Source organism: Toxotes jaculatrix, chromosome 14 (genome assembly GCF_017976425.1).
Source record: "Toxotes jaculatrix isolate fToxJac2 chromosome 14, fToxJac2.pri, whole genome shotgun sequence".
Taxonomy (NCBI): Eukaryota; Metazoa; Chordata; class Actinopteri; family Toxotidae; genus Toxotes; species Toxotes jaculatrix.
In genome coordinates this window covers 15,707,093-15,843,665 of record NC_054407.1, presented here as the reverse complement: position 1 = coordinate 15,843,665, position 136,573 = coordinate 15,707,093, and the positions used below count along the sequence as shown (strand labels likewise).

Here is a 136,573-nt window from a genome sequence, read left to right as displayed (position 1 = left end):
ATGAACACTAACAACTTTTCCTTTGTATGCTGTGAGAACCTCTCTGCACCAGTACTGGCACATTTAGTACTGCTGTCTACCTCTACTACTGAGATTATTCTGTCTGCGTATTAGTGGTGGAACAATAAGTTGTATTCTACTGTACCAGATTGTTTAGTACAAGCCTCTCAATTCAATCCGTGTGGTGTTCTAAACAATTCACCACACATTTCTTCTGTAAAAATCTCTTGAACAATGCAGAACTGGTTGTTTATATGAGATCACTTGTTTTTGACACCACATCTGGTGTTTTTGTTACACTATGAAGCACTATGCCTTGTTTTTTTAAGACGCGCTTCTGAGAAACCACTTGAAATGGGTCAAATATATTTTTATGAAATATGAGCCGTAGTTATGGATTTAAGTAGCCAACAGCAAATAAAGTAGTTTCAAAATCAGCCTCACCTCAACCAACTCCAGAATTACAAAGCATCTGTCTATCTATCCCTCCATCCCTCCATCCTTGCATTTGAGCCTGGCTGCAGGGATTTTCTCCCATTCAGCCCCAAGAGCATTACTGAGGGATGTTGGACATTAAGGCCAGGCTTGCAGTCGGCGTTTCAGTTTATCCCAAAGGTGCTGGTTGGGGTGGAGGTCAGGGCTCTGCGCGGGCCAGCCAAATTCTTCCTCAACAAACTCAGAAAATCATTTTTTATAGACCTGACTTTGAGCATGGGGCATCAGCATGTTGAAACAGGAAAAGGCCTTTCCCAAACTGTTTCCACAAACATTAAAAACAGTATGTTCAAGCTGTGAAAAACAGGCCTAGACCAAAAAAAATTATCTATTTGAGTCAGTTACATGTCAGTTAACAAGACTAGGTCAAAACCCAGTATGCGGCTGGACCCTGTATGGCCAATGTGCAAATTTGAGGATGTAGTTGAAAATTGTTGTGGAACTGCTAGATGACGCAATACACAAATTAGCATATTCATGACCTCATCGCGTCATATTTGAATTCTGCCTGGTTTCAGCCGGTTTCAGCCCTTTATCTGTCTGCTTCTCTCCTACTGGCTGTGCTCACATATACTGTAATTTAATACAGCTGAATTCCCAATAAAGCTGTTAGTAGAGTGCATACCTACACCAAGGCCAAACAATTCTTCACATCTGTCTAGCTCTTATAATAGAACAAGACTAGGTCAAAACCTAGTGTACAGCTTTGCTGCCCTTTATCTGTTTGCTAATCTCCTACCCTCTGAGCTCACATAAACAACATTTTAAAACAGCCAAATTCCCAACAAAGCTGTTTTCCTGTGTCTGTTGTTAGACAATGGAACAAGTATGAAAGTGACTGAAACGTGGCCCATTGAGACGACATATTAATTAGCCGTCATTTTCAAGTCATTTTCAAGCTGCTCTGCACTGCTAAAATTCTGATTTTTACACACAACAAGTTAAAGGCAACAACTGTGCTGTGATTTTGGCTGTATTTACTTGTGAAATGATCACTCAGAGAGGATGTTAGAAGCTCATTCACGTCTGTATCACCTGCTGTGTGGTCAGTTGAAAGAGACACAGAGATGTGTACCTGTGGAGGTAAAGCCTGACCTCACGCTTGCTAAAAGGATCTGAAAAGTTAGTAAATCTAGAGCAGAGGGTGCTAAGTTGGCAGCCTTGCGTGTAAATGCCTGGGATTATGTAAAAGAAACTGTTTGTGTCAGTTCATTTTGAAAGAGCAACAACTAATGGGGATACTCCAGCACTTGGCTGGCCGATCAATGGCGTAACTTCATTGCTCAGTCAATCAGTCAGTCAATGACATACATTCACGATTATAGGACTGTTGTAGTCCATCCAAAAACAAAAATAGAAAGTGACATGCTGCACTGTACAACTAAGACCACCCTAAAGTAAAAAGATGAAGATAGGAGGACCCCCCTCCCCAGCAGACCAGACCATCCCAGATCCCCCACTGAGTCGCCCTATTACGATGAAAACTTTCTTGAAAATCTCCATAAAGGAATCCGACATTACCGAGCCCAGGGAAATGTCATGTTGATGGGACATTTAAATGCCAGAACAGGATGTGAGCCTGACATAGTGGATCCTGCTGGCAACAGCCAGATCTTTGGACAGTCCTCTTTACACCTCACCCCCACCACTAGCCACAGACACAATCAAGATCATATTGTGGACAAAATGTGGAAAGAGCTAGTGCATCTCTGTTGCTCCTTAGGTCTGTATATGTTTAATGGCAGGATGAAAAGAAACTCTTTGAGGAGGCTCACATATTGTTCAGTTCTTGGGACTAGTGTAGTCGACTACGCCTCTCACTGGCATGGACCCCTCCTTCATTAGTGTATTCACTGTCAGAACACAGACCCAGATATCAGATCACTGCCAGATAAATGTATATATAAAACCAACTGGACATAAGACAGTAACAGAACCTGAGGCCTGTAAATTACATAAAATAAATAATCAATAAAAATGGATGGTGGATGATGAAGGTGAATGTAAAAATGTAATCGCCTTACCTGAAATCACTGATCTAATTAATACATTCCCCTCTCTGTAGTTTCAACCAAACCAATTAAACATGGCAGTTACAAAAATACATTTTATTTATCATGGAATCAGCCAGTAAAGCAGATTGTAATAAGAACAGCTCTTCATTTAAACAGAGACTGAAAAGTACAACAAGGGCTGCACAAATAAAAAAAAAATTACAACAGCAGTGCAACATAAATCACCATCAGCTACAAAACACAGACCCGAGACAAAATTATGTTCAAACACTGAGCAAATACAAATAGATAACAAGATATAAGAAAAAGCATCATGATGAGAAACCCCACAGAAAAGAAAACTTTTAGAAAGATCATTTTGAAAAACTACATGAGCCAATTTCACCTAACAATCTGAATAATGAACAGAAACAAATCAACAATCCTTGAATCAGCAATCAAAAATAATCAGAAACCCTCTGGATTACCTAATTATAATGAAAGAATTAGAAAAGAACTTAAAAACAAAATCTGGCAAAGCATGTGGACCTGACAGCATTGGGACAGAGATGCTGAAACACAGCAGCCCTGAGCTGAGACAGGCCCCGCTTCAGTTGTTCAGCCTTGTTCTTCAGACAGGCTGCTTTCCCGAGATCTGGAGCCGGGGGCTTATTTCCCCAATACTTAAGAGCGGAGATAATTTAGACCCTAACAATTACTGAGGCATCTGTGTGAGCAGTAATCTGGGGAAGGTTTTTTTTGCAGCATTATCAATGCCCGGTTGCTGGCCTTCCTAATGGAACACAATGCCCTGCGAAAAGGGCAAATTGGCTTTTTACCGAATCACCGCACTACTGACCACGTTTACACTCGAGACTCTCTAGCTAATCATCCTGTACACCAAAAAAACAAGGGTACAATTTTGGCATGTTTTAGTGATTTTAAAAAGGCTTTTGATTCTATTTGGCAAGCGGGATTAAATAATAAACTTTTCCAAATCATTGTAGGGGTTAAACTTTTTGAAGTCAATGTATCTTAGTAAAAAATATGGAGTAAAAATTGGGAACATACTACAGATCTCTTCACTCAAGAGAGACGTCTTTTAGGACAAGAACTTGTCTCCAACTCCTTTTAGTACTGTTGCAGCAATCTGGAACCCTTGGTTTAACTCCAGTGCTGCTGTTACCAATAGGACTACAGCTGCACCTGGACCTCCTGGAGAGATATTGTCAGAACTGGGTCCTGACAGTCAGCTTCAACAAATCTAAACTCATCATCTTCCAAAAAAAGCCCAGATCTCAGGAAACCAAATATCACTAATCCACCAAATATCCACTAATCTCTGGGTTGCCTAAGAGTCCTTGGGGCTTGAACCTGATGTTGCCCCCTATGTGCAGGCCACCACCTTGCATGGCAGCTTCAACGGCATTGGGGATGCGAGTGGGTGAATGAGAGGCAAAATTTTAAACCTCTAAGGTAAAAACAATACAAATGCAGTCTATTTACCGTTTATTGAAGCAAAAAGCATGCAGTGTTTTATAGAATAGCCTTTATTGTCTTTGTACACATAGACTGCACAACAAAATTGGTTTTATGAAATTAAAAGAAAACTTTATACTAAAGAACTAAAGTATTTGACAGTGTAATCCAACCAGTCGTCCTTTATGATAGTGAAGTTTGTGGTCCACTCAGGACTACACTAGATGAAACAAGCATCCCATAGAGGCCCTGCATGCAGAATTCTGTATGTCCATATCAAACATCCAAAGAAAAACATCAGCCAATGCATGCAGGGCAGAATTAGGCTGCTGCCCATTGATTTTCAGCTTTTAAAGGAGAAACACTTGAATTTTGGGTACATCTCAAACTAAACCCCCATTTACACACACTGACATTTCAGGCACTACAAACCCAAGAACTGAACCCCCAAAAGAATCCTTTCTGTCAGCTGGTCCTGAGACTTATACAAATGACACCTAATGCTGATCAACCCCAGACCAGCACTGCTTTCCAACCACTAATCAGAGTAAACCAAATTATTAAATTAACAAAAGATGCCTATCTGGAACATTGGATGAATCAAACCAAACCAAACCTCAAAACAAACTTAATTGCTATCTGGCCCTAAACCATGAATAAAAATTGGCGGAGATCTCTTTACTGTCAAAGACACAAAGCAGAGACAGATTCTGACCAAACATGGACTCAGTGACCACAATCTAACCACAGAGAAAGGATAACGTAAGAAGTCGTGGCTACGAACAAAGGAAAGAGTCTGTGGTCACTGTGTGACAGGTAAAGTAGAGACAGAGATGCACTTTCTCTCAAGATATAACAATATCAGAGTGGAATGCTTTCAGAAGTTTGATTTGCTTATTCCAAACTTCATAGACAGATGACAGTGAACAGTAACAGATTAAATTAAGAGAGGGACATGCAGCAAACTCAGCTGCACAATTTTTAACTGCATGTCCTAAACTGAGGGGACACAATTAAAACAGCATGAATGAATGTGACAAATAATTATCTTTATATATAATATTCTACGTACACACATTCAAAGCATGTGTTTACTTTTTTTTTTTTTAGTTCTTTTAGGCCAGCTATCTCAGTACATATCTGTCTAGCTACCTACCTTACTATCTACTAGTTAAATGGCAGTCTTGGCTGATATTTTCAGCCCAGTGGGAGTTAACACATGATGTGATGCTACCTGACTGATGCCATAATTCCTGAAGTCCTCTTTCACATTTTTTGACACCACTTAAAGGTGAAAACCATCTTCCCCCTATAGCACAAGCAATGCTTTTTTCAAAGGCATAGAGGAAGACATCACATGGTAAACTATTCTTTCATCTCCTCTTTTGCTGCTTTTGCAATCAGACAGGGCTTTGCCCATTTAATCATTGACTTTGATATGGATGCAGTTCCACTGAGATTTGTGTATCATCAATTCTTTTTATGTTGTATTTCTTAGCTGCTTGACATTGGTTTACTCTGACTGCAAAGTGATTCTTAACTTCACACAAATTTCATATGAAAGTGATTTTTTTTTACTCCCAAGTTTCTGACTTTCCAATTTTTTTTTACAGAGAGGTAAAATCCTGGGTATGAGCCTGATTGAAATTCCAGTGCCACATTCAAAGTTGTCCTCAGTTTCAGCTGAAAAGTGGCCCTATGTAATTATCCTAATCGCAGTTTTAAAAGCAGTGGAGCTGTCAAATACTCCCATGCAGGATAATACACACATTGGCTAGAAATGAGCCCTCTATTGTTGTTCTGTGACACCTGTGGCTACCTTTTTACAGGCCAGCTATAATTAAGTACTCAAAGAACAATGTAGATAGGAAATATTAATGCTGATTTGTCTACTTTAGTATTTTTAATTTATTTATTCTGGCTTATCTATTGTTAATGTTGTTGTGTTGTTGCTGTCTGCATTGTGTGCTGGTTGCCCTGAAATGGCTTATTGTCATTGTTAGACACCTTTAAATAAACAAATACAAATACTAAAAAAGAATACATTGATGCATAAAGCAGAGAAAAACGTACTACAATGTGGAATAAAACTAATGTTCACAGGTCACTTGAAGACATTTTTACGTATATATTTCTGAACGTTAGAAGAATGTAATCCTCTTCAGAACATTCCAGATAAAAAACAGACAGCTTATCGCCCTTTGGCAACCATGTTGGAGGTTCTGTGGTGACCAGGGGGTCAACAGTACTCGTGCTTTCTGGAGTTTCACTCAACTAAAGCCTGTGGGACAGTGTAAATGCAGTATAAGACATTATGAGATGAGGCAAGTAGGAAAGCAGGAAAACTATTATGGCTGTCGCTTGGAGGCCTTCACACGACTTTCATTTAAACTTGTATGTAGTACGTTTACATTTGTTTTTGTCGCCATTTTGAACCCATTTGGGGCAGGAGTTTAATGCACCAATCAACTTGTTTGAAACACAGATCTGCACAGTGTGCAGAGATTTGGTAAGAGTGCACATCGGCTCATCTATGAGCCTCTGCAACCTACACCTACCCATAAAATCTTTCTCCCCATAGATTTGCAAAGACATTTACATACGAGGTGTGATCAAAAAGTTTCAAGACTGCGCCTATAACAAGCAAAAACCGTACCTGATTTAAATTTGGCCGCCATCGCCTTCTGGGTAGTCAACTTGTGCAGTGATACACCGCTCCCAGCGCTCCTGCCACGCTTGGAACTGTGTCAAAATGGTGACCCTTCAGCTTGAACTTCATTTTTGGGAAGAGGATGAAGTGGCAGGGAGCCAGATCCAGCAAGTAGGGTGGGTGGGGAGTATAAAAACTCTTACATTTGTTGTGTACAATATAATTCAGTGTAATTAAATTATAAGTTTTGGATCTGAGCTCCCTATTTACATAGATTGCTCTCATGTATGTAAATAGGGAGGACAAAAAACATCTATTAATATAATGGAGACCTCTAAGTATGATCTCAGTAATGAATATATAATTGACAATGTCACTGAAAACTTAACATTATAAACTACATCAAGTCTTGGAATTTATGGCAGAGCTGTTGTACTGAATTATAGGAGCTTGTACAGATGTAACTAATAAAGTGGCCTCAAAGGGTATATACCTCTAAATCTCTTGCTGTGATGACTAATCCATCAACTGAATTTGATTGAGATGTTTAATTTGGGATTGAAATTAATGTGGAGAGGTGCAGTGGGCTGATGATAATGCAGTAGGTGTTGACTGAAGCTTGGTTGCTCATGCAGAGTGGTGCTCTTTCTGCACAGCAGCCGATGGTGTATTGATCATGAGGCGAAAAGCTGGAGATGGTGCGTGTTGTCATGACAAGTTCTGAACCAGCTGTCCTGACAGCATGGGGCAAAGCAGGCTCCTGGTGAGGCTTACAAGCCCGATGTACACACAGACATACCGAGCAGATTCAGCAGGAGCTGCTAGCTGCTCAGGTCACTGACAGTTCAGGCTCCCAGATTTCTGTTCCTGCAGTGTGGAGAGTCTGCTGGTGCTGAGAGGAGGTGCAGATAGACACTACAGAGCTCTGCAGGCACAATCTTATTTATATTCAGTATATAGATTTACCCTGACTCATCATGGTGCAGGAAGACGTATTAAGAGTGCTGCTGCATATCACTGGAAGAAAAAAATCCCCATGCGTTTTGTCAACAGAAAGCAAAATCAGTCATTTACATATGACAATTGGCTGTGAAACTGAAACCCTCGTATTTGTATACTGACTTGACACACTGCTGAAATTTTTATTAATCCCATTTTTTTTCAAAGAGCATCCTCACAAAATGGCAATCAGATGTCAACGTGGCTTCATATTCATACAATATATTTCTTTAATAACCATACAAAACAAATGCGAGATCACCAGCTTTCATCAAAGCCACCTCAGAACAATCTGATTATTCGATTGAGTTGCTGCGCTGTCTGTCTGCTGCCTTGCTCTCAGTGAGATGAAACAATGCAGCCACGCCACGCTGTAGAGAGATGTTTCTTCATATCAGAATAACAACTGTTATTCCTGATGCCACAAGCCACAGTATGGAAAATTCACAGCTGCCTGTGTTTAAGGGTCTATTAATTCTAACCATGACTGCTGAAAGATGAAACAGCTGGCCATAAACTATCTTGACAAACGTGTGTGTTGTGAGAAAAAAAAAAAAAAAAGACAGAAAGGACAACCATACTTAGACAGTCTTTGTGTCAGTGATTTTTATTTCCTCTATCATCGTTTGAGCCACATTTCTCCAAATCTGCCCGAAACATCACATCTTAAGAGGAAGGACAGACAACATATTTCATTCCCTAACAGTTCACTCAAGACTGTTTCTTAGAATTCCTCAAGGACTTTACAGGTAGCCTTTTTTCAGGGGTTTAGTGCTCGCTCTGTACTTCTACTGACATGAAAAATTAAAGGACTGGATCCTGCGTGAAACAGCTGGGACTTAGAGAATGTTCAACCTCTTGTCTAGATCCTTTGTTTGTCCAAGAGCAGTAAATCATAATGCTAAACTGTTGAGGTCTGGGTTTAATAACTCCAGCCTCATCAGCCAAAGTGTAGTTTGTGTAACACACAAGCTGTTCGTAGTGTATTTGAAGATTAGCCTTGAAGATGCCTCTCTTTCCTGCCTATGAAGCCCACACCTCTGGGGGGCAGTAGAGGCATCAACACTTCCTTTCATCTCTTACTGGCTGCAGGAAAAGGGCAAGGTCAGAGGGGATTTGAGCTTGGCTCACCAGCACATGTTTCTTTGCTTGCCCAGTCTTGCTTGAGGCACAGATTATCACCATATACCGGCTACTGTTACCATCTACCTTTGTGGCTTGTGTGCCAAGCCAGATCCTGATTGGCGTGTCAGGAGCCTCTTCTTTCCTACATTTCCTTCCTTATTTATGCAACCAAAGCCCTGTCTTCACTTCAAGGATGAAAATATACCCAAATATCAAGACATTTAAAGAGGTTCTTAAAGGATTTCCAACCAAAATATACATCAACACAGCAGAGCTGGGAGCCATTTAAAGAGCTATAGCCTGAAGTGCCCTACCTTTGCTTCTTATTTTGCTTCAGTAATTAAAAAAAAAAAAAAAGAAACATTGTTTTGTTTATATCATAATTTTGGTCTTTTGGGAGCCATTTGCTCACTGTTTGTTTGGTGATTTTCAGCCTGGCATTCAGCCGGACAGTCCTTTAAGGACACTGTGTGCGATAAAAGATTAATAAAGCTTTGGGTATGCTTGCAGTTTCCTTTGGCCGCACATCCTTTACATGGCCTACATTTGTTTCGACTCAGTAGTTGTATCATAAACACAATGAGGGCTGTCTGGATTTGCAGTAGTCTGTAAACTGGTAGCATGTGGCTCGGTTGTGTTGATGATTTGGCAGAGAAAAGAAACGTCAGGCAGGGCATGACTGAAAGAGAATTCTTCCAGTGAGTGGAAAATAAAAAAGAAATGCATTATGTTTCTGGGGAGAGGGGACTGTGACTAGAAAATATGTGGTTTGGAAATTAATAACTTTATAACTTACAACTTAAAATGTCACTACCATATAAAATTGCTTAAAATATTCAATATATAAAAGATTTACAAAATTATTTTTTCCACACATTAAACTCCTGTACAACTGACAGTGGTGGAATGTAAGTGAGTGCATTCACTCAAGTACTGTACTTAAGTAAAAATTTGTGGTACTTTTTATGCTAATTTATACTATATTGTACTTTTTACTGCACTACAGTAAAAGCCTATAATGAGCCTATAAAGCTCAGTGCATTGTTATATGGTAGATTAAACCACCTGGAAATATATAAAATGAATAAAATTAGCTCTACGGCAGTTGGCTATAATATTAAAATGGTGCTCATGTTAATGCATCAATAATAGTTATAATACAATATAATAATACAATATTATAACATATAAAGCTGCAATAATGACAGTGCCTGTTTTGTAATGAGTGCCTTGTATGCTTCAAATACATTTTGCTGATAATACATACATACTGACTTAAGTCAGGTTTTGAATGCAGGTACTTATAACAAAGTATTTTTAAATTGTGGTATTTCTACTTTTACTTAAGTAAAGGATCTCAATACTTCTTATACTGCCAACAAATGAAATTGTTACTTTGACTTTTCTGTCTTGAAAGAAATACAGCTGAACTCTACTGATAGACAGACAGACAGTATCCCTGACACATTTCTCCCCTAGTAGGAACAAAACAAAAATGCATCAAACTGTTGTAGTTTTATACATTTCTCTAAGTCTCTAGAGGCCTCAGGAGGACTTTGCTCTGAGTCCCAGTATGGCGAGGTCGAAGTCATCCAGCAGTGGCCTCTGTCTGGCATTTTACCCAGAGCACATCCTGTGGGAGCGGGAGCTTTGGAGCCGGCTGCGCGACCACATCAAACAATGGCTTTTTGTTGTAAACAAAGCCAGGGCAGCTTGCCGGGGGCCCTCTCGCTCTCCCTCTCTCTCCTCCCGCTCTCAGCCCGGATCCAGTCTGCCTGCTATAATTCTGGACTGTCAGAAAAAATGTGCGCCAATGCACCACAAGTCTCTCTATTCCGTTTGTATTTGTACACAAAGACCATGAACCTGGCAGTGCAACAGACAAATTCAAATTTGTCGAAAATAGTAAAGCAAGATAAAAAGCAAAACTAAAGGTTTGCCTCAAGAGGATAGTTAAAACTAAATCACCTGAGCAGTTGTTTGACTGCACGGCATGAAACATAATGTCCTTATGTTTGTTTATTGGTGAATGTATCCACTGCTGCAGCTGCTTTGTCCAGGGGATAGAGTTGTGACTAAAGCATTTAATGTGCATTTGTTTTCCTCACACATACACTTTGTTCTTACATATGCTTATTTTCAAGTTGCATCTGCAGTTTTTTAGAGCATGAAATGTAAAAATCCGTAGGTAAATATACAGTATATTCTTGAAGGCACAAATTTTCCTGTAAGAGTTTGAACTCTATTTCTAGTAAAGTGACACACTAAGAATTTGATGTCAGTAAAAGCTAAATAAAACAGCAGTCATCGTCAATGCTGCCGTACAAAAGCAGAGAGCAGTACCTGTAAAAGCAGTGAAGCTGAGAAAAAAGGGTTTAATGTTTTTAGCCAGCCTAGTGAACTGTGTAACGTTTACAAAGTTTGTAATGCTTTCATTTTAGGTCTGCTTAGGCTGATAATCTTCACGGAGTGCAGAAGGAGGAGGATTTATAATCCATAGCTGATATAAATAAAATACATGAAATTTGTCAGGGTAAAGTTGGTCTAACTATTAATATTTATAATCACTTCAATATAATACATTAATTTACTGCTTCATACATTCAAGTAAATTGTTTAATTGTAAGTTAACTACACCAAACTGAATTCAGCTAGAGTCATACACTACTAGTTAGTTTAACTTTAGAGAGAGTTTAACGGGATTCTTTGTCTCCATAATAACTAGCTACTGCCTCATTTTGTTATGCTGAATAACTAACTCAGTAGCCTGCATGTCCGTTCATTAAAAATTTATCATTTTAAATAGCCGATAATACCAAGGGAAAATCAGTTGAGCTGTGGCTATCTCACTAGCTAGCTTTCATTTGATATAGTCCTCTTGCTGTAGCTGGCCTGGCCTGGTTTTTATCTCTGTTTTGAAGTGACTGCAAATGTAGATTGTAAAACAGATGTCAGTAAGTCAGATTCAGATCTTAACTCAATTTTGACCGAATATGTTGATACTGCCTTTTGCCTTTGTAGGGCAGAATAGATTTCCAGCATGGTAGCTTTGACCAGTATAACTAACAAGCCACACTCACCATGAAATTACACTTAATAGGTACCCAAAGGTGCTGCACCACAATGTCACATTACATCGAAAACCCATTTCAGGATCAGCAATGATTCAAAACACTACCAAATGCTGCAACCTGCTGCAACCCCTGCTGCTTCATGTTAGTGCCGTTACCTCTCGTACATCTGGCCTGCACTTTATCAAAGGTGACAATGCAGAATGTTTTCACAGTAGGGTTTGTGCTTTTCCCGGTGATTAGCAACACGTTATCATCAGGAGTGTTGACTGGTATAGGCCAGTGATCACACTTTAGCTATGATAATGAAAGATTTAAAACACCCAGCTAATTGAAACGCAGGTGCGAGGCAGCAGCTGGGATGCATGCTTAGCTATTATCACAACTAATAGTTCTGATTGGAGAGGGAAACAGGAAAAGGAAAGGGAGGCCCATCTTTGTATCCCAGGAGCCCCAGAGACCCTCCGAGGCTATTAGAGTCTGTGTTGTTCCATTATGGCACCTATGTATATTTTACCCAAACTGATATTCTTTCAGCAACTCATGCAGAGTAGAATTTGGAGAGCTGTTTAATTGCAAGGTTTGCTGATAATTGTTTCATTAATTCAAGCTGGCTCTCATTGTTCCTGGCCAGGCACATGGGCCCAAGCCTACGCAGTGCTTGGCAGTAGTTTTTAAACAAAGGGGAAATGGAACAACCTGCTTCACTGCCCCAGCTGATCCCTCGGGTTTCAGCTAGTTTTTTTCTCTCATACCTAATGTGTCAAGGGCATTCCCTATTTCCAGGCTTCTGGAAACCTGCAGAGGTCAATCATTCTAAAAGCTGGTGGAGGCGCACAGCAGGGGACCAGATTTATGTACTCTCTCCATATTCTCTTTGACAGAATGACCAGAACGTTTGTTCTTAATAAATACCACAGCTTTTACAGTCCTGTAAAATATTCTCTTCAAAGAAAATGCACACTGGAAGGTTCAGGAATCATTTGGGGTTTTTTTTTGTTTTTTTGTTTTTTCCTTTGACATAAGTAGGATTAGCATCCTGTTAACATTTATATCCTGATTCTGTTTCATATGAAGTGGAAATTATAATGGATTGAATTCTAACCAAGTATGTGCATGCTAACTGCTTTGCTATTTGGGATCCACATGCTAACTGCTGAAGGGGAAAGAGGCTCCTATTGACTCTATTTGAATCCATTGCTGAGCACATGTTCTAATCTCAACACTGAGAGCTGGAGTTATAAAGTGTGGCGATGGGAAGTACACCAGAGGGCAGAGGCCAGTGGCTTTATTGCTATTTGGGGCACTGCTGTGTGTCTCTGAGGTTTGAAAAGTTTGAATTAGATTTGCTTCAGCACCTCTCCAGCGGGGGAACTCTGTAAATTGACAGTAAGGAACCTTATCTGTGCAAGAAAAGTTAAAGCCTCTACCATCAGCTCTACAGCCACAGGTACTTGCATTTTTTTATGCTCTACACTGAATGAGTAGTCTATAAATTGTCATGTACCAATGATTGAATAGGCTCCTCTACTTATCCGGTGGCCATCAACAGCAAGAATGTAACCATATGTGCGGATCCTGCTGATAAAATCTATTTCGAGTCTTGTACTTAAGGACTGAACTTTTTTCATTTTAGGGAATTAACCCAGCATGAAAATACTTTTCAGTTATCTTTTTGTTCTTAAAGAAAAACAGGATGCCCAAGCTTTTCAATTCGTGTGCAGTTTCTCAAAATAATGGAAGAATGCAGTCCTTTCACTGTGAGGCTTTGAAGAATACATTTCGGCTTTGAACCACAGTGTAAATTCTGTGTGCGGCTGCTGGATTCATGGTAGTCTGTGGGCTGGTGTGGCCTGTAGACCCTGGGCAGGGCTTTACAGTGAGAGACAACAATCCTCCGTCATGGCTGGTGGCCGTTTTTTTTTTTTTTTTCCCTTGAATTGCAAAAACATGTGAGGAGCCGAAACGCCTCTGTGTAGCAGAGAAGAAAAAAAAAAGGCCTATCATTTATTATTCAAATGAAATGAGGTCCGGCAGATGGTGGAAGAGGGGCCGTGGGCTTGCGGCAGAAAACCTCCTGCTCTCTACCTCTGTGATTTCACTCAGCCCGTGACGAAATAAAAAGTTCAAAGGGAATCAGCAATCGTGACGGATCTCATTAGCATATTTCCAATGAGCAACATTAGAAGCAGAGATGGGGGAGTTGGGGGTGTATCCCATGCAGGAACTAATACTGCTAGCTTCACTTACATATACATTTACTATATACTGAGCATATTAGATGAGTATAACTTTCTCCTGTTTCAGATGGGCATTGGGTTCAAACAAGTTAAGGCAGCATTACCTACATGTAAATATTATGATTCACAGTCTTTCAAACTATTTTGGAGTCAGCATAAACAGGGTTCTTTTATTTTTATATTTTTCTTCTACTCGCATTGAAGGTACAATAAATGACAAAGACTTCTGTTTTCAATAGTTTTATGTTTTGTAAAGGGTGAATAGAGTCTTTGTGGATTTCTGAAAATTCACAACCGTTTTCTCTGTAATGTCTGTTGTATGGTATATGTTGTGTAGGAAAACATTTTCAGGTTTTGCAGGTATGTTGTGAAAACATACCAGATTTTAAAAAAATAAAATGCTGAATAGAGCCTAAAGGAGAATGTAAACACAGCTCATTTTTGACATGGATTGGCTTTTTAAAGCAATAGTTCAACATTTTGGCTTTCTTTCAGAGAGTTAGATGAGAGGATTGATACCACACATATCTGTTCATTAAATCTGAAGCTACAATTGGGAGACGGTTAGCTTAGCCCAACACAAAAACTGGAAACAGGGGGAAACAGCTAGCCTGGTAGTGTCTGAAGGTAACAAAATCCACCTACCAGCACCTCTGAAGCTCACTAACACATTATATCTGGTTTGTTTAATCTGTACAAAAAACAAAAAAAAAAAGTATAAGTAACTTCCCAGAGTCTCTGCATATTGCCTGAAGTCACTGGTCCCAGCCAAAAAATACTCCATCACATAACCCCCGATAAAGTCACAACTTGTTATTTTTACACTTTTGTTTTTGTACAGATGAATCAATTGAGATATAATGTGATAGTGAGCGTTAAAGTTGGTGGTAGGTGGATTTTGTTTCCCCCTGTTTTCAAGTCTTCATGCTAAATTAAGCTAAGCTGCTGCAGGTTCCGACTACATATTCACCGTACAGACATGAGAGTTGTTGTTGATCTTCTAATCTGACTCTCGGCAAGAAAGCGAACGTGCATTTCCCAACAGGTTAACTATTCCTTTAACAAGCCATTTTTGTCTTTTGTGTCTTCAGTGTCCTTTAAGCTCTATTTCTAGTCTTTAACAACATGCACAGACACTTAGCATAAACTTAAACCTAAAAACCTCAAAAGATATATTATCACCCACAATAACATACTATACAATAGATTCTGTAAATTGGAGATGTATTTCCAGAAATCCACAATGGATCTATTCACTCACTGGACACTGCGGCAGTGTGGAGTACAGTCGTGTCATGCCATTTGCCTGAGCACTGTAAAACACTGCCATGTGTGGGGTGAACAAACCAAGGCTGGGCTTGTAAAAAGACAGAAAACTCTTAAGCTGCCCTTCAGACACATAAGACTTTAGCACCTGTCAAGGGGTTACTTAAGTGTCAGCCGGTAACCACATGCACCCAGCAACATGCAGCCAGCCTATCATACATGGGGCTTCATGTTATTTAGGACTTTTATTCCGTGGGAGGCCATTCTCGCTTCTTTTCAGAACAGAGTACCACTCCATCTCTGATTTGAAATACTGGGCTGGGAGATGCTCTCACCCCCTAGGCACGACTGTATTTCACAAACTGAAATCTGAGTGAGTTTTTCTGAAGTTCCCTGTGGCGCTGTTCTTTTGGACCACAACAGGCCACAAATCTGGCAGCAGAAGCTTTTTCTCAGTGAAAATACAGAGGAACATCTACCCATTAAAGCACAAGAGGAATTTGGTTAGAGCAGGAATGCAATAAAAATGTATAAAAAAGCCAAATTTGACTTTACACAAAGGATCTAAGAATGTCGGAGAACCAAATGAGGGAAATAAAGGAACAAATAGATCACAATCTTTTTATTTATGGGATATAAAGAAAGGGGCGGTCACATCCTGCAATAGGGTTTTGGTTATCACATAACATAGGAATGTTCTGTCTGCGGAGTAGAAAGAAAATCATACAACTTGTTAATCCAAATTTGGAACTGATTGTGGAAATGGTAATATGTTGGCAGTTTTACTACTTGCTATTTGCATATTAATTAACGGGGTATAATTATAACATAATACTCTCCTTTTTGAAAATGTGTTACATTAAAAACTGAGAAAATTATAATGGAAGTCTTTAAACAGAAACATTTGGACATTTGGCTTGGACTCACTTTGCTCCTTTGTTCAGCACAGATGAAAAATGGCTCAAATACAGCGCAGATTAATATAACAAAAATCCCTTTGCTGGGAAAACACCCAAATCTTTCTTTATTGGCAACAATCACGGTTATGAATGTCTGTTTTGAAGATTAATGACTAAGGCGTTTAAAAACAGAGACAAAGATGAAACAATAGTGTGGCAAATTGTAAGTCTTGATTTAGGACGGAGATCAGTGTTAGAAGCTCCAACTTTCTTGTAGCCACTTCCTCCTGCCAGATAACCAGACGCTTCACTCAGGCTTTTTGTAACTCACATGTGACATTTGTGCAATATCAGTTTGTGAATGCCACCCCTCGAACAGAAGCACTTTGCCGTGTCACCTTGTAAATTCCTCTGCTCCTGCTTTAAATGCAGTTTAGTGCTTTGAAAATGAAGAGACCACCATGTGCTTGGAACATACCTTTGCTTGCAACAGGTTTCTTTGACTCCCACCCAAACTCACCCACTTACTCCTCTCCACTCTGTGACCAGAATAGAAGCAGCAAAGCGACATTGACGAGTGCACTGGGCCTGCAGGATGACATTAGCCCACCCTGGGATGGGGCTGGTGGAGGACCACCCCAGCAGGCTGCTAAGCCCAGGGTGCCTCCACCAGTTTATAACACTTACAAGGGCAGATTGCACTGTAGACACTTCCTGCTTCCACTCAGGGCTTTATGTTTGATTGTTTATTACACCAATTGATTCTGTGTTGCAGAAATCACACTTCTGTTTTTTTCCGTGCTGTTTTTGGTCACCTCTAGCTGGAAAAACCTGAGATTACAAATAAATAATGTTCATAAAACGACGTGCAAAATACACAATGTCCAGCTACCAAGACTGTTGCATTTTATTAAGATTTACGAACAATCCCATATAGTCATACATAGCATTTATCTTATCTTGCATTGCATCTTAGGCATTGTATATGATACAAACTCCAATAATATTTCACAATGCTTATTATGCCACACTGATCAACTGTACGTAAGCTCATTATAAAGCCATGTACAGTTTATGAGTTATGCACTACAGTACAATTAATTATCTGTATTATTGCAACTGTTTACAGTACACACTCTATTCATTCTTCGAAATGCTCAGTATGTGATCAATTCAGTACAGTTTGAGTTACATAATGCATTATGGTACAAAGAGCCTAGTTGACCTTGACTGTATTTACGTCTGTCACTGTAATTAGTACAAATTTCATTCAAATTTGAAAATACTCAGCAATTCACAGTAAACAAGTGTTTATGACCTAATTTTGATGGCATGTGCAGTTTAGGAGTCATTATGAGTAATATGGAACATTTAAGTCTATAGAGGTCCATTCAGTGTAATGTTATTTGTAACTCAGCACCTGTTGGAAACACCACCGAAATCTCAGAATGCTGAGTATTGCACAGAGATTAACTCATTATAAGTTCATTATATTAGACAGTTTATAAAGCATAATGCATATTGAGATTTCATAGGATTATAAAGCCATTCAAAAACCATGCTATTATTATTATTATTATTATTGTTATTATTATTATTATTATTATTATTATTATTATTATTATTATTATTATTATTATTATTATTATTATTATTATTATTATTATTATTGACTCCTGAAATTGATAAAATTGGAGTGAACCTTCAAAGGTACAGACAGTAATCAGAAGCACCCCTCCAGTCTGACTGCACAAAAGGAGTGAAATTAAGACCAGACCAGACTGTGGACAAGGCTTAATCCACAGCAGATTCTCCCCTCAGCTTGAATAAAGCTTTAGAGCGTGGCTCTCCACTATGTCTGCTTGCTCTGGTAACAAGCCTCCTCTGTGACCAGGGGAGAAAAAATTCATAAGCAAGGCAAAGGTAGGGATAGCCTCCCTCCTTTCCTCTTCAAATAGAGGCATGCTGAGCTTCACTGGAGAGGGTGGCAGTAGGGGGGCACAGGGGAGCATTCAAGCCCCTCTCCCCCTCACTCCTCAGTTTTTAACCAGCCTTTTCCATGACCCAGTGTGCACGCAAGGCAAGCCAAAATAGATAATGAGGAATGTCAGCCTAGAAACAGAAAATCACCTCTACCAAGACCAAGCTGTTCCAGAGGACTGGCTTGCATTCCTCAGCAACTCTGAGTGATTTATTACTACCAAAAAAAAAAAAAAAAAACAAGTCTTCCGAAAAGACATCTAGCAACACAGCTGGTTAATGCCAACTGGTTGTGACTTGTGATGAGTAATGACAACCCTTTGAGTCAGTAGCTTTGTTCTGCCGTGTCTGGATGATGGATCATTCTTTTAAATCTGTTTTCAAGATGTGCAGATTATCTGTTTCACAATAATAATTATTTTTTTAAGAGGGCCAAGAACTATAAGAAGTCCTTTTCCTCTCGGCTGGGTCAGTTGTGTTATCACATTTCTGCGGAGCATGAGGCGAAGCAGTGGATGTCCACTTTTCGCTGCGCTCATCAACAGGAGATCCAAGGTCCATACAAACCCAATTAAGAATCAATTTGAGCCAGTGTCAGACAGTCTGGCGCCTGGAGAGGGGTAAATGCTTTTAATATGAACATTTTATCGTTGTCTCACAGTCTTCCATCGTCTAACAGTCTGGCATGTGTAAAGTATCTGTCATGAAGCCGTATTCCTGACTACTACACAGTAGTATGTCCGCAGACCTCCACACATGGCACGCATATGAAAGAAAAGGTAGAAAAACTGATATGTGAAACAATCCCCGCTTGAAAGGCATAAATCACAAAATACTCAAGAATAATGAGATTTAGACAGTAGCCATGATTGGCATATTTATTCTGCCTGCTGTTCAGTCTCAATTTAGTCCCAAGACAAATGTCATGGCATGAAATGCACTCTTGAATCATGTCAAACATATTTGACATGGGCCCAGATTGATGTGGTCGACTTGAATGCTTTGAAAAACCGACACCTTTGCCACTCTAATCTTGCATGGGAGTAACTCCCTCCCACGCTTCCTCCCTCTCCACATCTATCACTGCTCAGCTATCAGTGAAACTAATAAAGTTGCTCATATATGGACACGTATGTGTTCGCATTTATTTATTATTGTTGTAGCTCCTTCAGAGACTTTATTGCAAGTGTAATTACACCAATTTAAAGAAAAATAGCATGTTTTACACCAGCACTAACAGAAAAATACATAAATGCACTACATCAGGCCAAACAACCATGTTCACTTCTCAGTGTGTTTTTACAGCAGCCATATTCCATTTATAATGGAGCTATCAAATCAACATCATACTATAGGCTACTTTTGCCTCTGCTCCCACCAGGTAGCACACTGTTACCTGTATTTTCCACCAATTTGTAGCATTTCAGTTAACAAGAGCAGGCACTTAGCGCGCACACTGCCTGAAACCTGTGTTACAGCAGCCTCTTTTGGGCCACTCTCTCCACGCTGACATACCTGTGTCTGTGAAATGCCATGATTATCATTTGAGGCAACGCTGTGCAGAAAGGAGCTGTGCAGAGATGATGGCTTCTAATGACTGAGTGGCAGTCAAGAAATGAGTCATGTCTTCTCAACACATTCAACTGAGCATGAAGGTAATTTTTTTCACAAAGGTTCTCAAAGTCATAGATGGCAGTGATGTTTTTCATGCCGTTCTTGACTGAACAATTAGATTCACATGTTGATTGGACACAGTTTGAAGGAACATAGGTGGACAATTTTTTTGACAGCTGTGACAATGTCCTAAAAACCTTTTCTGTTTCGTCATTGCTATCTCAGCTGTGGTGTTTATTTACATTATTTTTGATGGAAATGTTGGACCCGTGTATAGGGCTGTCTTTCATCCATTCTTTCTGGAAAGCGAAAACACAGTGCTCTGGTTTTCTGTCCATCTTCTGACATTAGTATGTGAAATATGTGAAATATATGAAAACACTGTAAACCTAGTCATTTTAGGTAGATTATTGTGTTAGCATTCAAGAACTGTATCTTGCATGAGGCATTGACAGCGCTTCTTTTACCACATTTCTGACATGCGATTGTTCATATCATTGGACAACGAGGTGGTTGTGTGATTGTTGGAGTTGGGTGTGTGTGGGTTAAAAAATACTGTGCCTTGACAATAAAACTTTATTCATTTCATTTGGCTTTAAATACCTTGAACAACAGACTTGTAGTAGGACATGTCGGAGTTTCCCAATCGTAATTACAAGTTGCATGTTGACGTGAACAGTGTTTAAGGAAAAGGTTGAATACAGTGACTCATGTGTGGTGTGAAAACGGCATGAGACCAACAGGAATTTTTATTTACCAGCACTGCACACAAGTGTTTTCACTTATTCTGGTTGATTAGACTTCTGCTCAGGTTGAAGTTGGGTGAAACTATGCTGGGAATAACAAGTTATTTGGACTTGTCATAGTGGGAAAAGCACAGATGTTACTAATATAAGTAAATCTGTAATAAGATTCTATTCACTCTATTCACTGTCTGACATTTTATTTGAGTGTCCAAATTCTGAGAGTTAATGCATTGCATAGCACCCTAAAAAATTTCCACAATGGAAATAAAATGGTAGTTTCTATAGCATGTACACTACGCTCTGACATTACTTATGTTGATGATGAAAAATGATGATGATTTATAAAAGTCTGAGTGTTTATTACATAGGAAGCAGTAAATGAGTAGCTGAGGGCATGATTTTGGACATAGCCTTAGAGCTGTCAGTTGAGTATGTGCATCACACTCAGTTCTGACAAGGGGTCAAATGGGTGTACAAACTTTACTATCAAGAGCAGTAGTACACACTAAATTATCTCAGAAAAAAATGCATAGAAACCCCCTTTGCTTCATGCCTCAGCTTTTCAGAAAGGCCAATCACAGAAATGCTTTAGGATAAAAGTGTTATGTTGCGAAGGCTAACCAAACAGAAGCTGTCTTAGAAAGGGGGGCGGACGTTGCCAAAGTACCACCTCGATTCCTCTAGCAACTTTTCCACCCTGTGTTTTTGCTTAAAGGGTTTATCTCACCCAGTTTTCCTTGTGAGCTGCTTTGCAAATTAATGACTTCCAACCAACCCTTGAGAGGATAATATCTTCCTGTTTGGTGGATTTATTATTTATTGCGTCTGTGTTTGTGTCAGGGTTAAATTGTATGGTATGCGTCTGAGCTCCAGGTACTAAAAATAGAAGTCCCAGAACTCCTGCTTGACTGACAGGATTCCTTTTACTAGCACGCAAAGATGACCCATTTCCTTTTATCCTAAAATGTTAACCTCCTTCTGTATGTTGTTATTTCAACAAATGTAATACTTTATTCAGCTAAGGTATTTTCTGCCAGGGCAGTTATTTAATAGATGTTTTTGGTAGTATATAGTTTTATTGCGCTGTGTGTTTTTTGCTTTTTTGTTGTTTTTCAAAGAAAGGTCTGACTTGGCAAATGAATGACACAACAGTGTGAAGAGAATTTAACTATTAGCTACCTTTGAATGGAATCGTTAAATGCGGTAAATCTTTTTTTCTTCCTGTTCTATTTTTTTTCGCTGCCTTTTCACACTGAAACAATGAGCATCTGTTTCCATTTTTCAGTATTTCAGCCTCTATGTGGAAGAGGGTAGACTCACTGCATAACAACAGAGAAAAAAAACACTTAAAACTACACCCTAAGATAAGCATTCACCATTGGAAACTGAGTTAAAACAAATGTTCCCAACTTCTTTGGCAAGTGCTTTAAAATGCACAAGTATAGATTGAGATGCATTTTTCAGATAAGCTTGTTTTTGGGCTCAGGCATTGATATTTTTGGAGCATATCACACAGTTGGAAAGTGGTGACTCTGGTACATTACGTTTATTTGGTCGGTTCTTTTCCCCATATAAGAGCATTTTTACAGACGTCCCAAGGACAGAGGAAAAGGAAAGTTCTGTATGCCAAAAAGATCTAGAGAAGAGACAAGGAGACAAGTCTGGATCCATGTTGCTTGTCAGATTTTATCTGTTTTAGAGAGTTGAATTTGCTTTCTATGCTTGATCTAACTTCTGTCAGCAAAGTCTGCAGATGACACAGGACTCATGGGAGAAAAAAAATAAGAGATAAGATAAGATTAACTTTGTTAATCCCGCAGGTGGAGGGGGAATTTGCATTGTTACAGCGGCAGCAGGATATAGACAAATGTAGGCATAAACATAGTTAAGGAGAAAAAATAAATATTTACATCATGAAATAATATTTACATTAAAAACAAATTTGGTTGTAATGTGTCACTAACTAAAACTAACTTTACACCACATTCAAATTTGTTTACTAACAATGCAAACTGGGAGATGGGAAATTTTAAATTATTCATCACATTATTATGCTAATATCATCGGGCTAACGACGTCAGGCTAATTGTTCAGGTGTTAGCATAATTGGATATTCTCCATGGATGCATGAAAAAATATACCTAAATGATACCTGTATTTACAATTGATTGACTGTTATGATATGCCTTGTCCCCTAAAACCATTATTTTAGGAAGTTATATGTATTGATCGATAGAGATGCTTGATTGATAGAGATTTTTCATTAAGGCATTCCTTCAGTTTTAATGGTGCAGCCTGATCACCAGCCATGACAGCGGGGCTGGGATTGTTTTGACCTTGTGAATCTGTGTGTGTGAGTGTGTGCCATCGTGGCAAAATGTGGTCTTAGAGACACCCACTGTAGCGGGAACTATGACAGAGGTGGTTTTGAGTACTTTGGCAGCTGTTTATATGTCTGTCTGTCTGCCCGTCTGTGGATGGATTTTGTTACCAGCCATGCAAGACACACTCGTGAGTACTGAGTACTCATGTAATAATGTAGTATTGACTGCTAAGGACTCATGGGTCAGAATGTCAACATGTTCACAAGTGTCGCGGCTGGTGTGCTCTCATCGCAAGATGGTTTCTAATTTAGTGAATAGGTCTGAAACTGGCTGGTAGCTTCTAAGAATTTAGGAGGGACTGAGCAAACAGTCTAAGTAATGGATTTATGAATAACTGGTGCAAACCAATCCTCCTGGTCCTCATTGAATTAAGTCATTGTCTTATTATGAATGTGCTAGAGTGCACTCGTGGTTGAACCTTATAATCGAGCCTGTTCCATCCTGGGAACCGGCATTAGATGACTATCAAGATCATGATACTTTCCACCCCTACTTTTCATGTTTCCCTATTACAAAAATACAGAAAACTACTCTACGCAATAAGCCGGGAAATGTTTGCCTCAAAGAATTGGCTTCCTCTCAATGCCGAAAGAACAGAGAGTGTTTCTGTCTGCTCTGAACAAGAGCATTTATCAAATACCATAGAAAAAACAAGTTTAGATCCTTTGATTTTTCTTTTTTTTTTTCAATAAATGGCTTCTCCCCTTTAAGGTTTGAGATTGCCTTTGAATTTGCGGCTTTTGATCTTAATGAGTAAAACCACCTAATAATGATTTGAAACATACAGTATTTACCACAGCATTCCCAGCTACCCTCTTATTTACCGCATGACTGTTTGTTGAAACACCACACATTATTACATGGGGTTTTTGCCCATAATCTGAATGGCACATTTGGTGGGGGAACACACACAACGCATGAGAGGACAAAATCAAAGACTACATGTAGAGGTGAAGAAACTTGAATTTTGAGACTGTGTCTCTCTGTGGGGTCGCTGCGGCTGCAAAACCCACAAAAACTCTGCCACTGAAAAAATTTAATTATCACTCCTATAATCCAATGAAACATCTGAAGTTTGGATTCATGAGAAGTGGAACTGACTTTGTATTTAAAGGCATGAGGGCTGTTGTTTTCTTGAGTTTCTGCAGCTAATTTTCAAGTAAAGGAACCAGCAACATTTCTACTATTTCAAAGCAGTGGGTGTGTCATTGAAGTTTACTAGATGCTGTAATAAATTAATAACTAATAAAACGAATACAAATCTGTATTCATATCACAACACAACAGAACCACAATGTATTCATTCAAGTTCTGTATATGTTGCTGAAAAAGGTAGGCCAGTAGGATGTTTGTTTGTGTCTTACATTAAGCTATATTGCAGAGAAAAGCATTAGGTGATGTAATGTGTATGTGGATGGTATTTATTCTCCCCGGTGCTAATTAACACAAACTGAGAAAGCAAAAGCTTTAGTTAAATGCGAACTTATGCCAAAACATGAGGGGAAGTATAGATAAAAGAAGGAGCAAGTTGCTGCGTTGCTGCTATAAATTCAATGTGGCTTAAACCGTAGGTTCATAAAGACCTATAATTTACAGCACAGAGTCTCTTCTTACAACAAAGTCTGATCTTTCACAGTGAAATTTATTTACACTCTTTAGATGAGTCAGCAGCAAAACCAAGTCTCACTTTTAGTTCTTTTGTGCTATTACTTGGGGTTTTGATTACACACTGAATGCAGGAAAGAATGGCAGGCTGTAGCGAAAAAGCAAAGGCAAGCATTTTCTGACAACTTCATCAGTCCTCAGAAAAAATAAAGAAAAAATGAAGAAAAAACAGAGACAAGGGCCGGCTGTGTGTATTTGCATATATACTGCATTGACCACAATGAATAAAACACCAGCAAGCCAGGCTCTCTTGGGTCAGTTCAAATGAAATAGAGAGTTTACACTTTCAGTAGTAGGCTATACATAAACATTGTTTCTCTAAATAAGAATATGTGCCAGTGGATCAGCATCATTACATCTGTTTTCTTTTACTCGGCTATTCTTTATTATGTAAAACTACGCCTCAGAAAACATGCAAGCTCTGCACTAATCCTCTCACTTTCCACCTGGTGAATCTGACCCAAATTCACATTTCCCCTGTGCGGCCAGGGGACTGTTTTTTATTGAAGCCACGTGTAACGGAGACCACTGACCTGGCTGTGTACTTTGGCTTATGAAGGAAAGAGAAGAGAAAAGATATTTAGGACATTAATAGTTCCAGAGTTGGTGATCGAGTGTTTGTTCTTAGATCGGCTTTTCTCAGGCAAATATGTCCTTCGCCTGAATTTGCACCACTGAGGTAGCGCTTTTTTTTTATTACAGTGCTGTAAAGCAAGGCTCTAAAAATAGGAATAGTGTTGGGGAAGAATGAAAGCTTCTACTAACAGTGTAATATCATGTTCAAAAGAAAGCTGCATGAGGCTGAACTCTAGAAACCTGAGGAAAATGTTACCATAAACCTGCTTCCAGCTGGGCAGATCATTTTCCTTCCAGTACATTGATTGTTGAGAAATGACAACACAAACTTCACATGATATTTAGAGGCAAAAATGACAGAGCTCAGACAGCACATCAAAAATTGCATGTTGCCTGAGCAGAGAGGTGGCTGTGCAGAAGCACCTCTGTTCACAATGAGGACACAGCTGGTAGTACAGAACAGGTAGACATTACACATCTCATGAACTAGTAGTGTGCTGTGTTGTTTTGTCATATCACGGCTGTAATGGTTTCTAATGATAGCCTCAGTGTGGTGATGAATAAATCAGAACATTATGAAATACATTTATTTCTTGTTTTTTTTTTTTCCCTGTTTTTGCAAGACAGAAAAATATGTAGCCTGCAGCTGGCATATTGAAAGCAGTCAACAAATCATGACTAAATAATTAGAGATCTGCCTTGCACAAACATGCTGTTGTCCAGTTTGTCATTAAGATTATATCATATTTGTTCACAAATGGCAATTTAATGCTAATGTTTTGCAGCTTACAGTAAAATCCTAATGGGCTTTCAGCTTTGAAGTGTAATTTTATCGACAAAAGCCAAATCATTTCCAGTCATCTCAGTTATAGTTTCATGTTTTTTGGGGTGCCAAGTCAGTTACAATTCTGGTCTCCTTTCACGACCATAAAATCAGGATTCAATTTGCCCCCTTCTCCACTGTAACCAACATAGGAGCCATAGAGTGCTTTAAAAAAGAATGCAGGGTCAGTGCAACAGAAAATTCCTTTTTGCATCATGGCTAATTTTTCTCACTTAAAGCCAGGCATCTGTGGGAAGTGTGGTAGTGCATTACTAATAAATATATGCCTAACGGTATTCTTCTGCTCAATAAAAACACAATGACAAAGATATAGACCTTTGGTTGAAAAATCCACATAATATTTTCTAAATATTCCTATGAGGCCTTGTAGTGTGCTTGCGGTACAAGATAGTGATACATAATGGCCTTACAGCACACTGTGGTGTTTTTAACTCCTGTTACAATTATATTCTTACAATTTTCCAAAAGGCTATTTTGCAGTTTATGTCAGATTTGTTTCCTGATACAACAAGCTGATGTTAGACTTTGTGTTAAAAACAAATATCAACTACTCAACATAATTTGGCTCCAATATGATGAATATGATGGTGGTTGTTTCCATACATATACAAAGTCACATGTAAAAACCAACTTGAATGTTGAGTATGTGTGCTTTTGCACCCATGGAGAGATTTCCCCGGTGGAAATTACATTTGTTGTGTTGTAAATTATGTTTTTGTCGGTGAAATGAAAGGATCATACAAGTGGTTTTTCATGTTTAGCCCATTTACTACAAATGGTGCATAAACTAGCCAATCTGCAAACCATGCTGCTATATTTAAGAAATGTGAATGTGTCCATTCAGCCATCCCAGGCAGCCATTGGTCTCTATTAATTTCCAACTGGCACAAAAATTATTTAACAGACTCCCTAAGCTTTCTTGAGTTGTGTAGAAATTAATGGAAGCCAATGGCTGCCTGGAACATTAAGTCAGTAAAAATTCAAAATACACATGATTTGTAAGAGATAAAACTTGCACCTACTCTTTCATTGTTCTTTTAGTTTCCACTATGTGAAATAAATAGACATATATGTCCATACATATGTAGTATTACGGGGGATGGGATGTGAAAACAATGACTTTTTGCTTATGAAGGGAAACAACCCGTACTGAATCTGATGTAGACTTAGTGGCTCTTTTGGAGATAATCTGTAAATATTTAGAAATCAGCATGTATCTAAAAACCTTGTGCTTTTAATTCAGAAGAGGGCATTTACTGTGACATTTTTATAATGGACTGTAAATTTAAGTAAACACATCTAAATGTATCCATGAAGATGTTATTTGCAGTATCATCTGTGGTTTCAGTGGAGCATTGTAATGTCAGCACTGAATATTGCACTTTCTTGCCATGAACATATGGATGGATACTGAATGTTTACCTACAACGTGTATCAGCATCTGCTCTCAGGAACAGACTGAACATCACTATACATGGGTAGTTTAGGTGCATGTGTGTGATTATAAGACTGCTGGATTTATTTTTTGCAGGGTTAAGGTTCAGGGTTAAGCCCTGCCGTTTTTCTTTCCAGGAAGATATATACACTGAACATATTACATCCTACATACTCGGCTGCTTGTTATATTGAACATAACATAGCTAGACTCATTCTGATGTACACAGTATTTATTGGTTCTTTCCATGCTCTACATATCACACTTAGATCACTGACATACCATAGCTGCATTCATTCATTCTTCACATTTTGTACGCGAGTTATTGTTCATTTTGTACCCTACATATCATGATTACATTCCTTCTTACTGTAACCCACCACTGGTCTATGGTTCATTCTGTACATCAATAGCTGCATTTTTGCTTGAAAAACAAACCATTAATCCGCTCTAGTGCTCATTCATTTATCTTTATATACCTTTAAATGCACTTTGCTGCTGTTTGCACTGCCTGGTTAGGTACTAAAGTGATAGGTGCTGTTTGCAGTGACAATAAAGCTGAATCTAATCGTATAGTATAATTACATGACAAGTCTCAAGAGCAGAAATGAGGATGGTTCCTCTCTGTGGTAACATGATCCATGATGAATCACTTTGTATTTATTACTTTATTTATAAAGTCTTTGGAGTCACCCAGTTAATGCTAATTGCATTGGAGAAAACTGGATACAAGACTCAAAGAGAACTAAAAATACACTGTTATTTAAATGACATGTTTTTGGTAATGAACGGCCTTGCACATTTTGCACTCTTCTCCTGATTAAACAGCAGGGAATCCTGATTTACATACGGTGAAACGTGGATTATTAAAGTCCAGAAGCTTGGCGGATATACATCAGCGTTTATTAGTGCTTTAACACGTGCATGAAATCTGAACACATATGAGATAAGGGTTTAATATTAGCCTTAATGCGAGCTGTCATAATTAGCACTAGGATCCATTCCGCGTCCAGACGGCGATCCGCTCCGGGTTTTACGTGCTGCTCTTCACAGCCAGCTGCTGCAGAGCAGGGGACCGGTGCGCCGTTTCTCCTCGCCTTGTTTGCCTCCAGTCCGGCTGAAGCTCCGACTGTCTGCGCGGCGTGTGGATGAGGCGCAGAGGGAACAACCAGGAGCGCTCCGAAAGCCAGACTAAAGAAGTCGTATTATCCCTCTTCGGGCTGTATCTGTTAACCAGGCCGCCGGAGACTTACAGACAGACTTGACAGTGAGGGAGACGTGCTCGGAGTTTCATTTTTGTACCGACACTGGGTCGCATCTCGTCTCCTTGAAGTGATCCTTTTTTTATGCAGTCTATCCGTAGCGCTCCCGTCGGAAGGAGTCTGGGTGCATGCACTAGAGGAGGAGAGGGGGAAGTAACGATCATTACTTTTGAACAGACCCCTCACCATGGAGCGATGCGTCCTTATTGGGACGTACTGGCTTGAAGAAGAACAGATACCTGCCACAGGAAACCCCACCATCTGTCCACTGTGAAGAAAGTGGAGCATGCAGCCGAGCCCCAGCCGTCTTTGTGCGACCCGCAGCTTAGTTTCTGGGGGCCTCTTCTGAAAAAAGGAGCGGAGAGGAGGAGGGGGGGCTCCTGGTGTTGATCTGAAATTCTCACTCCACGCCGGGATCCATATTTTGGCACGGCGTACCACTGTAAGTAGCCTTTAAAAGCGGATGTTTTGAGTCTTTCAAGGGAGATGCTGGGTTATGCCTCGCTGAATCGATACCATTTATTTACACTCCCAGGATAGGATAAGGCAAATGTCAGAAAATGGGCCCACGGGCTCCTCCAGCAGTTAAAAACTGTTGTGATGAGATCAATACGTAGTCCATAGTATATATGGTGTTATTCTGTAGTGTCTGGAGCCTCCAGACTTTTAATTAAAATGAAGTTGCCTGGCTACAAAGATCATCCCAATGTGGATTTGAGTTGAAATGTCTCTTTAGAGTTTAAATTAAAGGATGCATATTCTACTACATGACAGATTTGGTGAAAATTCTTACATTTAAAATGTTTGAAGATGATACCAAAATATATATATTTTTAAATTTAAAATGTACAGTATGACATAGCAGGTCCTGGATGTGAACCAAAAGCCTGTAGAAACCAAATGGGAGTTGATTTATAAGCTATTCAGCGATGATGATAATCAGCATGATAGCATGGTGAAAAAATAGAGCTCACACAAACATCTCCACCCAGTCCAGGACACCAGGAGCTAAGTAGTTGGATGTCAGTTACTGTCTCCATTTACTTCTCCATTTTGCGGCTATAAAATAAGATCATTTCACAGAGCATGTATAATTCACAGACCTGAGCCAGCCATGTGTGATGATGGGACACACACACACATACACAGAGTTTTTACAGGCTAAGGGAACCATATCTCATTCTCACGTGAAGCTTTTAGAAATAGGGCCACAAAGACTTCAGTAAGAAACCCCGGGAGAGCGCGGCTGTGGTGGACTGAAATATCAAGGTTAAATAGCATTTACACATAATCTATAGTGTCAAAGCCAAATGAGGATAGTGCTGCAACATTATATAAGCCATACTGACAAGTTAGGAAACTGAGAGCTTCCTTGGCATATACAGCACTTATATAACAGCCTTCATGCCGGGAAGTATAGATGAGGACTTTTTATTTCAAGTTTTAAGTCATTTAAGCAAATCAGCACAATTTGGAAGACAGAAAACTGCAACATTATATAATGCATATGCCCAGTGTGAGAAATTGTCTCGCCACCAGACAAATCCATGCAAATTCTGACCATGGCGGACAAGTTTTTGAGTCATGCCAGCCATTTTGGAAGACTAGATAAAAAGTGTCCTTGGATAGGATGATGCTGAATGTGGTTGTTTAACACTGACATACCTATTAGTGATTCCTGAAAAGCAACGGTCACTTCTTCTCCTGTCAATAGGCTATAATTGGGATGTTTTACTGGTGAATGTAGATGTTGCACTTTGAAAATCCTGCATTTCACAGCTTCGGCTATTTCTCGAAACAAATGCTGGGGGGACAGTGGATGGTAGGAATTCAAAGAGAGAGGGGGGACAAATGTCCTGTTGCCTCCACCCTGCACCCTCCAGTCTCTCTCTACCTCCACTCCATCTCTCACCCACCCCAGACGTGCTGGTTTGGTCCATTTGTCTGTGTTGTCTTGGGAGGAAGTGCCATCTCATCTCACATTGCGCAAATGGTTTCAATGCATGCTAGTGTGAATTCTAGCGGGTTTTTGTAACTGCCAATTTCCATATCAAAGTGTCTGCATTTCAATAGGGAGAACTTGAGCTACCAGCCCCCTTCCTCTAAGCAGTTTTGTTCTGATAGAGTGCTGCTGCTGCTGGTGGTGCTGGTGGTTAGTGGTGGAGGCTACTCACAGGATTGCTGGACAGTGCAGTTGGCTCTGTGTGTGTGTGTGTGTGTGCGTGTGTGCGAGAAGCAAGTGTTTGTGTTGGAAACAGATTTAGTGTGGACTGGGAGAATTTGTTGGCCAATATCTAACACCAAAAGCCGTGTATTTAGAGGAAATTTTGGATGCCATTCAGAGACGTGGTCATATTAAAAAAAGATTTCATCCATTAAGACATTTCCCCTCAGTTTTTCTCAGCATGAGTATAAAACATCAACAAAGGTCTGTGTCTTATTTTCAAGGAGAAAGAAGACCCACTGTCGCGTCTGTGGCGAGAAAAAAAAAGGCATAAATAAGTTGCTGAAAATCTGTTTACACATTTTGACTGGTATTTTGGCCGCAGCAGTCTACGTCTAAAATGCCCCAAAATTAATTTGTTTTCAAGTGCTGTCTTGCAAAATAAGTGGCTTAATTCCACATTCAGTGAGTGTAGATATAAAGGCACAGAGCGTTTGAGCTTTGTGAGAGACTCTATAGCGATGTCTGATTGTTTTTCTGTTGCAGAGATAATATTTATTTCCCATTCTGTGCAGCTGTTGTTTGTCAGAGAAAGAATGTGGCAAGTCACTGTTTATTTTGATGGATTTCTTCTTTTTTTTTCTTCTTTGTCTTGTGAATCTTGGCCTAATGTTCTCTGCAATCTTAGGCAAGTTTAATAGATGAAAATAAACACTTACACACATTTGCAACAAGCACAAAGAGAAACAAAAAAGCGTTTTTTTGCCTTTGTGCATGCCCTTACTTTGAAAATACGATCAGCATAGGTTAATAGCGAAAGAAAGTGCAGCGTGTAAGATGTTATTACACAGAGACAGGGAATGTAAATGCCATTGGGAGCGCAGCAGGGGTCGGTGGCCCCTTCATGGTCATCCCACTTCTAGGTAATAACATGAGCCAACTGCTGCCCAACCTGCCAGAGAGGAGAGGTTGCTCCTTCCACTTCTTTCTTTTGTTCGGACGAAATAGCATCACAAAACTTGGGGAAGAGTGGGAGGGCAGATTTCAGTTTTGAACCCAGAGAGCAGGAAGGAGATTAAAAAAAAAAAAAAAAAACAGGACTTCACCTGCCATCTTCACTCATGGCGGGCGGGTTTGACAGCTGTCTTGTTCAATTCCTCTGACACGCTGGCTGTGAAAAGTTGGACAAACAAATGGGCAGAGAGAAGGGGAAGAGGGAGTGATGAATACCGGTAGGTGGGACAGTTCTGATTGGATTGGTCTTAGAGGAGAAATACTCTTTACGTCTGTTAGATACCATGAATGCTGTAATGTTTTTTTTCCCCCTGTTGTAGTGTAGTGACTTAACATCAGTTTACTTCTTCTCCGGTTAGTGAATTCTTGTGTTTCTTACAATGACTTCTGACAAAAGCCCAGAGAGCAGGGCTCTCTGCGTCATACATGTGTGGGAGGGTAGGGCAGGAGCGATAGAAAAAAAGCAAGTGTTGTAAGTTTTTTGAGTCAAGAAAAAATGAAAGTCGAGTGGAAACCATGCTGTGTTGTGCTGAGCTGAGCCTGGTTGTTCAAATTATTAAAAAGTTGCTGAAGAGGAGAGGTACATGCATTCTGCTCTGTTGAGGCTGCTATCGGTGGAGAAATTGGCATCGGTGCTCTTTCTAAGATGGATTTCTTCCTGGGTAAGTGTTGCTGCAAAATGGTCTAGAGTCTGGAAAGCAGTGTCTGATTCTGAGGGGCTGACACCAAACCTGACATTTACCGGTAATGTTGAGAAGAGGCCTCAATAAAAAAGATTACTGAAACTGCATCAAAGCCTCACTCTTGTTGTTCACATTTGGCCTGTTTGCCAGAGGAAGAAGAAGGAGAAAAATACACAACAGAGGAGTGGGTTAAAAAAGAAAAGGAAAGGGCATTTTGTTTATTTAACAAAGTGCTTCGGGGTGAGTTTCTCATTTAACTGCAAAAGCCCATCATAGCCATTTTGTGGCTTGCCTCAAAAATAAAGAGACAGATGACTGGAACGAATGATTATGCGTTAGGGTAGTTAATCCGATGGATGGATATATGGTCTCGCTTCTTTTCACTGAGAAAATACATCTGAAGGAGAAAATTTCTCTCCCATACTACCACCTCCTGTGTTTAAAATGACAGTTAACTTTCCCCCACTGGTTTAAAATGGATGTTTAATGATCAACAGAGGCTTGGAGCTTAGGTCTAGCAGTCACGCTGGCTCTATATGCACTCACCGCCGAGCCTCCGCACAGAAAGCTACCCCCTCGATGTTGTTAAAGGACGCTCCGCTCAAAAGGAGCCTGGTTCTTGAGTGATGGATCATCAGAGGTCTCTTTGGGGTGTGTGTTAACCCTTTGGTGCGTGCAGATCTCTCCCAGTTGGGGAGCCGTCGGCGGCGTGTGATGGATGGGTCCCGGGTCTTTAGGCTCCATATATCAGAAGATTAGCACTGACCTGTGAGTTGTCTGGGCCGCCCTCAGAGCTTCTTCTCCAACACTGGCTGACATTAGCATATGAGGACACTGCTCTGTCTCATGGGGATACGAAGATAGTGTGCTTTATTTGGTTCTGCCACCGTATAGGTCAGAGGAAGTGTGCAGATTAAAGGCTGAAGGCTTTGTGTTGGCATTAGGTGTATCTGACAGGTCATCTGTCTTCAGCTGAGGAAATGCTTCGCTGTTCCTCAAATTCCTAAATAGTATCATATAATTATCCTAAAAATTGAAGTTCAGGCCATGCTTCACGGCAGAAAAGCTCCCCTCTGTCCTCCTTCATGGTATTCATGAATCATATAAAAATGTAAATCCACTTCGCTGATGCAGTGTAACATTGTTATTTCTCATTTTGCGCTGAAAAGAAAGAAATTGGAACAGGTATCTACCCACACCCATGTTTTATTTTCCAAATGAGTAATCTGCAGGGCCTCTGCATGTGATAGACAGCTCGAATTCTTCTATTAAAAGCTTTCACATGAACAGCACAGGCACATTTGCTTCCCGAGAAACCAGTTATTCAGTGTATTGAAAGGCCAAATTAAATTTTTTTTTTTAAAGTTCTTTCACTTACTTCAGTTTTGCTGCAGATTCTCATAAATGATCATAAAATCCTTCCGCACTTAGTGCTCTTCTCATACAGTGTGCCTTCTCTCTAGCATTTAAATGTCACCTCCCACGACATTGCTGGCATTTGTTGTTTGTTGTGTCTTTATGTATAGAAAGAATACTTTTAAAGCCAATTTTCAGGGAGCTGTTCACCTGTAGTCTGCCAGTTCTTTGTCTGCCATGTCTAATGGCTATTTGATGCCTACTTGGTGTCACTTGGTGTCTTGTGATGAAGCCAATGTGTTTTCAAGGTGAGGAGATATTGTCAAAGCCCTTGAACGTTCCCAGGGCTTTGATTGGCAGGCGTTGTCACAGAAGATGAGAAGCGGTGGGAGTCACACAGCAAAGAGAATCTATTACCTAGAATGGCAAGGCATGCCTTCACAATGTGTCAGTGCAGTCAGCCATCTTGCTCTCTCTGTGTCTGTGGAATAGTCCCTCCTTGGTGCAACGAGGGAACAGCTTTCAACTTTAATTTTTGTGGCTGCCATAAGTAATGTTATTGATGTTTTTTTACTGGGGTTTCTTACAATGATGAATTATCATGTAAAACCAAAAACATTTAAGCATTCATCGGCAGCAGTGTGTTATCTGTTTTATGAGTGCTGACAGTCAACATAAGAAAAAAAAAAACGAACGTAAATGGCACTCTGGCAAAAAAAAAAATAATTTAGCAATAAAGAACTAAAAATTCAGCTGAGCTCTTTCTTGTGGAGTTGTGCTGTTGTGCTGATTTCCTCCATTTCAAAAGCATCTCTTAATACAGAGAGAGACTGTGGGCTCTGTGAGTTGCAGTGAGAGAAGGAAGCTTGTTGTTGATCAGCCAAGCAAATCAGATCTTGATATTTGAAGAGTGGAGTTGTGATTGCTAATCACTGCTGAGTTTTAATTAGGAGACTCATAAGCATTCTGTCATTTCTCTGCAGAGCATAGTCAAGCATTAGATGTACTTAAGAGAACAAATAATTAGTTTTCTTAGTAGTTAGGTCTATGAAAACAAGCACAGGTTTTTTGTACTATAGATTAATGAGTATTTTATCTTAGTACTAGCACTGATTAAAAATATAGCAGCATAATTGTATTTCATGTGAGCTCATGTGCTTTGCACATTATCTTAAATCATATCTTGACCTTATTAAAGGATGAAAAAAGATTTATTTTGAGCACAGCAGCTATGCCTGGACACTTTTTTTGTGCTTATCACTGCAGAAAGCCTAAACTATTTCCATGGAGATGGTGCTATAGATTGGTCTGAACTTATTTTCAATGGGTAGGTTTCTGTCCTGTGCTCCTAAGACCTTTGTTAGGACATTTTAATTACAGCAGAGCTGGGTGTAATTGATCTAGGCTTAGAGGGATTTCACTGTCAATGAGAATGAGCCAGGGCGTTAATACAGCCGAGCAAATGCTTCCACCTCTGTGCTGCAGTCACAGACACACACACACACACACACACACACACACACACACACACACACACACACACACACACACACACACACACACACACACACACACACACACAGACGATGACACTCGCAGACGGCTGGTGGAAACGAGAGATGTGTCTTCTCGTTGACTATCCCTTAATTCAGCGAGGCGGCTTTCTTTTATGTGTAATGGTTAAATCAGCCTTGCAGGGCCGACTGACACAACAGTGCAGACGGGTCTTCTTCTGCCTCCACTTTAACATATCTGTTGCCAGCATTGTTGCCACCTGGAGTGTCCTCTTACGGAGCACTTTCTTCATGGTTCCATGTTGTCACCCACAATCTTTAAATTTTTATAAGGCTGTTAGATAATGCTTCCCGATGAGAGTGAATTATTGATGGTCTTGTTCGTACGAGTGGGACAGGGCAGGCTTTTAACTCTCTGAGCTGCTGGGTCTCTTATCCTGTAACTAAGGGACACCGCACAAACACCCAAAGGAATGATGTACTGGAGGAGGGAAAAAAAAACAGAGGCAGGAGGCTGAAAATAAAATAAAACAAGCATGCATCCTTTACACTACTGTTGGGCTAAGCCACAGCACAAGGGCAGCAGAGAAAAGCATTGCATCTACTGAAGCCTTTTCTCTGTTTTTGAAGCACTGAGACGTAGTGTGGTGGCTGTGTTATTTGTTGCTTATATTTGTTGTTTTATGTGGGACTACACACAGCACTCCGGCTTGGCTTTTTTAATATTTTGTAGAAACAAAAGTTTCAAGTTAGGTGCATCTAGTAGAACAGGGGGCTCAGACAGGGTGATGAAATGTGATGTGGAGCTGTCAGGTGAAGAACAAAATAAGTAGTTTTTTTGTTGCCAGAGTAAACAGCTGAATGAATAAAATGTTTAGTTGATTCATTGATAAATCGACAGAGAAAATTAATCTGAGAGAATAAATTAATTGTTTATGTCCTTTTTTTCACCATCCATTCTCTGGCTTCTAGATGGATTTTCTGATTTTTTTATGTCGTTGTAAACTGAATATCTTTGGGGTTTGGACTGTTCGCTGGACTAATCGAACAACAACACAAGATGTCACATTGGACTCTGGGAACTGGTTGGTCAAGTAATCATAAAAATGATGAACAGGTTGATAGTTAACTGGCTGTATAATCCAGAGCAATCGTGTTTTCTTTTTCTTTTTTTTCAGTTCAACATAGGAAAATCAGTTTTACAGGTTATGTGACGCCTCTGTATCGTTATATCCTTGACCCAAAGCAGAATACACAGTATTTATGAACATTTCTTGGAGAAAGACACGACACAGCCTCAAGTCCAACCCGTTTTTAATCTGTGAAATAGAGGTTTGAGTTGTTCCTTTGACCCTGAATGGCAAACTGTGTAACATGCTGCAGACACAGAATGATTGTCTGTGTCTGTGGCTATTGCACACATAGCTACATTTCAGTAAAATACAACCTTAACTGCTCAATGTACACCCGCACGCCCTGACAACTGTCCTGATTCCTATAGCACGCACTTTCATCATTGTTCCAATTCATTCTCTATGGACTCATATGGCCCTCAAGTTTGCATTACAATGGATCGAGCAGAACAAGCTCATGGAAATAGTGGTAAAGCGTATAATTTGGCATGCTGTATTGTCCTTCAAGCTACATTTTAGGCTCCATTTTAACATTTAGTTAGAGATGTGCACGTTGTTAGCTAAGCTCACTACATTTGATCCTGAAAACTGTTCGTCTTTTGTCAAAATCTCATAGATTCAGTGCGCCGAAGGCATTAAATGTTGCATTTCAAGATTCAACCCATTTTTTAAAAAAATGTATGTAGTATGTTTTTTTAAAGACTATGTTGTGTGATTATGTTGTATTTATGCCCATTCTGACTTGTTACACCTCAGGTTGCATCCTTGAGGAGTCCCTAAGAAAAGTATGCTTTCAGCTTTTTTGTAACAGCAGAGATGAGCCTGTCTGCTATGAAGGAAGAGACATTTCAGGCCCACCAGTAAACCCGCAGTGGTACATCTTTCAAAATGAAAATGAAGTGGTTTACAGCTGAATCAGGGGTAGTAACTCTTAAATAATAACCCTGAGACTGTGTCGGTGAAGACAGGAAGAGAACAAGAAAGTAATTATGTACAAAGAAACAAGAAAAACAAGTCCAGCCAGCTCCCATTTCCCGCTGGAAATGCTGCAGATTGATGCCTGTGTTTTGGTTTCCAAAGGAACAGAGTGGGTGGACAAATTAATAGAAACTGATACAGAGAAAAAAAACGACTTTGAATTGAAAACAAGCACAAAGCCCATCCAGGCCCATCAGCGCGTGTGCATATTAAGTCCATGGCTCATTTCCAACTCAATACAGCCAAATGGTAGAGCTGGGCAATATGGCTAAAAGATATTAGCTTGATATTTTAAGCCGGGGTGAAACGCTGTATCTCTGCAGAAGGATTTTTCTAATCAGCACAGTAATTCAGAATAATCAGCCTTTAATAAATGCTGTTAGATTTGGACCAGCACAGCAGCCAGTTTTTTTAATGGTGTTTTCGATAAATCGAATCACAATTACGAATTCTGAGTCAAAATAATCCAGTCCAAAACTGTCCCCCTATGGTCTGAGCGATTTGTTTTTTGTTTTTTGCAATTATTGCAGCACAAATGTAGAGAACCTACATGAACTTAATACTATTATTTTTTATTATTTTTAATGTTCTGTATTTCCCAAAACACGGGGCACACACACACATACACTGACAAAAACTGCCACTGTTAACATGTCATCAATTACCCATTCCATTATTTTCTCTTTTGCTCTTTTTTTTTTTTTTTTTGAAAGAAAATTTCAGTTGCTTCTGTGGTGAATGGTACTCACTTAAGGGTCAGCTTCAAAAGAGGCTAATCACCATATTTTAACCTGAAATTATGAACAGTTATTGCTTGAATAACTGTGTATTGGCCGCGGGAACCAGAAATAGTTAAAGGTGGCAGTGGAAACATTATGAACACCTGACAACACACTTTAACCTTAGTTCTGGGTATTGTTAATTTGCACCTGATTTTTGGTACTAATGCTCTTTTGTGAAATTTGGAGGGATATAAACCATTTTTAAAGCTGCGCTAATCAATATTTTTACATAACAATGGATCAAACGACGACATCTGTTGTGAAAGGGGTCGTACGTAGTGCTGAAGCCAAATCACCCAAATCTGCGGCTTCCCACAGCAGTACGAAGCTTTTCAGCATCTTTCAGTGCATTGTTTTGGTTTTACGGCCCACAGCTTTACTGTCTAGGTTCATTTTACAGCTCTCTTAGCGTCTTTTTTTGGCTGCGGCAAGGAGATGTATTCAATGAAGAAGCTCTGAAACCCACTGTTCTCTACCCCGCTCAGGATGGATGAGAATCAAAGCTCACTGACACAGATGCACAAAAACCTATGAGGATAACTGGTAAACACAATGAAACTGTGACCTCAGAATCATCACATATTCACACTAACACTGTCAAACATCCTCATCTAAATATCTTATCTTTTACAAAGCAGGTATTGATGATGCAGATGTCCTTAAGAACACTTTTATCGAAGGCCGATTTACAGACAGGCAGTAGGTTACCTGATGTAAAAAATAAAAGACAGAAAGACTGAAGAAATGATATAATGCTAAACATTTCGCACACTTTTTTTCGTGCATCCTGATTGGCTTACCAACAGAGAAAAGCAGCAGACGTCTGCTGTCGACTGTTAAACATGGTGGTGGGTCCATAATAGTATTGGCAGCCATCTCGTGGGACTCATTAGGTCTGACGATTACTCCACACGGTTGTGTAATGGCTGAGGTATATGAGGCAATTTTTACAGGACTACTGTAGCTGCACCCTGTGTTGCAGTGGTTTCATGAATTAAATCAAATTCCTGGTAAGGTTCCCCCTCGTCACCAGATCTAAACATCATTTAACATCCTGGGAAATCCTGCAGAGTGGAGTGTGGAGTCGATTTCCACCTCCTGTAGCTCCCATACAACCAGAGACTTTACATGTGTGAGAAAATTACACTCTTCAAGCCTTTAGATACTGCGGTCCTACCTACCACTTGTTAGAGTCTTGATATTTATATAGGAACAGGTTTTTTTACTCACTATAGCTCTTCCACATTGATCTTTAGAGTGCCATTCCTATATGTTTGGCATAATAAACCCTTTTATTTACGATTTCATATGGTGTTTGTCAGGCATTGTGTGAGCGTGATGTGGAAAGTAGGTACTGAAAAGAATTCAGTACTGTCATGTATTCACTGTAGAGAATTATGGCATAATTTGATAATGTTTTATAATTCGGGGTTATGCAAATCAATGGTTCCAATCAAGTCCTAATTAAAAAACTAACAAAATGAGTTGCGGAACTTTTACATGTGTGAAGAGGTTTGCCTAATTTAATACATAATATTAGAACTAATAATGAATTGACTTAATTTTAGGTAACAATCTTTTTTTTTTCATTATTTGATTTCATGTATTTAGTGTTGTTTTTGATTAATTGGTTAATTGTGTGGTTTAATAAATGATACAAAATAGTGAAAAGTTACCAACAGAATTTCCCAGAGCTCAAGGTGATGTCTTCTTGTAATTTTTTTTTTTGTCCAACCAACAGTCGAAAATCCAAAAATATTGAGTTTATAATGATACGAAACAGAGAAATTCAATAGTTTCTTACATGAGAGAAGCTACTTCAAGGAAATGTTTTGAATAATTGCTTTAAAAATGACTGAAATAATTTATTCAGCATCAGAATATTCTGAGATTATTTTTCTAACAGTCGACTGATCAATAAATTGACTTATTGTTTCAAGTCTAGATTATTTTACACTTGATTTAACCTGAGCTGCCAGTTGAGTCTGTATACTTCGCTAAAATAAATGCAGCTTAATACATTGGCCCAGCAATAAATCGTATTCATGAAGATTATAATGTTTAGTTTTTCTTGAAGGAAGGGTTGATTCACCTCTGTGGTTGTTTTGGAGGCTGTAGCTTGTTGTGCTGTTGAAGTGCTAGCGTACAGATATCAGAAAAAATATTCTTAGTGATAATGATTTCAGCCCCGGTGTAAAGTGATTTGTGCCTGTGTGACTGTGACCTTTGTGTTTTATTGCTTCACACACCAAAGTTGTGCTTACTTTGTTTCACAAATCGTCCCTTGATGATTCTGTGTGCAAGCGTAACACTAAAGTAAGAATTGTGCAGCTATCACACCCTCTCTGAGGGCACATGGTGAATTAATGCATGTCAGTCACTTCAGACACTGAATGAATAGAGACCACACAAACCGTCCACAGTTGGAATACAGCCCATTTGCTGATCGAGTGGAGGTAATGTGAAGCAGACTGGATTTTGGACAGAAAATGTGCTTTAAGTTGAACAAAACTTTAAATTAACTCACTCTGGGACGGAGAAGCTTGGAGGATGGACGTATCAGTGTATGTGAAGGGAGCCACAAAGTTGTCTCTGCTTCAAAACAGTCACTGCACTAAATTGTTTTCTGTTGAAAGAAGCCACATAACGTTAAAAGTATGTTAAAATCAATAGGAAAAAAGAGTGAGCATGAAGTGTCAGGACGTCAGGAGAGACATATAATAGCAGCTTGTTTGGATGATGTAAAGTGTCTTCTTAGAAATTCAAATTCATCTGAGAAAAAAATCTCACTACGTTACACATGACACTTTGATTGGTGACAAAGCAGCTGTGTGGCTGAAATTCAAAGAGACAATAGAGATGCTTATATTACTGACAGATGTGATTTAATTGTAGTTGCTGTTACAGGAGTTTTATCCAAAGCTAATTTGAGTGAACTTATTAAATCTTTAGAAATGATTTAATTTATGTTCATCACTTAATCACTTGGGCTAGAAAATGTCAGAAAAATAATGAAAAATCACGGTTTCTTTGAGCCCACACTGACGTTTTCAAACGGCTTTGATCCAAAAACCAAAGATATCAAGTTTCAGTTTCAGATATTCATGCAAGACGAGGAAAAATCAGCTAATCCTCACATTTTGAAAGTAGAATCAGAATTTACATGCCATTTTTACACGAAAAATGCTTCATCAGTTATCAGTTATAGTTGCTCATTCATTTTCTGTTGATGGACTAATTTATTAATGAACTAATCATTTCAGCTCTACTACGAGGTCTATATCAATGAAAACTAAAGGAGATTTTAAGTGGTGTTGGTGGATTAATAAGGCTGGAATTCACAGCATTTAAAAAAAATTTTTTTATACAAATAACATTCATTTGGAAAGCTTTATAACCAATTTCAAAATAATGTATGATTTTCTGTTATGTTCCTGTTTGATATAAAGAAAGGGAACAGCACCTCAGACTTCATGTGTCCCCCTCACAACTGAAATCAAATCTACGCTCTTGCACACAAGTATTTTGGTTACGCTGTCTACTACTTACTCCCCTCAAGGATTAATGGTGTTTGCTCAATTTGCATATATTTAGTGAAAACTTAGTGCTCTTTGCTTTTGGCAACAAACATCTCACTTTGTCATTGTACCACTATGTCATAAGCCTCATTTGGATAGGATTAGGTTTTTTTTTTCTATGTAATCGAAAATGGAGCATGTCTGTAAATTTTTTCCCCCATCTGAATCTTGCCATGTCAGTAACTTGTGTGGATTTTAGTGCTCGGCCAAATCTGGGACCTACCAAGCCCCAGCTGAAATAACCTCTGATAAACCCTCAGCCGGTGCCATCCAAAATGACAACCTCCGAGATAGTTTGCAAATAATGTGTCATTTCCTTTGGGGAAAGAAGGTCTCCGCAAACTTCTCTGGCTTTCACCCAAAACTGAGATCACTCTGGTCCAGATGCCACATTTCTCCTCCTTTGCTCTTTTGTCATTGTTTAAAGAAGTTGCTGTCAGTTGCGGAAATTGTTTGATTATTATGATACATTTTGGTCGCGATGGGAGCACATGGATGGGGTTCTGTAATGCTGGAGACTGATTACACAGATTCCTCCTCGCCTGCATGTTGTTCATTAACATCACAGATGTTACGTATTAGCAGTTACTTTACGTAAATTTTACTGAAAACTAATGCACTCTGAGTTGGGGGTAGGGGTGGAGGTGGGGGGCTAAAGTGTGTAAAAATACAATTCTCCCCAGAAGGTGTGAATATCAACACATCTCCTGCTGGAAGCGTGTTGAAGGAGTGAATGAATTTGTTTGTGTGTGTGTGTGTGTGTGTGTGTGTGTGTGTGTGTTGTGAGTTTATGTGGGGGTGATGTTGCCAAGCCAATTATGGTTTTTCCCTTGTAAAAAATGCGCTTTAACATTGGAGTGAGCTGGAGGTGAGCAGTGTGTGTGTGGGTGTGTTTGTATGTGTGGATAAAGACCATGCATGGGAGTGCTAGAATTATGCGTGGCGGAGGCGGGAAGTGAGGCTTTCAGTAAATTTATGAAGAGACTGATTGAAAGGAGAAACCTCTCTTTTCTGTGTCAGTGTGGAACTGCTCTCTGCTCCTCTCTGGTGACCCTACTGCTTAACCAACTGCTCTAATGTCAGCCTATTCATTTCAATGCCAAGCAGAAATAGCTTCTGAACTCAAGAGTAGCCTGTAGCTGAATATTAGTGAATGCAACTGAAATCTTAGGCAGTTTCCTCTTACACATTTTTTAAAATTTGTAACTCAGTTTTTTTTATAGAATATATGGCTTCATGTATTAAAGAATACAAAGGCACTGTATATGCGTATCCACAGCAAGCTATTGTTTATAACAAAGTCAGCTGAAATGACTAGTTGGTTAATCATTTGATTGGTGGAAAATTTGTCAACAATTTTGATTATTTACAAGTCGTTTAAATCAGTTCTCAAGAAAAATGCCAAACATGCGCTGTTTGCAGCTTTTCTTACCATGAGCAGTAATTGTGATGAAATAAGTAGCGCACACTGGCTCATATGAACCACTCCAAAGCTACATTTTCCTAAAAATCACAATGTGAAAACACACAGTTCATCCACAAAAGAGACAAAAAAAAATCCACTTCTCGGTCTTTCTTTGATTTTATGAAATCATTCATCAAAGACATGTAAAATGGGTTGTTCAGAATATTGTGTTGCTCTGAAAACTGCTCTTCAGTCTCTTGAAGACATTTGGAAATCTCTGCTGTTTCAGCACGAACAGCTCCACACCAACCATACAACCATCTGCCTTTTTTGTTTTGTAGCACTGCAAAGTCAATATCTTTGGGTTTTGCTCTGTTGCTCGGACAAAACAGGCTATTTTAGGATGTCACCTTAAACTCTGGAAATTGCATTTATCACAGTATTCTGACATTTCATAGACTAAACGATTAATCACTGAATTGTAAAAATAATCAGCAACTTTGCTGCTGACTGAGATAATAATAGTAATGGGTTTTTAGGCAGATTCGATTATTCCTTTGACAAGTGATCTCAACTACAAACCTCTACAGAGACATCCACTTTTATCCTTCTTCTAAGTGTCGGCTCCACCTTGTAGCTTCTTTTGAAGACTACACACCACCATCTCTTCATTTTGCTTGACGCTAACCTGATTGGTCAGCCCGGGTCTTCTTTGTTCTCTCCATTTAACTAAGCTTCTATGCTCACCCTTCTCTGTTTCACTATGTCCGTTTGCCCGCTGGCTTTCTATCTTATCTACTGCCTCAATCATTTGGCCAAGAGCCGCTGAACACACCAGTTGCTGTGTGCTCTCAACAAAATAGTGAAGCATTGCGTCTTTCAGGGGTTTACTGTTTGGGCTTTTTGAGCTGCACTGAAGAAAATTTCAACTTAAAAGCAAGTTTTTTTTTCTCCTCAAAGGTCTCCTTTTAATCTAGATCCATTTATCCCAAAAAGAAAACAAGACATAAAAGCTGCAGTTGAGGTGCCTTGAATTTGACTTTTGAGTATTTAAATGTTACATGACCTCATTCTAACCTGGGCCTAAATAGAAGATTTTGGAAGAAGTTCTGCGATCTATTAACCATATTAAAAAAAACACCTGTTGACATATAAATTATTTGTAGGCATTGAGTCAAGCAGTAATTATGATGGAATAAGTAGCACACACTGCCTTATGGGAGCTAATCCAAAGCTACAGTTTTCTAAAAATCACAGTGCGACGACAGAAAATCCCCCAAACATTCCAGCAAAATACAGCTGATCGATTAGCTGATTTAATCAGTTGACAGAAAATTAATCATCAGCTATTTTGATAATCAGTTGTTCCAGTTGTTTTTAAAGCAAAAAAGCCAAAAACTCACTGGTTACCGCCTACGCTCTGGTTCCAAATGGGAATATTTACTGTTTTTCTCAGTACGCTTTGAAGATAAACTTAATTTCTTTGGGTGTTGGACATTTGAAGATGCGACCTGTGACTTGGGGAAAAAAATCTATTGAAAATAATCAGTAGATTAATCATTAGTTGCATCCCTAGAGCAAACAATGCAACATAGAGTACATGCAAAGTAAAACACTGCAGGCTTTGTTTTGGGATTGTGTTGCTCTTAAATTTACAACTGCTTCTGCTTCTAGTCAAGACATGTCTAGATAAATCAATACAATGTCCAAAAATAGTGTAAAATGTCCATGACAAGCTTAAATGTATGTATTATCCCCATCCCCAAACTTAAATTTATGTATTAAGATATCTCATGTGTCCAACCAACAGTCCAACACCCAAAAATATAAATTTTACTATCACTGAAGACAAAGAAAACTGGAAAATATTCACATTTGAACATTTGAGAAGCTTGAAAGAGTAAAATTTTGGCATTTTTTCCTTTAAAAAAAAGATGTAATTTTCAGCTGACCGTCTAATAGTTTCAACTATCAAGACATTTGAAAAATCTTTATTGTTTCAGCGTGTGCAGCTGTAAACCACAGTTTACAAGCTCTTTGTCTTAGTAGTCGTAAATCTTATCAGCTCTGTGTTGATAAAACGCTCTCCACAGACTGCGCTCGGTGTCGGCCCATCTCCGTTTCTGGCAGTTGATGGCAACTTCTCTACATCACTGGTGGAGCCAAGGAAATGACATCATGTCCCTGCAGGGTTTGAAAGTGCAGCCCTGACAGGACTGTCATGACAAAAGGGTTCCTTGGGAACATCAGGGTGCACCAAGTACAAAAAAAAGTGTCTAGAGGCTGTGTTTTCTTAGTTCTTGTAGTTCCTGTCTCCCACTTCTTGCCCATCAACCATTTTCTGATGTTTGAAATTCCCCTCTCACATGTGTGTCTTTTTTTGTCCTGAATGTAGGGCATGGGGGCGGGGCAGAAAGTTCTCCAAATTAGTAGTTATTCAAAGAGTGGAAGACGAATCATTGTGTTGGCAAGATCCAGCTGAACAGAGCCAGATCTCTATTTCACTTGTAGGTTTTCAGCTTACACTTGGACTTGCGCATTAGTTTTGTTCCAGTCTTACTTGATATGTATGTATTCACTCTTTATCTCTCTCTTCTCGGCGTTGACAATTGAAAATAAATTAACATTCCTGGGCTTTATTTTTGTCTTCTCTAAGCCTGTGGAGAAAACTTGGAGGCGAACCCAGGAGGTCAGGCCATACTCACAGGCTGTCAATCCTCTGCTGTGACCCCACCGCCCCCTTCTTTCTCCCCCTTCCATTCTTCTCCTCCTCTGCTCTCCCTCTCCCATCCATTTAGTCCCACCCGGCTTACAAACTCCCAAACTCCCCCCTTCTCTCACTCTCTCTTTCACTGGACTCCTCTCCAGCTTGAGTGAGGCAGACACAAGCTTTGTCAAAGGAGCCTCACATTCATTCAGCCGGCTGTTGCACTCAGCCTTGTATTTCATGTTAAGACATGTGGGCTGTCTCCTTCTATCCATTTGTTTTAATTATGTTTTAATTGCTTGCCGTCCTCTTTTAAATGCTTGCTTATTATTTCTATCAGGCTGATGTGAAAAATTTGCTGTGGACTGTGATTTTCTCCATTATCTTAACCGATGATAGATTTCTCTCCTTGGGTTTCCACTGTGTATGCACAGGAGACAAAAGAAAAACAGATGTCGTGAATGTTTGCGCATCATTTTTCATTTCATTGGTGGATTTTTTTTTTGTCTTGTTTCCAGAGAGATATACTGTTAATAGAAAGAGAAAACCTGAGGGAACATATATTTATGTATACTTATTTTAGGAAGAGGAACTCAAGACACATACGTAAATGAGTAACTTTTAATTAGCTATTGGTTTTCTGGTGCATATTACTTGTTTGAGCTCATTAGATGTAGTGTAGATGTTGACAGTTAGTCATAACTGTGCACCTTTTTTTTTTACACATCTGCCTCAGTGGAACATGATGGTCATTATGTGAAAATCATTGGCCGACTAACAAGTAACCTCAATTCCCAGGCTTCAGGGGGAAGGGTTGCGGGGGGGCGGCTCAGTGTAGATAATTCTCAACACAATCTCTGATGAGTTAACGTTGCCTCACTTACCTCTTCAAATAATTTTCTGCTTGAGAACATCTTAGCCCCCCCCACACAACCGTCGCCCCTCTGTCCCCTGATGTGAAATTATGATTCATCTGTCAGTACTTGTGTGTAGCATCTTAATGTTAATCGCCTAATCCTTTTATCTCAAGTCCGAACCAATTCAGTTCAGAAATCCCACCAAACAAAACAGTGTTTTTAGGAAGATGAGCATGGCTGTGTCCTCCGCTAGCTTAGCAGAGAAAGGAGACATGTTACTCAGCGGGGCGACGGCTGATCAGGAGAAAATACCCCGGGGTGGTGAGGGCAAGACTTCTTCCATGAGGCCTGGCAGGCTCTCGACCCCTGGTGTCTGGAGGGGCTGAGCGGCTCAGAGGGCCCAGCAGGCCCGAGGGGCCGGGGCATGTCCCCCCAACAGTTTCCAATCTCCTCCTGTCAACCACCATTATGGTTACCCCATGGCCCCAGGCCTCATATTTGGGGATGATAAATGGCTGAGGAAGAAGTCACGTGTGTCCCCTGGAGATTTGGTGCTATGCCCAATATTGAACCGGTGGCAGTCTTGTTAGAAGACTTGAATGTATGAGCAGCCTCAGTAGATACTACCCTTGAAGGAGAGCAAGTACCCTCCAGTTCTGTCTTATCTGATCTGGTTCGGCGCCACTGGCAGATAAGCAACTAGAAGACAAATAAAACCCCAATTCCTATAAAACCACCCAAGTTTAACTGATAAATTATAAGTTAGCTGCATGTGTGTTTCCTTGGCACAGACTGTGCTGCGCAACTACTCGACCAGGGTGACCTCAAATGAAAATAAATACTCTCAGGCTGCGTCAGGCTAGGCGGAGATCCAGTCGGCTTTTATTCAACCGTTATGCCCCAACCAGGCATTGGTCATGTATAGAATGAATCCAATAGCGACTTGAATTATTACTCAGCATGCTAATGTGCAAGCTTCACATGTTTTGTGGGTTTTCATGTTGCCAAAAATATCCAAGCACATTAGTGAGGCCAGGAGAGCGATCAGAGCTGACTGCTCTGCTGCTTAAATTTAGGTTCATTATAAAATAATCAGGGTGGTTGACGGGTGGCTCGGGAGGAGCGGCATTCAGAAATGGGAAACATTCACTCTCCTCTGCATAGCGACGGCTACCAAGTCTGATACTGTGTATCATGTGAATACATATATGTGTGTGTGTGTGTGTGTGTGCATTGGAGAGATGCTGAATGGCAACCACAAGGGAATAAACAAGGTACAATATGTGTGGGTGTGTGAATGCTTTCTTTGCATGTGTGTCCACGTCGGCAGGAGTGTGCATGTCCTTGGCTATATGTTTGTGCAGGCATGCATACGAGAGTCTATATTTGTGTATGTTTGTGTGTGGCATTTCACATATGACACATCACATCCCTCCTCGGTGTTTGACTTTGGTAAGCAGCTTATCTGTCTGCTGTGGTAGTCTGTCTCAGGCTCTAACCTTTTGCTGCTTTTGCAGACAAAGGACTGTTTTTGCCACCCCTTGATAAGGATGGAGACAAAAGTAGCTCACAAAGCAGTCGTGTCTCTAATGGCGTCCTGTGTGAACGTGTTGCCGGAGCGACAAGCTTTCTCCCGCGGGGATCTGGGAGTAAATGGGGAAGGTGGAACAGGGAAGAGTGGGAGAACGAGACAGTGTAAACATTCAGTTGTAACACGCCGCAGAGTGCTGAATAAGTGCCGAGCACCAGGCATGCTATCTGCTTTGTTTGTTGGTGCCCTCATAAACATTTGAGAACAAAGTTTTAATATTTTTGCGGGAAAAAAAATGCTTTTGTTTGCAAAGCTAAACAGCAGCCAGGAGTTTTGTTTTCATGTTGTTCAGATTTACATGACTTCTTTTATTGTAGTGTGGAAGCCAGAAGAAAAAAAAATGAACCAACAATAGCAAAACTCAGGCTGTGCTGATGCTAATGGTGATCATCTATTTCCTCCATTTTTACCATAGACTTTATATTTTCTCTCTTTCTTCCAGATGAGAAGATGACTGGTGATGCTTCTCCAAGAACTACTGATCGCTGACATCGCTCCAGCTTTCCGTGCTCCCGCTGCAAGACATTGAACGACTATTATTAGCCATCGGGCTCCTGGATTGTTTGCACAGAGCGCACCATGGCCTCTGCACTGTGGAGGTGTCCGGTGTTTCGCGGCCTCTTGCTCCTTGTTGTTTGCTTTCACTGTTCACAAGGTGAGTTACTATGGAGTTGCGTGGCAGAAAAGTAGTTTTAATGTGATTTTGGTCAGCCTTTCAAGAAGCCACTTATTATTCAGCTTATAGATGTGTTGAATTTATTAGCACACATTGTTGTGGCCACACAAAGTAAGTGAAGAGCTGTTATGTAGCAAGGTTACCGAGTTCTTCCTCAGTGGTTTTACCCTTGGAGTTTGAAAAAGGTATTTCAAACACTTTGTACTGAACTCATTGAATATTTCTGGCAAACCATGGACACTTTCACTGTCACATCTCTTCACTTTGGGAGCAATACTCAAACAATGTGTCAGAGTCCTTCCTCTAAAAGATCATAACAGTGCCTTTTCCGCACAATGAGTTTTATAACAGATTGTGGGGTGGGGTGGACTTTGAAGCACTGGAGCCACAGAAAATATATGCATTTTTTATTTGCACCTAAATCTGATCCTTCTGATCAGCCAGGATATCTGAGACCATCAAAAGCAGGGCACCAGACTCAGTGCCAGAGTGAGGAAGTGGGAAAAAATGTGTCACTGCATTTGTCTGCAGTGACATCCCAAGGCTCTTTCTTGGTTCCTTCCCTCACTTTTGATTAGTACATTTGGCTATAATTACAAGTATTGTCACAAAACACTCCTGTCTGTTAAATGCCTATCAAAACGACTGATGTTGGTATGTCTGCTTAATGATAATCATTAAATTTTTCCCCCCGTTTCAGTCCCATTGTACCAGGGAAACAAAGTAACCCAAAATCACATGCTTGTGTGCCAAGAATTGATTACAGATAGATGTTGAAGCACATTATTTTGGGGTGAGGAGGTTCCTTTTCAGTTTGGATTTTGCCTCTTTTCTCTCTCTTGCTGTTTTGTTCTGTGATAGATTTCTCCTCCAGTTTTATTTTAGTTCTGGCTGCAGTGTACAATTTGTTAACAAAGACAGATTGCCATGGAGCCGGCTATCCCGGCATTCTTTCAAGCAGAGATGCATTTTTTGTAGATTAGCAATTTTAGATAATATGGAAGAGTCTTACTGGGGCATTTGAAGAATAACCCTCTGATTTGGCCTGGCTTAGAAACCGAGTTGAATAGTCTTGTTGAATTTCTTAAATACTGCTTTGGTATGCAGAAAGTCCAGGTTTTGGGTTTCAGTTGATGTGAGGGCTCTCAGGCTTAAGAATGCATATTTGCCCATCCATCAATAAAGGAATGTGTGTGTGTGTGTGTGTGTGTGTGTGTGTGTGTGTTTGTGTGTGTGTGTCTGTGTCTGTATGTCTGTGTGTCTGTGTGTGTGGTGGGGGGGGTCAGTCTGAAAACAATATCTGGTTCTATCCACATGCCACTCACCTTCAGCCTGTCCGGCCCTAAGGGCCTGCGTCCCAGCGCTCTTAAGATCTACGTTTCCATCCCTGCAACGTAAGCGCTACTTGATAATTACCTTCTGTCTCTCACCAGGGGAGAGCGTAATCAGGTTATCGTTTTCACCGAAAACATTCCTTACTCTTTGAAATGCTCATTGACATACCTGAAAAGAAAGTAATTTTTTTTCTCTCCTGGTATTGACTTTTCAGGTCCGTGGGAAAGGGTCTTAGTTATGACAAACTTAATCAATTTGTGCAAAATCAAATGGCATTGACTGCTACCAGGGAAGTCAGGCACATGTTATTTTATTTTAATTCTAGTGCAGTATATATGTGTGTTTATTATTTGTTTATTTATTTACAGTTCATTGAGAAAGTATTTTCTATGTTTTATAATATAGCAGCCTTATCCCCTCAATACCCCATAAATACCCCCAGAAAAAGTGAAAACAGAATTGTGGCTTGTGTGTTTTATTAAAACTATTTTTACAACACACAGACACAGTTAGGCTAGCTGCTGAACGTAGGTAAGCATATAGCAGCAAACCAGCCACATATTTTCCTCAGGAGTTGGGAGAGACCAAAATCGGAGCTAAAAGGAGAATGAATGTTGCACTTAGATTTGCCAGGTGGCCAGACACGTCTTCAAATGAATGATAATGTTTCTTAATAACTGCTTGATGTGTAAATAAGCATAGATGGCCAAAAAATCAGTTATTTCAGGTCTAAATAAAGTTTTTATTTTTCCATAGTGCCATGAGCAGCTGCAGTCAGACTTCCTGCTGCACATGGTGCAAGTAGTTCTCCACAAAACAGCACTGTGCAGTAACGTTGGATAAGTTGGAGGAGTTGGAGACTCAAAAATGAAGTTTCCTTGTTTTGTAGATGTATTTTTGTTAATGAACATTCGCAGTTTGCAGTTGCATCAGTAACAAATTATATTGTGTTTTCTGTGACTGCTTCATAATAAGAGTCTCCCTGTATATCATCATCGTATCATCAGTTTAGCACTTTTAATGGAAGGCAGCAGGAGTATAAGATTTGGTTTGCATTATAATGTCTGGCACGACTGTGGGAGAATGAACAGTAACCAGTGAGATAAAATTAAAAACAGTAACGCTAGATTACATGTATGCATCATTTCCTGTGAATCCCTTGTGTGTAGGAAGGCAATTTAAATCCTGCACTCTAATGGCAGACTCTGCCACTAACAATAAAAACTACAACATAAAGAAGTAATTAGTTGATTTAAGTACGCTGAACTGACTATCACAGAAAAAAAATGAAGACTATAAATAGTATCAAAAGGGGGCTTAATTGCATGAACATTTTAAGGATTATAATTGTGAATAACGACATTTTTTAAAAATCTTTTTAATTTGTTTAATTGGTACAAAGAAGCAGAGAAAATATCACATTGGCACTTTTCTAAATTCTACATATACTTTATGCTCTTAGTTGTTCTCATTATTTGTACTCCATTTCCTCCACATCCTCGTGCCATTATATAACAGATCTATAAAATGACGCTCCTGCTAGAATAAACTAGGTCATGCAGGTATCAGATTTGTTTTAGATGTCTCAGACGGCCTCGTCTGCAGATATGAGAGAGGACAACCGGATTCAATGGCAGCGGCCACAAAGGCGGGGCAAGTGCACATGCACATACCTGCTGTGACTCAATGAGAGCTGTTATCTGAGTCTTTAAAGTGAAGAAAGTCAGATTTAGGGGGGATTATATCATGCAGTCAGTGTCAACACTTTTAGTTGGCTGTTGGCTGTTGTGTTAAAATGCCAAAAGGATAGCAGGCACCTTGTTCTTCATATCTAAATACCGCACAAAAGAGAAATGTCGTTTGTGTTTGATAGCTGTGTCATATCCGCAGAGAGGGGGATCAGAGTAAAGAGGCTGTGTTTGTGTAGGTCCTACCAAGTGTTTCACTGCGGACAGAGTGTGTGACACAAGGATCACGTGTGAAGAAAATGCAAAAAGCAGAAAAAGATTTTCTGAAAAGATTTTCCAGTCTGTTTTTTCTCTTGGTTTTGAGAACTCCTGCTGCTCTGGAATCACTCTGTAGGTTTCTCTCTAAGGGAGATTTCAGTTTTTTTGATTGTGAAATATTCCATGCTTGAACATACCAGCATGCTTGTGTTTCTCCCCAAAAGGTTGTAAAGGTTAACAATACGTCTCAGCACAACATTTGTCTCAAGCAGTGCCATACATTGTGCTGATGGAAGACTCTCCCTCGTGCCACACTGGTATTTCCAGTCCTGGGGTTGACTGAATGGGGGAAGCTATTGTGCTCTAACTCCTCTCTGGCCCCGGGCCATACACATCCAGTCTGTCATCCATTGATATGCTTGGCTTGCCATTTTATAATTCATATTGAATGCTGCGGGTCCATGGCAGGGCGATCATGAATTATCAGCTAAACCATGGGAGATTCACAGATGACTGGTCAATCTTTGTGCTGAGAACAAGCACAGAGGAAGAAAAAAATCTGATATAGCAGCCTTGCATGGAAATTCTGCATAACTGGAAGCATTTCGAGAAATAAGGCAGGGGTTCATCATTTGGATTGAATGGACTTTCCTACAGATTGGGAGCCATATGGAGACAGATAAATCATCGCATTTCCCTGGTTTTTCCTTATTGACTAATACAGTTTTGTCAGCATTTTGCCACAATCACTGCAGTAAGCAGCCTTTCCATTTCTGTACACTGCACCAGATATGTATCTGTATAGTGTTGTGTAACAATATGCTGTTTTAATAATAACTGAGGACCTGGAAAGTTTTGAATCATAAGAGAACATGAAATTGAAATGAGCCAGAGTCACATGAATCTCTAGGATCAGTATTTCACTCAGAGGAAATGAAATACAATATCACCCTTGATAGGGTCATCCTAGATTTATTGCAACAGCGATTTCCTGAGTGCGTTTTTGGTAAAGCAAAAGCAGCAAGAAATTTTTCCATCCAATATGCGAATTTTGGAGGAAACCTCCTTCCCGTTAGAAGAGAAGCTTGTGCTTTATTGTGTCTTTGGATGGGATTGTAAAAGTCGCTGTTATATGGCCAGCTGATGAACAACCACTTAATTTAATGGGCTAAGAGCTACAGTTTTCTGACAGTTTGATTTAATTTGTCAAGCATGCCTTAAATCTCACTCGCTCGCAGCATCTCAGGGCCGTTCAATTCACACCCCTTATGGTAACAAGTTGTATAAACATTGGACCAGATGCCTACCTCACTCTTTCCTTTCTTAAATGCTGTCTGCACTTGTTTTTTTTTTTCTCCAGGCAGCCTAATTCAAATAATAGATGAGTCCGTCTTACAACCACAGAGTAGTTTGCCTCAGAATCTAAACTTTTGGATTTGCTCGGTGTAACTCGCTGCTTCACAGGAGGGTTCAGCTGTCATAACAAAGTAATGCATTTAATCTTGAGAGGAAGCAGGAGGGTTTCAAATAAAATCAAGTCTCCACTATAGAAAGATGTAGAGTTTTTCCCCCCTTTCTTTGTGTGTGGAGAGGTGTTTGCCAACAATATAAATCAGGTTTGGAACAGAGACAAAACTATTTAGTCAACAAGAACCTGTTAGATTGTAGTGTGGTTCAATGATCACCCAGTACTTTTAAAAAGCCTGGGGGCATGTCAGAACTAATTTCATTTGAACAAAAAGCACAAGAGCTAAACAAACACACAAAAACAAAAGCAGGCATATAACATTTAACACCATAGGGACATTGTGCTGAGGCAATCAAAGCAGATTGTTGCTCTGACTAAATACCAGTGATTTTTTTTTTCCCAGTATGGACACCCCTGCTATTTTTTCTCTAATTGTGACATACATTTTAAACAGTAATTTGTAAAAGAGAGCTTGATTTTGGAGACAACTGATGCGAGTCAAAGAAAAGGAAGGTCGTTTGAACAAAAGGGGCCTTTCTGTTAGAAAGAAAAAAGAGAGGGAGGCTACAATTATATTACCACGGTGTGGAAATTGTTCAAAAATGATGCGTTTGTCTCTCCTGTCTTTCTTACTTCATATCAGAAATGTCATAACAGCTCAGGTCTCACATTTTGGTTTGTGCTGGTTATGATTTTCACCATAAATGCTGGTGTTTAAACCCATGCTGACAGTGGGGAAAGGATGGCAATCAATAAAAGAAATTACGATGGTTTGGGTAAATGTGCTTTTGTGTGCTTTTGTGTGCTCTCTGTGACTCGTGTGTGTTTTGGTGTGTTCGCTGATTTTCTGATGTGTATGTTCTGAAACCAGAGAAAGAGAAAGAAATGGGGAGAGAGGGACTGATGGTTAAATGTAAAATCAAACTGGTTCCACTTTGGTTCGTGTACCAATGGTTTCTTGTTCATTTCTCTCAGTTTGGCACGGCTTATGGTCATATATGATTCAGATCAGTGTAATGATGTGTGTTGAGTCTCCTTCTCTCTGTTTCTGCAGGCTAGCTCTCACTGCAGGCCATGAATGCAGCTCTGTTGCATTCACTGTATTAGTAATCTCCTCAGGCTGAGAGTCTGTGCCATAGAGCATGACCACGCATTTTTTTTGTCCAGGAATTAAATGTCACCTCAGGGTGGGTCACCTGCAAACAAAAGGCCACCAGCCGATTTGCAGGTATAAACAGTGTAAGATAAGGAAGCCCTCTCCTGCCGTGCAGGAAATTGAATAAGTACGCAGCAAGAAGAAAGTCAGAGAAACAGCGAAGCACAAAGAACGTTTTTGTTTGCCCTGCGCTATCGGTATTGACCCCCTCTTCTAGCATATATCCCCATTGAGTGTGCGAGGCACAATGGGCTCATCGAAGATGAGGGGCAGGAAACTGTCTGTCATCAAGATCTCCCCATCTGTGCATCTCTTATCAGCGCTCCTGTTTTCTGCTCGCATTGACCGTAATGCTGGTGGAAGGGAATGGGGCAAGGTCATCACTCTCAAGTCAATCAAAGTGGTCAGTGTTCCAGAGATAGCAGCGGGTTACTGCCAAGGAATGTGCCTGGAAGTTTTTTTTTTCACTGACTTTCCTGGTAAATCTCCGAGATGCTCCAAATAGAGCTAAAAAAGACCACAAAGGCTTCCCTTGTCACACCATACAGTATGTGTCTGTGTATGCACACATGGTGTGTGAGTAATAATACTTTGTATCAATGGGCGGCTATCCACAGACCACTGTAACCTGCAAAGCGAGGTTGCGTGTTTGATGGAGACAGCCAGATGTGTCTGTTGGTTAGCCATCACTAGCCTTCCAAGCTTGGCTGCTACTATAGACAAAGGTAGGCGACAAAGCACATATGAACTGTGCTTGAAAATTTTAGCAAAAAAGGGAAAAACACAGCAAAGTTTGTTAATTTTGTCACCATCTTCAGTTTCGACAAATAGCACCAACCCCAGTGGTATCCATTATGAATATTCTTACAGTCATAACTGCTACTTAGTCAGACTCTTGTCATGTGAATATGGCCTTGCAGGTTGTAGCAGTCTGTGGAAAGTCTCCCCTGTGTGCTTATAACACCTTTATTTTCCTGAAATTGAGTGCAAGCGCACATGGATGTAAATTATTTTAATCGCATTGACTTGATGTAAAAGTCTAGTCATAGTGCAGTGTATGGATTCTGGAAAATGGGTTTCAGCAGGATGAACATTGTTAGCAGGAGTTCCGGATGTGTCCTGAAGACATTCTTGATAAGAATCACCTGTTAATGTAAGCCAGTCCCGTCTCTGCCTTAATTGCATTAAAAATTGTATTTTAATGTGCAATGAAATGTGCGCTAGATGAAAAACATATGTCAGAGTGAAGGAGGTCAAGAAAAAAAAACATGAAAGGGTTTTTTTTTTTTTGCATGCAAAAACTAGAGCCACAAAAATTTCTGTTGTTGAGATGGAACACGTAAACACAATTTCATGCCAAAACGAGTACCAAAATTGCACTGAACCACCTCATCTGCATAAGCACAACCACAACTGCACCACTCCATCCACTTCGGCACAAGTGGGTTTGTTTGGAGACACGAAAGCAGCAAAATGGACCTGTGCCCAATGAAAGCGATAGCACCACCGTGTTAAAGGCTACCTCCTTATCAGAATTGTCTGTTCATTATCGTCTCAAGGCCCTGATCTCTGTTCCTAGTCATCCTTGTAGTCTCTCGCTCATTATTCATGTAATCTGTGTTCCAGTTGCAGCTTCTCCTGACACCCTGTCTATGTGACGTACTGAGTAAGCCTCCTGGGCTCGGCTCTGTACAGGCAGGGCGGGGTGTAGGAGGTGGGGGGTGTTGAGTAGGAGGGTGAATTGGGGGAGGCTCTGCCCCAGCAAACAAGAACAGAGACACAAGCATGTGATGGAGACAAATCCACATCCTCCTTCTCTTTCTCTACTTCATCCTCCTGTTTTTTCCTTCTCCATCCTCACCCTAAGGGACGCACCTGCTCATTCTGAGACGTTTTCTTGAGCGGAAAATCCAGTTGGGGTCTTAAGTGCAGGGGTAAAATATGGGCTTTAAGGGGAGTTAAACATCACTCAGGGTAGATCAAACCTGTGAAACTATTCTCCTGCTGCACTTGGGACAGTTGCTTTTACTCACCTCTTTCTGCGTGTTTCATCAACTCCACTGCAAAAAGAGATGCAACAATATGTTAGATATTGAACAAGCAATGAACTAATTCTGTCAAAATGGCACTCTCCCGGGAGCATATAGGTTTGTTTCATCTTCTAAGTCAAATTTTTTTTTCTTTCAAATGTTTAGCCTCTGTGACAGTTATTTGTATCTCTAAGAAAGGGTTGTTTTCTCAGTAGACTATACAAGGTGTCGAATTATGCTTTGCTTTAATCGGAGTGATGTGTCCATGGATCAAACAAAAGAAGACATTACATCGCGTAATGTCTCTTCAACTGAATTATTCCTGTCATGACTTGTATTAAGCACTGACCCTCTTTGCACTTAGAGGATTATATGTATTAGTAATGTAATGATGCGCCCCTCTTTTCGTGCTGGCTTTCTTTGATGTGTGCCCACAGGGTCAGGGAGCATCCAACCAATCGACGGAGGAGAAAACCTTGATTCTTGCGGCCGAACTAAGACACAGTCATTATAACCTCCAATCTCTGCCTTTTTTTTTCTTCAGTTCTTGGGAAAAATTCTTCATCTTCAGTCTTCTGCAGCTGAGCTGACTGTTCTGGAGAGTCAGAATAATCCACCGTGTCGACTGTGCATCAGTTGTGCCAAAACTTAAACAATTTCAGCGTGTTGTGTAATCCCAGGCAGTGATTTCTGCAACATCAAAACAGAACGGTCTGTGCATTTCAAGTATGCTGTGTACATTGTGAGGTCGTTAGACACTTTAATGAAAGGGTTTTCAAGTCTAAAGGAAAATTCTGGTGTTTTTCAAACTGCAACTTTATCTTGTAATTGTGGCTATTTTGACTAATGGGTTGTGGTAACTATGCACTTGCCACCTCTGTTGTAGAGAGAATGAGAGTCCTGCTAAACGCCATAAACTGGGGGACAGGCATCTCAAAGCTTTCCAGATATATAACAGACATAACAAAAACGAAAATGTCCTTGAGGCTTTAATTGATTTGTAGGGGTGATTATACTTTGCTGTTGCTTACTGAATGGAAAGGTAGCAGTTGAAACAGCTACCAGCACGGCATGTAAGGAAACCAGCGTATACAGCGTGTGATTGCCAGGCAGCTGTTTGGTTAGATGGCAAGTAGAAACCTGTGTTGTTACTGTTGCTGCTGGCGCTGGGTTGAGAAAACGATCATCCTAAACTAACATCAGTTAAAATAGGATGTAGGATGTTAGACCGGAGATAATGCACATAAAATCTGCAAAGCAACAGGTTCTAAACAACATTTTGTGCTGGGAGCCGGTTGTTTGTCGACCTTTGTAAACTTCATTTCTAAGCTAATGTTAGATTGTGTTGCTCACTGTTGGCGCTGTAGGGGAGCGGTAGAGAGGCACTGAGGTAAGGCACTTGGGAACAAACATAGAATAGAATAGAATAGAATAGAATGCCTTTATTGTCATTATACGTAAGTACAACGAGATTAAGCAAGTACAACGAGATTAAGCATAATTAAAATTAAACATAAATGTCACATGCTTTGGAAAATTTGTCCCAAGTCCTTTACATAGAAATCAGTCCACCGGCTGTTAAAGCTATCCTAAAATGCCAAGTATCACTCTTATTAGAGCAAACTATTAGATGCAAGCCCCTCACTGTTTGGGGGAGGAGTTTTGAGAAAGGCCAATTATGAGAATAAGTCCCAGGTTGAAAAATACTGGATTTTCCCTTTAAATTCATGCTGCTTCAATAAAAGATAAAACATTACACGCCTGCATCTGGTATGATAGAATCTAGCTTCCTCTAAATGGACCCACCTGAGGAGTTTAGAGGCAGCAGCAGGGTCTATCGCGCTCAGTCTCAGCAATATGACAAATCCTTCTCCTTAAACCCCTCCAACAAGACATGCTTCAACATGCCGCATGTGATTCTCTCCTCCCACCTACTGTTTTTTTTTTTAAGTGAAGAAAACGGGAGGTGAATTAGAGAAAAGGCCATAGTCATGAATACAAATGGTGGTTCTGGAATTTGAAGTGGCAACACAGAATTCATGTATCACCAGAGAAAGAGAAAAGGGATACGACTCAGAGCGCTTCGCCTAACCACAAATGGACTTGGTCCTGTATTGCCAGTTTCTATTTTAGAATACTTATATCGGAATCAAGAGTGTCTGATAGCAGTTGTCTGGGAAAGGCGGGTGTAGCCCCGGGGTTTGTGGTCTTGTCTGACACTGTCTTTAGAAACAATTCCCAGCAAGGTGGACAAGAGCGGAGACTAAAGTGTCATGGGAAATGGTACCATATGTCCAACTAGATTTTCAGTGTTTCACCGCATTTCGACAGATGAAATGAAATATGAGCCGTTGTGGCATAGTGAAGAGCTCTCGGGGTGTTGTCTGTATTTGAAAAGCAGGTGTTATTTTGCGAATCCCAAATCTCCTTTCTCATCTCCCACCTTGCTCCTGTGTGCCTCTCACATCTGATGGGCGGTCATGGACTGCATTTGTGAACTTGTGTCACACATTTTAGGCAGCAACACTGGCTGCCTTACAAATTTAGGGATGTGGAAATGGAAATTGTGTGTGCTGTGAATTAGTCCAAGTATTAGTTTGTCATTTTGGAAGCATGTGCATGGACAGTGAAGTGTACTTTTGTTTTATTTCACACATAAAAGGTTTACCACGATGGTCTCTTGAATTTAGTTTTTAAGCTAATTTTATTCTTTGGCCAGCAATCAAAATGTTCCATCAAAAAGATTAGAAATACTGCAGGAAAGAACAAAGAGGCTGGAGGAAGGAGGCAAGACATTTGTGAAGCTTTGTTCCCTATATTAAGAATTCAAATACGTTTTTAATTTTTTTTTTTTTTTTTTTTCCTATTTCATAATTTCCCCTTGAAAATCTTTACTCCATCAGAGCAAAACACTCTTTATGATCACTCTGTCACTCCGGATATTGGATTATGGAGGCATCTCCCGCTGTTGGAGGAAAAGCTTGACTCTAAGATCTGCTCTTTCTTCCGAAGATGTTGGCTACCAGTAATATCAGGAATAAAACAACATAAAAAGACAAACAATCTTGAAGTACTCCTGCTGTGACCACGGTGGGGGCACTCTTATTTGACTAAAGGCTACACCCTCCTTTATGCTGCAGAGAAAGCGTCCCTGTCAAACCCAAGCCCAGAACAATGGGGGCCAGCCTTGGGCAAACAGGGCCATTTGCATGCAGCTGTTTGCCGTTTCCAGGACCACAAAGGCCAATCAAAGGAACCTTAATGGAGGATGACAAGCGTCAACCAGCGCCTTTGCTCTCTGTCTGTGCCAGCCCTCGCCACTCTGTCTACCCTCCAAAAATGGCCCAGTTTTTTTTTCTTTTTTTTTTTTTTAGACTGATCAAACATTCCTCCAGTTTTTTTCTCCCACCGCCCGATGTCCCGTGGAGTTTGTAGGGTTAAAGGTTGGTCACGACTGTGCTCTCGAGAGCCAACACACAGACCAGCAAAGATGAACCTCAACATATGTGTTATGGTCTGGCGCTCGCAGCCGCCAAATGGCAATATCTCTACACCAAACCTCCATTATCTTTTCGTTTCATCTGCAGGATTTTAAAAGCCACCAAGTGTAACTATGTGGATGGTTTCAGATGTATCCATCTGAGCCACAGTGCCACTTCCAATTTCAAGGGTGTTGATAGAAAACAAAATATGTATTATGAGGGTTGGGAAGGGCGGATGGGTTGCCAGTGAATTAAAGGCTGTCAACGGGAGAAGAAGAAAAACTCCCAGAATGCAACATATTGAGAAGCAGCGCCGGCCTTTGCTTTGCTCTCTTGAGCTCAATAGACGGCTTAGCAGGCAGGTCAGGGGGAGGAATCTGAAAAGCTACTTTCCTCGCAGTCACTCACTGACCAGAATGCATGATAAGGCTTCGTGTCAACAAGGCCAGGAATAGGGATCACAGCCAATTATAGCTAAGTCAAAGTGGTTACCATGGCGATTTGACTAAAAGCATTATTCAATTCCCTCACTGATTGTGTAATTTAATGTTAATCTGAGGTACAGATACAGAGAGAGCAGCCCGCTTTCTTTCATTTTTTTTTTTAAACACACACACAGGGATCGTGTTGTGGATTTTTTTCCCGCAGTTTTCTCGACACCGTTTTCCCTGCAGCTGGTGCCCTTCTGTTGCAGTCTTCAACTGCTGCAAAGTTGAGCAGTCAAACAAAGCACAGAACGCGAGATGAAAAGCTTTTCATACCTCCTTAAGACATTGACATTTGTGCACACAATCATTCTCTCTTTCCAAAATCTCCCAAAACTTGTTTAAACTGAGAAAATCAACACCTACATCCAGAAACCTTTGTTGTCACAAGGTTTTTCTTTCTTAGCTGTGTTTAAATCCTAAGATCTTAAGCAACATCCAGTTAAGTCTACCAGAAATATACTCTCATGAATTTAGCTCTTCTTCTCCTCCTACAGAGTGAAAAATCTCCTTTATTTATATTTTAACTTTTTGGACAGATTTGTCATTACTTGCACAATTGCAAGTTGACAGTCGTTCATGGGATCGAGAAACATACTAACGCTCCCTAATTAGTATGCAAAAGATTGCAATGTGATTCATTGTACACATGGTAAATTCATATTTCCATTTCCTCTGACAATTGTGGGATATTTAAAAAAAACAGCAGCAAAAGATGATATTGTTCATTTTGATAATTGATGAATTGTTGCTTGAATTTCACTTTATTTTGTTATGAAAATGATTCATAGCAATTATATAATTGAAACAAGCATTGGGTTTCAGTTGAACCCCTAATCCTAATGCCTGATATTACAAGCCTGGTGTCCAGCTAGTTATAGCTTTTACATGTTTGGTCTTGATGTGTGAGTGCTAGGCTGTCTGCCATTTTTATTCCATGTGAGACTAATAGCAAAACACAAGCACAAATGGTGCACCAATGAGCTCCATTCTTACCATGTTCTCTGCAACTGGCATACCTCATTTGTTCTTTAGGCCACCAGTAGAGTCTAGATATTCCCCTAATTGATGTATTGTTAGCCTATGACCAGAACAATCTATACAGGCAAGGAAGAAGGAGGCCGGCAAGGCACATACCTAATCAATCGCTGGGCCAGTGTTGACAGCAGCATGCCATCATGCCATAGTGGGTTGATAGATGGGCAGAGTCACCAGTGGACAGCCAGAGAAAGGAGGTTACACAGGCAGACGGCGTGTGCATGTGTGTGTGTCCATGATGGTGTTTTGGCCGAACGACGGTCTCTCCGCTCAGACTTTTAAAACCCCATGAAATGCATTCTTTCTGTCTGCTCTCTGTAGCTGCTGTGATAAACCCGTCACTCCTTCCATGAGGAATGGCAGGCGGGACGATCATTAGTCTTCGCAGTAAAGCCGGCGACTTCACTCTGTGTTTTATCATCCACCATTCTGGACAGGTTTTCTGAAAGGTATGGGTAATTGTAGTGGTTATTGGAATAGATGGAGTGACCCCACAGTCCGCCACTTATGGTTCGGCTACACTGACGTCTCCTAATGAGGTGATAAACAGTCCAGCTAAGCAGAATCTACTGGCCATTAGATAGATCATGGTATTATAATGAAATGTCTAGTGGCCGAGTTCCAGGGAATTTATACCATTAGTTTCATATTTTGTTATACTGCTACCACTACTAGCAGTGTGTGCAGAGGTTTCTCCTAATGTGCAATGACTTCAACATTGTATTTCAACAGTGTATGTTTCACAGATGTCTGCGTGCGTGCGTGTGTGTGCGTGTGTGTTTTTTTTTCCTGTTTGCCGGTGTGACATGTGCAGACTGACATAGAATATCATTATAAGTGAGCCAGGCACAGCAGGCTGAAATGACTAGCAGACATGTGGGTCGGGGGTTTCAGGGTAGGAATTTCAAGCCGGAATCACTTCAACTTTGAGCAGTTCAAACAATGCTAATTGCATAAGGCCCTGACTGTCAGAAGTGTGAGGATAATTAGAGTGAGGGGGCAAAGTGAACCCAGGGTGGTAAGTGTTAGTACATGACAAAGCTCGGAGCCAATGGGAGCATGGAAAAGGTAACAGGCTGAAAGGAGGGCTAATTAGGAGAGAGCAGTGCAGAAAATACAAATGGTATCTGCCCCCTCGGGGACCCACTATTGCTGCAAACAACAGCGATTATTGACAGTTCATGCCGCGCTCTGCTTGCACTTCTTAAATGGAACACATTTGCATGTTGTACTTAGATTTTACCTAATTGTTTTCTCAGAATTGCAGACTTACTTTTTTTCTTTTTTTTGTACTTTGGATCACTTTAACCTCAGATAATGGATTTCTCTTTCTTTATTTCTTTACAAAAAAAAAAAAAAATCTCTCTTCAAATCTCCATATCTATCTGTAACAAGACATTTTATTACTTAGAAAAAGGAAATTTGGAGGAATAACCTCTGTCATTGTAATTTTCAGAAAGAGGGCACAGATATGTGTGAAATAGTTAATTTTCCCCCAAAGCAGAGCTATTTGGCTGCACTCCCATCTTCTGTGTTCCTTGTATAGATTTTTCCCCGTGTGGACTCCAGACAGTCCCCTCTTCGATCGCCGACACTGTAAAATGGATTATATTACACTCCATTCTGCCGGGATTCTGTCCTTTTCTCTGTCTTACTTTACAGAGCAAAAGAAACAAATGAAAGGTCTTGTATAACTGTAAAACAAACTATTCTCATTCCAGATAGGTTTGGCTCTGCAGTGGATGTTCTCTAGGTGGACGCCTTCCTGATGCTCTGTAGCTCTTAGTATTTGCTCAAGAATTTATGAGGTTACCATTGGTCTCCAATGACTTACAATTTGATGTCTTAGCCAACATCCAAGACCACAGAGAGATGGAGAGATGAATTGTTTCGTCTTTCCCCATTCCTGTATAGCGTGTAATGGCCCGTCTGTTTAAAACTGTGGTAAACATTGGACTGCTGTTGCCTATTTATTTTGTGCCAGTGGATTTTTACTGCATGATGTGTGGCCTTATTGTATTGAAGCAGTGATCCTTTTAACTCATTAATTTTTTTTTATTTATGTGCTTAAAGTTTCTCCTCTGTCTCTGTGTATATCAGGGTTCAGCCGTGCAGCCTTGCCTTTCGGGCTGGTCCGGAGAGAGCTCTCATGTGAAGGATATGCAATTGATCTCCGCTGCCCGGGGAGTGATGTCATTATGATTGAGACAGCCAACTACGGCCGAACTGACGACAAGATCTGCGACGCTGACCCATTCCAGATGGAGAACGTCAACTGCTACCTCCCCGATGCCTACAAGATTATATCACAAAGGTAAAATGCTGGGGAGAGGAGGGATCTTATTTCACAAACATAACCAGGAGCTGGGGAGAGAAAGTATGGACCTTGTTGTTTTTTTGTTATTTTTTTCTTTTTTTTCTGCTGCACCTAACATTTCTGAAGACAAAAGAAATGTTTAAATTATCACCCTGCTTGTGCAGCCACCTACACACTGGACAATTAATCAACATCTCACACCTTTTAATTTTTTTTTTAAATTCTTTCATTGACTAGATTATGTAGGTGGCATTTTGAAATTCGGAAAACTGGGGCGCAGATTAATTCTTGACAGGCAGGAATTGACATCCATGCGGCAGAGCTCTTCACACCAGCTGCGTGTTGTTGCTGCTGTTTGAGTCATAATCAGTGTAACTCAGAGACACAACGAGTCACATGAACACCCTCTTAATTCCCTATCTGGAACACTGGGCTTGCTTTGTTCAAACACTTGTACTGCAATTGAAGTGGCTTTGCCTCAGGTAGTGAGCAATGCCCATCATCATGCCTTTTATCCTGGTTACCCTCTCACAGGATGCTGCGTCGCTGTCAAACGACAGCACAGCAACACTTCAGCTCGACTGCTGCTTACCCCTAGAGGTGTGTGTATTTTTAAAGGGCACTGGATGAACTATTCATAAATAGTAACCAGCACAGTTCATCTTCTAATGCACTGCTCTGTCCTAACCTGCCCCCCCCTTAAGCTAGCTTCTGAGCATCATCGCCCACCATCTTACACCTCTGGGATTTTCCCTGCTTTATTCACTTCTGTATTTACTCCCATGAGCGGCAGCACCACAGAAAAGATCAGGAATAGATCAAGTCCTGCTGTCTTACTCTGTCTTTCTAAATTTACAGCCCGAGTCCCCCAGTACACTCATACAGTAGCCCTCTGCTGACAGTGTCCATGCCCTTTGGTTTGACTGCAACCTGTTATATTGTGCACCACATCTGTTGACAAGTCTGGCTGTCATTTGCTGGAGCTACACTTCAAACTTATCTCCATAGAGGAGTCCCTGGAGGCAGTGCGCGAGTGAAAGCTTTGAGAAGACTTTGCACCACAAGCCCTTAACCAGAATTATTCTAATGATTCAGATCAGAGGAATTGAGCTCCTGACCATAATTAAGGTTGATGTGATAACCAGAGATGTTAAAGCAGTCACAAAGCTTTGGGAGACCCTGATCACTCCTCCTTCGGTCTGCAGCAAACTGAAGCAAGGAGGATATTTAAACTGCGCCACATTAAGGCACGATGCCCTGTCAACATCGTGAAGATTAACAAAAGGCAATAGCACTGCAGACAGATAAACAAACATATTAAACAAGATTGGGGAGATAGAAACAGTGGGAAGTCTGCTGCAGAGTGGCAGTTTTGTTGGTTTTGAAATTGCGACAAAAACTATTCATCAGCCGCCCGTTTTTCACAACAAAAACAACTAGACGGGAATCAGACGGCTTGATTCTCAACATCTACATCAAAGTGTTTTGTCAAGTAAAATATTTGGTTGTTGACAAAAAAAGTGGCTGGATGAAAAATGCATGGAGGAACTGATGGCAATTCAGGTTACTGGGCATGTTTAATATTCAGGTGATCTTTCGCTCAGAGATGTACTGTAAATGGACGGTATGTCTTGCCTCTTCCTCTGCCAGCCTTGTTCCCTTTGCCCTTCTCTTTTCATGAAGTGTACATACACACATCTGCATTACCTTATTTCAGTGGCCACCTATTCCCTGACCCATTAAAAACTAACAGAATGAATCTTTTACCTGGTCAAAGGTGCAGCTCTTAGATGGAAATGGAGCAGGAATCAAACACTTTACTACCATGAGATTGTGCTCAGAGCAGTAGAGATCACATGCAGTGATTTCAGCAGCAGTTTAAAACAGAGGAAGCATGTCAAAATGCTTAGCAACAACACCTCCCTTTTCTCCAAGGCGGCAGCATCTAAAAATTACAGTACAGTAAATACCAGAGTGACAACTTGAAAGCAAGCAGGGTATTTAGATCCTTAACTTAAAGCTGCACAAATCACTATTTTATATTAACAATCGATCAAATGACCAGATCTCCGAAGCATTTTAGCGTCTTTCAGCTTGCTGTTTTGCTTTTACTGTTTTGGTTCACTCTCACTGCTCTCATCAGTTAATTTCAGCAGACAACTGTTCGAGCAAAAAGGCTTCTGATAAACCCAGTGTACATTACCTGCCCAACTCCAAACATCAGACAGGCAAAGTTAGTGACCAGCTGGTGAACATAGTGGAGCATTTAGATGCTAAAGAGCCAGGTATTTCCCTCAGCAGTTGGTAGAGACCACAAATAGTGCTAAAAGGAAGGGGAATTTTGAACTTACATCATCATCATGTGACCAGAAACACAATTCCAAATGAATTCTAATGTTGCTCTGTGTAAATGTGTAAATAGGCAAATGTTTGCTGACACGTTAGTCATTACAACTTTATAAGGCGGTTGTTATGCTGCCCCCAGGTGGCCATACTGTATTGTAAGCGGCACTTTAATATAGTCGCTGTTGGGTACTGTTTATTATATAAAATGGGATTATTATATCTTTATATGTTAAATCTTAAACTGCTAACTATAACTGTCACTTAAATGTAGTGGGGCAGAGTACATTACTTTCATCTGAAATGAGATGAGTAGAAGCACAAAGTAGCACAAAATGAAATATTTAAGTAAACGACTAGTATCTCAAAATTGTTCACAAGAACAGTACTTGAGTAAATGTACTTTCCTCAATTGGGAACTAGCGTTAGTCAGACTTAAAAACTTTAAACACTGGCTTAAATAGGGTGTCTCTGTTCGCTTGCACCTGGTGTCATTCGGTTCACATTTTGGTGCAGTGACCCTTCTCCCTCGCACCAGCTCTTACTGCAGTAAAGCCATAAAAGTGAATCTCTTAAGTGCAGCTGGCACCATATTGTCAGTGATGTTTAAACAATCACCAATGATGCTGATACTGTTTGTTAACTTCATAATGGACTTTGCGCCTTTTTATTCACATTTAATGTTTAATAATCCATTAGTTCGAGGGCTGGGTTTTTGTTGTGAAAAGCTGGATTTAGAAAGCAGCTTTAAAAGTAAAGTCTTGTTCTGGTTAATGTACATACATTTACCTTTTTTATTCTTTACCTGAACAGCCTGCATAGTTAAAAGTGCACAGACAAGGCTTTGTGTGCTTTTTATGCAGCGTAATCCCATTTTGCAGCGACAGAAAGCCTCTTGAATTACTAATGTTTCTTTGAAAGTCATGTCCAATGTTGAAATGTATGTCCAACTTGCATGACTGCTACTGACCTTCTGAAATATTTATCTCAAGCTTGCAAATTGTTGAATGTCCTATTTTGGTGCCAGTCTTTTCATGTTTGCCTCTGCTACTGCTGACATTATTCTCAATCCCTTGGCCTCAAGAGAGCTTGATTGAAGTGGAGCCAATTTCACCCTATGAAGTATTTACACAAACTCAGTCCTCTGCTGTTCTTTTTTTCTCCCTCTCCCTCTTTAACTTTTTTAGCACCCAGAAACATCTGCACACACAAACACACACACATACACACACACACACACACATGCACACACTAACTTTTCAATTCACACATCAGATTGTTAATTCACTGAGGGACACTGTTTCATACTGGAAGGCGAATAACCTCTCATCCAAATGACACATTGACATCGTGTTTGTTGCGTACATGCAGAGGAGCCGCTCCGTTTCACCAGAGGCCACCCATTCCAGTCCACTGCATGTCACCGCCACCTGTTGTGTGTGTTTTAATGAATGTCTTCCCTTTCAATAGCGGTATGAAGACGCTGTTAAAGGAAATGCCATCGCTAATTCCTAACATGCCCTTAGCTGCTCTCTCACTTGGTTATTCATTATCGCATTCATGCACATTCGTTTACTCTTCCTTAATGTTTTCATTCCTCTCTCTGTTTGCCGAGGTTTAAACTAGAATGCATATGTGACAGTCCTGGCTGGGATTTCATCAGTTACTGTAGCCGTAGCGATAAGCTTTTCCCGCTCTGTGTTATTAGTGTTGTCTTTGCAGAGCACTCTTGCTGTGGGTAGTCATGATGAAATCTCTGGTCAATCTTTTTTTTTCTAGGTGCAACAACCGTACGCAGTGTGTGGTTGTCACTGGCTCTGATGTCTTTCCTGATCCATGCCCTGGCACCTACAAGTACTTAGAGGTCCAGTATGAGTGTGTTCCCTATAGTAAGTATCGCCATCCAAATCTCATAGTGAACTCTTATTGTCTGTTTTTGAAGTGTGTGTAGACTAGACAGATGTGCTATAACTGCAGACTCTGCGAAAACAGCGTATACATTTGTTTTACAGATGACTCTTCAACCCGTGGGAGTATTTGGGAGAAGACTCTAGCACTGTTAATGATAAATTATATTGAAACATAACAAGTGTTGGGGCCAGTTCACCCCAATCATGAAAGAACTCAGTTACCTCCAGTGTAATTCAGCCATGCAGACAGTTTTGGTTTTATTTCCTCAGGTTTTAAGATATCTGTTTTTAGAGGTGAGCTCTGAAATCTGCTCTTATAGTGATTGTGTAGGAAAAGAAATATCACAGTAATGTCGTCTGATAACCACGAGTGGATTCTGGGTTTCTGGGATTAAACAAGACCAACTTTTACACATATCATATCAATATTTCAAGCTCATTAACTTAATTGTCCTGTGATGGGATCTCCAATTTTAACAGCAAATAGCTCATGAAAAAATTAGGTGCTAAAAGAAGTTGGTTACATCTGTTACAATGTAATGATACATATTTGATTAACATTTTATGTCTCTTCTGGTTGTAGCTACAGGTTGTGAACATTAATTAGGTTAACCATCAAAAACTGCAGTGCAGAACTGAATATGTTTAGTTACACATAACTTAAGTTACTTACAGTTGTTGAAAACTAAGCCTAATTAGATTCACTGATGGTTTCGGATTTGATAAACAGATTAAATACTGGATTTGGATCTGTCAAAATGCTATCGCTGCACCGCATCCCAATCCATCTGAGATTTGTACCTCCACCCTATTACAGCGATAGTAAGTGGATTTTTGCTTGTGTTGCTAACAGCACAGAAAAATGACATTTAAAAAAAATCAACAGCAAAATCTCTTTCCAGAAACAGTGTTTCGGTTACTGTAGATAATCTACAGACCTCACTGTGAGCAGTTTTCATTGGAACTACATTCTACTGAAGAAATACTCCCTGTAAAAATACGTTTTTTTCACTGCTGTGAGCACCACAAACAAAATTCCTTTAACGTCTATTGTATTTGGGTGGCGGCAGAAATCCCAGAGGCAGATATTTCCAAACTTGGGGAAATAAAACCAAAAACTTTCTGTGTGACTAGATAAGACTAGGGGCCATTGACCCTTTGAATAGTTTTTAATGGTATTACCTACAGATTTGGGGTGTTTTCATCAGTACAGCACATTCAGTTATTTCCTGTGGAAACATATTTCAGAGGTTATTAGAGTAAAAATCCTAAAATTGTGAGATGATTCTGCATCTTTTCTCAGATTCCTTCATACAGTCATGGAATGACTCAAGTGATTTAATTAAATGTGCTGTAGTGTTGGTTAAAGCCGGCACTACTTTAAACTCTGTCTCTGGTATTAGATTTGAGTTAATCTACCTCAAAAGGGTGTTTTAGAATAGTTTATAAGACCAGATCTAGGCTTCATCCTTGCCTGTGAAAGTACTTAGTATTTAAATTGATGAATTGTAAACATTTTCAGAAATATTCACCTCTTTTTTTTCTTCTTTCAAACAGACCTCCCTTTCACCTCCTGTCCCGTTCCCCCACAGCTAACCTCTTTGCTCTCATTTTTTTAACTTCCAATCTTTCACATATTGTCTCTAGCCTCTCCCCCCTCCGCGTGTTTGCAGCTTCAACAGTCCACTAAAGAAAGTCCATATTAGGCTGACTGTTCATCAGTCATCCACTGTGCTGTTGCTCTCTTTGGCTCATTTAAGAGTTTGGTCTGTAACATTAGCACCGTGTCATGTTTTTCGTGTGTGGGCGAGCAAGTTTGGAACCGAGTTTTGATTTGTGTTTATAAAGTTTGAACAAAGTCCACCCTCAGTCGATAAAAGCCAAAAATAACTCTAAGAATGTTATCCATCTAAGTATGACCAGAACTTTCAGGATTTTTTTTTCTCCCGCCACTTAGAAGAAGCATTTTTAGAGGGATTTATTCTGCTTTTACAGTGGCCAATGCATTATATTGTTGGCAGTTAATGATTGTAGGAATGAAAAGTTTAATGTGCTGGAAAGCTTGACACATAGCTTGTCTCCAGTCATAACTTGTCTGTTTTTATATCCTAGGATGAGAGGCCGTTTCACTAACAAACATCCTTTTTTTTCCTCTAGCTTCTCCTCCCAAAGTTGCCCTGCAGTTCATCTCATGGTCATGTCCTCCAACTAATTCTTCTCTTTGTACCTGGTAGTTGTCTCATGATAACCTTTCTCTCCCTTTTGCACTCTTTTTTTGCTTTCTTTTCCAATGCCTGAAATAGAAGTGGAGCAAAAAGGTAAATGAGTGGTCTGGTCCTTCCCTCCCCCTCCTTCGGCTCCTTGTTCTGTGGTGTTGAGTACAGCTCCCCTCACGTCTCCTCCCCCCTCCTGATTGCCTCTCCTGTCAAATGCTAAACCCATAGGAGGATTGTTTGCACCCATGGAGTCCAAACGAATTCCAAAACGAGAATTTCAAATGACATCCACGGTCACCGAATGTAGTTTTTTTCTCACACTGTGAAAGAAAACACCAAATGTTTGGTGTTGATTTGTTCCAGGGACTCTCGTTTAGCACTGTATTAACCCTTGAAGAATGACTAGTTGTGTATATATATTCTTATTTGGCTCAGTTTGTAGTTTGCTTGGCCCAACTTCTGCTGCACCCATAGCACGTGATGTGAAATAGCAGTGATGGCTGAGTGAGACTGGCACAGACAAAAAAAAAAATGTTTGAAAGGAAAGCAAGAATTCAGTGTCCCCTTTTCATCCCGAACCAATTATTGTAAAACTGCCAAAATGGGAACTGTGCCATGGCCTCCCTCACCCATCAGTGGTTACTCTTGTCTTTTGCCACAGAAGTAGTGAAAATCCTTTACCACAGTTGTTTGATCTCTTCCCCAACCTCCACTTTCATTTTACCTCTGCTTTGCTGCCGCCACCACCATTGACAACCTGTTGTTCACTCTTATCACAAGATGTGAAGTCTGTTCCCTTATCATTTTTGTTTATGACCTCAGTCATGTGAGTATGCATGTGCAGTGTGTCCATATTCCCAGCTGTTCATGTGGCATTAGATGACAAAGGCAGGCTGATATTTTTTTTAAACCCTCTACTTCTCCCATGTCCCATGTCTTTCATTTGCAGGATTTTGAATTTTTTGGTTCAAATTTTATTTTGTTTTGTCCCTGTTAGGATGTAGCAGCAGACCCTTGAGATGCAAGTTCTTTTAACCTCACATTTCTCACTCTGAATAATCACTATGACACATTCATTTATTTGCTTTTTTCCCTATTCATTAGCGGTAGTACAAAAGCACTAGTTAAAATATTCCTCCAAATTCACAGTCCCTGATCTTGAGTTGTACAGCACCGAGAATGATGCGTGTCAAATGTGTAATGTAGGTTTTTTAACACTTTGTCTTATTGTATTTTGTTTCACTCTCTTCCCTGTCACTGTAGTTTTCATTTGTCCTGGGACTCTGAAGGGTGTTGGAGCCGCCACCTTCCTGTTTGAGGCAGAGCAGCAAGCAGGGTCATGGTGCAAAGACCCTCTACAGGCTGGTGACAAAGTCTTCTTCATGCCCTGGACGCCATACCGCACTGACACCCTCATAGAGTACGCCTCGCTGGAGGACTTCAAAAATGGTCGCCAGACGACCACCTATAAACTGCCGCACCGTGTTGACGGGACAGGCTTCGTAGCTTATGATGGTGCTATCTTCTTTAACAAGGAACGCACTCGCAACATTGTCAAGTTCGACCTGCGCACACGCATCAAAAGCGGCGAGGCTATTGTCAACAACGCCAACTATCACGACACCTCACCTTACCGCTGGGGTGGCAAGACAGACATTGACCTGGCAGTAGATGAGAGGGGCTTGTGGGTTATCTATGCCACCGAGCAGAACAATGGGCGCATTGTGGTGAGCCAGCTCAACCCGTATACGCTCCGCTTCGAGGCCACATGGGAAACAGCGTACGACAAGCGCTCTGCCTCTAACGCCTTTATGGTGTGCGGCGTGCTACACGTGGTTCGCTCCACCTACGAAGAGAACGAGAGCGAGGCCAGCAGGAGCCAAATCGATTACATCTACAACACCAAGCTGAGCCAGGGCGAGTACACTGACATCCTCTTCCCTAACCAGTACCAGTACATCACCGCTGTGGATTACAACCCCAGGGACAACCAGCTATACGTGTGGAATAACTTTTACATCCTGCGCTATGACCTGGACTTCGGGCCACCGGATCCTGCAGAAGGTGAGAGCAGTTCCATTTTTATTTGGTTCATTGTCTTTGTGTGATTCTTCTATTGTTTGGCTGCAGCGTGGGATGTCACAGATGGCTGCCTTTTAATTTTGGATGCAATTTAGGTGTGATAAAGAAAAGAGGGTTGTGTTAGTCTTGGGGAAAGGGCTCATTTGCAGACAGAAATTACAGATTCACCTTGGAATGAGGGATAGCTCCCAGTGTCATCGCGCCGCTACAAAAACCCGCTTCTTTATTACCATGAGGCAAGCAGAGGCACTCTCTCCAGCTGAAGCTCAGACCCTATCAAATTCTTTAATCTCAGGCCTTATCCAAAACCATTATGAACACTGCCCTCCTGAACTTCCCACTAATGCTGGGAATACGTTTCAGAAGTATTGTGCACAGTATGACAGAGGTTATCCTCTCCTCCTTACCACAGGATTTCAGATTGTGTTGCCATGGCTACCTCATCAACCTCACAGAAGCCAATTTTTTTTTTTTTTTTTTTAAATAGATCAGGAAATAATCGCCATCCCATTGTGGCATAATATTTTTAAAACCGCCAGGCTGAAGTGTGTATGAGTTATATACCACATGGTGAATCAGGGTAGACGAATGGCAGGTAAGAGATCAATTACAGTGAAGAATCTTGTCGGGCGGTTAGGGGGCTTAAATTAATCTGTGAAGTGTTGAGAGGCGACATACGTGCCATCAGACAGGGACCTTACATCAAGCTGATAATGGGCCTAATTACATGACTGCCGCCACCTTATCCCATAGAGCCGGGCTAAGTCTCTTGTATGAAGCAGGGGAAACAAGGACCGTGACCCAACTCTGCGTCGTGTTAGAGGCTCAGGTTGCCCCTGAGCACTGGTCCAGATTAGGTTATGATTTTTAACTTCTGGATATTTGGGAGGGGTTGCCAGGGGGTAATCTGATTCTTGGCCTGAGCTGTTAAAGGGGGGTTGGCGCTGATGTCTCAATGGAGGCTGTGTGCTCCTGAACTCTGACCTCTTGTCAACACGTCTGTTTGTTTTCCTGCCGTTCCCTGGAATCTCCCCAGCACGATAACTCGACACCCAAGGGGAGCACCAAGTTTGTGTCTGTTTTGCTGAACAACCAAAGCCTCAATTAAGAGTATGTTAGAGGAGAAATGAAAAATACTCAAACTTTAATGAGTTCTCCATGCATGCAAACTGCCTGCTCAACTGTTCACGTCCTGATGTATGTAAATGTAATTAACAGCTGAATTATCATAATTACCCTCCTTGTCTCAAAAGAGGCTCTGGGAGAGGAGGAAAGTGGCCATCACAGAGCATTTTCAATGAAGGGTTTAATGTGCTCTCTCAGCTACTGTAATGGCTCGGTAAACATAAATGCCACATAGGCATGGTGTTGCCACTTGCTGAAGGAACAGTGCATTTAATCAAGGAACCCAACAGAACATAGTTGTTGATTTCACTCATTATTCTAAGTACCATTTCCAGGCACTGTTTTGTTATTAGGATCCAATCAGAAATAAGTTTTTGAAGCAGAACTTGTCAGTGTGGATCATTAAGTGTGTTTTATGGGAAAATGTTGAAGTGCTGTGAGTTCAAGAAGGAGAGAGGAGGCATCTCAAGATGCCACGGCCAGCAGCAGCACGCCGGTCTTTGTGAATGGCACTCCAAAATAATTGGTTCTTGTTTATTAGGTTTTTTCAGACCTACACCTTTAACTTCTTTACTGTGGAACTATTAGGATTTATTGCTGCCCATGATATGGCGTTGAATTAAGCAACCTATTCTGCAGGGTAATCTAATGGTGCTGAAATAATGTCTCTCTCTCTCTGAAACTGAGGGACACTTGAGGCGTAAAGGAAATTAATTGTGCCCATTAAGATTCATCGACCACAGAGTGAAGTTACCTCGAACACCAAACCGAGTATATTTCTCTATTTTGTAGAACTCTTGTAACACAATGAGCGTAACAGTAACAGTCATCCTACGGAGGCGCTGAGGTGCCAGCAGGATTAGGGGTTTATATTAAGGGAGTTTCAGTAAAGTGATCAAAGCAGAACATAATTGACCTTAGCAACTTGTCGGTATTTCCTTCACCTTGTGTAGAGTGTTTGCAACACTGCGGGCTTCTTCATTCTGGCCATGGTTGAAGTGATTAGCTAAGACCATTCCCCATATTGATCTTTCCGCTTATTGTTCCAAACAGTTCACACACATTTAAAGAAATCGTCTATGCTCTGCTAATGCATTGTGAACACAAAACAGCAATGATCAATACTTATAGAGTCCACCTTCTCAGAGGTCTCCCTGAAAGAGGTGCATGCCAATAAAAAGCACACTTAGGTGCTCACCGTTACAAAACTTTTAGGGACATAGGTAATGTGTTCCCTGTGATGTGCAAAGATATTACCTGATTTCAGTCCAGTGAATTCAAAAAACCAATCAGAAGAATCTGAAATTGCCAAAAGCATTTTGAACTAACAAGGAGAGAAAGGAGAAAATTAATTTGTATTTGAGGTAGAATTGATCTGAGGCCAAAGACGAGAGGCATAAAATTAATGGCTTTGTCCGAAAGGCTTAGCCACTCCGAGTAATCTGGTACCAGTGAGCACACGTGGGCTCTGCACTGAATTCAAGTGTCAAGGAAAAACGCCATTTCATATCCTGCATGCCACGCATATCTGTCATCACAAAGCTGATGATTTTTTTGTTTTTGTTTTTGTTTTTTTGGGGGGGGGGTTTTTTTGTTTTTTGCTTAGCCATGCTGTGGCTAAACCCAGCTCTGCACCTCGCTGCACTTTGGTTTACTTTTATATCCCTGAATGACGCCTCCAGGTGAGCGTTCAAGACAGAGGACATTTATAGACGTATCATGCACTAAGCCTGTGTTCCACCCTCTGAAGCGTGATGTTCAGCAACAGAAATAGAGGCTAGAGGAAGTAAAGGAGTCGGAAGATTTGGAAGAGCTCTAATTGTTCTGCTTGCTGAATCATAGCAGGAAATTGTTTCAGTGGACATTATAGGCGTACATGACAGGGAGTTTTGGAGTCTTTTTGCTCTGAGTGTATTTCTGTCTGCACATATATCTTCCTGTCACCATGCTTGTGTCTTTATTGTGAGCTGCTTTGCCACCTTCCTCTGACTCAGACCAGTTGTGACTGCACCATGTCTGCTGCTCCACAGTGTTCAGTTTCAGGCCTTATAAATTACCCCGCGCAGACACAGGATATGTCCGGCAGAGTTTTTTTTCTTCTTCTTCTCCTCTTTAAAGAACATGTGTCAGTAAAGCAGCGAGCCCCGCAAACAATCTCACAGCAACTTGAGTTTTTTTCATTTAGCAGGAGTAATGATTGAATATTCCTCAGTGTCAGATTAGAAATTGCTTCAGAATTGTTTTGTGGCTCTTTACCTGCTATGCCAAGCTGTGTGCTCCCATCACGTAGGCTTGAATGAAGCAGAACAGCATGATCGCATATAAACAGCCTAATGTAAAATTCATGTCTTGAGGGATTTATTTCTCTGTCATTAATTACCAGCACTGTCTCTAGGTAAAGAGGCAAAAAGACCAACTGTAGCTGTTACTCAGTTCTTCTCCTCTGAGACCGTCTTGTTATTAAGTCAATCTGAAATGCACAACGAATAAAGACACATGGATATATAAAGACCCACATACAGTGCAGATTACATTTGGCATCATTAGCGTCGCAACAAACCTATTAGTTTGATTAAAGCAAACGTTAGACACTGTTTGTTTAATTAGCGCAGAATCCAAAGTGTAAAAACAATAGCTGACTTAGGATGCTGAGCTGGCACCAGTGGAGAAAGAAGTATACAGATCTTTTTCTTAAGTAAAAGGGTATTGACCCTTTTACAGTGTTCATTCTGTTACAAGGTAAAAGTCCTGCATTTCAAGAGTGTTTTAATATATAACATACAATGTGTTTTATTATCACTCATGTTTCTTCTTCATTTCATAAATTACACTTAATAAAAATGAATTATTTGCTACTGAGCAGTAAAATATGTTTTTGTCTTAAAATAAGAGAAAATACCTACCAGTCTTGTTTATTATTTCAACATTTTCCCAATAGAATTTAATTTGCTTGAAGAACTTAATAGAAATAAATAGGGCTATAACTAATGATTATTTTCATTATCAAATAATCTGCTGATTAGACTCTGGACAGAAAATTAACCGATTGCTATTTTGATAATCAGTTAATTGTGTGGTCTATAAGATGTCAGAAAAAATTGTTGTCATATGCCCTTTATCCAAGGTGACGACTGGAAATGTTGTTTTTTCCAGCCAAAAAAATCCAGTGGACTTTCACATAAAACAGAGGGAAGCAGTAAATCCTGGAACCAGGAGGCTGGAACCAGCTAATATTTGGCAAATTTCTGGAAAAAACTACAAAAATGATCATCTATCAATAATAGCTGTCAATTTATTTTCTGGATATAGACAATATAGAAATAAGTGTGAAAATCTTGAAAGAACTGCGGCTCTAGAATCAAGACTTACATATGTAAAAAGTGATGACACCAGTTGATGCCCACCATGAAATGGCGAATTGGCGTTTTTACCCTTATGGATTAAACAGAATGCCAAGAAGGCAAATTTTTGACCTCTGAACAGACCCAGATAAGCTGTTTCTAGTCGTTATTCTAAGCTAAGCAAGCCTGCTGCTATTGTAGCTTTCTATTTTACAGTAGCATACAGTATATTTACTGTGTTCTTACATTTAGTCATTTGCTCGTCGTTTCAGATGGTCTAGAATTGGATCACTGCTAATGTAGGTGTGATTTTTAACTCAGCTCTGCCTGTTTGGTATTTCCTTTCAACTATATCGGTCTATTTGTTATCGCACTGGGAGGCTTAGCCTTGTAAATGATTCATCTACAAAATTTAAATCAATTAAAACTGCTTATATTTGGCTATGAGCTGTCATCGCGCTTCTCTAATAGTAGGCATTAGGCGGCTTATGATCCATTTATCCTGGCATTTGTATGGACAGGTAGGTAGTTTTTACATGAGTGTAATTTGAGATTTAATGCTTTTTTAGTGCAATGTTGTAAGGTACAAAAGCAAGGACAAACAGAATATCTAAGCCTGTGATCATCTGATAATGGTTTAATATTTTTTGTCATCGTCTTCGCAGATGTGTAAATGACTCTGGGGAGCTATAAAGTGATAAAACTAATTCAGCTTCATCTTCATGTCTTGATTGATGATCTTGCATAATGGTTTTCCTTCCTTTTAGCTCAGTTTTAATTTACATGGTCTGTTTAGACTCTGGTGACAGCCATTTTTCAAGTGTTCAATCTCAAACTCTTCCATTATTTACAAGAGGTATTATTCAGCATATGGCAACAGTATGCCTTTGGTGTCAGATTGCCCATAAAGAGTGACTTCACTGCCTCTTGAGAGAAATGGTAGCTAATTGGTACAGCCCTCTCTTGGCTGAGTGCTATCAGAGGACGCAGGGCTCTTACTGGAGGGGAATTTTCTCTTCGCAATCAAAAGAAAATTGTAGCGCATGGTAGAGAGACATCAAAATAAGCCCACGGATGCATTGACATCTGACAAGCACATTACTTGATGTAGTATTGAATAGATATGTTGTATATTTGATGTTCTTGATGTTATTCACACTCACACTCTGATGTGAAACCCGAGACACGCCGACTATAAACATGCACAAAGATTGTATCTTGTCTTTGAGTAAAAAAAATCACTCAGTCGACATCTGAGTGTCCCTGCCCCAATATGATTTTATGGTTCTGCCTGAAAGAGGAAACATGTGAGAAACAATGACCAAGAGTCTCATAGCACGAAATAACTCTTCTTTAATAAACAAGTACGTTGTCTTAAAGTTTCTAAGCTCATCTCCTTAGTGGAGTTTTTAGAGTGATCAGAGAAATTAGGGCTGCAACTATTGATTACTTTCATCATCATTCAATCTAATCAGTTAGTCTACAATATTTCCACTTAAGAGCAACCCACTTCAAGCCAGTGAAAAAAAGCACAGAGACAAGAAGAAAAACAGAAATGTCTCATGTGAAATAACCAAAGCTTCTACTTTCGGCAGAAAATAGTGTTTTCATGTCCATCAGTCATAATAAAAAGATAATAGAAAAAATTACTTTTCGGGGCCTTTAAAGGACAGAAATGTCCCAAAATCATTGGCTTCAACTTCTATTTCAAAATGTAATTCAAATATAAGACGTATACGTTATGGACTGTTGGTTGAAAACTATTTAAAGGCCTTGGATGATTTGGATTTTCCAAGATGAAGAAAGAAACATAAAAAAACAAAAAAAACAAATGTCAAAACTGAACAAAATATGTCTTGATACTCTATGATAATTTGTGATGAAATGTGTCAGGTATAGGTGCCATGGACTCTTGAGCTGGATTAATATGGTCTCAGGAGCAGGTTAATCAGGTGATGCAAGCATATTAAGGCTTATATCAGCCTGTGGAAAAGCAGAAGTTTGCTCAGGTATGGAGAGGTTTAATATTCTGAAACCCAATTACACTTGCCCTTGTATTGCATTATATGCGTATATTGAATCAACAAAGTCAGCCTATGAATCATCTCACTTTTCCTGAGTCAATAAAAAAATCTTCACCCACAATACATAATGTATTTGAAACAGTCCTATTTTCTTTTTATTGTAGCATTGTTATACTACTATGTTACAGCCTGGTCAGAGTTATTTGTCGGTTTAGGAAACAAACAAGTTGTTTTTCATCAAATTCACTGCAGTGTACTTTATAAATCTTAAGAAAAGTAAAAAAGAAGGAGGCTATGGCAACCTAGTTTTCCACTAAGAATTAGAGTAAGGCATTTCCGATCATCCCGGGTCCATTCTTGGACTGTTTCAGCCCTTTTATTGTAAATTTATTTATTTTTTTCTTACCAATTTTTGTTACTCTTACCTTGTTTCCTGGGACTAATTCTGAACATATAGCTGTGAGTGCTAAATGGAAGGCTTCCTGATCATCTGCTCACACAAACCGCACGTCAGCTGTTACTTTTGCAGCCATGCTGTCCAGGCCAACCTGTGAATGTGTGGGTGACAGACACACAATGACTGAATGAGTGTAAGGTAATTAGCTAGGGCCCCCTGCCAGGGGAAAAGGTCATTGAGTAAAATATCACAATTCAGCCACACTATAGGGTGCTTAGGGGGTTTTGGGTTTTTTTTTTAATAGTGAGCATCACAGGAACACTGTTTCCTCCCCTCTGTGGCCTCCTGACCACACCACCAGATATCAGCTTTGTAATAAACTCTGATATTTTACTGGAATGAAAAAGCAAAGATTCCCCTGACTGGCTGATTAGTGTGAAATGTGAAATGTGGGCTTTGTCACCATCTCTCAGGAAATGGAGATATGTGTCTGATGATGGAGTGTCAGATAGCATGATATTGCATTTTCCCAGAAGCACCCAGGGAACCTGAAGACAACACTGTAGTGCCTTTCACAACGGCAGACCTCATTGTGGGAAGCGGCTTTTATCTCCAAATACAATCAGGTGGTTGTGGGCAAAAATGTATGATCATTCATGCAGGAAACAAGTAGCCTAGTGTATCCATGTAGACATGCACGCTTATACACACTAACGTTCACTGTGCTTTCTTTTTTTTATTCATATTGGCTATTCATACTGTATAAAATTTATAGATTTCCTATTTCTGCTCTCATTTCCTAGTTGTCTCCAGGTTCTCTGCAGCAGATATCCATCTGTGTGCATGCAGTGATTTTAAGCAGTAACACACCTGAGTAATGGAGCAAACACAAGTGCACTTGCACACATGCATGTGCACACTCACACGTAGATTTGCTTTGCAGGGTAGGTGTGGTTTAAATACAGTGGAATCGCATTATTGCTGATGTATGGTTTTTGCTTGGAGCAGTGCGGTTCTCCTTTCCCCACACCAGCTTTATCAAAGTGAGAGAGATGAACGAGGCAGAAAAAAAGTAAGATGCAGGCAGGCTTTGTCTTCATTGTTGACATTTAATCAGCCCAAGGTACTGACTCTGTTGAGAAGAAATCATTGCTATGTCAGAGGATGCCCCACCAACACAGCTTTTCTTATTTATGGGCTTAAGTAAACCAAAAATAGCGAGGCAGATAGTGAAAGAGACAGATAGTGTCGCATTGGCAGGTTTGCCTTGTTTTCCTTTAGGGAAGGAGCAGAAAAGAGGTGGAGTTACGAGCGTAAGCTGTACGAAGCTTTTATTTCCAGGAATTATGGCCAGCAGTAACTCTAGCAACACCAACAAGCCACGGAACTCAAAGCAGTTGCAGTTTCCCCACAGCTAGAAACGACGGGAGTTCAAGGCAAGGATATTTATGACTCGAGCTCTAATGGCTTCATTCTTCCCTTGCTCTAGTGCCAACCACTGAAGATTTCTCCATCTCGTCATCCGTACCAAAGACCACCACTGTCGTCACCACCACCGCTGTGTCCACCATGAAGGGGCACGGAGACACCACAGTGGCAGGAGCCGATCCAAGAGATGGGAGAGATCCGTTTGAGGACAGTCGTGGCTCAGGTACAGCTGAGCCCACTGTCCCAGAGCTGCCACCAACACCCAGGCGCTTCTGTGAAGCGACCCGGAGGAGGGCCATCGACTGGCCCCAGACCCACACTGGAACTACGGTGGAGAGGCCCTGCCCCAAAGGGACCAGAGGTAGGCCACCATCTGGTGTGATTGTGTAAGTGTGTGACGCATACTGATGAGATGTTAAAACTTTATGTAACCCAATTTTTTTTTAACCTTTTCACTCCCCCTGTAAAGCCACAGTAAAAGTACAGAAGTGTGATCAGTTAAATGTACTTAAAGTATCAAAAGTAAGACTTTGTGTTTTCTTTGTCCATTAACAATCAGGTATACCCAGCAAAGTCAAAAATCACACTTTGCAAATAATCAGAAACAAAGCTTCACAGATCCTGGGCCAAGCTGCTACTTTATTTGTTCTTATTAAGGTGTTAATGTGGTGTTGCCATCTTTGTTCCTATGCACTGAGTCTGTGACATTTCAGCTAGGCGTCATGTCAAGGTTAAAACTAGAATTATAGCATGATTAGAACCTTTCACAAAAATAGATAACAGGACTTTTTTTTTTTTTTTTTAATATAATGGTACATCGTACATTGCTCCTCTTTGTGTGTAATTTCTTGCTGCGACAAGATTGCACGGAGAGGAAAAATGCTGCTACCCATTTCTCCCTAACAGAGCACAAGAGAAACTAATGAAAATGATGGACCGTATTTTGGAAGTTCTAAAAACAGAAGACACTACCAAAACCCATTGTCTACCAGTTGTCTTAATTAAATCCAGACATTGGGTTCACGGTTATGTCTTGCAGTTAAAATCCCCTCTGGAAGAGTAGGAAGTCAACAGCAAAGGGAACATTGTGCTGATGGTTGTTATACCAGTTCAGCTGACAACGATACTCACACAGGAATCTCTCAGAAGTTATCTTAACACCCCATCACAGAGACTGACTGAACTGTCAAAATATAAAGCAAGGCTACTGGAGGATGAAAGCAAGGAAGAGACAATGTTTTGACTGTCAGGGTGACAAAGGAAAGAGCTTTGGATTAGGTATTAATCCAAATGTATTGCATACGTATTATTACACATCGGGCGTAATCTGGTATATTATTTAGACATGATTGTATGGGAGGATATGAAATGTTTACAGTCTGAAATGTTTGCTATAACGAGCCAGAGTCTATTGTTTTTTGTTTTTCTGTTAGCTATGTAGAAATTTGATAGTCCTTTAGTATCCATCCTACATTTTTTTGTTTGTGTAGACTGTACAAAGCTTTCAGGCTTTCAGATTGTTTGGAAATGTCTGTTCCTGCCGAACAGTTAGTTTCCTGCACCAGAGAGTCTGTATGAATGAAGGATCAGCAGGAGAAACTTTATCTGAGCATGGCTTTGGCTTCCCTCCAACTGTTGTGTTTATTCTGTGGTACTGCAGGCATCGCCTCCTACCTCTGCACTGTGGCAGGGACCTGGTGTTCCAAAGGGCCAGACCTCAGCAACTGCACTTCCCACTGGGTAACTCAAGTGGCACAAAAGGTAAACGGGGAATGTGTCAATTACACACAATGTAGCAGCAAAACAAGCATGTTCTACGCCTAAAATACAGCACTGAATCACAACTTTTGAAAAAAGTTTTTCAAGTGTAGCAAAACTGTGTGGTGGCAGAAAGAAATGAGCTATCTAAAACATCAGCAGTAAATGCCAAGAACTGCAGTCAGTTGCTTAGATTCAAAGAGCAAGTGCTACTTTCTTTTGTGACTTTTCCGCTTTAATGTTCAAGAGGAATGCGGGTAGAAATCTAACGTAGACGCACAGATAAGAGTTTCAGTATTCAATAGCCTGCACAGACCGTAATGCCACGCAAACACACAACATATTGCCTTTCTCTTTGACTGGAAAAACACCTACTGAATGCAGCAGGTTCAGGCAGAGTTTCTGGGTGTTGTCAAAAGGCATTTTGTGAAATGTAGAAATGATTAAAAAGAACCAAATTCAATACAACACTAGTAAGCAGGTTTTGAATATATTTTGTGTTAGAAAATTGACAAAATTGAGTAAACCTAAAAAAAAAAAAATTATAGTGACATAGGAGAAATTGGAGCCTTAGTGAGCTATTTTTATTTTTACATATTTGTTCAGTAATAAGTGAAACTGGATACCAACTACAGATAGTTGGTTGATTACATTAGTGTTGAAATTGGATTTTACTTAAATTTAGTTGGCTGTGATGGTAGTTTTGCAGCCATTATGCCACTGGTTTTTCTGACACCTCTGTGGTTCCTCTGGCCACGTGGGAGATATTGTAGCTGTAAGACATTTCCGATATTTCTGAGTCTGAATTACACCTTGGAGGCCGAATGGTGTGAACCTGCTTGGCCACTTGTAATTATGGTCTGTATGATATGGCATGGACCCTGGATGAGCTTTCTCTTTGTGAAGTTTAATTGACAGTGGCATTGGCAGTGTGACTGATGTCTGTGCGTGTGCTGCTTCATTTCCTCTGCAAAATGGAAAAGGACACGGATTTCTTGTACACTAACTGGAACAACATCATACTGTGAAGACTGGTATATATTGTATAAGACTCGTATATACTGTATAAAATTAGTATGTGGTGTGAAATTGGGTCACAGCTCAGTCACGGCAGGTTGGGGGAGGGTGGTTGCACCCAAAAAATTAGAGCATTTATCACAAAATAAGTGCTGGATCACAGATGACAGTACAAACGCTGACAGCCTATCATTATCACCAAGTCCTGGTGTTTTTCTTTTCTTTTCTTAAGCCTCTGTATCACAGTTATCTATTATGTTCCCTGCTAAGCATGCAGTCCCTGTGCTTACATTAATTCTGCACACAATGACTTTTTCCTTCTGAACAAGCTGTGTTGCAGTGGATTATGACTGAGGTGTATGTGGGATACATTATAACAGCTTCACGTTGCGGAACCATCAGCTCAGGCTCGCTTCACTTGACACCCCCGTTTTCCCTGTTGCTGTTTTTAGATTCGAAGTGGCGAAAATGCTGCTAATTTAGCCAATGAGCTGGCACGCCACACACAGGGCCCAGTGTTTGCCGGAGACGTCAGCTCCTCAGTGCGCCTGATGGAGCAGCTCGTGGACATCCTGGATGCTCAGCTGCAGGAGCTCAGGCCCAGCGAGAAGGACTCAGCTGGACGCAGCTTCAACAAGGTACTGTGAAATTCCTGTCTGGCCTAGTGTAACCTCTCATTAAACTTTGTCCCCCTTTTGGCCCAGATCGGTGTCAGCATGACTCAGGACATTCATTAGCAGGACACCTACCGATACACACAAACACAACCCCGCGCCTGCACTCACTTACACGCGCACACACACACAGTCTCAGGTGAGGGGGCTAGGGAGGCAGGTCTAGCCCTGAGGGGAAGCTCATTCCTCTACAGCTCCCTGGTAATTACTGGCTTTGGAAACACAGGCTCACCTGGCAGTTCCACCTTAAAGGAGCTAATGGCCACGAGCCCCCCACCAACACAAAGAATAACTCTTCATTGCTGACAAGTGCTCTCTCCCGGAGCCTCTGCAAGCGCTCTGAGGGAAAAGAGTAGGCCCGACACGTACCTACATCTCTCAGCTGTTGGCAGTGCCATGGAGAGATGAGTGACAGTTTGAAAAATTACATTGTTATTCAGACTTTCTAGACAACAGTTTCTCTGTAAACAGGGTGATTTGCACCAAAACGACGCCTGTCATTTGTGCCCTTATGTTCTTATCTTCAAATGCTGTTATGCATTTGAAGATAAGAGCTAACGGGTTTTTCACACGAGCACCGATAGTGTTGCAGTGATTTGTACACAACAACAACACCATGTGATTGGCTGATGACAAGAAACTATGACAGAAGTTAAAGGACCATACGAGGAGTTTCGCCTGTTTTATCTTCTTTACTACAAATCACACATCAACATCACAGCTAACCACGCTGCTGCGTTCTCCATTGGTTTCCATTCGTTTCTGTACGATCTGAAAATCTATGAGCAGTCTCTTGAAACTTGCTTGACTTGTTCATCTCGGTGAACATCAAGTCCGCATTCATTTTTGTCAGTTAAATCTCTGCTGCTTGGTAATGCAGTTTAATGGAGGAGTGACTTGAAAAGTCTGCATTGTTTTACTCTGTGACAATAATGCAGTTTTGACAAAAATTAATGCAGACTTGACTTTGGTATTTACATACACACTAGAATCCAGGTTACTCAGTGACGTCATCCCATGCGGGGAATATACACAGACAATGTATAGTTAAAGAGCCAAAAACACTGGTATGGTCCTTTAAATTTTACACAGCCATTTCCGACAAATCTGCAAGTAAATCAAGAAACATTTTCCTGTGTGTGTTTTCTTGTATGATGTGGAGGTTGTAATCTGGGTACAAAGAACACTCTATCTGTTTGTTTTCTTATTTAGTGTGAGAGCTACAGTATGTGATTTTCTCTACTTTGACTCAGTTAGAAGGAGAAGTCTTATTTAATACCAACAGAGGGGTTTTAAAAAGAGCTAGTACTATATTATTCTCTCTATGCCACGAAATACAAACGACCTCATCCCACACTGTTTATCTTCTCAACGTATTTTAAAACTTCACTAATGGGGAGCATCAGAATCAAGTCTCAGCATTTTCTCCTCCCCAGTGCTGTGCATTTATCATCTCTTCCCCTCACTATTATGTGATCCATATTCATATTTGGAATTCAAACACCGTTCTCCCAAATAGCGTTTAAAGCATCATTTTAAGGTTGTAGTTGGCAGACCTGTGACTTTTCTTCTTTTCATTAAATCTGTAATGCATGGTAAGTGGCATGATTTAATGCTTCCTGTTTTCTTACCACCTCCTTTTACAATCTGTCTCTTGATCCTCTTGTTGTACGTTAAAGCTGCAAAAAAGAGAGAAGACATGCAGGGCGTACATGAAGGTATAACTAGCAGGCTTTTCCATGTTGCTTTTTTACCCTGATCCCAAACGCCTGACCGGCAGCATGCAGCACTGTCACTCTCAGTGTCCTTGATTGTCTTGTTACAGTATGTGCCCGGTGATCCTGCTTGTACAAGATTTGGCTGCTTCATCATCTGACTTGGCTGCCTGTTCTCCTGTCATTCTGTCCATCTGAGGATGCCACCGTCAATATCACTCCGTCTTTGTCCTATTTTCGCTCCTCTGTGTGCTATCGCTTGTACATTTTTCTTTCATTTTTCTCTCTCCTCTTTTTCTTCTTCCCCCACTCTTTCTCTCTCTTCGTCTCTCTTGTCAGCTCTTTATACGTTGTGTGAATAATTGCCTTCCCACGGTCGTAATTGCACCTCCCTGTCAGCCAGAAGTGTGATCAAAGTGGCAGTGTGCTCAATTTTCACTTGCTTACATTGTACAATTTCTAGACTCCCTTGTCCCCTTAGCAAAAAAAAAAAAAGAAAGAAAAAAAATCTCCTCTCCCGTTGCAGTGCTGTTTTATCTGTGGGATTAATTTCTGAGCCCATTAATATGTTTGTGTTCCATTCTGATTTTTCAGTCTCTCCCCCAGACATTTTGCTTTTCCTCTGCTGTGGCAGAGTTTATTTCCTTGGGTAGGTTCTGCTGAAAGACAAGGGCATGGTGTAAACACTCAGGAGGAGATGCCTTGCATGGCATAAAACAAATTATCAGGTTTTTGTATTTCTCAGTGGCTCATGGGAACTCTCTGTAAGTTTGGGTTGTTTTTACTTGAGGCTTCATTTTACTGTGAGAAAAGGGCAATGCATTTCCCTCAGCCTAATGACTTTGGTGATCCTCTGACTTTTACTCTAGGGCACAGGGTTTCACAGTCTGACCCCACTCCCCTCAACCCCTCCTCAAACTGGCACCGCTAAAAGTGTGCCAAATTAGCTATTAGCAGTTCCTGTTTGCAGTCTACCCATGGATGTACAGACAACTATCACTGAATTACTCTGACACCCAAGAAGACATAAAAACATGATGATTCTCGGACAAGTTCAGGAACATAAGAAGCATATGTTCAATGATTTCCAAGCAGATATTTTTTTATCTGTGATGGACAGCAGATATAATGAAATCCTCAGACAGATTAAGTCACAGTAAATCTCAATATATTTCTATTATGTCTTAGTATTTGACTGATGTACACCTCAGAGGAGGACTACGAATTAGTGCTGCACAATTAATCTAATCGCAATCGCAATGTCAAGCTGTGCGATTACGTAACGTAAACCAATGTGGAGTAATTGACGCCACATCCACACCTGTGGGCAGCCGCAGGTATGGTCACGTGACTACCCGGCTTTCAGCAAACAGTTGTGACCGACATGAACGCTCAGGAGGAACACGAGGGACAAACAGAGTTGGTGGCGAAAAAAAAAAAATGCTACTTCTGTTGTATGGCGATACTTTGGATTCAGGTATGACGACCCTGAACAGCAAGACGTGCTGTGTAAAACCTGCAAAGTTAAAGTCGCTATATACGTCGCGAGGTAATACGACCAATCTCTATCAACATTTGAGACGCAACGCAGAGAAAATTTCGAATAGTGCATGCAAATAAAAGCCCAAACAAGTAACCTGAAAGATAAAACTGAAAACCGCCTGAAAGCACTTAGCTCAAAGCGCTGCTGGGCCAACTGTAAGTACAGTCTCAAAGAGCCGCTGGCTTGGTTTTTTTGTGTCACAGTTCATCATCTGCTGTTGCTCTTGAAGTCAGAGCTGTTCGAGTGCTTGCTGGCCTGTTCGTCGAGCTTTCGCCACGCGAGACATGTCTCTTGCTACAGCGAGCCAGCGGGGGGCTCCCCCGGTAGCACCCCTGTGATTTGTAAAGTGACCTCCACCCAGGCGAGAATTAAAGAGGATTCAATGAGAACACAGAATCTTTCTGTGTTACACAAATTAGAGACAGCAAGCCTCTTTTTTTCCCCCCATTTGGATTTCATGGGTCCTTTGAGGATGTCTCACCAGGGGGGAAAGACCATTTAGTGTCTGTCGGGTTGTAATGGCTCCGACCCTGTAATCGCCACCACTCTCTCTCCTGGACACACATGCACACACACAGTCACATGTACACACACAGTGGCGCGCACACACACACTTAACTCCCATCATGGTCACAGCTCGAGAGCTTCCAGTTTCCTGCAAGGTCAGGACCACAGAGATTGATTTCTTTGCTCAGGACTGAGATATGAAGGCACGTTAAGAGCCCTGTGTCTGGACACATTGTGGCATCATTGCTGCGGTTAACGTGAGCTTGGTGGTTAAATGTTGCGGTTAATCATGTATTGGTGCAGACTCGGGTTGCTCCGCTTTCTTGTTATTCCAGGCAAACGGATAATCCTGTCTGTGGTCAATTAGTGTTTTGGATAATCATAGCTGTGACTAATTGGTACAGTGAGCATGGGCTTGTTGTGGTTAATTACCGTTATTGTGGTGGGTCTTGCTGCGGTTAATGGCACCTATGGTTAAATTGTCACTCTGATTTATCACACCAAGGGCTCCTCTGGATTCTGAATCTTTGTACAACTGTCTGCCTTTAGTGGGATTTTAGAAAGTTAGTTGTGGCTTGATTGTGCCCAGGCAGGAATCATGAACTCAGCCTGCCAGGGTCAAGGGAAACTCTTGTTTTATCAACATATGATACTTGTGTGGGTTTTGTGGAATGTTTTGCTTACTTACTGCTTATCTGAAAGCAGGAAATGAAAGGATTGCCATTGAAAACAAGCAGAACCCCCCTCTCTGTCTTGACTTAGACTGCCATTCTGGACATGGATTTCATGATAATACCCCCTTTCCTCCAGAAGAATAGTAGTCAAGGCCATTATGGGCAGATCCTGTCATGGAAATAAGACTATTGTTCATGGAGATAATTGTTATTTTGGAAAATAGCTGCTCAAAACCAGGAATTGAGAATACAGCATTGTAGACAGCCACAGACAGTGAAGGGAAAGAAACATTTGGTTTGTATTTCGTTTTTCCCCTCAAGCATTTTTGCATTATTATTCAATAAAGAAATTGGTCCAAAAGAATCTTCCTCAGATTAGACCTATTTTTCATAAACAGAATTTTAAATAATACATGCTGCATTTTTTATCATCATTATTATTTTAGTTACCAATGACTTCCTTGAACCCTCACGTCTTCACTTGGAGTGATCTTGATATTTCAGTTTTAGTCTCTGTTGCCGCTGTCACTGTTGGCCATGCATGCCCTTTTTATCATTTGCTGCCCAGTCCCCGGCTTTGTTATTAAACTGAAGTTATGACGGGAGGAAACGGCAAGCTGACATTTCACTTGTCTCCATGGATACAGGCAATAGTGGACACTGTTGACAACCTCCTGAGGCCGGAAGCTCTGAAATCCTGGAAAGACATGAATTCAACAGAACAAACGCACGCCGCCACAATGCTTCTGGATACCCTGGAGGAAGGGGCGTTTGTCCTTGCAGAAAACCTGATCGAGCCAGCGATCGTAAAAGTACCTGCAGAGAATATCAGTAAGTTCCTCTTTGATTACAATAAAACAGATAAAACAGCATGTACACATCTGTCAGTCACAATTTATGATGCTGAAGGTTATTTTTTTCCTTTTTGGCTGTGCACCACGTCTGAGTAAAATAGCTTCAAACTGAGTGATAAAATTATTTTCGGAGTAATTCTTTTTTTTCTTTTTTTTGGTACCTGGACAACTGTCCCTTCGGGGGAATATAATTTAAAAATGACCACATCAGGCTGAAATCACAAAAGATTTATCTATAAAAAAAAAAAAAACAAGCAAAGACAGGCAGTTTATTAGCAACACGATCTCATTCATTTAAGTCAGCTGTGTGCAGTGGACTGTCATATTTCTACTCATAACTCTTTGTTGCTATGGTTATGATCTCCCACTCACCCTTTTTGTCTTATACCTCATTGATTTTTAATCTTTTTCTTGCATAGTAAAGTCACCTCATTCAGTGTGTGCTGCAAGATGAAGTGTCCAGACCTCTGGGGGAAAACAAAGACACCAATTGAATGGCATTGTTCCATTCACACAGCACTCTGTCTGTTCCCTCCAAGCCTTTCCCATTAAGTGGTAGTTAGCTAAGCTGATAAGGACTAGTTGCTCTGTCTATACCAAAAGCACTGATTAATATATTGTGTAATATGCGGTATATTGGCTACTTAATCACTGCATTCAGGCAACTTTTATGAGCTTGTAAAGCACTCGCTTATCTGTGCAGTGGAGATAATATTCCAGTGGAGAAACATAAATACAGTCGTATGAAGAAACATACAACCTCAGAGAGCAGCTTACCTGACCTCCCTTGAAGAGTTGGGAAAAAAGTGAAAATGATTGTTGCTCCTAATTAGCAGATTGTCGAATCCCAAATGGCACCTCCAGGCGAGCATCAAGGGCAACACGAGAGAAAAGGGAGGGAGAGAAAAGACGGAGCTAAAAACTAGGCAGAGGGGGAGAGCAGCCAGAGAACAATTCCTCATCTCCGTCTGTCAGAAGCCATCTAGCTGAGGAAGTGAGGCCGTTTCTGATGGGAGGGAGTGTGCTGATATGTGTGTCCTCCTGACCCTTCAGTAATTTCACAAATCAAAGGGAGCACCACCCGGCAGCTGGCATACCGGAGAGAGTGGCTGCAGCAGGAATTTGGAGGATTTTCAGAGATTTGCTCGTAGAGTCAAGAGTTATCTGAACCCACAGGGGAAAGAAAAAGTAAAAGTAAAAGCTCAATGATATTTTTGATCCTATGAATATTTGACATTCATGCTGCAGTAGGCTGCGCGCCTGCTTTTACTCATCCTGTATCGCCGCCCTTGTTATTTTATTTATTTATTTATTTATTTTTTGCTTCTGCCTCGGAGGCATTCACAATGCCAACCAGCAGCTTAGTGACATGGTTTTTTAAGTAAATGACACTCTACGGGGTCTTGGCAATAAGATTGGCTTCTGTAACTGGTACAATGAACCTTGAATTTTTACACATACCCCGACAGGCCTTAACGTTAGAGCTCTATTAAACACTGTGTACTGCCTTTGAAATGTTACTTATGAGTAATACAAATGTCTCTTTCTATCTCTCCCTGTCTCCCCTCACCTCCTGCCTCTCTCAGTGTTGGAAGTGTACGTGTTAAGTACTGATGGTCAGGTGCAAGATTTCAGGTTTCCACAGACGAGCAAAGGTGGAGCGTCTCTTCAGCTTTCCTCCAACACTGTCAAAGTCAACAGCAAAAATGGTGAGAACCACACAACTGCTGCAAAAACATTTAATGGTGGTTAAGTTTTCTTCACTTTTTTGGGTTGTTGCGGCCATTGGCCATTGATGAAAATCACATTCTTGCGGACAAGGTTTTAATTAAAATTAACATTTTAATTAGATATTTTTAAAATAATAGTTTGACGTTTCGTGAAATTCACTTACTTGTTTTTGTGCTGGGAGTCAGATGAGAATATTTATAACACTATCATGTGAGTGCTTTAAGTATAGATCTAAAGCCAAGAGGTGATTAGCTTAGCATAGTATAGCATAAAGACTCAAAGCAGGGGGGAACAGCTTTTTCAGTAGGCTCTCAAGCAACTCTAAAGTTCACTAATTAATATTTTGTATTTCATCTGCTTTACTTGTACATAAACAGAAATGAAAACACATGTTGTGGTTTTATGTTGAACTGTGTGTAACTGTTTCTCCTTAACAAACTGTCAGACTGTTCCTTTATTTGATTATGATATCTCAGAGGGGAACTACGTGTTTATGGATTGAATGAAAACCACATTTTTTGGTCTTAGAATTAAGATCACAATTCAAAATCAAAATTCGCAGAGAGATGATGTGCCTGATAACTTTATTATTGCCGGTTGCAGGTGTGGCCAAGTTGGTATTTGTGCTGTACAAACACCTGGGTCAGTTCCTCAGCACGGAGAATGCCACACTGAGGGGAATGGGGGACCTGAACAAACGCAACCTCTCCCTCACCGTCAACTCCCACATCCTTTCAGCCTCTATTACCAAGGAGTCCAGCCGTGTGTTTGTGGCGGACCCTGTGATCTTCACACTGGAGCACCTCGATGTAAGCCTCAATCCTAAGACTCTCCCAGACCACACTATGGACCTGGGCTGTTAAAAATACTGAAATAGCTGCACAGCCTTTTACAGTGCAGGGCAAATCCAGCACTTTGATGTATTATTGTTGTGGAGAAACTGTCAAAAAAAAGATAAAAACATCCATATTATGTTAGTGTGTCATGGATAGTGATTAACACTGATGTAGACTAGGGGAGTTAGAGAAGTAAGCAGAGCTTCTGGTGTGTCGTGTTTTGCCTTGTGCTTTGAAATTGCCATAGTAACCCTTCTCACATCTCTAAGCATTGAGATTCAGTTTTATTTATATATTTATTTATTTTTTTTGTGTGTGTTTTGATCTCTTTCATCCCTTTTCTTCCAACAATCCATTACATCTAAAGAATTTGAACACAAAGTAACTGGTGCACACAGCAAATATATTGACATACGGTGACTTACAGTTAGAGAAATGAAATATACAAGGTGTGTTTGTGTACGATCATGCATATTGCACAATATGTTCATGTATGTTTAATCATTTTTTTCCCCCCTGCGTTTGTGTTTTGTAGAAGGAGCACTACTACAATCCCAACTGTTCCTTCTGGAATTACTCTGAGCGGAGCATGATGGGATACTGGTCCACTCAGGGCTGTAAACTCCTGGAAACCAACAAGAGCCACACCACTTGCTCCTGCAGTCACTTGACCAACTTCGCCATCCTCATGGCTCATCGGGGGAATGTGGTGAGTGGCCCTCGCCTCGTGGTTGCAGGACTTTTTTTTTTTTTCTCTGTCTCTGTTAGTTGTTCTTCTTCCGTCTCGCTGATAGATTTGTGCACACACAGCAAGAACAAGAATGGCATTTCAGTGGAGATAATTAGATTATTGCTGGAGGAGAAGGTAAGGGCGGGGGAAAGAGGGGGAGAGGTGGAGAAGAGGAAGCAGGCTGTCACTTTAAAAGAGCGAGATTGTGGATCAGGATAGGAAGTGCCATACCATTATCAGAAGTAATTATATTTTACCTGTGGTCCGTGTCTAATAACCCTCCATGCATATGTCCCTGAGAATCATGGGAAATGGTACTATATAACCTCAGTTTTAACTTATGTTTCTACCCCTCTTGAAGTGGTGTAGGATCCATTTGGTCGCAAAATGCAATTACAATCCAATTACATGATGAATAGCATGTGTAGCAAGGACCTAGCCAGTAATAAATGTGCAGGATAAGTTTGTGGTACGTTTAATAATACGCCTCAACTCATGAACCCTGTCCCTGTCATCTGTCTTAACCTCAACCTTAACCACAGCTTGAAACCAGAGCCCTGAGGCAAGGCTTAGCCTCACACCAATTCCCTACACATCACCTCAACTGCAACTCCTGCCCTCAATAAAATTACAAATATCACTGGAAGAATTGCCTCACTCTCAGGCCACCATGTCCTTGAGTGATATTTTGTATGGTCAAGTCTGCTATTTTCACGTTTGCCTGCTGCCCATCATGAAACATGCTCAGTTTTAGATCTTCTGAAACATGGCGGGATTTGACCTCAAAAACAGAACCTACATGTGGACGTCAGATGGCGGTTTTTCAACTGATGTCACTTTCTGCAACATGGGCCGCATAATGTGATCTAAACGTGTTCGGTTTGAGTGCCAAATGTCATCGGTTGTGATCAAATTAAAGGACAGATTCACGATTTTTCATGTCAGTCTTAAATTGATAGCCAGGGGCCCATATGAACGTTAAAACAGATTTTGCTTGCTGTAATCATTCCTCCTGCCTATACTGGCCATTAAGAGATCCCTTCCTAATGTGTTCATTTAAAATGATGAGGGATAAAATCCACCGTCCTCATTCACTGTAGAAATATATACCATTCAAAAGCTTATTTAAGTTTATTTAAGCCATATGATGCCTCAGCTGTTTGCATTAGACAGATCAAAAGGGTTACAGTCACCAGTTACAGTCTTTTTAGTACAAAAGGTTCAGTTTTTGTCACCATCCTTCCACTGCAGCTCAACAGGGAGACACAAAAAGGGAATTTAATACTAAAAAGACTTTAACTTTGGAAGACATCTACTCACTTTGACTTGTCAAAGCCTCTTAAGCCTCATATTAGCTTCAGAGATATTTTTTCTCAGAACGAGCACTGTGGACTTTGCCACCCCCCATCACTCACATAGGAAGGGCACTGGAATTGTCATTGTACAAATGGGCACCTGGCTATTGTCAAAAATTTATTAACCTATTCTTTAAATACTGAACACCTTAGAAATTTCCATTTCCACTGTAGCTACAACCATCATGTGCTTAAATGCCACCGATCATTATGACAAGTTTGGAGTTGAAGGTCAATCCGCTCTATGTCTGTTTCTCTGCAGGGGGAAGGGGGCGTCCACGAGCTTCTTCTTACTGTCATTACACGAATGGGCATCGCTGTGTCTCTCGTCTGCCTCGCCATCAGCCTCTTCACCTTCTGCTTCTTCCGAGGTCTGCAAAGTGACCGCAACACCATCCACAAAAACCTCTGCCTCAACCTCTTTATTGGCGAGCTCATCTTCCTCGTGGGCATCAACATGACGGAACCGAAGGTACCGTGGAAATTATACCACAGAGGGTTTTAACTTTTATGCTACTGATGAGTGGTCTCATCTGCTGTGATTAACCTTTTTAAATGCTTGAATCTCCCCTTCAATTTGCCTTAAGTGGCCTTAATGTTGGCAAAAAAAAGTCCATTTCAGATTAAAATATCACATATCTATTCTGTGTCAGCTTGTTCCAACACTTGAAGATATATGATGCTGAATCTGAGTGAAATATTCAAACTCAGGATGTTTTTTTTTTTTTTAATTTAACGGCTGCTCCATTTTATCAAACACAAATATTCTATGCATGGTTTTATACACTTTTCCCTTAAATCATTTGCATCTTTGGAAACTTTGGGATCTTCACTAAAACTGAAAATAGAGTTCTGTGAGTTTAAATGAAACTTTGTTGCACAATGAGCATTTTAACTGTGGACCCACAAGGGGGTTTTTGAGAAACTGAGAAATTCTCGCTACTCTTCTACTTACACAGAACAAGAAAAAATGTTAGATGCCTTTGAGTTTATAATATAATGGACTGTTTGTTGTCTAGCCTAACTTAGTTTAGTTTTGCTCACTCACTGAATAGTTATGGGATCAGCAGCATTTAGGAACGAGGATGCACATTCTCAAATGAGTGAGATGATTTTCCCAAATATAAGTAGCATAATTACTGTAACCTCATTTCTGAGTTATTGAGGAAGTTATTGATGTATTAAATAAGTTGACCAAAAAACTGACCAGACATCCATCTTTGATGTTTAAACATGTATTAGCTCTGTTCTCAGGAGAAATGTCTGGCTCTTTAGCTGCTAAATGCGCTGTCTGCTGTTTGGTGCTGAACAGTGGGTTTATCCAAGGTTTTTCTTTGATGAAAACAGCTTCCTGCTGTGTCCAAAAGCCAAAACAATAAAGTTAGAGGCCATAGCACCAAAAAACTGCTGAAAGATGCTGAAGCGACCCTTTTCACATTACAAGTGGTTATTTGATCCTTTGTTGATATACAAATATTGATTAGAGCAGCTCTAAGCAGAGCCATTACTTGATCCCATAAACATTGTAATCTGGCTAAACAGGGCTGATGTCACTGGTCATTGAACTTTTAAACTCTAAATGAAAGCATAAAATGTCAGGGTAAGTTCATCCCTTATAAATGTTGTGTTTTCCTGTCAGCTGGTGTGCTCCATCATCGCCGGCGTTCTCCACTTCTGCTTCCTGGCTGCATTTGCCTGGATGTGTCTGGAGGGTGTGCAGCTGTACCTCATGCTGGTCGAGGTGTTCGAGAGCGAGTTCTCTCGCAGGAAGTACTACTACATCTCCGGGTACCTCATCCCGGCTGTGGTGGTGGGCATCTCAGCAGCAATCGACTACAGAAGCTACGGCACGCAGCGAGCGTAAGTGTAGCGTCTCTGCAGAGGCTCTGCTTTTTGGGGGGATAAAAATCAGGGGCATTAGTCCTTACTTCTCCCCGTCAAGACACACCCACACAGCATGCATGTGTGTTCTAATGATAGTAATACCACAAAGAGTAGTCCACCTCTGCCCTCTGGCAAATTTACACCCTGTCACTGCTAAAAGAAGAGAATGTGAGCAAAGCCGCAACATTAATGAATACGCTGGCTAGCTGCACTGGCCTGCTGGGTTTTTATTCTTTGCTTGTAGATAATTGCTAGTTAAAAGTTTATGCACTTCTCTGCTGGTCTTCAACCGAGCAGCAAGCTTTATGATTTAACTCCAGCCCTCTAATTTATGAGATTTAAGTAAACTGCTTTTTTTTTTTCAAACTCTGTTTTATTGCTATAGTCCTCATTTAATTTCTGTTTCCTGGTGATAAACAGAGACCAAGGTGCAATTTATTCTTGAACTGTCCGTAGTACATTGTTTACTGTTAAGAGTCTTAGGTGCACACAGTCAGACATCACGCATTTGTAGACATTTGCAGACTGTGAAGTCATGAGTCCAAGAACCGCTGCCTTTTAGACTGCAGCCTCTCATGGCACGAGGCCAAAACTCCCTCAAGGTTGGGTTTTCTTCTCTGTGGTCAGAGGAGTCTCTATTCTGTTGCTGTGACCTATCATCCAGCCGACTGCTGGGCCCAGATCGATGAGACACAAGTTTGTTTTGGCAGTGAGATGATTTAATGAACTGAATATCACCTTTTGCTCCCCGCAGATGCTGGCTGAGGGTTGATAACCATTTCATATGGAGCTTCATTGGGCCCGTAACCTTCATAATTGTGGTAAGTTGTAATTTTGTGCACGTGTGTGATAACTTTCTTTTTCCTTTCAAAGAAAAGCTTTGAAAACAGTTTATAGATTTTCTCTCTCTCTGTGCTGGAAGCCTCTTGGCTCTGCCTTCTCAGATCAATTTGCATGAAAGGAAAGTGGTCCCATTATAGCTGACATGAGGACATCAGTGTCCACTCAGCTATGAAATCCTCTGAAAATCAGAATTGGTGAGCGGCAACAACTTAAAGCTGTTTGGTTCTTGCTGTACATCCAGAGAATTCTCCCCTCCTGCAATCAGGAGGAGAAATCGTCTCAGGCATGAAGGTCATTTGCTCAGTGGGAAAACAAGGGTGATGGTGAGGGGGGGTGAACATGGAAGTAATGAGTGGGTGGGCCAGACAACCATTACCACAGCTCATAGCCCTGCTGAGGATCATGACACGTCCCTAGCCAATCCCAGCACACGGACATCTCCATCTTCACCTTTTAATATTTCATGTGGTGCACTGGGTGTTCGCAGTGCACACAGACACACACACACACACACACACAACGTGTGCAGGAATGCATGCACACAACCTTGAGCAAACATATGCTGCATATCTGTATAGGCACATACTCATGTAAATCTGTCCATAGGCTTTAAATACATGCAAAACCTAGAGAGGTGCTGTGTCGGCAGTGTTTGTTTTTTGCGTCGTATTTAGTAGAAAAGTGAGAGACCTGAATATTGTAGAGACCTCTTGGAGACTGGGCATGGGAGGGGGGTGGGGTGGGGGGGTGGTTCCATATGCAGTTTGCCTCGGCTTTGGCTTTCTGCAGAGTGCCTCCCTGCCTTCTCGCCTCACTGTCCGTCCGTCCGTCCGTCCTTCTGTCTCATCGGATCTGTGTCATCACTTGCAGCTGTGTTAAATGCATCTCCAGCAACTCGACTCATGCGGACCTAAATCGGCCCCAGTGGCTGGAGAGACAAAACTCAGCATTACTTTAAGCTGTGATCTTTGTCTTTCTGTCTTCTTAGCCACTCCTTTTTCTTCCTTCGTTTCCCCTGCTGTTCCTGGTTTCCATCTGCCTTCCGCTCCCACTCTGTTTCCATTTAAAGACTCTTTTTTTCTGTTGCCTTGTAGTGTTTCAGAGTGCACCCATGTGGAATAATAATGAGGATTTTTTCTGCTTATTTGTAAATGAATTGAAAATGAAGTATTTGATAAATTGAAAACGCTACATTTGGATCATTATGCATTGTTTTCTTGCCCACTCATGCTTTTTTATGTCTCCCATGCTGGAGACAGCCGTAGCCAGAGGCATTATGTTTTCGGGTTGTCCTTCTATGCGTCCATCTGTCCATCCCATTCTTGTGAATTGGATATCTCAGGAACACCCCGAGGGAATTTCTTCAAATTTGGCACAGGCATTCATTTGGACTCAAGGACGAACTGATTAGAATTTGGTGATCAAAGGTCACTTTGGCCATAACTCAAGAATTCATACCTTAATTATGACAAAATTTCACACAAATGTCTAATGGGATAAAACGATGACATTTTTATTTTCAAGAGGTCATCATATCACAGTGTTCTGCAAATATGCTTAATACCTCATATTAAATTCCTTCAAAGTCTTCACTACATATATGAGTCTGGATGTAAACTGCAACTTGACTTGTCGGCAGAGGCATACAGCCGCGAGGCGGTAATTCTAGTTTAACCATTTATTTTTCTTCATGCACAGTAGATTGGTCACGGTTGCAAAATGCTCGCTTGGAGCTGATATGGGATATAAGTTTTTAATAACATAAAAATCTGGATATACTTTTTTTTCTGTGAATATTTACAGAACTGCATTTCAAAGGTTTAATATGGTATTGGACCAAATTGAAGCACATCTCCTTCCTTTCCCTTGGTGGCGATGAGCCCTGCAGTGCTTATAGAGAGACATCCTGAGAGCATGGAAACCTCCTCTGGATGTATATCTTGAATCACTGCAGTGTTTTTTCTGGCCTCAGTAAAAAAATATTTCTAAAACACGGCACTCAGCTCCAGTCATTTTTAGTATTTCTCTGTATTTTTCTGCATCATATCTGCTTGAACATTATCAGATATACTTTCTTATATTCGATGAGGATTTGTACTTTGGGATTCAGTGTAATGTCAAACAAGAGAGAGAGAAGAGACACTTTCAACGCAGCTTATGTTGAAGGCCAGAGCTGTGTGAAGTAGACCAAGGCAGTAACCTCTCATGGTTGTTTTTCTCTTTGGAAGTCAGTGTACTTTATGATCTGCACCAAGGCATTAAGTTTTCATATTCCTCTTGGTAAAGGTATGCTGGTGTTGACATTAGAGCTAAAACCACTATGGATTAAGCAATGCTCTAAGTCAGTGGTTCTCAACCTGGAGGTCCCAACCCCCAAGGGGGTCGTGAGATAAGTTCCGGGGGTCGACAGATGGTCATGGAAAAAAAAGAAAATAACATATTAAAAATAAAATAGCATATTTTAGAGAGGGGAATGGTTTTTACATTACACTGGCTGTAGCAGTGATATAATTTGCTTTGGAAAATATTTTATTGAGTGTGTTTGTGAGAGTCAAAGTGTGCATCCTATTTCATTTTAAGCTTTTATGCCAGTGTTGTGCTTAACCAAGCAGCTATAGCCAGTTTCGCTAGCTATCACATGGAACGACAATATATTCAGTGCTTAACTTGTAAATCAGAAGGCCCTGAAATACAGAGAGGGAGTGCTGTTCCGGCAGGTCAGAGGGAGAGAAAAATTCCCAGAATGCATCAAAAATCCACAGTGCCTGGAGAACATTGGACAACGCCTAGGTGGTAGCAGTTAAAACTAAACAAAACAGTACAAACACCAGCCTGATTATTCTGGGGGGTCGTGACTCGAAAAGCTTGAGAACCAAACATTGAGACAAAACAAACACTGAGAAGGTTTCACTTTGAGCTGTAGGAAGTCAGAAATAATCAAAAAAATCATCCGTCAGAGAAAAGAATCATCCGTTGCATCCTATGTAAAAGAAAAACATAAAAACCGAGCTACACCTCAACCAGCTACAGCAGTAAAATGCTGCTTACACATTAATGCATGCATAATAAAAATTCAATTGTATCATATATAAAGGTTTCACAGCCTCAGGGGCCATTTTCTGCATTGAGTACTTTTACTTTTAATACTCTGAGTACATTTTTCTGCTTTTACTTGCATACTTTTACTTCAGTAAAATTTTAAATACAGAACCTTGTAGTTGAGTATTTTCACAGTGTGGTACTGGTGCCACATTATGTTATTGTGTTATTTATTTATTATTGTGTTATTTATTTATATGTGTGCCTTAAGCCGAGAGTCTGCAAAATTTCTTTATGCTCGCATAATGACAATAAAGATTCTTGATTCTTGGTACTTTTACTTAAGTGAAGGGTCTGTATACTTCCTCCACCCCTGTTAGGCACAGAAATCCTATGCCTCTCTAAGTGCAGTCTGTTAACCCTGATACGCGTCTGTTTTGACAGGTCAATGTCATCTTCCTGGTGGTGACGATGTACAAGATGGTGAAGCATTCCACGTCCATGAAACCCGACTCGTCCAGGCTGGGGGGTATCAGGTGAGGGGTGTCACTCTAGGAGATTAGGTGGACGGTCTGCGGTTGCTTGGTTTGAGAACTGTGTGTGTGGGGCGGTCGCCTAAGTGTGAGAAGAAAAATAATATGCGCCATTACTGCTTTTGCTTCCTTCCTGAAATTTCAAAAGCTGCTTTTGACCTACACATTTATTTGATTTTCTCTTCTCTTAAAGGCGACCAGACCAATATTTTTCCCTTCCAGATGTTATTTTGGTCTGTAGGTGGTGCCTTTTTAGTTCATTTTATGATTTCACTATTTTCACTACTCAGGGTTATATTGCCTTTTTTATTTCTTCATAACTTCATTTCTGACCTTTGGTATCTTTTTGCTCCTGTGCTGGCATAGTTTGCAAGCTTCCTTGGAAGATGGATTCAACCACATGCCTCGTAGATTTAACGATGGTATAAACAGAAAAAAAAGCCCCCCTCATTTTCCTGCTTCCAGGGGGCTGCATTTGCTCGATAAAAAGACAAGTCCCTGGCCGTGTCTGTGCCTGGATTCTTGTTCAACAATATGTCTGAGGGCAGGCCAACATATGGTATGTGGGCGTTTGATGTTTAGGCAGTTACTCTGATTTTGGTCCAAACCAAAAAAAGGCATTGACTTGGTTTTCAGGTTTGTTTTTAGCACACAGAAATTCTGCTTTTGTTTGCATTTGGATGCTGGATTTCACACATTATCTTAAGTAGTCAAAACTCACTAACTGCTAAGTAGGGTATACCTCAAATCTGTATTTAGTTTGTGTGTCAAATCCATTAACTCCTTCAAAAAAAGTGAAATAACTGGTTGCAGTAGGTGTGATTATTCAAACAAAAAAAAAGTGATTCTTGTAATACTGGACAGCAAATTACTCTCAACACTGCCTCTCATTTTACTGTGGATGCTCTCTCAGTGACATGCTGTTGTCCCATTTCTTCTCTCCTCACCGTATCTCTCTCGGGGTGGCTCACTTCTCTCTTGTGTATCAATAACAACCAGCCGTCATCATTGAAACTGACTGTTAAGTTATCTTATTTCCTCTAGGCTTTCCTGGAAGCCACCAAGGAAGAACCTGCTGTGTCTGCAGTCTCTTTAGCCACCAACTCCAAGGAAGACCAGGGGAATATTTTTTGACTTAGAGTCAAATACCAAATCCACATTCATTCCAACACTTTGTATCAGCATTTGTACACCATGCCGGCACAAGTGCAACTTGTGCAAAAGCAAAATAGCAGTATTACTTTTCTTTTTTTTTTAGCACAGTGGTGTCCGGGAGGAGAGAAACGTCAAACCATGTAATGATCAAATCCGCTGTGGTTAATATTGCTCTTCTGTCTTTTTTGCAGGTCATGGGTGTTGGGAGCGTTTGCCCTGCTTTGTCTGTTGGGACTCACGTGGTCCTTTGGCTTATTCTTCCTCAATGAATCTTCCATCGTGATGGCGTACCTCTTCACCATCTTCAACACTCTGCAAGGAATGTTCATCTTCATCTTCCACTGCCTTCTCCAGAAAAAGGTAAGATTTTGCTGTTGTTAGATAAAACAGTGAATTTGGAAACTGTGTCATTTTCACAATTTTATCATGTTTTAAAGACTAAATAGTCATTAATCTATAAAAGTGCTGAAAAGTGAGTTAATGAATTAGTCGGTTAGCAGACAAGTAATCGGTAACTGCTTTGATAACTGGTGAATCATTTCCAAACAAAAACACCTAAATGTGATATGTTAAGTTTTACACAAAGCACAAAGCATTTCATAATATTGTATACATTCTTACTTAGAAACACCCACATCAAAGTGCTTCCTCTCCATAATATTTCAACATGTTATCACAGTGTTTGTTATCCCTGTCCTTACAGATATGGCATTTAAACTGCTGTCAGCTGGATGGCATTTGATAAAGATTTGGGATTTGCATCTCTCATGGGGTGGGGGTGGGGGATTGTGTCGCTGTCTGTGTGTTCTGATCTTTTATTCCTCTGCAGGTCCGCAAAGAGTACAGCAAATGTTTCCGTCAATCCCAGTGCTGCGGCGCGCTGCCATCTGAGGGCTCCCACAGTTCAGCCAAGACAGCCACGTCTCGATCCACGGCCCGTTACTCGTCAGCTACACAGGTGCGTGTGCAACGCTGGGAATCGGATGTGTCAGGGTTTAGGATTTAGGTTATTCCAGTTAGTCGTATGTCAGCATATTTTATTTTTATATTTTATGGCCTGTTTTGGTTTTCAACAAAAAAGTTTTTCTTTTTTTTTTTTTAAGGAGAAGTTCTTTTTAACTAAAGGCCAAAACCAACCAAGGACAGATCGTACTAACAAGTATTGACTGTGCAGCCAAAACCTGATGTACTGTAACCTGTTCCTCAGTACCATGGGGCTCTATTATTGTCCAAAAAGGTACAAAACACATCAGTGATCCACACTGTTGTGCTGGGTAACATGCTCCTTCATTATGATGAACAGGGGCACCGCAGTTTATTTTGAGTGACTCCCACATACAACATCATAGTGGTGTAAACACTCACTGGTGCACCAAATGTGCATTAATCTGTGGCTCAAAATAACACTGTTTACTCCTGTCTGAGTAATGTTTGTTAAAATCTGCTGTGTCCAGATGTTAAAATTAAATTATTTTTGCCTTTTTAGAAAAGAAACTGTATGCTTTGAGATCCATTTTTTAAAGATTTACATCCTCTGGAGTGAGTAGCATTGGACCTGGGAGCAGCAGACTGGTGAAAAACTAAAGCTCACACAGTTGGTTTTGGTTCTTTCAGTGGTTTCATTGAGAAAAAGAAAAAACAAAATATCGTCGGCCTTATCCTTTAGTAAAGACTTAAAATTTTCAGTTTATTTTCATTCTTTCACTCGAATTTTGTCATTGAAAAGCCGAACCTCTCGACTCATTCAACCAAATACACAGTTTGGGGCAATGAAGTAGAAATCTCACCTTGGTACAGTACTCAATGCCATGTTTTAGGCTTCACATTGTAATGTTAGAGCTTAGTTATCACGTTGTTAGGCTGCCAAGGTTATATATCAAGGGATGTTTTTTTTTTTTTTTTTTTTTTTTTAGATCAAGAAGGGTTACGGTACAGTGCTGCCAGCACACAGACAGCATTAAACCTGCCTTTTTAAATGAGTGAAAATAATTTTTTTTTGGTACTTCTATAACTGTTATCGTGGTTGGTAGGTAGACTCTGTTTGAAAAGGAAGAAACAGATAAGAAAGTACTGTTGAACTGGAAGTAGAGGTCTCTTATAATCTCTCCTCTGGTGACTTTGTGAGATCTATCTTAAGAGCGCTTCTGGGAATTTGGTGGCGGCTCCTGCTCCTACGTTCCACAGTAAAAAGAGACTCTCAAATTACAAGCTGTAAGATTCTCCGTGTATCCATTTTTTTTTTTGGGATCAATAGCACGTGGGGGGCTTTGTTTTACCGTAGCACGACCTTGTCATCAAGCAGTGGGTGAGCCGAATTGCAAATACAAGTGTAGGCTTGAATCACAAACCCGCATAGCCACTCAATCCTCAGGACCAAAAGCCCTGAATAACATCGGCACCATGTTGAGTCCTGATCAATGGCTGCTTTTCTCTCTACCCAGAGCCGCATCAGGCGGATGTGGAATGACACAGTGAGGAAGCAGTCGGAGTCCTCCTTCATCTCAGGAGACATAAACAGCACCTCCACACTCAACCAGGGTAAGCAACCCTTTCTTCCACCAACACCAGACGAGACACGCACGCTGTTCTCTTTGCGATGACGTTCTGTATTCACAGTAAACACTTCAATGGATGTAGCCTACTTGGCTCTGTGGCAGCTTGGAAAAGAAGAAGATAAGACCCGATTTAATGTTACGTTTCTGTCATCGTTAGGCAATCAAAAAATAGCGTTAAATGCTGCCTGTGTATCAGAGTTCACAGAATTTTCCCGCACTTTCCTTCTCGCTGGGATCATCTTAAACGAAGACGAATAGAGACAGAAAAGAGGTGCGATATTTTAGTCTGGCATAAAACATTATTGATGAGGACTGGAGTTGAAATTGAAACAACCGTGACTGGAGAGACTCATCTTCACCCCGGAGTGATTATCAGGATGGAGGTAGGGACAGGAAATGAGCAAAGTCAGGCTGAGGTCAGAGCAGGTTTTGGGACAGATCCCATGTCTGGACTGTGCCAGCGCAGATTTGGCTGTAGTTATGAATTGGTTTACTTTTTTTTTTTTTAAGCGCATACATGCCAGCACAGAGTTTCTCAGCGATCCGTCCAAATGACTGAGGATAGTTATTACATTCTTGAGGATTTACACAAGCGCACTGAGGATGATAGCGATACTGTATTATTCATGGCAGGCCACTTAGACATGTTTTGTCTAGTGTCTCGACTGGATGAGTTTGTTTAGATGAATTTGTCTCACATAAACACTGCAGCTGAGTGTGTTGCTATGTTTTGGTCAACACTTGTCGCGATAATATTGTTTGTCAGTTACATCAGGTGACTGTTTGGATAATGTTTTGCTTTGACCAACGTTTCTATGGCTTCTTCGTCCATAATAGAAGGCAGACGGATTGTAGGTCATAAATCTTTTGTGGTGTCTGATTCTGGACAGCCAGTGTCAGTGTTTGTTTATGTCGACAGCTACCCAGTGCACCACCACAGACCGTGAAGTACAGTACCTCAAGCTCTTTTTTTTTCCTCGACTGTTTTTTCCCTCCTGATTTTTCTCCCTCTCTCTCTCTTCCTGTTATTTCAGGGATGACTGGCAACTACCTCCTAACTAACCCTCTCCTCCGAACCCACGACACTAACCCTTATAACAACCTGCTGGCAGAAACGGTGGTGTGCAACACCCCCTCTCCACCGGCCTTTCACTCCCCAGGTGCACATCCACCCTCCACCTTTATTCTTGCATAGATTTGTGTTTGTTTTAAAGCAGCAGTTCAACATTTTGGGAAATGCTGATTCACTTTCTGAAGGGGAGTTAGATGAGAAGATTGACACCACTCTGCCTTTTTTTTGGTGGTGGTGGGGGGTGGGAGGGTTATCTGCCAAAAAAAACAGTCCAGCTCATAATCCCCTGGAAACAGCGAATTTTCATTTTTGCACTTCAGTTTTTGTACATCTTAAACAAACCAGACATAGCGTGTTAATTAGTGAGCTTCAGAGGTGCTTGTAGGTGGATTTTGTTACCACTTGACGGAGCCAGGCTAACTGTTTCCCACTGTTTCCAGTCTTTATGATTAGCTAAGCTAACCATCTCCTGGCTGTAGCCTCATGTTTAACAGACATGATACGAGAATGGTATCAATCTCCTCATATAACGTTCTGCCAGAAAGCGAATAAGCTTATTTCCCAAGATGCCAAACTATTCCTTCAAGTGTGTTAGATTTATTAAAAACATGAAAACGCCTGAGGTTGTGGCTGTGTGACACAGCATGAATGAAACTGTTGAGAGTAATTACACTAGATTTACTGTTTGTTGTTCTTCATTCACACCTTCTCTGTATCTTCAGTAGTTCTTATCTACACGAGTTTCTCCTTTGTAAACACAGAAGGAGATAAAGCTGAGAAACGTCAATGCTATCTTATCTCCTCCACTGAGCACGCATATGGGAATTCCTCTGTGTTGAATATGAGCTTTACACATTGGTCGAGATCATTTATGTTCTTACCCTGTATTCATGGTTGATATCTTCACATTCTTCCTGTAGTTTACCTCAAATTAGATCAAGCTGGATTTAAATCATGTCAGTGTTTATGGTGACCTAGTTCTTTACTGGCAGAGCAAAAGAAACTCAATTAAAGAAAAAAAGAAAAAAGGCAAAAAAAAAAAAAAAAAAACGACCACATGACGCAATGCGGGCAGAGTCATAGCCCTCAGATATTCACAGGCATTTGATGATAAAAGGGAACGTACAAAAACAGCAGTATAGCGCAAGTGTGTAAGGAAAGGATATGCAAGTAACATATAGCTTTAACCTGCCGCAGTCATTGTGGTCTTATTTTGTGCTGCGAGCTCGCTTTAAGCACAATGAGAGCACCTCACACTCAGAGATAATGAAGCAGGGTTGGGACCAAACTGTGAAACAGTGTCTGCAGAGAAAATCAAAGACAATTCGTGGTTTTTTTTTCGTGAGCTCAGCAGCAGCCGCGGCAGACGCAGAAGTCAGCGTGTGTGCAGACAGCTTGTGCTTTATTGCCCTAAAATGTTTACCTGCTTAATCATTGTAGGATAATTGCATGTTAACATTGGAGTGCAGGAGATAGATGAAGAGCAGCGATATTTAATTAGCAGGTAATTTTGAATGTCAGCATAAACATCTCTTTTACCTGTAGAAATTCTATCCCCCCCCTCCCCAATGAGGTGAACCTGCTGTATTTAGCTGTGTTTAAACACAGGAGCAACAGAGGAAATACGACCTGTACTTATTTAACAGTAGATCAAGAGGCAGTGACAAACAAGAAAAATTCAAGGATTTAACATATGGCAACCAGTTTGTGTGAAGCAGGCAACAGTGTGACACACAAATGTCAAAACCTGGTGTGAAGATCACCAACCAAGTATGAAATCCGTGCAGAGAGACTGTCAAGTTTAACATAAGCTTTTTCAAAATTTCCTCTGCTATAGTCATTACATTTAGCTCCTGCAAAAGGATGAGTGTGTCTTCTATTATAAGTGTATTAATACTAAGTAATACTCTGCAGATGTTCATCCGATGCAGTAAAATCTGTAAGGGGAACATCTTGGATGAATCTCTGCTGGAACGGTTCCCAGAGTGCAGCTGTCGCCATGTCCAGTTGAATTCTGTTCACATCATTTCCCCCCTCTCCCGGTAGACAATACCTGTCTGCAATAAAATCACTGCCTGCGCATAAACAAATGCAAATCTGGCAGAAGGGTCTACCCACAGAAGTGTCTAATAATCACCCACCCCCCTTTTTTTATTGCCCTTTTGCTCTCTGTGCTCCTCTTCTCTCTAGTTTTTGATGTTTTCAGTGGGATTTTTTTTTCAGTTGTTATTATCCATTTTCTGACACGTTCGTTTGAAAACAAAGACCACAGTTCCCCCTTCTTTGTGTGTAACGACTGCCCGTTACGACATCCCTCTCACCCTACAAAATGTCAGCCTTTCACTTACAGGCTCACAGTGTACCCAGTAAATAAAATACTCATATCAAATCAAACTAGCCCCCTTTACTTTCATCCTGCTACTTGAGCTTAGTCATAGAGCTGCACAAAATTAGAGTGCTGCATTGTATGCGTGAGTGGGTGTGTGTTTCTGTATTTGTTTCACATAATACTGATAGATGTACACTTCAAAAGGGGGGGCGTGTCATTCAGAAAGAAATAATTTCATCAGGAAATGTTCCGTCTTTTACTGTAGACTTTTTAAAAAGACTGTGCTTGCTGCTGAACCCTTTCACCTGCTGAGTCCAGGATTCAGTTGTCCTTGATTTGTCCTTTAGCTCTCTCAAACTGTTAAACACATAATTTCCCTGTCATTCTCCATCCACCTACAACAATTTGTGTAAAGCATCACACGGGCTAAATTATAGTTAATTGCAAGGACACAATCTGAGAGGGATCGACTGAATCCAGGCTGGATGTTACGAGCTTCCACTTTTGTCTTATTTCAGTGATTTTGTTGTTTCTGCTGCAATTGAAAAAAAGCATCTGTTTTACTTTTTTGCACATCAGCTGTTCTTAGGCCAGATAGCCTGAGCAGACACACTTGATGTGAGTGGTGGCAAAGTGAGTCATTGCACCGTGCCTGTCTGTCGTGGTGTGTGGGGGTTGTTGCTGTGCTTGTGGGGGCCCCAGTGCAGAGAGGTGGCTGGCCATCTGTGTTCAACATTACTCTCTTGTCTTGCCTTCTTTAACCGAGTGGAATGTTTTATTCATTGTTAATGTCACAACACTTCCTCATCAGCTCGTATTCATTCATTTCTTTTACTCTCATCCTGTCTGTTGCTTTTTGTATGCTGCTGTGTTGTTACCTGGTCATCAGCTACTTTGAAATGTGTATTTTTTTTTTTTTTATTTAAGCTTTAAGTCATCGCCTGTTCTCATTTCTCCAATATTGTTCAGGATAATTTCTTAGCTTGGCTATAATGATATTCAGCTGTAATGAGGATGGACATGTTGGAGAGCTAATTGGGTTCTGCTATGAATTTTAAAAGTTTTTGTATCTGTATAAAATTAAAATTAGAGCTCCAGAGATCAAAGAGCACAAGAGTGAAGTGTCCTGAGCAGTATCACGTAAATGTGGATGGTGTAGTGAAGACAGTTGTGTTTTATCAAAGGGTGAAAAATTAAATCTCATGCGCTGCTTTTGCCTTTCTTTGCAGGACAGCACTCCCTGAGCAACAGCAGGGACATCAGCGCCATGGACACCCTCCCCCTCAACGGCAATTTCAACAACAGCTACTCCCTGCGAGACGAAGACTATGAGGCCGTGGGCGTTCGAGCCACGGGTGACCTGGGGGGCCTCAACCTGGACGATGTCGCTTTTGAGAAGATGATCATATCTGAAATTGTCCATAACAACCTAAGGCCCCGCGGGGCCCCCAAAGGTCGTGACGCCCAGAGGGACAGAGCCTTGCCTCCCCAGACCAGAGTGACAGTGGACCGAGGCGGGGGTGGCAGCGGCAGCGAGGATGACGCCATTGTGGCGGATCACGCTGAGGCCTCATCCCCCCAGAGAGGAAGTGGAAGAGGAGGCCACGCCACCCTGGAGCTGCTCCTGCACCCCCACCACAAGGAGGCGCTGGAGGCCCCCCTTCTGCCCCAGAGGACTCACTCCCTGCTCTACAGCGCCCAGAAGGCCCCTAGGCGCCTGGAGGGGCAGGGCGGCCATTGCTCTGAGACTGTTACCGCAGTGGAGGACATGGGCTCCCATTCACCCAACAACAATAGAGACTCCCTTTACACCAGCATGCCAAACTTGAGAGACTCACCCTCGCCCTCAGCTTCACCATACCCCCCTGAGGAGGAGGAGGAGGAAGAGCTCTCCCCCTCACCTCGGAGCGAGAGTGAGGACGCTTATCATAAAAGCATGCCTGAGCTCGGCGATGCGCCGCAGCCCCTGTCCTACTACCACATAAACCGAGGCACCAGCGACGGGTGCATCATCCCACCCAACAATGAAGACTGCGCACAGGAGGGAGAGGCACCCACCGACGGACAAATGCAGCTCATTACCAGCCTCTGAGCTTTTGTTTGCACAGGTTTTCACAGATGGGTGCTGTTGGTTGATGTCAAGAGAGCTGGCGAGCCTGGCTCCGCACTCCGCATGCTCTTCCTGTTAGGACAGGAAGTGAAATGTTGTTGGGTGGGAAAAGGAATGAATAAATGACTTTTGCACACAGATCTCATTAACACACAAAACACGTCCATCCGAGGCCAGACAAATGTGGACTGTGAAAGCTCTGCTGTTGGACTAAAGAGGTGCAGAGAATAACACATAGGCCACTGTGTCACAGATAAGCCTGGCATTTTTGTTGTACGGAAAGAAGAGCCGAAAAATGAGGGATTAAAAAAAAAAAAAAAAGATACTCCAAACAAAGAACTATGAAACTCCTGACATATTCCTGGGGGACTTTGCAGAACCAGGGTCTTTTTAGTCATGAAGTACAGAACTAGAACTAGTGTGGCTCCACTACACAGTCAGGACTGTAAAGTTAAGAAACCACTAATTCAGACTCAGGCCTTATATTTTCTCTATTGCACATTTAACTGTTGTCAAAGTAACAGCTAAAGAAAATATATTTTGCTGTACCACTAGTGTAAAAAGAAAAAACAAAACAAAAAAAAAGAAAAAAAAAGAAATGGCAGCCATTCAGTAGTTATGCCCTTTCAATGTTAATAAGATTCTTCAGACAAGGTTAAACAAAATGGTGGAAATGTGCTTTTTTCCTCTCACACTTGACTCGTTGTAGTATGTTTGAATATTAAAAAAAAAAAAAAGAGTTTTGAGAGATATCAGTCCATATGAAACCATGCTCACGTCTCTGCTTGTGAAGTGCTTTTGCTTTCATGAATGATGAGTTTTTGCCAGTAGTATATTTGTTAACACCGGGCCATGCACAGATTTGGAGTGAATTGGATACTTGTGTAATTTATTTTACTTGAAAGAAATTGTCAGGTTTAAAGACATATGTTCGTGTCAATGCGATATTGCAGTTTTTGCGGACATGTTTCATCCTTCGACACTAATTAATTTATTAACTGAACTATTCAGAAAAAAAAATGGGAAAAAAAAGAATGTGGTTGGAAAGTGTGAAAAGTTGTTGCAGCACTGATTAGGTTCATTTTATTTCTTTTTTAAGAGCCCATCATCAGCTGATATTTAATTCAACTCCTGTTTGATATCAAATAAATGTGAAATTTTTTCTTGTTCGCAGATGTCTGGTTGCTTATTCTCATTTTGCATTTAAAAATCTGCTATGATCCAAACATGTAGTAAAATGACGATTAAAGGAAAAGACTGGTGATACTGTATATTTTCCTTATTTTCAACAAATCCCCAAAAAAGACCAAAACTAACTTTCTGACCATCCCAGCTTTTTTCAATTTTTCGTTCTGGAATCTTGAAAAAATGGTCAACAATATATAATTTCATTTTTTAAAAAATGGCTTAATAATTTTCTTAAACAGCAGGGCACTGTGGGTTTTAGCAAACTTTACTCAAACTGAAATAAAAAATACATTTGTCAGGTACTATTTGATGTGCTAGTGTGTGACTGAGGCAGAAAAAAAAAAACCTATGGTGCCCATGTTCATTGTAATGAAGGAGCTTGACTCCCAGTGCAATCAACTGCTTAAGCACACTTTTCTGAAACACTCTTGCTCTCCTCAAAACACTCAATCACCGAGCAATCACCACACCACTTCAAACTGAGCAGCACAACTCTTCGGTCGCTCAGTCAAAAATGTAACTTTTGCAAGAAAAGTAAATAACTTCGGCAGGACCTTCATCACTGCTGCCAAAATAAAATGTCTCATTGCTAAAGTCAAGGCAGACAAATGTCAAAGGAGCTGTCTCAGTGAAACACAGTTTCTTTATTCTCTACAACATTTATGCAATGTATATTGTCTCGTCCTCTGTACTTTCATATTCGTGATTGAAAAGTATTGACAGTTGACTCAGACATGAGGATTTGCACAATGATTATGCTGATGAACATGAGAATTAAACAGAAGAATGGAAAAACAGTTTAATCCACTTTGACCCAAAGCAGCTCATCCAGTGGCGGTTTTTGGCACGGGCGAACCGGGCAGCCGCCCGGGGCAGCATCACATGGGGGGCGGCACAACCACATGAAAAAAAAATCATCTGCGCCGCTAAGCTGTTTTCTATTATCTATCATATTACTATGTGGGGAATTGGCAAATTGGCGTCATCCCCATCTCCCAGCACGCACCACCAGCATATGCATGTATAAACGGCACCCTGACTCAGGGTGGTGGCTAGGTTGGAGTGTGGGAGTCGTCCCTAGTGATGATCCTCTGACGAGGCTCCGACACATGCGCGGTAGCTCATGAGGCAGTTGTGCTGAACCAGTGTACCGATGTGTGGTTTGATCACTGACGTTCGAAGCAGGTGAGTGCTTCTGACGTCATACGAATCACCTGATTGGTTCGGTTTGTCATGTGAATCACGTAGGGGGATCGAGTGTGTTCAGAGATAGGATAGCTCTGTATAGTGGCGGTCATTTGAATTTTTCGGTTTGTTGCGGTTGTTAGGTGTTTTGAGAGTTAGCAGTGTTGATAGTGTATTTTTGGAGAATCAGTGTAGATAGAGCAATAGATATAATGTATAATTAGATATAAAGAGTTATATAGATAGGTATATAGATATATAATTCTAAATAATGTTAGATATAGATAAGACATATAGATTCATTACATATACATACACACACACCCCAGCCTCATCTGTGCCGTTCAGACGGATCAGATGAGGATGATCACTCTGTATTTGTAGAGCACATTTCATGAATGTACCAGCACCGTTTCAATGTTTCACAACACAAAATATAAGTGAAGATTATGTAAGGTTACAATCAGCTATGCAAAATAACAAACATGGTCTTCTATTATTATTATTATTATTATTATTATTATTATTATTATTATTATTATTGTGAGGGTGGCCGAGAAACCCGGAGTGAAACAATGAGCCGCAGCAGTCCGGAGCAGTTCCAAATTCCTTTTTATTCAGCAAAAATTAGAGTCCTGTTCACAAACTTTACGGCCAAAAATGCACATTGAAAAACTCCCTTCTCAAGAAAACAATCAAACACAACAAAGGAATTACACTCTAAACTGCCCGTCTGGCTATGCCCCTGTAGTTTGGGCCCAAGGCAGGAGTTACAATCTGGAGCTGTGTCCTGGAGCTGAGACTCTTCCTTTTCTCTCTCTCTACCTTCCAGCCACCACAGCCTCCTCCCTTTTATACTGCTGGGCTACACCTTCCCAAGCAATCAAAATCAATTATGTCTCCCAGCATACTTAAGTAATAACAATATCAAATAACACATTGTCACATCGAAGTTCAGCTATATTTACTTTAAAACCACATATTACTTTTTAAACAAGACACTTATACTGGTTATTTCAGCACAAAAGACAAAACACCCCTCCCAGTCTACCACACTTGGTTTCTTCCCCTGTGAACCCCCTATTTAACCAACTGGAAAGCTCCAGCTCAGGTTTGGCTGTTCCTGGTCTAACAGAGGAAGAAGGGCAACAAAGAAAACAGGTAACACAATTCAAATTCAACTAATCAAATACCCAGTCACAATGTATCCTCTCCCCCTCACCCTCTCCTCCAAATGTTCACATCACACACATCTCCCCAACACTTTCCACCAGGTATCAACATTTTGACAAAATCCACCTGAGTGTTTAGCGCATGTGCCCCACTTTAGGGCACGGGGTCTCCCCGTGACAATTATTATTAGAAAAGTACTATTTATCTAGCTCCATGACAGACTCCCCATCTCCCAGCATATGCATGTATAGACGGCACCCTAACTCAGAGGTGGTGGCTGGCTTTATGGAGAGTGTGGGAGCCATCCCCATCTCCCAGATGCTGTTGTTATGTGTGATTGTGTATATATTTGCCACTTTTATGTATATAGAGTATATTTATTTAATTTCTGATAACTTTAATTTCTAAATTGTTTTGGCAATGTTGGAGTTGGAGATTGTTATAATATAACTATTGTTAAAACATGGCTGTTTATGTTAAATGTCTTTTCTTTTTTGAGGGGGGCGCTCAGAGGGGGTGTCGCATCGCTGGATTATTTGAAGATACTTTTGCCTTTGACTTCAGCATGAAAGCGACAAGAAATGCAGGAACTGTTGTGACAGAATGAATTATAGATTTGAGGACTCTGTGTTTGAGAATCATGATTTTCGTTTGACGCTTGTGCCAAAGCAACAGAGAAAAATTGTAAATAGATTTTGGACAACAATGGAAGCCTTATCGCTCAGAGGAATAAGGTAATTCTGGCTTTGGCTACACAGGCATCACTTGTTAGTCATGGTTGGATTAATCTGGGCCCCAGGGCCAGAATTTGTTGTTGGGTTCCTACTGATCTGCACTGTGCTGTCACAGTTTGATAATTTCATCAGACACCCAGAAACCAACCTGCACTGTAGAACTGAAATGATTAGTTAATTACTCAATTAGGTGATTGACAGAAAATTAATTGGCAACAATTCTGATAATTGATTAAATCACTTTTTGAGCAAAAGTGCCAAAAATTGACTGATACCAGCTTTCTATGATAGTAAACTCAATATCTTTTTTTTTTTTTTTTTTCACCGTTGGTCAGACAAAATTAAGCATTAGAGCAATCAATCAATTATTAAAGAAACTGTTGCACATAATAATGATGATAATTGTTGCCTTACAGCACTGCTGTGATGGATTAATATTGCCTTGCCCAAGGTTTTCTGAGTGTTACAGAGAAATTAAAGCAATCTGATAAACCACAGCAGTACAACAAATTAAGTCAATAAAAATTAAAACAATGAGGGTCTGAAAACTAGATTTTATCACAGGGCGCCTACTGCAAGACTAGGCCACAAGATGGAGGATGGAGGACCAGTCATAGTTGATAATGTACTGTACAGTGGCACACATATTTAACAAATCGATCAAATCATGCAGGCCCCAATGACGTGGAGTAAACCAGGGGATTTTGGGGCTCCTGGGCAGTGGCCCACTTTGTAATCCAGCCTTGCTGCAGTAGCACCATTTTGTTGTTGGCTTTGTTATTTTTGTGGGAGCTGTCAACTGTGACTGAAAAAAAAGAAAAGGATATCTCCAGTATGCATACATTATGACAGTAATTATGCAAGTTTAACAAGACGGGCCATAATCATTTTTGTTCAGTCTCTGGATCTAAATCATCCGAAGAGGAGACGGAGCAAATGAGACTCACTTCATAGATTTAGCAGATTTAGCATTCAGCACGTCTTTCATCCGTGGCTTTCCAGGAGTATCCTGCTTCTCAACTGACCACACAGACACTCAGCAGACGTACAGTACGTGCAGTCACTGTAGGATCTGGGTGGTGCACTTTATTAGTTCGAGCTGGGTGCCAGTGTGCTGTCAAGAGACTGATGCAGAGGCCAAGGCAAAGCTCTGAGTCCACTATGGCTCTCTGCCTTTTTGTTTGAACATCATCCTCTCAGTTTACACAGAGCCATCCAAAAGCCCTGGGAGACACCAAACCGGTCTGCAAATTATACGGAAACTTGGCTTCCGATCAGCTATAAATCAAATTAAATGCAAAGTTGGTGACCCGATCACCGTTGACCCGGAATGGGCCATTGTCAGTGAAAGCTTCCTTATTATAAACACTGGAGAATCGACATGGCAGCTCACAACAGGCTTCACATAAGACTAACCCTTCAGGGTGAGTGTGTGTGTGTGTGATGTCACTGTGAGGAGGGGAAGTTTCCCCATCTGCATTTTCATAACAGACAAAATTGTGATGAATGAATGTGCTGAGCTCCCTTTCCCAAGCATAAGGATCGGTTTGGCATGATGCATATATATTGGTTCATTATCACTAAGTCATCTGTGCTCTGTATTAGCTCTTTCAGCCTATGATCTTAAAGAACATTGGATTCTGAAATTGAACAATATATAGATGATCACGTCCTTTCCCCCAATAAGACTGGAGGGGTTCTTGATACAAAGATCAGCATTTCCTGGGCTCTCCTTATCCTGCTGTGATGATTTCCGGCCATTCATCCTCTTCAAAGCTACTCCCCTCCACCTTTGACTTCTCATTGAGTCGCTGACATTACCATCTGTGATTATCTGATTATACTATGATGCAGCATATTAGCCATGCAGTGTTTGCGTTGCAAATGAAAAAGTTGTCAAAGTTTGTTGGAGATGAAAGTGCTTCATTTATCAACTCATCTTTTCTCTGTTCCCAGTCAAAGCCCATCTTCCATGGGGCAGTGGCAAATGAAGGCGCAATAAGGCTCAGTCCGAGAAGACATTACCGTGTTTTCATTTAGATCCGTTTGATGTTCCAGCCTCTGGTGATTTGGACATTATTTCATGTCCATCATCAAAAAGACATCAAACAAAATCAGATCACAGAGCCCGGGCCAAAATGTGATGCGTGTGTGTGTGTGTGTATCTGTGTGCGTGTGCTGACTGCTTGCAGCCTATGTATACACTCGTACGTGTGTGTGCACTTAAAAGTGAGGTATTTTTTCCTCATGAATTATCCCAAACTTTGCTCAAACCTGGAATGAGTATTATGTTTACAGAATCAGCTTTTTGACCTGCTTCACCAAGGTCTTGCTTGGAAATATATAATAATAACATTATTATTAAAATGAAAAGGTGCTCTTACAGACAGTGTTTATATTCTTGGATAGCAATCTTTTCTTTAGCTAGTGCAGGAACTATGCATAATTACATCAGCAAAGCCACAATGCAGAAGGAGTATTATGTTTCCTCAGGGCCTCTGTAAATGTACAGCTTACATTCCTCTACATTTCACTCTGCTGCAGGAAGATAAAGAACATCTGAATCTCTCTGCTGCCACCGTCCCACCGAGCAACACTGCACCGCCTTGGCTGACTCGACTTCTCTGTGTGCGTTTAAAGCTCTGGTGAAGACCGAGAACTCCCGCCTGCAGAAACAGCAAAACAAGACGAAATCAGGTTGCCTCAAATTTTGTATAGCTGTGGCACATAATGGGTGAAGTACTTATAGGCTGTGTTACAGGGTGGATGTAAATGTGTGAGCATGTGTGTTGTGAGGCAAAGCTGCTCACACAAATATAGAAACCACAAAATGTTGCTCCTAAGATCCTGCTGTGCTGTTAAAATTAGCCATTTTGTTGAATAATCTTCCAGTGCAATTGTTGTAATTTAACTGCACCGCAATTCCTTTTTTAAAATTTTATCCTTATGGCATTTCTAGTTTGTTGTTTTAATGCTTGTTAGGATGTCACCACGTCTAGCCCCATCCAGCAGAGGGCTTTTTAAAAAGAAATACGGGCTTCCTCCTTGACTTCCACAAAGAAGCCTCTTATGAGAGATTAAGACTTTAGGCTTAAAATATGCTCAAGAGTCCTCTTTGAGTCCGGCTGAGAAAGGCTTGATATCATTTCTTTCCTGTGCGTGCGTGTGTGTGTGCTGAAATGAAAGAAAGAAAGAAAGAAAACGTAAGCGTTTGAGATAGAGAGTCAGAGGAGAAAGTGAGAGAAAAAGAAGGGGAGAGATTGTGAGACAGACGGAGAGCAGCAGCAGTCTAACATGTCAGAAACAATCCGAGTCTGAGCCCCGCAGTTGTAAAACTGTCATACCTCGTAGGAAACACCAGCAGTGACCTCAGAGTTGGTCTAAGGTAGCCTGTCACACCCATTATACAGTAAACACTCAGCAGAGGCCTGTGTTTTTGTTGGGTTGTCTCTGTTAAAATAATAGCAATGCATTCCCCCCGAGACACAAACACAACATGTGACTGCTATTAGTCAAAAGCTCAAGAGAGGAATTTTCCCATATTTAAGCAATTGGTCCCACAGTTTTTGGCCATTTGCGTCAAAATGTAATGATTGTAATTTTTAAAAATGCAGGACTGGGAGAAAAGAAAAAATAAAGAGAATATGTGAATAAACTCCAGTCAAGCATGTCCGACATTACTCAAACGTGAGAAACACACTAGAACATAAAATATGGTCATTTTTACTGTATGTCCCACTTCAAAGTGCCTTTTGATATGTCAGTTCAGAGAGACAGTATTGTTAAAGACAGCTTGGACAGAAAAATCTTTGATAAATAGGAGAGAGATTTTTTTTCTCCCTCACTGAAACATGCACAATATGGGATATAAATGCTTCTTGTTTTATTCAGTGGAATTTCAGAGTGATAATTACAGATCAGTCACACAGATGTTTTCCATATATCTCTGAAACCGTATAGCCATTATTTACATGAAAACTCCACCACTGCGCAAACACATCTGTACCTATTTTGCATTCCCAATTTATTACAAAAAAAAAGGGACAGAAAAAGACAAAACATGGAAACGAGGCACTGCTGGTTTGATTCTTCTTGTGAAGTTCTGCTTCAGATTTGAAGTGCAAAACCGAAAACTGAATGTTATGATAGCTCTGTTGCAGAAGTGGTGCATCAGACATCAGACTGACAGTGTGGCCTTGTCAGTGTGCGCTTCTTTTGTTCCCGACGACTTCTCTGTTGGATCACTGAAAAAATTTATAGCATTCAACAGCAGGATGTCTTTGACTAATGTTTTATTTAAAAGGTTTTTATTCACAGCTAATTTACTTACAGTTGCTATAATCACTCACCCAGGATGTACCGAGCCTCGTCTGAATGTGAAATACAGTGGTACAGTAGCATGTGGAGATAATTATGAAGCTAAGATAATCAATGTCATGCTTGAAGTTGCATTCAAAAGATGCCCAGAGCAATGTTTTCTTGGGCCATTGGTTTGAAAATCAAAGTGACGGGTTCAAGAAAAAAAAAAAGAAAGAAAGAAAAAGAATGAAAGTTGAATAAAGGTTTTGCTTCAGCTTGGAAACTGCTGCAGAGCTATGATGCTCTGAGCTGTTACACATGGTGACATGTTTTATTATTGCTTTCTTGTAGACACTAAATGACCTTTACTACAGACTATATCAACAAAGGTTCGTATTTCGTCAAAATATTTGGTTTAGGAGTTAAGACGGACACAAACCACCCACAAACACATGGAAACAAAAGAAACTAGAACAAAATAACTGGAATGTTTAATTGTGACGTATGTTTTGGGAAGATTTTGCTGTCTAAACTTCCTGACAATGTTAAAAAAAAGAAAAGAAAATAAAGAGCTTTTTTTTTTTCTTTTCCTAGAAATGTTTCTCTTCAGACTCACTACAACACACTGCACAAAATATGCTTTACTTTGATCGTCTGGAAAAAAAAAAATTGTTGACACATTTATAGAGGTGGAGATAAAATTTCAGACGGAAGCTCCTCATCAGTTTGCCCTGAAGCAAGGCACCTTTCCGAGAAGGGTCCAACTGTGGACCCTGAGGTTGCCAGACATCTGAGCCAACTGGAAGAGAGCAGAACCCCCCAGACGTGAGAGAAGTCATTTCCTTTTCTGCCACAAAAGTATAAAAGCAAATAGGCTACATTTAGGATTAATTTACCCGTGTTTTCTGTGTTAAAAATCAGCTGTAAGCTAAATTAAAATCCAAGAAAGAAAGACACAAAATTTTCACAAATGACTAGGCAGATAAAGACATTTAATTAACATCAGTATTTCAACACCAGCAACGTGTGAAAAAATAGCGTGGGGAATCCAACTTAATGCTGACTTTAAATGCCGCTCAGCTAATGTGCTGTCAAAAATTAGATTGTGGTATATAATGATTTTGTTGGTGCTGAATGAAATAACTGTACATTCTAGAGACTATGAGCTTAGGGGCATTTAATTCATTAAAATCAAACACTGACAATAACAAGAGAGGTTTACATTTTCAGTTTTAGTCCACAAGATATATTATATTGCAATCTGTTTCACATGGTTTTACAAGGCTAATAAATGTTAACTTCCCAGTATGACATGCATTTTATCTAATGGCAAACAGACTTTATTTTTTAGGTCAATTTTCCAGAGTATTTCTTCCACACTAGACACACTACAATAACTGTAAACTATTTTTTTTCCCTAAAAAAATAAACCTTAATAAAACTTAAAGTCTTGAGAAGAAAAAAGGTAAAAAGAAATATATAAAATTACTGCTGGAAGTGACATCCCTCATGTTCCCAGAGGTGAGGTCCACAGTTGGACTCACTTGATCTTTCTTCCAACTGCTCCATAGTTTTTCCTGGTTGTGAATGACTGTATGAATGTGAATCAGAGCTCTCAGTGAAAAGGTGGCACGTTCACTCAGACTTGTTAGTTTTCCTGGATAGAAAAGATTTTAAAATGTAAGAATTGTAATAATTCAAAATAAATAATAAATACAGGGGCAAATATCTGCCTCTGTGTTGTTCAGAAGCAATCCTCTTTCTTCTTTTTTTCACTTGTGCAATGTACAAAAGAAAAGCCATTCAGACTTCGGCAGGAGAAAACCCATGGTATTTTATGGAAAGTCACTCTGAGCTGCAGCTCTGTGTTCTCAGTTCTGTGAGAGATCAGACTGAAAAAGCTTGAGGCAGACCAAGAAATCTCCACATTTTCACCTCACACTTCTATACCTCTTTAACATTTCAGTCTAAGGAGAATACAGTACAACACTTGTTCCTGCCTTGGTCACATTGCTCCTTTTTTCCCCTCCCAGAAATAAACGTATTGAGGAGGTGCATTTTAAATGATCGGCTGCATTTCAAGAACTCACATCTTCTCAACCTGTGCCATAGCTAAAAGGGCAAGAAGGGTCTTTTCTGAAAATGTATAAAAGAAAATCCCCCTCTGTGCTCAGAGCCTGTGTTGTGTGCCTTCTGTTCTTTTTTTTTCTTCATCACTTTGTTTTTTCTAAATCAAGAAAGGTCTTGACTCAAGAATGCCTTAAGAGTGCTGAGAAAGTGAATGCTCTGTATTGTGATGTTAACTGAATGAAACGTTGCGGAAGAAATAAGAGACATACGCAGCAATAGTAACAGTTTTTCTCTTTGGGTTTATAACCACAAAAATAAAGATAAATATACAGTATGTGGCCTTGAGAGTGAGTTGTTTTCTCTGAGGTCTAAGAAGTAATGAAGTTCCTCTACTGGTTCCAAATCAAAATATGGCTTTCTGCCTAGTATAGCAACAAAGGAAATTTTATAGATGATGTGCAAAATTTTCTAATGGTGAAGTTTTTGCTCCCAGCATGTCTCGGGGATGGTAGCCATGGTTGGTCCGCTGCTTTGGTACACATTGACAATTATTGGATGAATTGCCATACAGTTTTGTACAAAAGTTCGATGGCAACACGGTAAACATTATACCTGATAAACATCATCATGTTAACATGCCACTGTGAGCATGTTAGCATTCAGTGCAAAGAAGCACTTTCTCTAAGTAAAGCCTCAAACAGCTTTTAACATAGCTATTTGTTAGTGTACAATCTTTTTCCTATGTAAAATGGCCTAAAAGGTAGATCTGTTTTTGTCTTTACACATCCAAACAACTCCAAAAAAAAAAAGAAAGAAAGAAAAAAGAATGAATAGTGCAAAAGGATTGTTCTTGACCCTCTCTTGATTTCCAAACGGCATTTCTTGTATTCCCTGGTGACTTTTTGGGGGTAACTGTCATTTAATGCACCGTTAAAAGGCTGCAGCTGGAAAAGTGAGCAGGAACATTTTTAACAACCTCACAAAGCCCCTAAAGCCTAAACCCAGAGCTGTCTCTGACCACCTCACGCACAAGAGGAAGCCGTCCCTCAAACCACAGACTCCAAATGCTGCACGTCAATCTTTCACATCGGGCTGATGCAATGGTCATTTCACTTTCATTCTTCTGGTTGAACCTATCACGTATTGATTTTGAAAGCATCTCTTGACCATGGCTGAACTGTGCTAAGCATTTAATTCAAATTTGGACGTGGGTGTGTGTGAGATATGGTGGAGACCTTGAAGGCATCCAGGAGAAATGGGGAGGACAGGGCTTGTGTTTTCGCTTATTTCCAGAGCGGGGGAGACGGATCTGTCTTGAATGTACTGGGCATATATTTCCTGGAGGAACTGCAAATCTAGAAGGAGAAGTCATAGTCAAAAAAGATTAATTTCATCATAAAGAGGATATACAGTCAGGCTGTGTCCTTAAGTTGTAGCGTTCGATGAATGTATGTGTCTGAAAAAAAATCTGTTCCCGTAGAAAAAAATGATTTCTATTACCTGTCCTTGAGTATGATAGCACATATAATTTGTCTCCAGGACACCGGTCCATAGAATTAAGGACACAGAGGAAATATTGAGAGCGAGTGAATGAAACATGCACACACATGCATGCAACTTAATAAGAAAAATTGTGTGAGTATGTGAGTCATCAAAGCAGACAACTGGGTAAACGGGAGAACAAGGGGTGCCAGCGTTCATATTAGATCCAGGACCCTGGGGTATCATTGTGTGTTATGAGTTCAACATTAATTGCTGCCTTTGGGAACGTTTGTTCTTGACATAATTACTTGTCAGAGGGAACCCTAACTCTTGATGAAGCATGAGCTGTGTTGGAACATGTTTTGTGACAAATAACTCAGGTTTTTAACAAGACAGAGATGATTCTCAACACTATAAAGAGCAAATGTGTCCCCGCTGTTACTGGTGTTTATACAGTAATTGCAGCTTCAGCACGGGCTCGGCCCAAAAAAAAGTTTAATGTTTCAGAAATTGCTGTATTAGAGAGCTAAAACAATAAAACAATGAGTTGATTAGCAACAGAAAAAATATGTCAACATTTTGATAATAGATTGATTGTTTTAATTATATTCACTCATTTTTTTTCATCTTCTCATTTAAGAGGACTTGTCACTTTATTCCTTTCATTAGATAGTAAATTGTAAATCTTTGGGTTTCAGACTCTTGGGCAAAGAAAACCCCAAAACAAAACAAACAACAAAAAAGATTTCAAAAATGATGACAGGCATTTTTCACTATTTTTTAAAATTTCCTAGGCCCAAACAATTAATTAAAAATAAATAAATAAACAAATACAAATCAGTGGATAGCTGCTGTATTTTTTTTAAATCACATACTATCACTCTGTCTAAAAATGGACCTAAAATTAAACATAAACAAGGTTTGGATCTCAGATTTCAGTGTCACTTTTCACATTTATTGCTCTGCTTGACCATTTGACATGCATGCACGCCCACATCAACACTCTGGGACAGGCACTCATACACACATACATACACACTCAGGCACACATGCCCTGTTGGACTTTGAAGCCTTGCGACCGTCATGTCCATCTTTTCAAACACTGTCCAGACAGGAGAAAAACCTTGGCCATCAGCTCTCCTCTCTGAACCTGTCCATCACTGTCACTCTGGATCAGTGGTGCAGAACTCATCCTTCCACTCCCTCTGGTCCCCGCTGGACTGGACTTGCTCAGTCTAGCCCCTCATATCGCTGTCAGGAGTCCCAACTGACAGCCTGCTACTGCAGCTGATTCCAGTTTGTTGGCCCGGCTATGGGCCGATGCCAGTGATCTGTGCTTTGGCAGTGGGGGGCCGTCTGGTAAGAAAAAGCTTTGATAGGTACAATGATGGAGTTATTCATATGGGCATCTTAACATCCAAAAAGCACTATCATATGCATGAAATAGCAACGTGTTGGGATTGTAGTCCCTGACTTTGACGTGAGAATGCTCAAATCCTGCAGTTCACAGGCAGAGGTGGCCATGTGGGTAAAACACGCACACAATACTGCAATGTCTCAAATACTCAACCAGACCGGATGTCACACCAGTCCTGCGTCTGCGAATGAGCACAGGCCTTTTCTTTCTCTCTCTGCACCACATGTGTGAATTCTATCGTAATGGCTGGGGTTTCCAAAGAACTCTGGATCTTTCAAACAAACCACAACAGGCGGTAAAACCCAGCTTCTCAACCTCCCACAGCGACAGGGACAGTCAGTGGAGAAGTGAGAGTGGGGATTGGAATTTAATTACAGCCTTAAAACCCTCAGAGTCCAATATGAGAGAGAGGGATGAGACATAAATCTACAGGGGTGCCTTTGTTTGTACGGTGGCTACAACAAGAAAATCATTCAAAACCCACTGCGGAGACACTGAAGTCTGCGGAACAGCAGTTCAAAAAGTTTGACGGATGAACAACTGGGCTTTCAAACGTTGACGTTCACTCATTCAGCCCAGCTTTCTTTAATTAAAGTGTCCATTCATTCTGTTCTATTATGGAAAATGGTGCTTCAGTAACAGTGACTGGAAATAACTAAGACAGATATAGATTTGATTACGCACCCTGGGCGACACGCCAGTCGATATATTTGACTGTATATTAAAGCTATGGTAAAATTTCAACAACTGACAAAAAAAATGAGAATTACGTTTAACTATTTTCCAGCCAGATAATCACCCAGGGAGTTCACTGATTAACTATAGAAAAGGTTTACTAAACTATCTGTGTCTTGCAGTACATCACACTGGGAGCCGAGATTCATGGGTAAAATCAATCTGTCTTTTTCCACATTGCTGAACATAAACGCAATGCCCCTGTGTCTAAGTGAAGGAACATGGATGTACTATTACAAGGGAACCTATGGCCTTATGATTGGATTCAAAGCTGCTTTGGCTGACACATCAAGGGAATTTTCTGGGCTACAGATTGGCCAGACTGGCGGCAGAGCATAGAATCTGCAGAGTGAGTTAAAAGTCACAGGCCTGCTCCCAATCCATTGTATTTCAGCCAGGGTGGGGCACTAAGGATGAAAACCAGATTGGGTGCTCCACATACTGTTCCACATACAGCATGAGGAATAAGGCCCAAAGGACGCTTTCTGTCCCTTCTTCCATTACTTCACATTTGTAACAGAGACACAATGAGGAAGTGTTGTTTTAGGACTTCACTGGACTCTGCTCTGATAGGTGTGACAGGGAACACTGAACAGTTAGATTCACAGTCGTGTGGGCTGCAGTGAGTTACTCGGAGAAAGAGAAAGAGAAAAATCAGGCTTGTGGCTCTGCGAGAGGCTGTCAGGGGGTGGGGCACCCTCTAGTGCAGAAATCCAGATGTAGGTCACTGCCAAAAAATTCCAAAATCCTGATTTTCTGGCCAACAAGGAGGCTACAAAACCTTCTCCATGTAAATAACGTCAGCAAATCACCCCCTACAATCCCTTCCATAAAGAATCTGGAGACATTTAAGCTGAGACAGCCATGAGAATACAAACCGCATGTCTTCTTCTGTTAGGGTTTCTTAAATCACCTCAGCTCTGTTAAAACAAAATTTCAGGGTGCAATTTGACAGGGACACGTCAAGCAATGGACGTGGGGGTATGACGGTTATAGAACTTATATAGGAAAGAATTTGGGACGTCCACCATGTCAGCCATGATTGTTTTTGGCATCAATATCATGCTAATATAACCTTTCAAACTGACTAGGTTTACTCAACAAATTGCTAAAAAATATTGCTGTCATTTTGTTTGTCTGGACCGAAGTCTTTAGACATCTATGTGAGGAACTGAATGGAGTTGTGTGCTGAACTTTCCACTATTCCACTGAGGTCTTGACAGAAAGACGTTTGAGCTAAGAGGATGAGCTTGGTATGAGAAAATGCCATGCATACAGTGGGAATGTTACACAGAGTCTATGTGGCTAAGAAAACACATGTGAATTCTTTCAGTAAAACCAAAGAAAGAAGGAATCTATACAGAAAAGATGGCTGGGAAACAGCCTGCAAAAAATTAAAACTAGCAAAATTGAGTGTCTCCAGTGGGTACATGCCGATTCCACCTGTTTTCTATTCATTTGTGTAATCGCAGCCATGCAAGTGTCATCATTCCCTCGTTTTAGTTCGAGGTTCATTCCACCAACTTTATATCCATTTCTCTGACACATGCAATCTCTTTCAACAAATGTGATGATTTTTTTCTTTCCCCAGGAGCTGTGAGGTGTTACCCACCAGATGTTTCATTCTCAGTCCAGTCATAGACGTTTTGATTTGGAGACATAGCTTTTAAAAATCTTGTTGAAATGTAGCTATGTGTGTGATGGTGACGAGAAACATGGAAATGTTCAAAACCAGAAGAGTGATCCGCATAAATGTTTATGTCGCACTGTAGACTTAATAGTTACTTTGAGCTGCCACCTCCTAGATTTAACGTTTTCTCTCCATAAAATCACTGCAGAGTGACATCTGGACTTCATGCAGTAAACCACTGTAATACTTCAAACATCAGGATGGTTTTCACTACCTATCTGCACTAAAACTGCTCTTCAGCAGAGCACTGCAATAATGTATTCACTCACTTTCTATCACAAAAATAAAGTATCTCAAATAAGACTGCAACTAATATTATTTTATGATTTTTTCATTTAATTTTTGATAAATCAATTAAGTGTTCAGTCTATAAACTGTCAGATAGTGGCGAAGAATGTCACTTGTACTTAACTTTATTTAACTTTATTTTCAGTTCAGTTGTAAGGTCTTTGTACTTGAGTCCTTCAATTTTGTGCTACTTTATACTCTAACTCTACAACATTTCAAAAGCAAATATTATACTTTTTACTCTATGACATTTGACACCTATAGTTTATTGCCACTTTGCTGATTAAGATTACACATACAACTGCAGTCAAACCAGTCCATATAATTCATCAGTATAGTTTAAATTATCAAATGTATAGATGTGCTAATTGATCAGTAAAAATTTTCCAAAAATGTGATGTCATGACTAGCCCCTAAGCGGGCTGTTCTCTGAACCCTTTTGGTTATGTTTTGAACTCTCTTTTGTGGACTTTTGAACTCTTGTTTAGTTTGTTAAGTTTTGTTCATAGTTCCTATTTTATTTTGAAATCATGGCCCTTGTGTGTCTCGTCTTGTTCTACTTTCTGTCTTTGTCTTGTTTCCCTCCATTTGTGATTGTCTGTCCCGCCCTAATTGGTTTCACCTGTTGCCCATTGCCTTGTGTATTTAAGTCTCGTTGTTTCCCTGTGTTCTTGTTGGTTCCTCCGTTTCCATGCCTGTTTCCATGTCAGTGCAAATGCTCAAGTTTGCACCTACTTCAAGTCCTTGTGTTTGTTCATGTTCCTGTGTCTTGCGTTTCCCCCTCATGGACTTACCTCGGTTTCGTTTCAAGTAAGGACTTTTGTATTTTTGCAATTTATTTGCAATCATTCTCAAAAATGAGCAAAAAACACAGGTTGTATCATTAGTCTACACAAATATCATTTTACAAACTGCTTCAGTTAATTATGGGCAGAGAGACTTCTAGTATGTTTGCATAACATTTTGTCTACGCACTGTTTTCCCTTCCTTGATGAAAATACCCTGTGAACTCAGCTTTAAACAAAGTGTAAAGCCTGGCAGTACACACATGACATGTATGAACTGTGACATGTCAACATGACTGGTTGTATTTATCCCAGGACAGGTTGCGACTGACCAGCCACGCAAGACTGCTGTACCAGCCACTAAGGTTAATTAACTATCTGGAAACTATTTCGACCCTGCCAAGTTTGTGTCACTTCAGGTAAGTCTCCATTTAATGTCTTCCGCTCTAAGTATAGGTGGCTGGCACAGGCTCAGAGTGCTTTTCCGTTGTGAGGAATTATAATGACAGGACAGAGAATGCAGTAATATGGGCACAGACTCAAAGGTTTCACTCACAGGTTCCCCCAAAGAACTGTGTGTTTTGCCAGAAAATGCCATGGCACACATTAAAATGATGAAGACCCTCATCTTTTTGTTGGTATTTTCATCCAATATAAACTCTGTACTACACAGGTAAAACGGTATTACTGCTAAAAAACAAAACAAAACACTGATCACTTCATATTAGCTATAAATGGTTAAAACAAAGTTCATTTTTCTAAGTGAAGTAGTTAAAATAGGCACGAGAGCATGAACCTGTTTTAGTTGTAGATACTGTACTTTCCTCTTACAGTCTGCATTTTTCGGGCAAAACAGTAACACTAGAGCTTGTACAATCCCATCAGTGATTTTAAAAGAAGTTGAGAGACTTTTATTAAGTCAAAGTTTTATTGGGTGAATGTTTGGTGGATATTTGTTCGCTTTTGTAGTAGAAATCACCAGAATCATTCATTACTATAGCTTGTACAACAAAAGAACAGACATATTAAACTGCTGTTTGCTGTCTATTTTCATGTCTTGATCTTATTTATTTGGTGCATTAGCATAATGAAATACTGCATGAAGCACCGTTGTCATATTGTTGCATTGCATTGCTTGTACCTGCAATGTGTGGATCTTATCTCTTCAGTTGAGACAGTTATTGCAGCACAATTCATTGGGGGACATCAAAGCCTCTGTTCTCTATGTAAAACAGAAGAAGGCTCTCAGCAGCTTCATATCTGTAGCACAGTCAATTGCCACTTCAGGATGGATCTGGGATTTCTGCCACACAACAAAATGTATGAACATGTCAAATTTATCTGCTGATACAATGATGCTCTGCAAACATGAATTTATCATAACCACATTAAATGAAGAGAAATGCATTAAAAATCTCTTTGTGAGAAAAGCTCCTGGTATGTGACCTGTCATTTTTATCTTTATGCGTTTCTGAACAGTGAAAAGGCAATTTGGTGTTGCATATATAATGTGAATGCAGCATTTCATTTCTCACCTTGGTATTAAAAATTATTAATTAACTGCATTTACTATTCGTGCCTTTCAGGTCTAACATTACATGAAATGCAAACAGTGTGTTCCAAGTGCAATCAACATTACATGAAAAGACAATATGATCTTTAAAGTGAAGAATTTATTAAAGAAACCAGCCTAATCTATTGTATTTATGCAGTGTGCCGTAGAAGTCCTATTACTCTGGATTTTTGACATTCACGCTAACATCTAGAAATAACTGGGGCCACAGTGAGATAAAAATCAAAGAAACAGCACTCTTTTGTTTTGCTTTCTGTGAAATAATCTAATGTTTAACATTCAGTTGTGAGCATGTGTGAGAGCAGAGTTAGGAGGGCAAATAAATTTGGGTACATGGGTGGAACTGGATTATTGCCAACAAGTTCAAATTGAAGACTACTTTTGCATTGTTCACAGTGAGTGATTGTTGAGTGTGAGGCATTAGTTATGCTGACTGCAGAGCCATAAATAATATTTTACTGTGGTGAGGATGTGTGTGTCTGTTAGCATGACATCTGGGTTTTAATTCTCAGAGAAAAATCCCATATCTGCATGATCCTACTAACGCAAGCCATCTGAAGAGAATACAGATGAGAGATGGTCCCTCTATTCTCCCAGAACCTCCTTCAACAACAGTGCATGGCAACACACAGTGACCTTGGCTGATTAAACATTCCTCTCTGGTCTGTATTTTGAAAACCCAGCCTTCACTATGTCCCTATAGTGTGTATGTACTGAGCACCTACAAAGGTGCTGGACTGTGAAAAGGGATTTGAAATGAAATATTTTAATAGTGGAGTGGTTTGTACTGCTTCTGTTGGGGCTTGTTTGTGAATTTGATATGCATGCACATGATGGTGGGGATATGCATGTGCATGTGTTTGAAGATCAATATGATTTCATTGCACATGGCCTGTGGGATTTATTATCACTCATTTTAATGAGGTAGCAAGTGATAGGGCAACAAGATCACTAAGAGTAATGTACCACTTGGAGAGTGCAAAGACCGCCACCAGATGGTTTGGTTGGGAATGACTTGAATACTAAACAGGCATTACAAACAGAATCTTTTTACTTGCAAGGTTAGGTAGCATAATTTCTGCCATGTTTACAGAAATAGACTTGAAACAGCCTATTACAGGGTTTGAGTCAAAAAAGGAAAGCAAAACGAATGATGTAGCGCACTCCAGTCCATGCCACACACTCAGGAAACACATCGTGATTTATATACAGTATGAATGAACATAACTCTTTCACATGATTTCCACAGTGGACTAATATCTTCAAGAAAATAATGCTGTTTAGGGGTCTCTGTTGTGGGCATGCTAAATGTCTGCATCATAACATTTCACATTGCAGTGGTGAAGATATAGTATCATGTAGGCCAGACTGATCCCTGGTTTAATTTCATAGCAAATTGTTGGCTCTTTGAAGCCTTCAGTTACCACATGGTGACACTGGAAATGGTCTATTTAATACCTGTTATATTGTCACTCGACCCACCAGTCCTACAGCTGCCTCAAGCCCTCTGTGAGATTGGAGAGGAACAAAGGGAATATGAATTAAGTCTGTAACTGAGCTGGCCCCTGGCATAGGTCTGAATTCAGCAGTGCTTTATGAGCCTTTCATCTGATTCCGGTCTGATAATTCTTGGTCTTAATTACAACAGTAGCAGGCAGACCTAGGCTACAAAAAGATGTTGAACATAGGAAGCAGAGCTATCAGGAGAGTTAAAAAACTGAGATGAGCTGAGAATACTCCTCCCACATTCTTGATTTATAAAGGGAAAGTTGAAGTCAGGCTGAATACTGAACAATCAGAAAGTACTCCTGGAATTGCCAATGTCTTGAGCAGTATGTGTGAGAAGCCTGTACAGAATTCTCAGCTCTGATTTTAAGCTATTTAACAAGCCATTCCCGGCTGAACATTGGTACCTAAGGCCAAATACTGTCTCTCGTGTCCAAGACAAAAATTAGAGCTATTTGAAAACTGTAATAATGTGAATGGAGTTTAACTCCAGACACAGTCACATCTTATTAAAGCAGACACAGTGCATGAACTGCAGGACTGCAATGGCTAAATATTTAGAGCAGAAGCAGCAGTCGTTTTATTTGCATGAAACACACAGTCACAGTCTGCTGTGCTGATGCCAAAAAGTGATTTAATCAGTACTCAGAAAACTAAGGAGTGGAAAAACAGAACAATACAAAAGTAAGGAACTGAACTCTGTACAATCTGTAGAAACTTGATTGATACAACTAACAGTCAAAGTAATGCAAGGACATGCTAGAGATGAAAAAAAAAAAAGAAGAAGCAGCAATTGCCAGATTAACTCATGCACTACTAAGAGTAAACACTTAATGTTAAGTCAAAAACCTTTCCAAGATGAACCTGATAATACTGCTATCATCTGTACAATCATTTTCAATTTGACCTATCTCTTAAAACTTCTACACAAACCAGCCAGCAAACCACTTAACATGTAGTTGGTCTAATTGAATTGTACATTTAGATACCATAGAATGTCTGGTAAACACCATGAAGAGCTGTCAGCCAGCTCTTATCCACGTCAGTAAGAAATGTTCAAGGCCACCTGGGACAGCAAAATATTGCTATGAGTCACTGAGACCGAAAGCTTTTGCACACCAAGCAAGAGTGCAGCCAAAAAGAAAAAAAGAGACTTAAAAAAAAAAAACTTCAAACAGATTGATGAAACATCATCAAAATGAGAGTTCCCCCTCAGCATGCTCATCCCTGCTCTCTCAGACGTTATACGCTCTCCAAAATCTGCTCTAGGTGGAATTGACAAGCAGTGCCAGGTCAGGTGTTTGATCTCAGTATCATTATATTGTAATGACTTTAAGAATCGTAATCATTACAATGCTCTTAATTGATACGGGTTTGTCCCTTACTGCTGCAGGCCCAGGTGAAGCATTTGATTCATGCCCCCTGGAGTAAACCCGTCTCTGGGAGGAGCTTCTGTCTCTCAGTCACCTCTGTCCCTAAGGCGAAATCAAACTTCTAAGACTGCAGAGTCAGAAGTAGAGTCTACAGATATTCCTGCAGGACCATACCAGCGTTTTTGCGCACCGCCCATTTACTGTAAATTGTACCAACCATTTTCCAAAGCATACAACAGCTTTTTTGATGGCTAGGCATATTTTTGTGTCTTCTAGGGTGCCATTGTTTACTGTTTAAAGTTAATTCAATTTGAAAATGAACTTCCAGAGATTCGAAACTTGCTTCAGATCGTTAATCTATTGAAGCAAATATTTTTTTCATTATTTCATGAATTATTGAGTTATAGTAGTCAGTCATGGCAGCTGAAAGCATGGGTTGCTCTGAGGCATTTTCCAGGTGGTGCATTCAAGTGCTGGTGGGAAGCTCTGATTCAAACCTTTGAAAGACAAAGGTTTTGCAAAAGTGAACATACTCCTGTCATTTTCCTTTACCAAATCAACTCAGTGCTTTAGTTGGCTCCTGCTTACTGTGGCTGCCCATTGCTTCTAATAGTTAGAATAACTCAAATGGAGAAGATCATTTCCCTTAAGGGGATTAATAAAATGGAGCTTAATATTGTCTTTTTTTCTTTCTTTTTTTTTTTTACACTATCAGGGTGTTATCATTGCATAATACTTTTACCCCCATAAACATTAAATCATAAAAACTGTGCTAGTACATGTAGTACATTGTACAGCACACATGCAAATTGAATTGCATTTCTGACTTACATATCCTGAAAGTGACAGTACAGGGTATACATGGGGTATGTCTAACTAAAACATGTAGTGACTTCAAGGCCTGTTATTTATACTGAGGGTATAAAGACCGTGCAAATAAACCTCAGGGTTACCCAAATACAGCTCTGAGGCAGTATCTTCTTATCATGTTTTTATGGCTAACACGTAAGAATACAATTGCCTACTCACTGTTCAAAGCAAGCTTACACGCAGCAACGTGGACATCGAATTGGAGTTTTATTTTTCTTGGTAACCTGAATATAAGTTCTGCATTCACTTACTTTTTAGCTATGGTTGTGTCTACAAACTGCTGTGAAAAATATTGGGGTTTTCAGCTCGCTAGACATTCAATTTTCTTAACCAGTACTAGTTTACATCAGCTCTCTGCCATTTAGCTCTGGCAATCAGCATACAGTCATATAGTCTGAGCTTCTTTGCTGGCAACAGCTGCTCATGGTTTTAAAACATAGGGTTTGTTGAGAACAGAGAGACTCAACCAGAAAACCAAAGTTATGAGCTAAAAATGTCTACAAGCAACAAGCTGCATAGTTGGAACATATTCCTCAAAATTTCAATTCACTTCAGTTCATGAAAAAGGAAATTTGGGAGCTTTTTGTGTTAAAATAGTCGTCGTTTAGCTGCTGATATCCAAGTAAGTCTTGATCATTGGAGGTTCCTATCAGCGCTTGAAAGCATTTTCAAAACAATCCAGGCTTTTAAAGTGCATTACCATGCAACCATTAACCTAACATTGATGATGAATAAATGTCCATTATGATGGATTACCTTTCTCCAGCAGGTCTCTGATGTTGACTGTCATACCACTTTGAAATGAACTGAAACCAGTAGCTGTCTGGGAGGTGGAAAAAATGCATTAATCAATTTTAAAAACATATGGACAAAAGGGAAGGAGATCAAAGGTCAAAGGCTGAAAAGTCAAGGAGGCTTGACTTTTGAGATGTATGGGGAGGTGTCAGTAGATTTCTAAAGCCTGCATTATAGAGCATAGTCTAACCTATGTGAGAAAGTGGGTCAGGACTTCAACTCAGCTATGGCTGTGCAGTGTGTGAGCCTTGTGGTTGTACCCTTTCATGTAAAACCATACATGAGTCATGACAAGTCGTTTATCATGGTGAACTTATATAGCACTGGTTCTCAAACTGGGGGGCGGGCCCCCCTGGGGTGGGCATAAAGCCACTGCAGGGGGGGAGGCGTGGATGACCAGGGGACAAATATGGAGTGAAACTAAGCTGAATTAATATGATTTATGTAGGGAAATAAACAAACAAGAGTTTGCTGATGCTATCACACTGACCTTTATTTCACTGAAATTCAGCTTGGATCCTTTGTTATTAATTGCTTCTCCCTATCATTGTTAATGATTGATAAAAAATTGCGGGGTGGGGTCACAGTGAACTTTTCTCGGCTTCTGAAGAGGGGCATGCCAGAAAATGTTCGAGAACCACTGTTATATAGCCTAAACCCAGTGCCATAAATGATTATGACCAGTGTCATGTCTTATCAGTTCTGGCATTACACAGGTTTTACAGCACGGCTGCTTAGGTTTAATATTATCATAGGTCATTTACTGCACTGTTTGCATTGCTTTGAAGGATTTATGTCTGGCCGACTCGCTGTCCAGTATTCATGCAAAAGGGGCTTATGTCAGTCCCAGAAGTGGAAAGATTGGGGATGGAAACAGTTGAGTTGAGGGTAACACTCTTACTCAGTTGGGGCGGGGGAGGCAGACATTTAAAAGAGCTTACTGCTGTAGCTTTCACTCTGTCTTTGATTGTCTTTGCTTTGATCTGGTTTGGGGCGGCCATGTTGTGCAGTGTTATCCTCCCATAATCTCTGCCATCTCTGAAAACTCTGAGACGCTGCTGTGGAAAAGACACTGACTGGGTTTCTCTGTCTCTGCACTGCCTCGGCCAATGTTTTCACCCCTCACAGTAAGCATGAATCACCTTATCTATGAATAAAAAGTGGAGGGAAATCTTCTGAGGAAATACTGAATACATCCAAAAAAAACCAACAACACATGGTTCAGTCTGTCGAGGAAGAAAATAATACAGTTCTTTGAAATGGAATGTACAAGTATGACTCTAGCAAATATGACCTGGATCTATTTCTTGCTGTACTTTGTACTTAGATGAACTCATGCATGATCTGTTTTGTTAATGAAGCAACCTTCCACTTAATCAAATGCAATAGTACCTTCCTTTCAGCAACTAAAACAGTGTACTACAGAGAAGCTGGTATATGCTGTTTTCTGGGGGGGATTTCGAAGCGCTATCGCTAAAGGAGAACTTCAAAGGGATATTGTGCATCTATCCCAAATTAGCAGCCTGAGCAACTGTCTGAGTACTTTGAGACCATCCTCTGTTGGTAAGAATACATTATCTCGTGGTTGTGGAAATTATAGGCATTTATGTTGTCGTGCACTGAGCCTGCCTAAGGACAAAAAACATGGATATTCTCTGTATGAAGGCACAAAGGAGACCTGGTACAGTGAACAGAAACTGAATAAAGACAAGACCTTATGGTTTTCAGATCAACATTCCCAGACAGACGTACTGCACATATATATGATACCTCCTAATGCCCAGTGCTCACCAGGCTTGAAGCTAATACAGGAACCTAGCGGCAAACACAAGCATCAGTGCTTTATGGCTACAAAGCAAAAATGGGAAGGGAAGCTAAGGCGTGTTCTGCATACTTATAGATCATGTTCCAAGTCAAGTTTTAAACTTCTTAATAAAAACACATTTTTAAAAAACCCTCCATGTTAGTTACAAAATCAGAATTTAGAACTGTTGCCTTTGCAACGGTTCATTTGAGCCTCTTGTCCGGGGTCCAAAGTACATATTCAACAGAAATATATTCACTTGGAGAGCTGTCATGTGTGTTGACACACACTTGGAAGACCTTCTGCAGTTTGCACATGATTTGTATCACCTGCATGTCATTAAACCATGAGCATTTGCTAGCAGTGTGAAGTACAACAAAGACAAGACCTACATCACACTGAAATGTCTGATCAGTCTGCAGCTGAGGACAATACAACACAGTCCTCAGCGCTGTATTTTTTTTCTTTTTATCTTAATTACATAAACAAATGCATGATTAAAAGTTGTACTGAAGCTCAGCGCCAGCTGTTTGAGGCAAGCTGACACAGCTGTATACATGTGTCTTTGCACACTAAATCAAATGTCCCATTGTGCTCATCTGGAGTGAATTAGGATGTGGGAGGGAGGGGGACCTGGAGGCTTTGATATACAGAGGAGGAAATGGGTAATGTCCTGGAACCACATGCAACATCCTAATAGGAACTGGTGACTGATAAGAAGGAGATAACCAGACCATCACTATCTGTCTACAACCTGTAACCGCTTGTTTTTCTTTTTAACTATCTCACAACCTTGAAATGATGCAGATATTAACACATTAAGGCACATACATTTATCAGTTTATTCTTTTTTTTTAATCAGCAACACTACAAACAAATAATGTTTAGCAGTGAACATTTTCATACAAACAGTGCCAATTCCACAATACATGCTCCACTTGCAAAAAACAGAACAAGACAGATTTTTAAGCAGAGTAAGTCCAATAATTGTACTCTCTGGGTCTTTGTAATCTTCAAATGACAGTAGAAAGCTTTCCATTATAATGTTGTTGGTTTGAATCCCAGTAAGAGGAAGAGAATTTAGGGATCCAGTGACAACCAGAAGCTCGATAGCTGCAAATATCACACACCCCACTCCCTATAAATTCAGTTGATGTGCTGTGGAGGAAGGCACTCAGCCCCAACCACTGGAGTGGAGTTGGTCGGTTGCCAACAGAGGAAATCTGTGGTTGTACTAGGCAGCTCCTGTGTGAATGTTTAGCAGGGTGTGTCTGAAATACAGCCACCCTACCCAATATTTCAATTGCGTGGACAAATAAAGACTTTAAATTGTGTTACAGTATGTTTTAAATTAACTGTCTTTGTAAACAAGTGAGCCTAGATTCTTGGTTATAAAACAAAATCCTT

The 136,573-nt window shown here is 40.5% G+C and overlaps 1 protein-coding gene across 3 annotated transcripts; it reads left to right on the top strand.

Annotated features, from left to right (window-relative positions):
* Positions 1 to 28,626: 28,626 nt before the first annotated feature.
* On the top strand, positions 28,627 to 111,461 carry LOC121192950 (adhesion G protein-coupled receptor L2-like). 3 transcript variants are annotated; one of them, XM_041054993.1, is made up of 21 exons: positions 28,627 to 29,166; positions 48,929 to 49,141; positions 64,203 to 64,416; positions 68,542 to 68,651; positions 72,152 to 72,952; positions 81,347 to 81,646; positions 82,946 to 83,046; positions 84,513 to 84,698; positions 89,821 to 90,004; positions 91,614 to 91,736; positions 92,362 to 92,567; positions 93,130 to 93,303; positions 94,942 to 95,151; positions 96,319 to 96,539; positions 97,318 to 97,384; positions 100,890 to 100,981; positions 102,325 to 102,493; positions 102,963 to 103,091; positions 104,575 to 104,671; positions 105,723 to 105,848; positions 109,319 to 111,461. In XM_041054993.1, exons 2-21 carry the CDS (start codon positions 49,066 to 49,068, stop codon positions 110,179 to 110,181), a joined length of 4,449 nt encoding a protein of 1,482 aa, XP_040910927.1. In that variant the 5' UTR covers positions 28,627 to 29,166; positions 48,929 to 49,065; the 3' UTR covers positions 110,182 to 111,461. The 3 variants fall into 3 exon arrangements, with proteins under 3 accessions (XP_040910927.1, XP_040910929.1, XP_040910928.1); XM_041054995.1 differs by lacking the exon at positions 109,319 to 111,461 and adding an exon at positions 108,669 to 108,907; XM_041054994.1 differs by lacking the exon at positions 105,723 to 105,848.
* Positions 111,462 to 136,573: the final 25,112 nt, after the last annotated feature.

Coding starts and splice junctions, on each gene's coding strand:
- LOC121192950 (XM_041054993.1), top strand. CDS start 49,066: ATGGCCTCTGCACTGTGGAGGTGTCCGGTGTTTCGCGGCCTCTTGCTC. Junction 83,047..84,512: donor TAACTCAAGTGGCACAAAAG/GTAAACGGGGAA, acceptor TGCTGTTTTTAG/ATTCGAAGTGGCGAAAATGC. Junction 100,982..102,324: donor TCCAGGCTGGGGGGTATCAG/GTGAGGGGTGTC, acceptor TCTTTTTTGCAG/GTCATGGGTGTTGGGAGCGT.